The sequence below is a fragment of the Dromaius novaehollandiae genome, unplaced genomic scaffold, assembly GCF_036370855.1.
Source record: "Dromaius novaehollandiae isolate bDroNov1 unplaced genomic scaffold, bDroNov1.hap1 HAP1_SCAFFOLD_57, whole genome shotgun sequence".
NCBI lineage: Eukaryota > Metazoa > Chordata > Aves > Casuariiformes > Dromaiidae > Dromaius > Dromaius novaehollandiae.
Window position 1 is genome coordinate 600,408 of NW_026991319.1, and position 144,179 is coordinate 744,586.

Below are 144,179 nucleotides of genomic sequence, written 5' to 3' on the forward strand. Positions count from 1 at the left end.
AGCAGTAAGGTGGGAGTAGGCCTGCTGTAAGTGTTGACAGGCAAAGAAGGCGAGACGTGGACGCATTGTGGGCTGCCGTAAGCATGAAAACACGCTTGGTTGGTTGGCATATCTCTTGCCTGTGAGCCCTGCTGACAATTACATCAGTTTTACGCCTTAGAAAGCTCGCCGAATTGGAGCCTGTCCGGACAGTGGGCAAAGCACAGGCAAGAACACTGGGCACGACAAGCTTGTCTCTGGAAGCACAACAAAATCAGCCCATCTTGCCATCTTCCCCTGTTTCCACAAGACGTACTCACGCTTCCAGATTGCTCAGCTGGCGCTCCGAACAGCCAGGGTTCACAGGCCAGGAAGCTGCCCCCCACCAAGCTTGCTTTTCATGCTTATGGCAGTTCCACAACACGATCACAGTTTGCCGTCTTCGCCTGCTGACACAGCCTGCCTGTTCCAACCTACTGCTAGGAAGGCCACACTGTTCAAACGCTTTTCTCTCCATCAGTATTCACAGGAGAGCGTTCTGGGCACAGGACAAGCCTGTCTCTGGCATCCCCACAGGACGTCCGCCTTTCGCCATCCTCCCCATGAACAATTACACCAGACTAACTCTTTAGAAATGTCGCCTAATCAGAACCTGCTCCAGAGAGCGAGCACTCACGGGCAAGAGCGCTGGGCACGACAAGCTTGTCTCTGGCAGTGCCACAAGACGAGCCCGTCTCGCCATCCTCCCTCATCGACAATTACACCAGGCGTATTCACAACTTCTTCCTAAGCACGACAGACTGTTCAGTGGCCCATCCGAACAGCCAGAGCTCATAGGTTCGATCAGCATAGATAAGGCAGCCCTACCAGAATTTTGCTGTTTGCCTGCCACTCCTCGCCACAATTAGAGCAAGCAAAGGCCGCTGTAAGTGGCGCCAGGAGAGGAAGGCCCACCTCGTGAACATGCTGTGCGGCGGCCTTAGGGATGAAGATCAAGCTTGCTTGGGAAGAGCACTTGCGTGTGAGCCCTCTCTGTTCGGACAGGTGTCTGAGTCTTCTAGCATTCTTAGGAGGAAGCTTTGAGTTGGCCTGGTCTTCTTATCGATGGAGGAGGATGGCGAGAGGGGACTTTTTGCGAGGCTGTCGGAAGCCAGTTTGGGGTGCCCAGAGCTCTTGCCTGTGAGTGCCGACAAGTGGGAGAGACATGTGCTACCTGTGCCTATCCCAGGAATGAGCTGGGAAGATCCTGCTGTAAGTGTCCACAGGGAAGGAAAGCGAGACCTGGACGTTTTTGGTCAGGCTGCCCGAGGCAAGCCTGTGGTGCCCAGAGCTCTCCCCTCTGAATGCACTTCTGCCACGACGGGTGTCAGAGCCGGCCGGCATTCTCAGGAATAAGGCTTGTGAGCAGCCGTGGTGTAAAGGGCCAAAAGGCGCGCACCTAGGAAGAGGGCAAGGGAATATTTTGTGGGCTGCCAAAGGGAAGCTTGGCATGCCCAGAGCTATTACTTCTCTGCACTTGTCGTTCGCTCAGGCGTCTGAGCACTCTGGCATTCTTAGGAGGAAGCTGTGAGTACGCATGGTGTATTTGTCGACGGCGGAGGAAGGTGAGATGGGTACGTCTTGCGGGGCTGCCCAAGGCTACCCGGGGGTCTTGCCTAGCAGCCCTTGCTCGTTGGACAGGCATTTGAGCAACGTGGCATTGCTAGGAGGAAGGCGGGAGTAGCGGTGCTGTTAATGTCGACAGGAGAAGGCAAGCCGTTATCCTGTTGTGGGACTGCCTTAGGCATGCAGGGGAAGCTTGGCTTGGACTAGCTCCCGCCTGTGAGCCCTGATTGTCGGTGGAGGCGCTTGAGCAGTGTGGCACGCCTAGGCGTCTGGAGGGAATAGCCCTGCTGTAAGTGTCGACCGGCGAGGAAGGCAGCTGTGAACGCATTGCGGGGCTGCCCTAAGCATGCAGAGCAATTCTGGGGGAGTCCAGCTTTCTTGCCTCTGAGACCTGTCGACAATTACACCAGGCTTACGCTTTAGAAAGCTCGCCTGATCAGACACCTGTCTGGCAGCCGGCACTCACGGGCAAGAGCGCTGGGCACGACATGCTTGTCTCTGGGAGCACAACAAAATGAGCCCGTCTCGCCATCCTCCCCCGTCGACAATTACACCAGGCGTACTCACAGCTTCTGCCTAAGAATGCCAGACTGCTCACACGACTGTCCGAACACCCAGAGCTCACAGGCAAAAAAGATGCCCCAGCAAGCTTGCACTGCATGCTTAGGGCAGCTCCACAACACGTTCACGACTTGCCTTCTTCGCAAGGCGTGAGTACGCATCCTTTAAGTGTGGACAGGAGAGGAAGGCAACCGTGAACGTGTTGTGGGCCTGCTGTGGCTTAGCAGGTTTTGTGTGGTGGGGATGAGCTCTTGCTTTTGAGCCCTGCTTGCTCGCAAAGGCGTCTGAGCATTTTGGCATTCTTAGGACTAAGTTGGGAGTAGCCGTGATGTAAAGGTCCAAAAGGCCCTCACCTAGAAGAGAGCAGGGAATATGCTGTGGGCTGCCCGAGGCAAGCTTGGCATGCCCAGAGCTCTTGCCTAGCGGCCCATGCTGTTCGGACAGGCGTCTGAGCAGTTGGGCATTCTTAGGAGGAAGCTGTGAGTACGCCTGCTGTAATTGACGGGGGAGGAAGGCGAGATGGGTACCTCTTGTGGGGCTGCCCAAGGCTAGTTTCGCATACCCGCGCTCTTGCCCAGCAGCCCTTGCTCGTTGGACAGGCATTTGAGCAACGTGGCATTGCTAGGAGGAAGGCGGGAGTAGCGGTGCTGTTAATGTCGACAGGAAAGGAAGGCAAGCCGTTATCCTGTTGTGGGACTGCCTTAGGCATGCAGGGCAAGCTTGGCTGGGACTAGCTCCTGCCTGTAAGCCCTGACTGTCAGTGGAGGCATTGGAGCAGTGTGGCACTCCTAGGCGTTCGGAGGGAATAGCCCTGCTGTAAGTGTCAACCGGCGAGGAAGGCAGCTGTGAAAGTGCTATGGGGCTGCCCTGCGCATGCAGGTCAAGCTTGCTTGGCAACAGCTCTTGCCTGTCAGCGTTGGCTGTTCGGACAGGCAGCTGAGCAGGCGGGCATTCTTAGGAGGCAGCTGTGAGTGGACGTGGTGTAAGTGTCCACAGGGGAGGATGGCGAGATTGGGCATGTCTTGTGGGATTGCCCGAGGCAAGCCTGGTGTGCCCAGACCTCTGATCCATGTGAACTGATAGGTGGGAGAGTTTGAGCAGTTTCACACTCTTAGGAGAAAGGTGGGAACAGGCCTGGTGTTATTGTCGACTAGGGGCGCGGGAGGCAATGTCATGGGGCTGCCCTAGCCTGACTCTGATTAACTCTAGATGGTGGCAGTCCAAGAGTCCTTAACACTGAACTCCTTTGGAAGGAGTCCTGCTTTGCGAATTTCACTGGGTAGGAGCCCTTTCTCACCTGCCCGAGTTGTTGCAACTGGTCCGGATTGTGTCCATTTGGCTTGGATACAATGGACCGCCAAAGAAACATTAGTTTGAGCTCCTCCTGCTGCAACTAAGGAAGCTGATGAGCTTGCCTTCTTTGAGCTCCCACTGAGGTAGAAATCTGAGAGGAGCACCGTTGATTACGTCCAAGAGGTAACAGAGATGATCGTAATGGCTTTGCTTTGTCTAATCTAGACACATCTCTGTTTGTGGCACTTGCTTATTCACTAATGCCTCAGCATCGATGCTATTTAGAACTCCTAATCCTGGCCCTGTAACACCACTGACATCCTTTCTTTCTCGCCATTTGGCGCTTCAGGTCCGCTTGCGTAACCATTCCATCCACGTGGTGTAAGCTATATTTAAAAATGGCAGACAGGATGGCTTAATCATAGACATGTTCTCTTGCCTGAGTAACGCTACAGGTTTTAGAGACCACAAAGGGTTCAACAGTAACTTTTGTGTTCCGGTTGATTTAACTGCGTGGGAGCTCTGCGGAGATGGTCGGGCTGTTCCTGCAGTGACCGCAGGGAAAGTTAAAATGGAGAGCATTGGGGAAGTGGTTAAAGCAGGAGAGAGTGTTGAAAGCCTGCTCCTGAGAGTGTAGGGTAGAACTAATGGCGTAGACTTACAAGTTACACTCCCATTACAAGAGCGTTCGTTAGAACACATCACTGGGGTCTGCCGGGACCCGGGCAATGGAAGGCGGAAGTTTTCAGTGCAATCGTCTCTCCGGCACCAGGCGAGAGTCACTACAATTTGTAGTTAGTGACACACTGGACTTCTCAGTTTGGGTAATGTCTTGGTCCCATTTCTATCCGTATGGGATGCTCCTCCAGGGCTTTTGCCTCACCTTCAACGTGGTAGGCACTGCAACATGCTGTCAACTCTGTGGATGCGCTATTTGATACAAGTAGGAACAATAGCGTTCCTCATTTGCTTCCCAAATTGCTTCTCCTCGATTTTGGCTACAACACATTTTACTCGCAGGTTGGTTTTTTGCTAGGGCGGTTAAACAATACTCCAGTGCAAGCACAAATGTCATGACAACAACTAACAACACAAGCAAGTGTTACACGCCACACTTTGTAACATTTAATGTCCAGTACGGCTTAGCTCATGTGGTGCTTCCAAGAGCTTCCGGTCCACTCAGCCGCTTTACATCTGACTAGAGCCAATTTTCTTTACCTGGAAGTTTAACAGTGAAATAAGAACTCAACAATACAGTGTAGGGGCCTCCCAAGATTTGGTTGCACTTCGGACTTTCAGGTGACTATCTGTACCAACCCCTTATGTCCAGGCTGGATAGCGTGTGCTTGCACGCCACCTGGTACTGAGTGGGCCCACTGAGCTTTTCCCCTGCCTTTTGTAAGTGTAATTCGCTCATCTCCACCCAAGCGGTTGCTTTTAGCCTGAGTTGCCCACTGTGGCTAAAGGTCTCCCCAAAAGAATTTCCACTGGCAATAGTCTTAGAGGCTGTCACGGAGGATTCTGAACATCCCATAGTGCTAAGTTTAGGGCTGCTGGTAAAAATGACCTCACTACCTCAGCAAGCAGCTATTGGCCTGCCACTTGCCAATCAGGCACTGAGGCAGAAGTGAGCTCAGAAGCGCAGGTAGGACTCATGGCGCTCTGAGTGCCTCATCAGGCACTGAGGTCAAAGGGACCTCACAAGCACAGCCAGCAGCTCTGGGCCTGCCATGGCGCATCAAACACGGAGAAAGAAGGGAACACCCAAGCAGACCAGCAGCCATGGGCGTGGCAGTGCATGCCCATGCATGCAATGGCATGCAGGTCAAAGTGACATCATAAGGCACAACCAGCAACCATGGGCCTGCCACTGCCCTTTTTGGCATGGAGACACAAGTATCCTCACAAGCAAAGCCAGGAGGCATGGCCCTGCCACTGGCCTATCAAGCACAGAGGCAGAAGCAACCTCACAAGCAGAGCGAGGACTGATGGGCCTGACTGGCCTACCAGGCCGTGAGGCAGAAGTGACGTGACTATCTCATCCAGCAGTGGTGGGCCTGACAATATCATTTCAGGCAGTACAGGTAAATACAGGTAAAGTGCTTATGGTTGAAGGACCATAACAGAAAAAAGGCACTTGGAGGCCTGAGCACTGGAAAAAAGGGCACTAGGAGGACATGCACTGCAAAAAATATGCACATGGAGGACACTATACTGGAAAAAAAGGCACTTTGGGAGCCTGCATCGCAAAAATAGGCACTTGGAGGCTGCTAGACTGGAAAAAAAGGCACTTAGATGCCCCTTCACTGCAAAAAAAGGCACTCAGACAGCAGTGCACCTCAAAAGGAGGCACTCGGAGGCCCCTGCACCACAAAAAAAGGCACCCGGACAACAGTGAATCACAAGAAAAGGCACTCGGAAGCCCCTACATCACAAAAAAAGGCACTTGGAGGCTAGTACACTGCAAAAAAAAGGCACTCGGAGGACCATGCACGGCAAAAAAAAGCACTCGGTGGCCCCTACAGCACAAAAGAAGGCACTCGGGGGCTGCTACAATGTGAAACAAGGCACTCGGAGGCCCCTGAACCACAAGAAAAGGCACTTGGGGCCACTACACCACAAAAAAAGGTACATGGAGGACCACACACCCCAAAATAACAGCACTCGGAGGCCCCTACACCACAAGAAAAGGCACTCGGTGGCTCCTACAGCACAAAAAAAGGCACTCGGGGGCTGCTACAATGTGAAACAAGGCACTCGGAGGGCCCTGCACCGCCAAAAAAGGCACTCGGAGGCTCCTGCATTGGAAAAAGAGGCACTTGCAGGCCTGTACACTGGAAATAAAGGCACTTGGAGGCCCCTGCACTGGAAAGAGAAAGGCACTCGGAGGCCTGTACACTGGAAATAAAGGCACTCGGAGTCCCCTGCACCACAAAAAAAGGCACTCGGAAGCCCCTACACCACCAAAAAACGCACTTGGAGGCTAGTACACTGCAAAAAAATGCACCCTGTGGCTCCTACAGCACAAAAAAGGCACTCAGTGGCCCCTACAGCACAAAAAAAGGCATTTGGGGGCTGCTACAATGCAAAAAAAGGCACTCGGAGGCCCCTGCAGCAGAAAGAAAGGCACTCGGCGTGCCCTGCACCAGAAGAAAGGGCACTCGGGGCCACTACACCACAAAAAAAAGATACATGGAGGACCACACACCCCAAAATAACAGCACTCGGAGGCCCCTACACCACAAGAAAAGGCACTTCGGGGCTGCTACAATGTGAAACAAGGCACTTGGAGGCCCCTGCACCACAAAAAAGGCACTTGGAGGCCCCTGCACCACAAAAAAAGGCACTCAGAGGCCTCTACAACACCTTCCACTTCCCTATCAGACACAGAGGCTGATGTGACCTGACAAGGACAGGAAGCCACCTGGGGCCTGCCAGTGGCCTATCAGGCACTGGTAATTCTGTGAGCTCACAAGCAGAGTCAGCAGCCATGGGCATCCCACTGCCTGATGAGGCACTGAGACCAAGGTGACCTCAAAATGCAGCCAGCACGCAGAGGCCTGCCACTGGCCTATCAGTCACTCAGACTGCTGTGAGCTCAAAAGGACAGCCAGCAGCCAATGGCCTCGCACTGGCCTATCAGGCAATGGGACTGCTGTGACCTCACGAGCACAGCCAGCAGCTGTGGGTCTGCCACTGGCTATCAGGCACTCAGACTGCTGTGAGCTTAAAAGGACAGCCAGCAGCCAATGGCCTCGCACTGGCCTATCAGGCAATGGGACTGCTGTGAGCTCACAAGCACAGCAAACAGCCATGAGCCTGCCACTGCCCTATAGGGCACAGAGGCTGCTGTGACCTCACGAGCACAGCCAGCAGACAGAGGCCTCCCACGGGCCTATCAGGAATAGGACTGCTGTGACCTGACAAGCACAGCCAGCAGCCATGGGCCTGCCACTGGCCTAGGAGGCACTGAGGCTGCTGTGACCTCACAAGCACAGTCAGCAGCCACTGGCCTGCTGCTGGCCTATCGGGAACGGAGGCTGCTGTGACCTGACAAGCACAGCCAGCAGCTATGGGCCTGCCACTGGCCTATCGGGCCATGGGACTGCTGTGACCTCACAAGCACAGACAGCAGCTTTGGGCCTGCCACTGGCCTATGAGGCACGGAGGCTGATGTCACCTCACAAGCACAGGCAGCAGCCAGGGGCCTCCCACTGCCCGATGAGGCGCTGACACTGCTGTCAACTCAGAAGCACAGTAAACAGTCAGGGGCCTGCCACTGCCCTGTAGGGCACTGAGGCTTCTCTGACCTCACAAGCCCACCCAGCAGTCATTGGCCTCGAACTGGCCTATCAGGCACTGAGGCTGCTGTGACCTCACAAGCACGGCCAGCAGGCATGGGCATCCAACTGCCCTATAAGACACTGAGGCTGCTGTGACGTCACAAGCAAAGCCAGCAGCTGTGGGTCTGCCACTGGCCTGTCAGGCAATAGGACTGCTGTGACCTGACAAGCACAGCCAGCAGCAATGAGCCTGCCACTGGCCTCGGAGGCACTGAGGCTGCTGTGACCTCACAAGCACAGCCAGCAGCCAGGAGCCTGCCACTGGCCTCAGAGGCACTCAGGCTGCTGTGACCTCAGCAGCACAGCCAGCAGCCATGAGCCTGACACTGGCCTCGGAGGCACTGAGGCTGCTGTGACCTCACAAGCACAGCCAGCAGGCACTGGCCTGCCCCTCGTATATCAGGCACTGAGGCTGCTGCTGTTGTCCGAAAAGCGGATTCGTTGCCCGGTGTGCAATAAGCCAATAATTACACACTCAGGAGAGACATTTGCTTATTTATTTCAGAGTTGCGCAAGCCTGGGTGCTCGGTCGTTTCCCACAAATCAAGCACACCCCCCCCCCCAACTTTTCAAGTAGCATTTATACAAACAAATTGCCAGATTTGCAATTTTCCCTTTTACACTGATTGGTTAGTGATTTCTTCATTCCCCGGGTCCCACCCCTGTCTCCCAAGGTCCTGATGAGGGGAGATCAATTAACACTGCCCCAGCAGGGACAGTAGGTGTTATCTCCCAAAGTCCTGACAAGGGGGAGATAGTCCAGACCCCTTAATTAACATTGTTTCAGCAGTGAGAGGAGGTTTTGCTTCCCAAGGTCCTGGTGCCCAAGCAGGCCTTATTTCAAAGCCTTGACATCCTCCCTTTCGGAGTGTGGGGCACAGAAATGCAGCCTGCTTGTAACTCCCTTATCTTTCCAGCCTGCACCAGCTCTGGGGCCCTTTCTTACTGAACTAGGAGTGCGGCCTAAGGCTTCAGCAAATTTAGCTACTCATGAAGCAAGTTTTATCTAAGTGGCTACCTCTAGACCACTTCAGACTTAATGTTAGAAGTTATCCTAATCTACCTAGTTCACGCATTCCTTCTGAGCTTCCCAGGGTTGTCTTGTAACAATTCCCCCCTTTGAGACTTATATGATCATTTTCATATTAGTCTCACTCTTTTAAAATCTTTCCCATATTAATTTTGTACAACATCTACAAATGCATTGAATCACTACATAAACGCATACAAAAACTACTAACACCATTCCCAAAATTGTTAAACACTTTCTAACCCATGAGCTCACGTCAGGGAACCAGGAAGTCAACCATTTCCATGTTTCTTCAAATCCAAAAGAGGTATCCTCTTTCTGAACCCCATGTAAGATTTCAGTCTGCTTCCAGATTTCATTTAGATCGGTAGAAATTCTCCCGCTTTGATCCACATATACACAGCAACTAGTATTTATTACTGTACATACTCCTCCCTGAGATGCCAATAACATCTCTAGAGCCATCCTGTTTTGGGTAGTTATTTTCGCAATTTCTGAAACCTCCTCTTGTAAAGCTGCAGTGGCATCAGAGGTTTTATTCCCTATTTTTTTCAATAACTGCTGAAATATTTACTATTGCTTTTTCAAGTTCACTCACTCCCAGTTGTGGAAACAGCCACCTTACGAATGACTGCAACCTAGTAGGTCGATCTATTAAAGGATTATTGACCCTCTTTTGTCTCCTTATGAATGTTCTTAGCCAGGATTTTTGGTATTTATTACTCAATTCTTTTCTTATAGTAACATTAGGGATTATTGCCCCTAAAGTACATGTCCCTGACCAATTAGGAGGTAGCACTTTTCGTGCCTTGTTTCCACACAACCAATACCATCCACTACCTTTTGGAACACGCCACCCATTTAGTTCCTTACTTGGCCACTTATAACCTATTCAGGTATCCGAGAGCAATCTTTATAACCTCCTACCTTAATGGCTCCAGTACAGTTGATCGGTTGCTTTCCATAAAGTATAGTTTTCTCCCACCATTTATTACTATTATTACATCTTTGGATACATTGATAATAATCTCCTGTCACCCTCTGGACTTCCCATTCCTGTTTGGTTGTTTCATAGGCACTCCAATTAGTGGGAAGCCCTTGTTGGAAAGTTCAGGGAAGTGGGTACACACCCAGCAATCCCTCTGGTTAACTATCTTCATAGATTTCGTAATTACTTCCAAATGGAGATTGTGACTCCAAAATCCTTCCTGATTCCCTTTAATTGTTTGGCTCAGGTAACCTAGAAAAACTAACCACCACATTTCTCCCCTGGTTGTTAAGGAGAACATCATTTTTACACAGATACCGTAACAACAATATTAACCCTATTCCTAACAATCAGATTAAAGCATTTTTTCCCTGAATACAATCTAAATTTAAAACCGATTCGCTTCTAATACATCTCATATATCTTTATATATTTTTAACTTTAGAGGTTGAACTTGTTCAGCTTTCCACGTCTCTCGAGGTACTGCTTTCACTCGGGTGTAATCTAAAAGTATAACTGGATGTACCTACGGAGAGAAGAACCTTTGCCATAGACAAGAGATAATCACTTAAAATTTGATCACCCTTAACGTGCATTTGAATTTCATTTCCAGTTAAATTTACAGTGTAAGGTTTGCCATACAGAATCTCAAATGGACTAACTTTCTCCCTAACCCTTGGGGTTATTCTGGTTCTTAATAATGCCAGAGGTAAAACATCAGTCCATTTCATCTGAGTCTCCTGACACAATTTTCCTACCTGTCTCTTAATTGTTTGATTCATTCTTTCCACTTTTCCACTGGATTGTGGCCTCCAGGGGGTATGTAAGTCCCATTTAATTTGTAGTATTTTTGAGATTTGTTGTACTATTTCTGCTATAAAATGAGGTCCCCTATCTGAAGAAAACCCTTCTGGTACCCTAAATCTTGGTATGATTTCTTTTAATAACATTTTCACTACCTCCCCTGCTTTAGTGGTACGACACGGGAAAGCCTCAGGCCATCCTGAAAAGGTGTCAACAATTACCAACAAATGTTTATATCCATTACATCTTGGTAATTCAGAAAAATCAATTTGCCAGTAATCCCCAGGCATGAAGCCCCTTTTTACTTCCCCTGGGGGGGCTTCTTCTGAATCCTGGGATTATTTCTAAGACAGATTTCACATTTTTGTGTAATACCCTTTGCAATTATTAACATACTAACTCCCACAGCAAATCTTTTAACTGTTTCAACCAATGCCTCAGCTCCCATGTGGGTACTATCATGTATTTGCTTCATCAGCTTCTTCATTATCGGCAAAGTTACCACACACTGTCCAGTAGATGTCACCCACCATCCTTCAGGAGTTTTTATGCATTTCAGTATTTCTGCTAATTTATTTTCTTTTTCAGTGTATACTGGAATTTCCATTTTTAACATTCTCTCTGGAACTAATGCTGCCACTGACATGGATAATTTTGCAGCCTCATCGGCCTGTTACGGAAATTAGGCTTGTCAGCCACCATAACAGAGTTCGACCCTAGGTTCCCCCAAGTAAAGTTCAGAGCCAAATCAAAACAAAATAAATTTTAATCACACGTGTGCCGTAATTACAGCTCGAGCTGGGTGCCTCCGAAGAGGGACCCTAACATAAACAAATCCTGGGTAATTATAGTCTTTTCGACTTCCATTTCCCACCCCTCACGCGATAGTTAGACCAATAGTAATTTTTTGGTCTGGGGTCTCCTGCTCCTCATTGGGTCTCATCGTCTTTCTGAGGCAAGCTGGTTTTCTCCTTATTCTTGTTTTTTTGCAGTCTCTGATGACGGTTGTACTTCTGTTTTTGTTGGGTCTGGCGGTTGCCTCCCAAGGTCTTATTTTCCCCCATTGTTTTGGCGTCTTCCCTCTCGGAGTCGGTGACACAGGTGCGCCGACTGCGTGTGGCTCCCTTATCTTCCCAGCCTGAACGAGCTCTGAGGCACTATTTTTTATTAAACTAAGTAAAGATTCGTTACTTTTCCCACGCACGGCCTAAGGCTTCAGCAAATCTAGCCACTCATGCTAAGCAAGTTTTATGTAAGTTGTGCTAAGCAGCCATTTCTAGACAGTTTCAATTCACTATTCTTTAACAGTTTCCCCCCTTTGTTTTTATGAAGCATCCCTGCTAATATTTTAAACAGAGTTCTCAAAGTCTTTCGAGGCATACTATCACTTTCCATACTCTTATATATAATATGATCGTAAGCAATAGGCATAACACAGTTAAACTGAACACAACTACTACCGGGTGCAATACATGATTATAAATCCCTGTTGTGGTTGGTGACCACCCTAGAAGAGTTTCCCAGCCATGATGTTCTCCGTCCCTTTTTACCCTTTCTAAGATATGATGTATCTCTTTTGCATCATGGTGAACAGTGATTAGAGTTTTCTGTCCACTGTTCCGGATGCGCTCTAGCAGTCGATGCAAATCATCATGTTGCAGTAGTTTCCTTACCAGGGTGAGATTCATCCCAATGGGAGTAGGTAGTAAATTTTGAATTAATGTATAATTAGATTGTAACAATTGATAAGACGTGATAGGAGCTGAATAATTGAAATCACATCCCATGATTTTGGTAAAGCTACAAATACAAATATTTCAATGATTACTCATATCTACTACAATGCCATCTATAACTATAAGACTACAAAAGGTTCTCATACATACACACCCTCTCCCAATATATACAAGTATAGTTGCAGGTGTTTCATCAGGGTGTATTTCAAAGTGACAAACATTTTGCTCAGTGTCAAGACAAATGTCTTGGGCTTTGATGGTATTACTTTCACAAATAAACCCTTGCTGTTCCTGTACAATACATGCGCTAACGTCCACAGTTTGCCATTTATTTCCATTTCGTTGGGCCCATACTCTGTGTTCCAATGGATAGAGTATAGCTCCATTGTGATTTAATCCTAACGCAATGATTGGATATATTGTATATGTTGGAGCATTACGTATTGTTGAAACAAAGGCTGTGGCCTCAGTGTTGATAGGATCATAAGTAAAATTGACCAGATACCACCAGGATTGGAATTCCTTTTCAAATTCGGTCACATTATCCCAAATTACCTTTCGAATTTCAGTGGGTAAAGTGCCTTCTTCCCCTCCCTTATAATCGCTGCTGCCATAGATTGCATCCACAGTTGAGCTTGGATGCAACTGAGGGCCAGGGAAATATTAATTTGGGCTTCCCCAAGTGCATCCACTATCAAGTGGTGATCTTTCTCATTCATTTTTTCCCACTGAGGTAATATCTCGGATGAAAGCCATTGGTTAGTTCCTAATGCTAATAGGATCATAAGTAAAATTGACCAGATACCACCAGGATTGGAATTCCTTTTCAAATTCGGTCACATTATCCCAAATTACCTTTCGAATTTCAGTGGGTAAAGTGCCTTCTTCCCCTCCCTTATAATCGCTGCTGCCATAGATTGCATCCACAGTTGAGCTTGGATGCAACTGAGGGCCAGGGAAATATTAATTTGGGCTTCCCCAAGTGCATCCACTATCAAGTGGTGATCTTTTTCATTCATTTTTTCCCACTGAGGTAATATCTCGGATGAAAGCCATTGGTTAGTTCCTAATGCTAATAGAGAAGACCTCAATGGATGTTTTAATCTGTATAAGTCACTTGTTGTTGTGCTCAGTTTATTTACGAGTACTTCAGCATCTATACTGTTTAGGACTCCCAATCCTGTTCCTATGATACCGGTCACATCTCTCCTTGTTCATTTTGGAGAGGTGAGGGTTCGCCTATGTAACCACGCCGTCCATCCCACATAGGACGTACCTAAGAATGGTGAACAGGTCGGTTTGATTGTAGAGATATAATTTGCATTAATAGCTCTACTCGTTTGAGAGACCATGATGGATTAAATAACACTCGTTGTTGGCCTGTATTTCTAATCACATATGGTCCAATTTCAAAGATTTGTGGGGATAAGGTTTTCTTACTCTTCATGGTAACAGAGTTATTTATATTGGTGGAAATAATTGTAGTCAGGGTAGGTATTGCTGTACTGGGCTCAATAATGTCTATTTTAAATTCAAATGACAGTCCCACATTGTGGTGAGCCCACAGGCAAACTATAAAAACAGGTTGTTCTAAGGTAAAATTGTACCAACAATCCAGTTTTTCAGTGGCACAAATTTTCCTTTCTTTTTCATTTGATTTGATTTTAGTGAGAGAGATTTGAGTTGCCTTCTCATGGGTGGACCCGTTGATCACTCGACACCCTATCTTTATTTCCTTTCCTGTCCTTCCCAGGAGTTGGGGAAGTTGGTTAGTATTATCCCAGCTCCATTCATTTTCTGAGTATACTTCAGTTCCATGCATGACCAGGGCTGAGAGGTTTAAGTTTTTATCAGAACTTAATCCCATACTTCCGGTATACTTAACACGGGCCTGGGACCATGGCCACTCTAAGGTTCTTTGACCACAGCTTAGGGAAAGTAGCATTGCCAGGGTTTGAAACAGCAGGGTGCAGTAAAGGGAAAGAGATTTGTGTTAGTGAGGCGAGTCCGAACAGACTACCCTGGGGAAGTCGTGTATCCCATCGAGCTTTACGTGGTTGTTTTCACTGTTCTGCTGCAACCTCTGCTGTGTTTGCTTCTTGGACTGTCACTCGTTTCATGTGAGAGTGGTGAATCCAATTCTCTTTTCCTAGAATTTTAACAGCGCAGTAAGAACTTAACAATACAGTATAGGGTCCTTCCCATTTTGGTTCTAGTTTTGTTTTTCGCGAGAATACCTTTATCAACACTTTATCTCCAGGCTGTATAGCATGTGCCTGAATGTCTGATGGCACTGGCTGAAACCACTGAGCCTGATTTTGCAAGGCCTTAAACCGTTCTTGTAAGGCTAGTACCTATTGTGTTACTCGTTCATCTCCGTCTAATAGGCTGGTCTTAGCAGGGATATAAGTCCCTGGTATCGCTAAATGTCTCCCAAAAAGAATTTCTGCTGGTGGTAGTCCTATGGGTTGCCGTGGAGAATTTCGAACATCCCACAGAGCTAAGTTTAATGCCTCTGGCCATTTTAGGCTAGCATGTGTGCATATTCTTGCTATTTTCTCTTTTAATGTTCTATTCATTCTTTCTACTTGTCCTGAAGATTGTGGGTGATAAGGAGCATGTAGGTTTCTTTTTATTCCTAACGATTTACATAACTGATTGATTATGCTTGCTGTAAAATGGGCACCCCTGTCTGAATCAATGGCTTCTGGGACCCCATACCTGGGTATGATTTCCTTCAGTAAGGCTTTTACCACTCCCCCTGTGTCAGCCTTTCTTGTTGGAAAAGCTTCTACCCAGCCTGATAACTGATCTACTATCACTAACAAGTGTTTGTATCCATAGACAGATGGCATATCTGCATAAGCTATTTGCAGCTTCTGGAAAGGGAAGTAAGCCCATGGTCGTCCCCCCCCAAATCTGAGCTTGGCTTGTTATTTGAAAACTTCTGGCAGGTCGGGCAGCTATTTGTTATTCTTCTAGCAGCTGCATAAATTCCTGGAGCAGCCCATACTTTCTGTACCTGTTTAGCTATTCCCTCGGCTCCCCCATGAGCTTTATCGTGAAACCACCTAGCTATAGTAATTCAATATTTTTTTGGTAGAATTGGTTTTTCCCCAATTGTCCATATTCCGTCACCATTTTGTTTTGCTTCCCACTGTTCCCATTGTTTTTTCTCTTCCACTGAGCAGTCTTTTTCATACATAATTTTGGGGTCTATTAAGTTTGGCCACTCACTCTGGTCCATCCTTGGAACTGCCCCCATACATTCTCTCAGAGGTTGTTGAGCTGCAGCCCTCGCAGCAGCGTTGGCTAGAGCATTTCCTCTGCTAATTTCTGTAGTGTCTTTAGTATGGGCTGGGCAGTGTATTACCGCAATTTCTTTGGGCAGTTGAACTGCTTCCAGCAAATTACGTATTTCTTCTCCATTAGCTAATTTCTTTCCTGATGACGGCAAGAATCCTCGTTCTTTCCATAACATCCCTGTTGCATGACACACTCCAAATGCATATTTAGAGTCGGTATAGATATTTACCCGCAAGCTCTTACCTATTTTTTGCTGCTTGGGTCAATGCTATTAATTCTGCTCCTTGAGCACTTACTGATGGAGACAAAGGATTGGCCTCGAGCACCTCAAAGACGTTAGTGACAGCATAGCCGGAGTGACGTCTTCCGTCCAAATAATAGGATGACCCATCTGTAAACAGAACTAAGTCCGGGTTCTCCAAAGGTTCATCTTTAAGGTCCTCCCGGGGCTTGCTCGAGCTGACGACCACCTGCTCACAGGAATGATGTGGCTCTCCGTCCTCCGGTTGAGGCAATAGCGTTGCTGGATTCAAAATATTGCATCTTTTGAAAGTCACATTATCTGCATGCAGTATTATCAGTTCATAGCGGTCAGCTCTCTGTGGGGATAGTGCTTGAGTCGCATATTGCTTCATTAACAGTTCTACTTCATGTGGCACATACACAGTTAATGAATGACCCAAAACCACAGGTCGTGTTTTTTTCAGTAAGAGCTGCAGTAGCTGCTGTTGCTCTGATGCATCCTGGAGTGCCTTTAGCTACCTCATCTAGTTGCGTGGAGTAATAGGCCACTGGTCTACGGTGAGGGCCTAGTTTTTGGGTGAGTACCCCACTTGCTACTCCCTGTCGCTCATGGACAAATAATTCAAATAGTTTGCTATAATCTGGTAACCCGAGAGCAGGGGCTGAAACCAACGCTTTTTTCACAGATGTAAAAGCTTTCTCCCTTTCTGGGCCCCAGGCCAAAGGCTCTATCTCCTCCTTTTTTGTTGCCTGTACCAGAGGCTTAGTAAATTCTGCTAACCCCGGAATCCACGGTCGGCAGAATCCTACAGCTCCTAAAAATCCCCTAAGCTGTTTTTTTGTTACAGGACGAGGCATATCAAGAATTGTCTTTACTCGTTCTGGATCAACTAACCTGTGTCCTTCTCTTAAGATAAAACCCAAATATTTTACCTCTCTTTGACACAGCTGGAGTTTAGACAGAGATGCTCGATGCCCTTTTTCTGCAAGAGCGTTACATAGAGAAACAGTATCTTTCAAACATGTCTCATAATCTTTACTTGCTAATAACAAATCATCTACATATTGTATTAATGCAGAATGTCCTGGAAGTTCGATATCTGAGAGGTCATTTTTAAGTATACGCGAAAAAACAGTCGGAGACCCAGTAAATCCCTGTGGCAGCCTTGTCCAAGTTAATTGTTGTCCCTTCCAAGTGAAAGCAAAGAGATCTTGGCTATCTTCAGCTATCGGTATACTAAAAAAGGCTGCTGTTAGGTCAATCACAGTAAAATAAGTTGCCCAGTGGGGTATCTGTAGTAAAATGGTTGATGGGTCGGGGACTACTGGATGTGGAGCAACTACATGTTGGTTTATAGCCCTTAAGTCTTGTACAAAGCGATACTCTGGATCACCATCAGCATCTTGCCTGTTCTTTTTAACTGGCAGAATTGGGGTGTTATATGGGGATTCACAGACTCTAAGGATACCCATTTTCAGATAATGATCAGTTTGTTTTTGGATACTCTTCTCTGCTTCCTTTGGGATAGGATATTGTTTAACTGCAGGAGGCAATCCGCCCTTTGTTTTTATCGAGACTGGACCGGCTGATTTCAGTAGTCCCACATCCATTCCTGAAGAGCTCCATAATTTTTTAGAAACTGATTCTAAACCTGTTGGAATTTGCAGATTAGTTGACTCTGGTTCTGGTGTCTTAGCCAGAACACATGAACCCATAATTATTAGCTTTATCCCTTCTGGCTGTAAGCAGAACTGAGTATCCAAGGCTTGCAGGAGATCTCTCCCCAAAAGGCATATAGGTGCGTCTGTGGAAATTATAAAATGTCCCCACACTGTTTTACCCTCAATAGTGAGTAATAAGGGCTTAGATAACATTCATTCGCCCTTTCCCATCACTCCTTGCATCGCTATTTTATCTGATGATTTGCATCCTTTAGGCTCAAAATTTAAAAGGGAAAGGGTGGCTCCAGTATCCACTAGAAAGGGAACTTCTAAACCTTCAGTATTGCCATTACGTGACCCTCAAAATCCAAAACTACATCCCATAAATTTACTCCAATTTCCACAGTATTTTCTGAGTCTCCTGTTTCCTCTCATTGTGGATTGACTGGGAATCGCCTGGTCTCCTCCTTAGCGTTTGATTGTCTCATGCCGGTTCCTCTGTTCCTAACTACACGGGGCCTCACTGGGCACTCCTGCTGCCAGTGTCCTTGTTCCCCACAATAATAACAATCATTAACTCCTGACTGTACAGCACGTTCACTTTGGTTCCATCTATCTCTCCTGGCTCTTTCACCTCCCCTCCCCCTGGGTCCTCTAAATCCATCTCTTAACACAGCTGCTAACACACTAACTTCCTCTTTTTTTTGCTGTCTCTTTTCTTTTGCCCTCTCCTCCTCTCGACTATTATACACAAATGTGGCTAAACGTATTATTTCATCCATTCGCTTTCCTGGCCAGTCAGAAACATGTTTGGAAAACTACTTTCTAATGTCCGGGGCTGCTTGGTCTACAAATGTGGAAATCATTAGCGGCCTGTTAGCCTCGGCTTCTGGGTCTAGTCCTCCCCCATACATTCTGACTTGCTTAATTAGCCTAGCAAAGAAAGCCGAGGGGTGTTCCTCTGCCTGTTGCTGACACTCCCTTACTTGCAGTCTTTTGTCCTGCCAAACGTATAGCTTCTTCTAAGCCCTCTCTGGCTAATTGCAACTGCCTGTAATCTGCATCTACATTATGATTCCATCCGGGGTCCACAGCTGGCCAGGCTGTTTGAGCAGCCCCAACACACCCCTCTCTGCTGCCCAACGGTGGTTTGCATCCAAAATTGAGCACCTTTCATATGGAGTGAACACAGATTCAAGGAGCATTTGTACATCTCCCCAGGTAGGGTCATACGCCCGCATAATTCCCCTTATGATTTGTAACACTCTTTCTGGATCATCCCTAAGTCTGGGGAGCCGTTGACTCCATATAATTAAATCTTGGGGTCTCCAGGGTCGGTAAACTCGTGTAGTGGCGACCCGAGGTACCCCTTCCAGACCGGGTGGGGGCACTCCTGGCACAGGAAGGCCTTCCAGAGGAGCTTGAAAGGCGGGGGCGGAAGGCAAGCGGGGGTGTAGGGAAGCTGAAGCAGAGGGTAGCGCATAGGGTGGAATAGTTTCCACAAGCGTTTCAGCAGCTGCGGTACTTACAGCATTCTGAGGAAAGAGTCTCTCTTTCCTAGGCGCCTCTTTTCATCTAGCAAATGCCCAGTTGTCCCATACATACCAGTAATCCATTTGTCTGGGGAACCTATTCTGCAAATGATGACGCAGGAAAGTTAGTTCCTGGTAACTGAAGGACCCCTGGGGTGGCCATCGCTCTGCCAGATTACCTTCCTTAGTCAGGAACGGCCAATCCTCCTGACATCGTTGGACTAACCTTTTTCTCCCTAAATTTTTGGTACCATCAATCTTACTCCAGTTTACCAAAATTTCGGCTAAGGGCGTCCCCTTTTCTATGCCGAAATTATTTCCCATATTGAGTTCCTGAAAAGTGCGTCTTAAGCAAATCAGGCAGTGCACTTCCTTCCCGGTAACACCAGTCCCTGTAGCTGGTGTGATCACACACACTATTTCTCTCCCTCTCTTTCTCTCGCTCTCTGGGAACTGCACTCACACCACCCGCGTCTTTAACTGCTAGGACTGCTGTCCCTTCGCAGCAGGCGGCTTCTCAGCCGACGGGTGCCCCAATCGGTTCCCAGGCTACACGCACTCACACACACACACACACACACACACACAAACACACAGTGCTGTTTACACTCACACCAGTCACGGTGACTCTAGATTTCGGTCTTACAGTTTTGCAGTGCGCCTTATGCTGATCAGGCTGCACAACCCTCCTCCGGCCGGACCGAGCTGGGACTTAAAACCCACTCTAACCCTGGGGATGGGACTCCTACCTGTCCCCCTGGTATGCCTTACAGTGGCCAGCCCGCGTACCCCCCCCACACACCTGGTACGCCTTACGGTGATCAGTCCGCGTACCCTTTCAGTGCACTGTTACCAGACCAGAATTTAGAATTTAGGCGGGAGTTTAAGACTCACCTTCTCGGTGCCTCTCGTTGCCAAAGATCCCAGGTGAACTCACCCGATGGCGCCAGATGATTGTTTGGAGATGAGAGGCCCCAACAGTGGTCGCCTAGGGTCCCATCTGGGGTGCCAAACTGTTATGGAAATTAGGCCTGTCGGCCACCATAACAGGGCTCGACCCTAGGTTCCCGCAGAAAAGTTCAGAGCCAAATCAAAACAAATCAGATAATTTTAATCACGCGCGTACCGTAATTACAGCTCGAGCTGGGTGCCTCCGAAGAGGGACCCTAACATAAACAAATCCTGGGTAATTATAGTCTTTTCGACTTCCATTTCCCACCCCTCACGCGGTAGTTAGCCCAATAGTAATTTTTTGGTCTGGGGTCTCCTGCTCCTGATTGGGTCTCATCATCTTTCTGAGGCAAGCTGGTTTTCTCCTTTTTTTTGTTTTTTTGCAGTCTCTGATGATGGTTGTACCTCTGTTTTTGTTGGGTCTGGCGGCTGTTTCCCAAGGTCTTATTTTCCCAATTGTTTTGGCGTCTTCCCTCTCGGAGTCGGTGACACAGGTGCGCAGACTGCGTGTGGCTTCCTTATTTTCCCAGCCTGAATGAGCTCTGAGGCACTATTTTTTATTAAACTAGGTAAAGATTCGTTACTTTTCCCACATGCAGCCTAAGGCTTCAGCAAAACTAGCCACTCATGCTAAGCAAGTTTTATGTAAGTTGTGCTAAGCAGCTATTTCTAGACAGTTTCAATTCACTATTCTTTAACACTCACAAACACAGCCAGCAGCCAGGGGCCTCTCTCTCGCCTATGAGGCACTGAGGCTGCTGTGACCTCACAAGCCCACCCAGCAGTCATTGGCCTCAAACTGGCCTATCAGGCACTGAGGCTGCTGTGACCTCACAAGCACGGCCAGCAGGCATGGGCATCCAACTGCCCTATAAGACACTGAGGCTGCTGTGACGTCACAAGCAAAGCCAGCAGCTGTGGGTCTGCCACTGGCCTGTCAGGCAATAGGACTGCTGTGACCTGACAAGCACAGCCAGCAGCTATGGGCCTGCCACTGGCCTATAGGGCACTGAGGCTGCTGTGACCTCACAAGCACAGCGAGGAGCCAGAGGCCTGCCATTGCCCTATAAGGTACAGAGACAAATGTGACCTCAAAAGGCAGCCAGCAGACGGGGCCTCCCACGGGCCTATCAGGAAATAGGACTGCTGTGACCTCACAAGCACAGACAGCAGCTATGGGCCTGCCACTGGCCTATGAGGCACTGAGGCTTCTCTGACCTCACAAGCACAACCAGCAGCTATGGACCTCGCACTGGCTATCAGGCACTCATACTGCTGTGACCTCACAAGCACAGCCAGCAGCCATGGGCCTGCCCCTGGTGTATGAGGAACTAGGACTCCTGTGCCTTCACAAGCACAGGCAGCAGCTGTGGGCCTGCCACTGAACTGTGAAGCACGGAGACAAACATGGCCTCACAAGCACAACCAGCAGCCAGGGGCCTGCCACTGCCCTATGAGACACTGAGGCTGCTGTGACCTCACAAGCAAAGCCAGCAGCCAGGGGACTCCCTTTGGCCTATGAGGCACTGATGCTGCTATGACCTCACAAGGACAGCCAACAGCCAGGAGCCATCCCACTGGCCTATCAGGCTATAGGACTGCTGTGACCTCACAAGCACAGCCAGCAGCTATGGGCCTGCCAGTGACCTATCAGACACGTGTCGCGGCCCGAAAGGAGTCGTTCAGGACGACCTCCCTCCCCTTAGGACCAACGACCAAGTTCGTGATGCCCTTGCACTCAATTAAGGTGAAAACGACACCAGCCAACCAGTTTAAGATTTATTAAGGCAAAATGGAATCAACTAACGAGACATGTCCCGCGTCACACGTTTAGGGAAAAAGAGAGGAAAAGGGGAAGAGAGAGAGAGAAAGATATCACCACCCGTGGATCCAGCGGCGTCCCGTTGGTCCTCTTCTTTTGGGAGTCCTTGCGGCGGGGCGGGGGGGCAGAGGGGGGAAGCTCCCGTCTGGTTCCGCTGACTCTGCTCGAGTTCTTCAGTCGTCGCAAGCAAGCCCCCCCATTCACACAGTCTGCAGTTTTTATAGGTTCTTGCCCGGCCTCTGGGAGGTGCTTCCTCGCTTCCCATGCAGATTAACCGTCATGCGCAGTCCGCCCTCTCGGAACCTTCCAGAAATGGGCTGGGGTATCTGGGGGTCTCCTGCTCATGCGCAGATGGCAAATGAGTACGTGCGGTTCGTGCCCTAGAGACGCCCTTCTGCCCTTTTCGCACCCTTTTTACCCCGTGCAGGTGCACGAGGTTGTTTACTTCGCAGACGGCTCCCGGGGGCGCCAGCGCGGCATTGCCCGACACACCTTGGCAGCAGCAGCAGCAATGTCAAGACAAAAACCGCATTTAGTACCGGTCCTCTACACCACCCCGTGTCTCAACATTGCAGCTTGGCAGCAGGAGAGAGAGAGAGAGAAAGCAAGCAAGCAAGCAAGCAAGGAAAGGAGAGAGAATTAGGGACGGGGGGGAAGTCGTGGGAACAACATGGGTTTGGGTAAAAAATAAAGTGCTTAACAGTGATTAAACAGAGGTCTTGCTCAATGCAAGCTTATTCTTTAACAACTTCAACAACATTTAACTTTACAAAACAGACATCAAAACTGAGTTAATGAGGTGGGATTGTTACAATAGGCATAAAACAGCTGGCAAATGCGCTGTGGATGTCAATATGCAATTTCCTCCTTCAGGAGAAACTGGGAAATGATGGGTACTGTGGTTGGCCACGGCCAATGGATGGCACGGATTTTCTTTATGCCGTCCGGCAAGGTGGTAGGAACAAATTGCATATTTGACACAACATGTCCGATTAATTGAACAAAGCAAGGAATTATACAAGAACATTAAGGCGGCAACTGCACCTAACAAATACAATATTAACTGTTTCACCCACGGTGCCCCCAGTAACCAGGACTACAAATCGCCACTCCAGCCATTCCAGGTTTGGACGAGGACGTGGGCTATTTTTCTGATATCTTTGGTTAACTGGAGAACTACTTCGCCTACATCATCTATTTCCAAACAACAGTTAGGAATATTTAATTTCCCACACACTTCTCCCTCTTCAGCTAACAGGTAATCTAAAAACCATGTGGTGCTGAAGGATTGCCGTGCGCATCTGTTGGGATTGCCAAGTTAGAAGATCTATGGTGTCAGCGGTTTTGTTGGTAATAATTTCTAGAGCCGCTTGTAGTCTGATTATTTCCCCATTTTTGCGTCCCGCCCAAATTTCCCTTAATGGATCGCGTCTTACAGGCAACACTTCTGTCTCCAAGGTTATCATATACCTTTATGCCTAACCGAGGTCCACTTGTTTCTGGCAAAAGGAAAAACAAAGGTCTGATAATCCCTATATAACAAATTCCCAACCACCCCGTGGGTAAAAATGTATATGCTGTGTGCCTGCATATCCAGTAATGCCCCTTCTTAGCTCCAATGCCCTGAGCAAATGGCCCGTTTATCCCTGGTGGGAATTGAAAGTAAGTTGCACCTCTGTTGCCCAGAGGGCTGAAGAAGGTGGTTGCCCCATCACCTATTCGGCCGGTACAATACCAAGCCCCAGAAGTGTATTCTGGTGGTAGGTTTGCCATAGCACATATAAGCACATTAAGACAAGAAGTATCTTTCCAACACAGGTTAAGAATGCCATTCTTGGCTGTTGTGTTTTCAACAATAAAGCTAATTATGATCGCAGCACACAATTACAAAAAATGATAAAAATAACTGTTATAACTACCACAGGTAGTATCGTTGAGGACACTCAAGCTCAACATAAGACAAGTCTTCTTCCCCAGTGTCCTCTTCCTTTTACATTGTTGACCTAAAAGGAAGGGAGGATCCACCTGGCATGGATTCTATGATCTTTCCCATGGGCATCAGTAGCTACCCATGCATACAGATTTTTTGAAGCTTTTAGTACTAGAGGTATTTGTCCCACAGTGGGTAAGTCCACTAGAACCGGTTGTCCCGGGTAATACAAGGGATTCCTCGGTTTCTTATTCTCCCCAGTCCCAGGTAAGAGGGATGGAGGATTAGGGCAAAAAGCAGCGAGTCTGGGGCAGCCATTTACTCCCCATCGTCCATTGACTTTAGTTACTGCATCAGATATTCGTCGCGCCCATCCAGGATTGTGCGGTCTCAGGGTTCGTTTTAAGAGTCCTGGGGTGCAGACGGGGTCTTGGGATAAGGGAGGAGGAACTTTGGGGTTTGAGGAAGATGGGGTTCCCCTTATCCTGTCCCAACTTCTTACCAAACCTTCCAGGTTGGGAGTTGGTAACCTATCCATGACTTCTCTGGGAATTCCCTTTGAAATGCCTTCTGCCCATAATAATTGTCTCCTGCTATCCAACACCCGTACCGGTTTCCCAGGATGTGGGTGTTGCAGTGATTTATATTGCCTCCCACTTTCCTCAACTCTTCTTATTTCTGCTTTATGCTTTGTTTCCCCCTGGCCAATGAATCCCATACGCCTTCCGTAATTAATTAGCTCCTGTGCCACCTCCCCCCAAGTCATGTCGGGGGGGCCTCCCCTTCGTCTCAGTCGGGGAGTTCGTAATCGGTCTTGCAGCTGAACAGCATCAGGAAGTCCCCTGATCAGAGGATGTAACCTCTCGGGGTCTGCCACACACTGCATGGGGGAGGGCTGCTGCGGAAGCAGCAAACGGTCATGCATCAATTGGAGGCAAGCAGTTTTCTGCACGCTTTCCAGAATGTGGCCCGCTGTGGGTGTTTTAATAGAAAAAGGGTCTCCTCTTTCCATTGGTCTAATCCTCCTGCCCAGTAGGCTACCCTCTGGGTCAAGGACCATGGTTCCCTGTTATCATTTGTGGTTAGAAAGACTCTGGGTCCCCAATATCCTCTAGCTTCATCTTCGCTCAGCAGAATGCGATCCCCCCCGGTGAGGGAGACTCTCCACACATACTCAGTTTCAGTTTCCCGGGAGCCCCGGGAGTATTTTTCCTGTATTTTAGCCAAGTCCTGAGGGGAATAGGGGATAATACGCGTGGTACGTCGTTGAATACCCCCCTGACCATTATCAGTGGTTTCCGTTTTAATCAAGGGTCTCATTACTACATTCCCATCTCCAGGATAAAAGCAGTTCCTGCTGTCTTCTAATTCTTTAATTGGATATATGGATTTTAGATCAGATGCCTGTTTTCCGTCTAGTTCGGCCAAATTCGAGAATCCCGGTTCACTATCATTAACCCCCCGCCTGTTTTCTTCCAATTCAGACCGCAGGATTCTCTCTTGGTCTAGTGAGTCTGATAAGATTATGTGAAGCCGCTGAGTATGGTTGCGCTCCGCAGTGAGTTGACTTTGCAAGTTTCTTACCTGTTCTTGCAAAGACTCAACTGTCTCTTTGGCTCGACTCCGGGAGTTTCTTATGTGTTCTCCCAAGGACTCAATGGTCTTTTTATCACCTTGCCTCCCCCACCGGGCAGCAATTAGTGCCGCCCCTAAAACACCACAAACTGTTGCCCGAGCCATGCCAAGAGAGAGCAGGGCTTTATAGCCCTTCAGATTCGCAAAAAGAGGATTATCCTTCATTGTCGGATCCTCTGTACTACAAATTATTCACAAGCACAGCACACTGTCACGGGCCTGCCACTGCCATAAAGGGCACGGAGGCTGCTGTGACCTCACAAGCACAGCCAGCAGCCAGGGGCCTGCCATTGGCCTGTGAAGCACTCAGGCTGCTGTGACGTCACAAGCACAGCCAGCATGTATGGGCCTGAAACTGCCCTATAGGGCACTGAGGCTGCTGTGACCTCACAAGCACAGCCAGCAGCTATGGGCCTCCCACTGGCCTATAGGGCACTGAGGCTTCTCTGACCTCACAGCAGTCATTGGCCTTGAACTGGCCTATCAGGCAACAGGACTGCTGTGACCTTACAAGCACGGCCAGCAGGCATGGGCATCCAACTGCCCTATGAGGCTCCGAGACAAACGTGACCTCATAACGCAGCCAGCAGGCATGGAGCTGTCACTGCCCTATCAGGCACTGGTACTTCCGTGACATCACAAGTACAGCCAGCAGCCATGGGCATCCCACTGGCCAATGAGGCACTAAGACAAAGGTGACCTCAAAACGCAGCCAGCAGCCATGGGCCTGCCACTGGCCTATCAGGCAACAGGACTGCTGTGACCTCACAAGCACAGCCAGCAGCCAGCAGCCAGGGCATCGCACTGGCATATGAGGCACTGAGGCTGCTGTGACCTCACAAAATCAGCCAGCACCCAGAGGCCTGCCACTGGCCTATCAGTCACTCAGACTGCTGTGACCTCACAAGCACAGCCAGCAGCCATTGGCCTGCCACAGACCTATCAGGCAATAGGACTGCTGTGAGCTCACAAGCACAGCCAGCAGCCAGGGGCCTTCCACTGCCTGATGAGGCACTGACACTGCTGTGAGCTCACAAGCACAGCCAGCAGTGAAGGGCCTGCCACTGGCCTATAGGGAACGGAGGCTGATGTGACCTCACAAACACAGCCAGCAGCCATTGGCCTTCCACTGCCCGATGAGGCGCTGACACTGATCTGACCTCACAAGCACAGCACACTGTCGCGAGCCTGCCACTGCCATAAAAGGCACGGAGGCTGCTGTGACCTCACAAGCACAGCCAGCAGCCATGAGCCTGCCACTGCCTGTAAGACACTGAGGCTGCTGTGACGTCACAAGCAAAGCCAGCAGCTGTGGGTCTGCCACTGGCCTACAGGAAAAGGAGGCTGATGTGACCTCACAAGCACAGCGAGTAGCCAGCGGCCTCCCACTGCCCAATAAGGTACAGAGACAAATGTGACCTCAAAAGACAGCCAGCAGACAGAGGCCTCCCACGGGCCTATCAGGAATAGGACTGCTGTGACCTGACAAGCACAGCCAGCAGCTATGGGCCTGCCACTGGCCTAGGAGGCACTGAGGCTGCTGTGACCTCACAAGCGCAGCCAGCAGCCAGGAGCCTGACACTGGCGTAGGAGGCAGTGAGGCTGCTGTGACCTCACAGTCACAGCCAGCAGCCAGGAGCCTGCCACTGGCCTAGGAGGCACTCAGGCTGCTGTGACCTCACAAGCACAGCCAGCAGCCAGGAGCCTGCCACTGGCCTAGGAGGCACTGAGGCTGCTGTGACCTCACAAGCACAGCCAGCAGCCAGGAGCCTGCCACTGGCCTAGCAGGCACTGAGGCTGCTGTGACCTCACAAGCACAGCCAGCAGCTGTGAGCCTGCTACCGGCCTAGGAGGCACTCAGGCTACTGTGACCTCACAAGCACAGCCAGCAGCCATGAGCCAGCCACTGGCCTAGGAGGCACTGAGGCTGCTGTGACCTCACAAGCACATCCAGCAGCCATGAGCCTGCCGCTGGCCTCGGAGGCAATGAGGCTGCTGTGACCTTACAAGCACATCCAACAGCCATGAGCCTGCCGCTGGCCTAGGAGGCAATGAGGCTGCTGTGACCTCACAAGCACAGCCAGCAGCCAGGAGCCTGTTTCTGACCTAGGAGGCACTGAGGCCACTGAGGCTGCTGTGACCTCACAAGCACAGCCAGCAGCCATGAGCCTGCCACTGGCCTAGGAGGCACTGAGGCTGCTGTGACCTCACAAGCACAGCCAGCAGGAGGCGCTGTAGACTAACTTATGAGGCACTGAGGCTGCTGTGACCTCACCAGCACAGCCAGCAGCCAGGAGCCTGCCACTGCCATAGGAGGCACTGAGACTGCTGTGACCTCACAAGCACAACCAGCAGGAAATGGACTGCCACTGGCCTACGAGGCACGGAGGCTGCTGTGACCTGACAAGCACAAACAGAAGGGGGCGCTTGCCCCTAACCTATGAGGCCCTGAGGCTGCTGTGACCTCACAAGCCCAGCCAGCAGCCATGAGCTTGCCAGTCGCCTGGGAGGCACTGAGGCTGCTGTGACCTCACAAGCACAGCCAGCAGCCATGAGCCTGCCACTGCCCTATGGGGCACTGAGGGTGCTGTGACCTCACAAGCACAGCCAGCAGCCAAGAGCCTGCCACTGGCCTAGGAGGCACTGAGGCTGCTGTGACCTCACAAGCACAGCCAGTAGCCATGAGCCTGCCACTGGCTTAGGAGGCACTGAGGCTGCTGTGACCTCACCAGCACAGCCAGCAGCCAGGGGCCTGCCACTGCCTGATGAGGCGCTGACACTGCTCTGACCTCACAAGCACAGCACACTGTCACGGGCCTGCCACTGCCATAAAGGGCACGGAGGCTGCTGTCACCTCACAAGCACAGGCAGCAGACAGGGGCCTGCCATTGGCCTGTGAAGCACTGAGGCTGCTGTGACCTCATGAGCACAGACAGCAGACAGGGGCCTGCCACTGCCCTGTAAGACACTGAGGCTGCTGTGACCTCACAAGCAAAGCCAGCAGCTGTGGGTCTGCCACTTGCCTATCAGGCAATAGGACTGCTGTGACCTGACAAGCACAGCCAGCAGCTATGGGCCTGCCACTGGCCTATGAAGCAGTGAGGCTGCTGTGACCTCACAAGCACAGACAGCAGATAGGGGCCTGCCACTGCCCTATAAGACACTGAGGCTGCTGTGACCTCACAAGCAAAGCCAGCAGCTGTGGGTCTGCCACTTGCCTATCAGGCAATAGGACTGCTGTGACCTGACAAGCACAGCCAGCAGCTATGGGCCTGCCACTGGCCTGTGAAGCACTGAGGCTGCTGTGACCTCACGAGCCCAGGCAGCAGCCAAGGGCCTGCCACTGCCCTATAGGGCACTGAGGCTGCTGTGACCTCACAAGCACAGCCAGCAGCTATGGGCCTGCCACTGTGCTATGAGGCACTGAGGCTGCTGTGACCTCACAAGCACAGCCAGCAGCCAGGGGCCTGCTGCTGGCCAATCAGGCTGTAGGAGTGTTGTGACCTGACAAGCACAGCCAGCAGCAATTGGTCTGCCACTGGCCTACAAGAAAAGGAGGCTGATGGGACCTCACAAGCACAGCGAGTAGCCAGGGGCCTCCCACTGACCTATAAGGTACAGAGACAAATGTGACCTCAAAAGGCATCCAGCACACAGGGGCCTTCCACGGCCCTATCAGGAACTAGGACTGCTGTGACCTCACAAGCACAGCCAGCAGCTATGGGCCTGCCACTGGCCTATAGGGAACGGAGGCTGCTGTGACCTCACAAGCACAGCCAGCAGCCATTGGCCTGCCACTGTCCAAACAGGCACTGAGTTTGCTCTGACCTCACCAGCACACCAAGCAGCTATTGGCCTCCCTCTGGCCTACAGGAAAAGGAGGCTGATGGGACCTCACAAGCACAGCGAGGAGCCAGAGGCCTCCCACTGCCCTATAAGGTACAGAGACAAATGTGACCTCAAAAGGCAGCCAGCAGACAGAGGCCTGCCACAAGCCTATCAGGAAATAGGACTGCTGTGACGTTACAAGCACAGCCAGCAGCTTCGGGCCTGCCACTGGCCTAGGAGGCACGGAGGCTGCTGTGACCTCAAAAGCACACCAAGCAGACATTGGCCTCCCATGGGCCTGTCAGGCACTGAGGCTGCTGTGACCTCACAAGCACAGCCAGCAGCCATTGGCCTCCAACTGCCTGATGAGGCGCTGACGCTGCTGTCAACTCAGAAGCACAGTAAATAGTCAGGGGCCTGCCACTGCCCTAAAGGGCATGGAGGCTGCTGTGACCTCAGAAGCCCAGTGAGCAGCTATGGGCCTGCCACTGCCCTATAGGGCACTGAGGCTTCTCTGACCTCACAAGCCCACCCAGCAGTCATTGGCCTCGAACTGGCATACCTGGCACTGAAGCTTCTGTAACCTGAAAAGCACAGCCAGCAGCCACGTGCCTGCCACTGGCCTGTGAAGCACTGAGGCTGCTGTGACCTCACAAGCACAGCCAGCAGACAGGGGCCTGCCACTGCCCTATAAGACACTGAGGCTGCTGTGACCTCACAAGCAAAGCCAGCAGCTGTGGGTCTGCCACTAGCCTATCAGGCTGTAGGACTGCTGTGACCTCACAAGCACAGCCAGCAGCTATGGGCCTGCCAGTGACCTATCAGACACGTGTCGCGGCCCGAAAGGAGTCGTTCAGGACGACCTCCCTCCCCTTAGGACCAACGACCAAGTTCGTGATGCCCTTGCACTCAATTAAGGTGAAAACGACACCAGCCAACCAGTTTAAGATTTATTAAGGCAAAATGGAATCAACTAACGAGACATGTCCCACGTCACACGTTTAGGGAAAAAGAGAGGAAAAGGGGAAGAGAGAGAGAGAAAGATATCACCACCCGTGGATCCAGCGGTGTCCCGTTGGTCCTCTTCTTTTGGGAGTCCTTGCGGCGGGGCGGGGGGGCAGAGGGGGGAAGCTCCCGTCTGGTTCCGCTGACTCTGCTCGAGTTCTTCAGTCGTCGCAAGCAAGCCCCCCCATTCACACAGTCTGCAGTTTTTATAGGTTCTTGCCCGGCCTCTGGGAGGTGCTTCCTCGTTTCCCATGCAGATTAACCGTCATGCGCAGTCCGCCCTCTCGGAACCTTCCAGAAATGGGCTGGGGTATCTGGGGGTCTCCTGCTCATGCGCAGATGGCAAATGAGTACGTGCGGTTCGTGCCCTAGAGACGCCCTTCTGCCCTTTTCGCACCCTTTTTACCCCGTGCAGGTGCACGAGGTTGTTTACTTCGCAGACGGCTCCCGGGGGCGCCAGCGCGGCATTGCCCGACACACCTTGGCAGCGGCAGCTTTGCAGCAGCAGCAGCAATGTCAAGACAAAACCGCATTTAGTACCAGTCCTCTACACCACCCCGTGTCTCAACATTGCAGCTTGGCAGCAGGAGAGAGAGAGAGAGAAAGCAAGCAAGCAAGCAAGCAAGGAAAGGAGAGAGAATTAGGGACGGGGGGGAAGTCGTGGGAACAACATGGGTTTGGGTAAAAAATAAAGTGCTTAACAGTGATTAAACAGAGGTCTTGCTCAATGCAAGCTTATTCTTTAACAACTTCAACAACATTTAACTTTACAAAACAGACATCAAAACTGAGTTAATGAGGTGGGATTGTTACAATAGGCATAAAACAGCTGGCAAATGCGCTGTGGATGTCAATATGCAATTTCCTCCTTCAGGAGAAACTGGGAAATGATGGGTACTGTGGTTGGCCACGGCCAATGGATGGCACGGATTTTCTTTATGCCGTCCGGCAAGGTGGTAGGAACAAATTGCATATTTGACACAACATGTCCGATTAATTGAACAAAGCAAGGAATTATACAAGAACATTAAGGCGGCAACTGCACCTAACAAATACAATATTAACTGTTTCACCCACGGTGCCCCCAGTAACCAGGACTACAAATCGCCACTCCAGCCATTCCAGGTTTGGACGAGGACGTGGGCTATTTTTCTGATATCTTTGGTTAACTGGAGAACTACTTCGCCTACATCATCTATTTCCAAACAACAGTTAGGAATATTTAATTTCCCACACACTTCTCCCTCTTCAGCTAACAGGTAATCTAAAAACCATGTGGTGCTGAAGGATTGCCGTGCGCATCTGTTGGGATTGCCAAGTTAGAAGATCTATGGTGTCAGCGGTTTTGTTGGTAATAATTTCTAGAGCCGCTTGTAGTCTGATTATTTCCCCATTTTTGCGTCCCGCCCAAATTTCCCTTAATGGATCGCGTCTTACAGGCAACACTTCTGTCTCCAAGGTTATCATATACCTTTATGCCTAACCGAGGTCCACTTGTTTCTGGCAAAAGGAAAAACAAAGGTCTGATAATCCCTATATAACAAATTCCCAACCACCCCGTGGGTAAAAATGTATATGCTGTGTGCCTGCATATCCAGTAATGCCCCTTCTTAGCTCCAATGCCCTGAGCAAATGGCCCGTTTATCCCTGGTGGGAATTGAAAGTAAGTTGCACCTCTGTTGCCCAGAGGGCTGAAGAAGGTGGTTGCCCCATCACCTATTTGGCCGGTACAATACCAAGCCCCAGAAGTGTATTCTGGTGGTAGGTTTGCCATAGCACATATAAGCACATTAAGACAAGAAGTATCTTTCCAACACAGGTTAAGAATGCCATTCTTGGCTGTTGTGTTTTCAACAATAAAGCTAATTATGATCGCAGCACACAATTACAAAAAATGATAAAAATAACTGTTATAACTACCACAGGTAGTATCGTTGAGGACACTCAAGCTCAACATAAGACAAGTCTTCTTCCCCAGTGCCCTCTTCCTTTTACCCCACAGTGGGTAAGTCCACTAGAACCGGTTGTCCCGGGTAATACAAGGGATTCCTCAGTTTCTTATTCTCCCCAGTCCCAGGTAAGAGGGATGGAGGATTAGGGCAAAAAGCAGCGAGTCTGGGGCAGCCATTTACTCCCCATCGTCCATTGACTTTAGTTACTGCATCAGATATTCGTCGCGCCCATCCGGGATTGTGCGGTCTCAGGGTTCGTTTTAAGAGTCCTGGGGTGCAGACGGGGTCTTGGGATAAGGGAGGAGGAACTTTGGGGTTTGAGGAAGATGGGGTTCCCCTTATCCTGTCCCAACTTCTTACCAAACCTTCCAGGTTGGGAGTTGGTAACCTATCCATGACTTCTCTGGGAATTCCCTTTGAAATGCCTTCTGCCCATAATAATTGTCTCCTGCTATCCAACACCCGTACCGGTTTCCCAGGATGTGGGTGTTGCAGGGATTTATATTGCCTCCCACTTTCCTCAACTCTTCTTATTTCTGCTTTATGCTTTGTTTCCCCCTGGCCAGTGAATCCCATACGCCTTCCGTAATTAATTAGCTCCTGTGCCACCTCCCCCCAAGTCATGTTGGGGGGGCCTCCCCTTCGTCTCGGTCGGGGAGTTCGTAATCGGTCTTGCAGCTGAACAGCATATAGTTTTAAAGCATCAGGAAGTCCCCTGATCAGAGGATGTGACCTCTCGGGGTCTGCCACACACTGCATGGGGGAGGGCTGCTGCAGAAGCAGCAAACGGTCATGCATCAATTGGAGGCAAGCAGTTTTCTGCACGCTTTCCAGAATGTGGCCCGCTGTGGGTGTTTTAATAGAAAAAGGGTCTCCTCTTTCCATTGGTCTAATCCTCCTGCCCAGTAGGCTACCCTCTGGGTCAAGGACCATGGTTCCCTGTTATCATTTGTGGTTAGAAAGACTCTGGGTCCCCAATATCCTCTAGCTTCATCTTCGCTCAGCAGAATGCGATCCCCCCCCCGGTGAGGGAGACTCTCCACACATACTCAGTTTCAGTTTCCCGGGAGCCCCGGGAGTATTTTTCTGAAGTCCTGAGGGGAATAGGGGATAATACGCGTGGTACGTCGTTGAATACCCCCCTGACCATTGTCAGTGGTTTCCGTTTTAATCAAGGGTCTCATTACTACGTTCCCATCTCCAGGATAAAAGGAGTTCCTGCTGTCTTCTAATTCTTTAATTGGATATATGGATTTTAGATCAGATGCCTGTTTTCCGTCTAGTTCGGCCACATTCGAGAATCCCGGTTCACTATCATCAACCCCCTGCCTGTTTTCTTCCAATTCAGACCGCAGGATTCTCTCTCGGTCTAGTGAGTCCGATAAGATTATGTGAAGCCGCTGAGTATGGTTGCGCTCCGCAGTGAGTTGACTTTGCAAGTTTCTTACCTGTTCTTGCAAAGACTCAACTGTCTCTTTGGCTCGACTCCGGGAGTCTTGCAAGAACTCGATTGTCTCTTTGGCTTGACTCTGGGAGTTTCTTATGTGTTCTCCCAAGGACTCAATGGTCTTTTTATCACCTTGCCTCCCCCACCGGGCAGCAATTAGTGCCGCCCCTAAAACACCACAAACTGTTGCCCGAGCCATGCCAAGAGAGAGCAGGGCTTTATAGCCCTTCAGATTCTCAAAAGAGGATTATCCTTCATTGTCAGATCCTCTGTACTACAAATTATTCACAAGCACAGCACACTGTCACGGGCCTGCCACTGCCATAAAGGGCACGGAGGCTGCTGTGACCTCACAAGCACAGCCAGCAGCCAGGGGCCTGCCATTGGCCTATAGGGCACTGAGGCTGCTGTGACCTCACAAGCACAGCGAGGAGCCAGAGGCCTGCCATTGCCCTATAAGGTACAGAGACAAATGTGACCTCAAAAGGCAGCCAGCAGACGGGGCCTCCCACGGGCCTATCAGGAAATAGGACTGCTGTGACCTCACAAGCACAGACAGCAGCTATGGGCCTGCCACTGGCCTATGAGGCACTGAGGCTTCTCTGACCTCACAAGCACAACCAGCAGCTATGGACCTCGCACTGGCTATCAGGCACTCATACTGCTGTGACCTCACAAGCACAGCCAGCAGCCATGGGCCTGCCCCTGGTGTATGAGGAACTAGGACTCCTGTGCCTTCACAAGCACAGGCAGCAGCTGTGGGCCTGCCACTGAACTGTGAAGCACGGAGACAAACATGGCCTCACAAGCACAACCAGCAGCCAGGGGCCTGCCACTGCCCTATGAGACACTGAGGCTGCTGTGACCTCACAAGCAAAGCCAGCAGCCAGGGGACTCCCTTTGGCCTATGAGGCACTGATGCTGCTATGACCTCACAAGGACAGCCAACAGCCAGGAGCCATCCCACTGGCCTATCAGGCTATAGGACTGGTGTGACCTCACAAGCACAGCCAGCAGCTATGGGCCTGCCAGTGACCTATCAGACACGTGTCGCGGCCCGAAAGGAGTCGTTCAGGACGACCTCCCTCCCCTTAGGACCAACGACCAAGTTCGTGATGCCCTTGCACTCAATTAAGGTGAAAACGACACCAGCCAACCAGTTTAAGATTTATTAAGGCAAAATGGAATCAACTAACGAGACATGTCCCGCGTCACACGTTTAGGGAAAAAGAGAGGAAAAGGGGAAGAGAGAGAGAGAAAGATATCACCACCCGTGGATCCAGCGGCGTCCCGTTGGTCCTCTTCTTTTGGGAGTCCTTGCGGCGGGGCGGGGGGGCAGAGGGGGGAAGCTCCCGTCTGGTTCCGCTGACTCTGCTCGAGTTCTTCAGTCGTCGCAAGCAAGCCCCCCCATTCACACAGTCTGCAGTTTTTATAGGTTCTTGCCCGGCCTCTGGGAGGTGCTTCCTCGCTTCCCATGCAGATTAACCGTCATGCGCAGTCCGCCCTCTCGGAACCTTCCAGAAATGGGCTGGGGTATCTGGGGGTCTCCTGCTCATGCGCAGATGGCAAATGAGTACGTGCGGTTCGTGCCCTAGAGACGCCCTTCTGCCCTTTTCGCACCCTTTTTACCCCGTGCAGGTGCACGAGGTTGTTTACTTCGCAGACGGCTCCCGGGGGCGCCAGCGCGGCATTGCCCGACACACCTTGGCAGCGGCAGCTTTGCAGCAGCAGCAGCAATGTCAAGACAAAACCGCATTTAGTACCGGTCCTCTACACCACCCCGTGTCTCAACATTGCAGCTTGGCAGCAGGAGAGAGAGAGAGAGAAAGCAAGCAAGCAAGCAAGGAAGGAAAGGAGAGAGAATTAGGGACGGGGGGGAAGTCGTGGGAACAACATGGGTTTGGGTAAAAAATAAAGTGCTTAACAGTGATTAAACAGAGGTCTTGCTCAATGCAAGCTTATTCTTTAACAACTTCAACAACATTTAACTTTACAAAACAGACATCAAAACTGAGTTAATGAGGTAGGATTGTTACAATAGGCATAAAACAGCTGGCAAATGCGCTGTGGATGTCAATATGCAATTTCCTCCTTCAGGAGAAACTGGGAAATGATGGGTACTGTGGTTGGCCACGGCCAATGGATGGCACGGATTTTCTTTATGCCGTCCGGCAAGGTGGTAGGAACAAATTGCATATTTGACACAACATGTCCGATTAATTGAACAAAGCAAGGAATTATACAAGAACATTAAGGCGGCAACTGCACCTAACAAATACAATATTAACTGTTTCACCCACGGTGCCCCCAGTAACCAGGACTACAAATCGCCACTCCAGCCATTCCAGGTTTGGATGAGGACGTGGGCTATTTTTCTGATATCTTTGGTTAACTGGAGAACTACTTCGCCTACATCATCTATTTCCAAACAACAGTTAGGAATATTTAATTTCCCACACACTTCTCCCTCTTCAGCTAACAGGTAATCTAAAAACCATGTGGTGCTGAAGGATTGCCGTGCGCATCTGTTGGGATTGCCAAGTTAGAAGATCTATGGTGTCAGCGGTTTTGTTGGTAATAATTTCTAGAGCCGCTTGTAGTCTGATTATTTCCCCATTTTTGCGTCCCGCCCAAATTTCCCTTAATGGATCGCGTCTTACAGGCAACACTTCTGTCTCCAAGGTTATCATATACCTTTATGCCTAACCGAGGTCCACTTGTTTCTGGCAAAAGGAAAAACAAAGGTCTGATAATCCCTATATAACAAATTCCCAACCACCCCGTGGGTAAAAATGTATATGCTGTGTGCCTGCATATCCAGTAATGCCCCTTCTTAGCTCCAATGCCCTGAGCAAATGGCCCGTTTATCCCTGGTGGGAATTGAAAGTAAGTTGCACCTCTGTTGCCCAGAGGGCTGAAGAAGGTGGTTGCCCCATCACCTATTTGGCCGGTACAATACCAAGCCCCAGAAGTGTATTCTGGTGGTAGGTTTGCCATAGCACATATAAGCACATTAAGACAAGAAGTATCTTTCCAACACAGGTTAAGAATGCCATTCTTGGCTGTTGTGTTTTCAACAATAAAGCTAATTATGATCGCAGCACACAATTACAAAAAATGATAAAAATAACTGTTATAACTACCACAGGTAGTATCGTTGAGGACACTCAAGCTCAACATAAGACAAGTCTTCTTCCCCAGTGCCCTCTTCCTTTTACCCCACAGTGGGTAAGTCCACTAGAACCGGTTGTCCCGGGTAATACAAGGGATTCCTCAGTTTCTTATTCTCCCCAGTCCCAGGTAAGAGGGATGGAGGATTAGGGCAAAAAGCAGCGAGTCTGGGGCAGCCATTTACTCCCCATCGTCCATTGACTTTAGTTACTGCATCAGATATTCGTCGCGCCCATCCGGGATTGTGCGGTCTCAGGGTTCGTTTTAAGAGTCCTGGGGTGCAGACGGGGTCTTGGGATAAGGGAGGAGGAACTTTGGGGTTTGAGGAAGATGGGGTTCCCCTTATCCTGTCCCAACTTCTTACCAAACCTTCCAGGTTGGGAGTTGGTAACCTATCCATGACTTCTCTGGGAATTCCCTTTGAAATGCCTTCTGCCCATAATAATTGTCTCCTGCTATCCAACACCCGTACCGGTTTCCCAGGATGTGGGTGTTGCAGGGATTTATATTGCCTCCCACTTTCCTCAACTCTTCTTATTTCTGCTTTATGCTTTGTTTCCCCCTGGCCAGTGAATCCCATACGCCTTCCGTAATTAATTAGCTCCTGTGCCACCTCCCCCCAAGTCATGTTGGGGGGGCCTCCCCTTCGTCTCGGTCGGGGAGTTCGTAATCGGTCTTGCAGCTGAACAGCATATAGTTTTAAAGCATCAGGAAGTCCCCTGATCAGAGGATGTGACCTCTCGGGGTCTGCCACACACTGCATGGGGGAGGGCTGCTGCAGAAGCAGCAAACGGTCATGCATCAATTGGAGGCAAGCAGTTTTCTGCACGCTTTCCAGAATGTGGCCCGCTGTGGGTGTTTTAATAGAAAAAGGGTCTCCTCTTTCCATTGGTCTAATCCTCCTGCCCAGTAGGCTACCCTCTGGGTCAAGGACCATGGTTCCCTGTTATCATTTGTGGTTAGAAAGACTCTGGGTCCCCAATATCCTCTAGCTTCATCTTCGCTCAGCAGAATGCGATCCCCCCCCCCGGTGAGGGAGACTCTCCACACATACTCAGTTTCAGTTTCCCGGGAGCCCCGGGAGTATTTTTCTGAAGTCCTGAGGGGAATAGGGGATAATACGCGTGGTACGTCGTTGAATACCCCCCTGACCATTATCAGTGGTTTCCGTTTTAATCAAGGGTCTCATTACTACGTTCCCATCTCCAGGATAAAAGGAGTTCCTGCTGTCTTCTAATTCTTTAATTGGATATATGGATTTTAGATCAGATGCCTGTTTTCCGTCTAGTTCGGCCACATTCGAGAATCCCGGTTCACTATCATCAACCCCCCGCCTGTTTTCTTCCAATTCAGACCGCAGGATTCTCTCTCGGTCTAGTGAGTCCGATAAGATTATGTGAAGCCGCTGAGTATGGTTGCGCTCCGCAGTGAGTTGACTTTGCAAGTTTCTTACCTGTTCTTGCAAAGACTCAACTGTCTCTTTGGCTCGACTCCGGGAGTCTTGCAAGAACTCGATTGTCTCTTTGGCTTGACTCTGGGAGTTTCTTATGTGTTCTCCCAAGGACTCAATGGTCTTTTTATCACCTTGCCTCCCCCACCGGGCAGCAATTAGTGCCGCCCCTAAAACACCACAAACTGTTGCCTGAGCCATGCCAAGAGAGAGCAGGGCTTTATAGCCCTTCAGATTCGCAAAAAGAGGATTATCCTTCATTGTCGGATCCTCTGTACTACAAATTATTCACAAGCACAGCACACTGTCACGGGCCTGCCACTGCCATAAAGGGCACGGAGGCTGCTGTGACCTCACAAGCACAGCCAGCAGCCAGGGGCCTGCCATTGGCCTGTGAAGCACTGAGGCTGCAGTGACCTCACAAATACAGCGAGGAGCAAGAGGCCTGCCATTGCCCTATAAGGTACAGAGACAAATGTGACCTCAAAAGGCAGCCAGCAGACAGAGGCCTGCCACGGGCCTATCAGGAAATAGGACTGCTGTGACCTTACAAGCACAGCCAGCAGCTATGGGCCTGCCACTGGCCTATGAGGCACTGAGGCTGCTATGACCTCAACAAGCACAGTCAGCAGCCAGGGGCCTGCTGCTGGCCTCTCAGGCTGTAGGAGTGTTGTGACCTGACAAGCACAGCCAGCAGCTATGGGCCTGCCACTGTCCAAACAGGCACTGAGGCTGCTTTGACCTAACCAGCACACCAAGCAGCCATTGGCCTCCCTCTGGCCTACAGGAAAAGGAGGCTGCTGTGACCTCACAAGCACAGCCAGCAGCCATTGGCCTTCCACTGCCCGATGAGGCTCTGACCTCACAAGCAGAGTGCACTGTCACGGGGCTGACACTGCCAGAAAGGGCACGGAGGCTGATTTGACCTCACAAGCACAGCCAGCAGCCAGGGGCCTGCCACTGCCCTATAAGACACTGAGGCTGCTGTGACCTCACAAGCAAAGCCAGCAGCTGTGGGTCTGCCACTGGACTGTCAGGCTGTAGGACTGCTGTGACCTCACAAGCACAGCCAGCAGCCAGGGGCCTGCCACTGCCCTATAAGACACTGAGGCTGCTGTGACCTCACAAGCAAAGCCAGCAGCTGTGGGTCTGCCACTGGACTGTCAGGCTGTAGGAGTGTTGTGACCTCACAAGCACAGCGAGTAGCCAGGGGCCTGCTAGTGGCCTGTGAAGCCCTGCGGCTGCTGTGACCTCCCAAGCACAGCCAGCAGCTAGGGGCCTGCCACTGCCCTATAGGGCACTGAGGCTGCTGTGACCTCACAAGCACAGCCAACAGCCAAGGGCCTGCCACTAGCCTATACAGCCCGGAGGCTGATTTGACCTCACAAGCACAGGCAGCAGCCATTGGCCTCCAACTGCCCAGTCAGGTGCTGGCGCTGCTGTCAACTCAGAAGCACAATAAACAGTCAGGGGCCTGCCACTGCCCTCAAGGGCATGGAGGCTGCTGTGACCTCACAAGCCCAGGTAGCAGCTATGGGCCTGCCACTGCCCTATAGGGCACTGAGGCTTCTCTGACCTCACAAGCCCACCCAGCAGTCATTGGCCTCGAAATGGCCTATCAGGCAACAGGACTGCTGTGACCTCACAAGCACAGCCAGCAGGCATGGGCATCCAACTGCCCTATGAGGCCCCGAGACAAACGTGACCTCATAACGCAGCCAGCAGGCGTGGAGCTGTCACTGGCCTATCAGGCACTGGTACTTCCGTGACATCACAAGTACAGCCAGCAGCCAAACAAGAATAAGGAGAAAACCAGCTTGCCTCAGAAAGACGATGAGACCCAATGAGGAGCAGGAGACCCCAGACCAAAACATTACTATTGGTCTAACTATCACGTGAGGGTGGGAAATGGAAGTCGAAAAGACTATAATTACCCAGAATTTGTTTATGTTGGGGTCCCTCTTCGGAGGCACCCAGCTCGAGCTGTAATTACGGCATGCGCATTATTAAAATTATCTAATTTGTTTTGATTTGACTCTGAACTTTTCTGCGGGAACCTAGGGTCGAGCCCTGTTATGGTGGCCGACAAGCCTATTTTCCATAACAGTTTGGCACCCCAGATGGGACCCTAGGCGACGACTGTCGGGCTTCTCATCTCCAAACGATCATCTGGCACCATCGGGTGAGTTCACCTGGGATCTTAGGCAACGAGAGGCACCGAGAAGGTGAGTCTTAAACTCCCGCCTAAATTCTAAATTCTGGTCTGGTAACAGTGCACTGAAGGGGGTACGAGGACTGGCCACCATAAGGCGTACCAGGGGGACGGGCGTGAGTCCCATCCCCAGGGTTAGAGTGGGTCTAAGTCCCAGCTCGGTCTGGCTGGAGGAGGGGTGCGCAGCCTGATCAGCATAAGGCGCACTGCAAAACTGTAAGACCAAAATCTAGAGTCACCGTGACTGGTGTGAGTGTAAACAGCACTGTGTGTTTGTGTGTGTGTGTGTGTGTGTGTGTGAGTGCGTGTAGCCTGGGAACCGATTGGGGCACCCATCGGCTGAAAAGCTGCCCGCTGCCAAGGGACAGTAGTCCTAGCAGTTAAAGACTCGGGTGGTGTGACTGCGGTTCCCAGGGAGCGAGAGAAAAGTGCCCAATTAAGGGGAATTGTGGGGGCGTATGACCCTACCTGGGGAGATGTACAAACGCTCCTTGAATCTGTGTTCACTCCAGATGAAAGGTGCTCAATTTTGGATGCAAACCGCCGTTGGGCAGCAGAGAGGGGTGTTGGGGCTGCTCAAACAGCCTGGCCAGCTGTGGACCCCGGATGGAATCATAATGTAGATGCAGATTACAGGCAGTTGCAATTAGCCAGAGAGGGCTTAGAAGAAGCTATACGTTTGGCAGGACAAAAGACTGCAAGTAAGGGAGTGTCAGCAACAGGCAGAGGAACACCCCTCGGCTTTCTTTGCTAGGCTAATTAAGCAAGTCAGAACGTATGGGGGAGGACTAGACCCAGAAGCCGAGGCTAACAGGCCGCTAATGTTTTCCACATTTGTAGACCAAGCAGCCCCGGACATTAGAAAGTAGTTTTCCAAACATGTTTCTGACTGGCCAGGAAAGCGAATGGATGAAATAATACGTTTAGCCACATTTGTGTATAATAGTCGAGAGGAGGAGAGGGCAAAAGAAAAGAGACAGCAAAAAAAAGAGGAAGTTAGTGTGTTAGCAGCTGTGTTAAGAGATGGATTTAGAGGACCCAGGGGGAGGGGACGTGAAAGAGCCAGGAGAGATAGATGGAACCAAAGTGAACGTGCTGTACAGTCAGGAGTTAATGATGTTTGTTATTATTGTGGGGAACAAGGACACTGGCAGCAGGAGTGCCCAGTGAGGCCCCGTGTAGTTAGGAACAGAGGAACCGGCATGAGACAATCAAACACTAAGGAGGAGACCAGGCGATTCCCAGTCAATCCACAATGAGAGGAAACAGGAGACTCAGAAAATACTGTGGAAATTGGAGTAAATTTATGGGATGTAGTTTTGGATTTTGAGGGTCACGTAATGGCAATACTGAAGGTTTAGAAGTTCCCTTTCTAGTGGATACTGGAGCCACCCTTTCCCTTTTAAATTTTGAGCCTAAAGGATGCAAATCATCAGATAAAATAGTGATGCAAGGAGTGATGGGAAAGGGCGAATGAATGTTATCTAAGCCCTTATTACTCACTATTGGGGGTAAAACAGTGTGGGGACGTTTTATAATTTCCACAGACGCACCTATATGCCTTTTGGGGAGAGATCTCCTGCAAGCCTTGGATACTCAGATCTGCTTACAGCCGGAAGGGATAAAGCTAATAATTATGGGTTCATGTGTTCTGGCTAAGACACCAGAACCAGAGTCAACTAATCTGCAAATTCCAACAGGTTTAGAATCAGTTTCTAAAAAATTATGGAGCTCTTCAGGAATGGATGTGGGACTACTGAAATCAGCCAGTCCAGTCTCGATAAAAACAAAGGGGGGATTGCCTCCTGCAGTTAAACAATATCCTATCCCAAAGGAAGAGAGAAGAGTATCCAAAAACAAACTGATCATTATCTGAAAATGGGTATCCTTAGAGTCTGTGAATCCCCATATAACACCCCAATTCTGCCAGTTAAAAAGAACAGGCAAGATGCTGATGGTGATCCAGAGTATCGCTTTGTACAAGACTTAAGGGCTATAAACCAACATGTAGTTGCTCCACATCCAGTAGTCCCCGACCCATCAACCATTTTACTACAGATACCCCACTGGGCAACTTACTTTACTGTGATTGACCTAACAGCAGCCTTTTTTAGTATACCGATAGCTGAAGATAGCCAAGATCTCTTTGCTTTCACTTGGAAGGGACAACAATTAACTTGGACAAGGCTGCCACAGGGATTTACTGGGTCTCCGACTGTTTTTTCGCGTATACTTAAAAATGACCTCTCAGATATCGAACTTCCAGGACATTCTGTATTAATACAATATGTAGATGATTTGTTATTAGCAAGTAAAGATTATGAGACATATTTGAAAGATGCTGTTTCTCTGTGTAACGCTCTTGCAGAAAAAGGGCATCGAGCATCTCTGTCTAAACTCCAGCTGTGTCAAAGAGAGGTAAAATATTTGGGTTTTATCTTAAGAGAAGGACACAGGTTAGTTGATCCAGAACGAGTAAAGACAATTCTTGATATGCCTCATCCTGTAACAAAAAAACAGCTTAGGGGATTTTTAGGAGCTGTAGGATTCTGCCGACCGTGGATTCCGGGGTTAGCAGAACTTACTAAGCCTCTGGTACAGGCAACAAAAAAGGAGGAGATAGAGCCTTTGGCCTGGGGCCCAGAAAGGGAGAAAGCTTTTACATCTGTGAAAAAAGCGTTGGTTTCAGCCCCTGCTCTCGGGTTACCAGATTATAGCAAACTATTTGAATTATTTGTCCATGAGCGACAGGGAGTAGCAAGTGGGGTACTCACCCAAAAACTAGGCCCTCACCGTAGACCAGTGGCCTATTACTCCACGCAACTAGATGAGGTAGCTAAAGGCACTCCAGGACGCATCAGAGCAATAGCAGCTACTGCAGCTCTTATTGAAAAAAACACGACCTGTGGTTTTGGGTCATTCATTAACTGTGTATGTGCCACATGAAGTAGAACTGTTAATGAAGCAATATGCGACTCAAGCACTATCCCCACAGAGAGCTGACCGCTATGAACTGATAATACTGCATGCAGATAATGTGACTTTCAAAAGATGCAATATTTTGAATCCAGCAACGCTATTGCCTCAACCGGAGGACGGAGAGCCACATCATTCCTGTGAGCAGGTGGTCGTCAGCTCGAGCAAGCCCTGGGAGGACCTTAAAGATGAACCTTTGGAGAACCCGGACTTAGTTCTGTTTACAGATGGGTCATCCTATTATTTGGACGGAAGACGTCACTCCGGCTATGCTGTCACTAACGTCTTTGAGGTGCTCGAGGCCAATCCTTTGTCTCCATCAGTAAGTGCTCAAGGAGCAGAATTAATAGCATTGACCCAAGCAGCAAAAAATAGGTAAGAGCTTGCGGGTAAATATCTATACCGACTCTAAATATGCATTTGGAGTGTGTCATGCAACAGGGATGTTATGGAAAGAACGAGGATTCTTGCCGTCATCAGGAAAGAAATTAGCTAATGGAGAAGAAATACGTAATTTGCTGGAAGCAGTTCAACTGCCCAAAGAAATTGCGGTAATACACTGCCCAGCCCATACTAAAGACACTACAGAAATTAGCAGAGGAAATGCTCTAGCCAACGCTGCTGCGAGGGCTGCAGCTCGACAACCTCTGAGAGAATGTATGGGGGCAGTTCCAAGGATGGACCAGAGTGAGTGGCCAAACTTAATAGACCCCAAAACTATGTATGAAAAAGACTGCTCAGTGGAAGAGAAAAAACAATGGGAACAGTGGGAAGCAAAACAAAATGGTGACGGAATATGGACAATTGGGGAAAAACCAATTCTACCAAAAAAATATTGAATTACTATAGCTAGGTGGTTTCACGATAAAGCTTATGGGGGAGCCGAGGGAATAGCTAAACAGGTACAGAAAGTATGGGCTGCTCCAGGAATCTATGCAGCTGCTAGAAGAATAACAAATAGCTGCCCGACCTGCCAGAAGTTTTCAAATAACAAGCCAAGCTCAGATTTGGGGGGGACGACCATGGGCTTACTTCCCTTTCCAGAAGCTGCAAATAGCTTATGCAGATATGCCATCTGTCTATGGATAGAAACACTTGTTAGTGATAATAGATCAGTTATCAGGCTGGGTAGAAGCTTTTCCAACAAGAAAGGCTGACACAGGGGGAATGGTAAAAGCCTTACTGAAGGAAATCATACCCAGGTATGGGGTCCCAGAAGCCATTGATTCAGACAGGGGTGCCCATTTTACAGCAAGCATAATCAATCAGTTATGTAAATCGTTAGGAATAAAAAGAAACCTACATGCTCCTTATCACCCACAATCTTCAGGACAAGTAGAAAGAATGAATAGAACATTAAAAGAGAAAATAGCAAGAATATGCACACATGCTAGCCTAAAATGGCCAGAGGCATTAAACTTAGCTCTGTGGGATGTTCGAAATTCTCCACGGCAACCCATAGGACTACCACCAGCAGAAATTCTTTTTGGGAGACATTTAGCGATACCAGGGACTTATATCCCTGCTAAGACCAGCCTATTAGACGGAGATGAACGAGTAACACAATAGGTACTAGCCTTACAAGAACGGTTTAAGGCCTTGCAAAATCAGGCTCAGTGGTTTCAGCCGGTGCCATCAGACATTCAGGCACATGCTATACAGCCTGGAGATAAAGTGTTGATAAAGGTATTCTCGCGAAAAACAAAACTAGAACCAAAATGGGAAGGACCCTATACTGTATTGTTAAGTTCTTACTACGCTGTTAAAATTCTAGGAAAAGAGAATTGGATTCACCACTCTCACGTGAAACGAGTGACAGTCCAAGAAGCAAACACAGCAGAGGTTGCAGCAGAACAGTGAAAACAACCACGTAAAGCTTGATGCTACTTTCTGTAACCTGTGGTCAAAGAACCTTAGAGTGGCCATGGTCCCAGGCCCGTGTTAAGTATACCAGAAGTATGAGATTAAGTTCTGATAAAAACTTAAACCTCTCAACCCTGCTCATGCATGGAACTGAAGTATACTCAGAAAATGAATGGAACTGGGATAATACTAACCAACTTCCCCAACTCCTGGGAAGGACAGGAAAGGAAATAAAGATAGGGTGTCGAGTGATCAACGGGTCCACCCATGAGAAGGCAACTCAAATCTCTCTCACTAAAATCAAATCAAATGAAAAAGAAAGGAAAATTTGTGCCACTGAAAAACTGGATTGTTGGTACAATTTTACCTTAGAACAACCTGTTTTTATAGTTTGCCTGTGGGCTCACCACAATGTGGGACTATCATTTGAATTTAAAATAGACATTATTGAGCCCAGTACAGCAATACCTACCCTGACTACAATTATTTCCACCAATATAAATAACTCTGTTACCATGAAGAGTAAGAAAACCTTATCCCCACAAATCTTTGAAATTGGACCGTATGTGATTAGAAATACAGGCCAACAACGAGTGTTATTTAATCCATCATGGTCTCTCAAACGAGTAGAGCTATTAATGCAAATTATATCTCTACAATCAAACCGACCTGTTCACCATTCTTAGGTACGTCCTATGTGGGATGGACGGCGTGGTTACATAGGCGAACCCTCACCTCTCCAAAATGAACAAGGAGAGATGTGACCGGTATCATAGGAACAGGATTGGGAGTCCTAAACAGTATAGATGCTGAAGTACTCGTAAATAAACTGAGCACAACAACAAGTGACTTATACAGATTAAAACATCCATTGAGGTCTTCTCTATTAGCATTAGGAACTAACCAATGGCTTTCATCCGAGATATTACCTCAGTGGGAAAAAATGAATGAAAAAGATCACCACTTGATAGTGGATGCACTTGGGGAAGCCCAAATTAATATTTCCCTGGCCCTCAGTTGCATCCAAGCTCAACTGTGGATGCAATCTATGGCAGCAGCGATTATAAGGGAGGGGAAGAAGGCACTTTACCCACTGAAATTCGAAAGGTAATTTGGGATAATGTGACCGAATTTGAAAAGGAATTCCAATCCTGGTGGTATCTGGTCAATTTTACTTATGATCCTATCAACACTGAGGCCACAGCCTTTGTTTCAACAATACGTAATGCTCCAACATATACAATATATCCAATCATTGCGTTAGGATTAAATCACAATGGAGCTATACTCTATCCATTGGAACACAGAGTATGGGCCCAACGAAATGGAAATAAATGGCAAACTGTGGACGTTAGCGCATGTATTGTACAGGAACAGCAAGGGTTTATTTGTGAAAGTAATACCATCAAAGCCCAAGACATTTGTCTTGACACTGAGCAAAATGTTTGTCACTTTGAAATACACCCTGATGAAACACCTGCAACTATACTTGTATATATTGGGAGAGGGTGTGTATGTATGAGAACCTTTTGTAGTCTTATAGTTATAGATGGCATTGTAGTAGATATGAGTAATCATTGAAATATTTGTATTTGTAGCTTTACCAAAATCATGGGATGTGATTTCAATTATTCAGCTCCTATCACGTCTTATCAATTGTTACAATCTAATTATACATTAATTCAAAATTTACTACCTACTCCCATTGGGATGAATCTCACCCTGGTAAGGAAACTACTGCAACATGATGATTTGCATCGACTGCTAGAGCGCATCCGGAACAGTGGACAGAAAACTCTAATCACTGTTCCCCATGATGCAAAAGAGATACATCATATCTTAGAAAGGGTAAAAAGGGACGGAGAACATCATGGCTGGGAAACTCTTCTAGGGTGGTCACCAACCACAACAGGGATTTATAATCATGTATTGCACCCGGTAGTAGTTGTGTTCAGTTTAACTGTGTTATGCCTATTGCTTACGATCATATTATATATAAGAGTATGGAAAGTGATAGTACGCCTCGAAAGACTTTGAGAACTCTGTTTAAAATATTAGCAGGGATGCTTCATAAAAACAAAGGGGGGAAACTGTTAAAGAATAGTGAATTGAAACTGTCTAGAAATGGCTGCTTAGCACAACTTACATAAAACTTGCTTAGCATGAGTGGCTAGATTTGCTGAAGCCTTAGGCCGTGCGTGGGAAAAGTAACGAATCTTTACTTAGTTTAATAAAAAATAGTGCCTCAGAGCTCGTTCAGGCTGGGAAGATAAGGGAGCCACACGCAGTCGGCGCACCTGTGTCACCGACTCCGAGAGGGAAGACGCCAAAACAATGGGGGAAAATAAGACCTTGGGAGGCAACCGCCAGACCCAACAAAAACAGAAGTACAACCGTCATCAGAGACTGCAAAAAAACAAGAATAAGGAGAAAACCAGCTTGCCTCAGAAAGACGATGAGACCCAATGAGGAGCAGGAGACCCCAGACCAAAAAATTACTATTGGTCTAACTATCGCGTGAGGGGTGGGAAATGGAAGTTGAAAAGACTATAATTACCCAGGATTTGTTTATGTTAGGGTCCCTCTTCGGAGGCACCCAGCTCGAGCTGTAATTACGGCACGCGTGTGATTAAAATTTACTTTGTTTTGATTTGGCTCTGAACTTTACTTGGGGGAACCTAGGGTCGAACTCTGTTATGGTGGCCGACAAGCCTAATTTCCGTAACAGGCCGATGAGGCTGCAAAAAGGGCAGCATTATCCATGTCAGTGGCAGCATTAGTTCCAGAGAGAATGTTAAAAATGGAAATTCCAGTATACACTGAAAAAGAAAATAAATTAGCAGAAATACTGAAATGCATAAAAACTCCTGAAGGATGGTGGGTGACATCTACTGGACAGTGTGTGGTAACTTTGCCGATAATGAAGAAGCTGATGAAGCAAATACATGGTAGTACCCACATGGGAGCTGAGGCATTGGTTGAAACAGTTAAAAGATTTGCTGTGGGAGTTAGTATGTTAATAATTGCAAAGGGTATTACACAAAAATGTGAAATCTGTCTTAGAAATAATCCCAGGATTCAGAAGAAGCCCCCCCAGGGGAAGTAAAAAGGGGCTTCATGCCTGGGGATTACTGGCAAATTGATTTTTCTGAATTACCAAGATGTAATGGATATAAACATTTGTTGGTAATTGTTGACACCTTTTCAGGATGGCCTGAGGCTTTCCCGTGTCGTACCACTAAAGCAGGGGAGGTAGTGAAAATGTTATTAAAAGAAATCATACCAAGATTTAGGGTACCAGAAGGGTTTTCTTCAGATAGGGGACCTCATTTTATAGCAGAAATAGTACAACAAATCTCAAAAATACTACAAATTAAATGGGACTTACATACCCCCTGGAGGCCACAATCCAGTGGAAAAGTGGAAAGAATGAATCAAACAATTAAGAGACAGGTAGGAAAATTGTGTCAGGAGACTCAGATGAAATGGACTGATGTTTTACCTCTGGCATTATTAAGAACCAGAATAACCCCAAGGGTTAGGGAGAAAGTTAGTCCATTTGAGATTCTGTATGGCAAACCTTACACTGTAAATTTAACTGGAAATGAAATTCAAATGCACGTTAAGGGTGATCAAATTTTAAGTGATTATCTCTTGTCTATGGCAAAGGTTCTTCTCTCCGTAGGTACATCCAGTTATACTTTTAGATTACACCCGAGTGAAAGCAGTACCTCGAGAGACGTGGAAAGCTGAACAAGTTCAACCTCTAAAGTTAAAAATATATAAAGATATATGAGATGTATTAGAAGCGAATCGGTTTTAAATTTAGATTGTATTCAGGGAAAAAATGCTTTAATCTGTTTGTTAGGAATAGGGTTAATATTGTTGTTACGGTATCTGTGTAAAAATGATGTTCTCCTTAACAACCAGGGGAGAAATGTGGTGGTTAGTTTTTCTAGGTTACCTGAGCCAAACAATTAAAGGGAATCAGGAAGGATTTTGGAGTCACAATCTCCATTTGGAAGTAATTACGAAATCTATGAAGATAGTTAACCAGAGGGATTGCTGGGTGTGTACCCACTTCCCTGAACTTTCCAACAAGGGCTTCCCACTAATTGGAGTGCCTATGAAACAACCAAACAGGAATGGGAAGTCCAGAGGGTGACAGGAGATTATTATCAATGTATCCAAAGATGTAATAATAGTAATAAATGGTGGGAGAAAACTATACTTTATGGAAAGCAACCGATCAACTGTACTGGAGCCATTAAGGTAGGAGGTTATAAAGATTGCTCTCGGATACCTGAATAGGTTATAAGTGGCCAAGTAAGGAACTAAATGGGTGGCGTGTTCCAAAAGGTAGTGGATGGTATTGGTTGTGTGGAAACAAGGCACGAAAAGTGCTACCTCCTAATTGGTCAGGGACATGTACTTTAGGGGCAATAATCCCTAATGTTACTATAAGAAAAGAATTGAGTAATAAATACCAAAAATCCTGGCTAAGAACATTCATAAGGAGACAAAAGAGGGTCAATAATCCTTTAATAGATCGACCTACTAGGTTGCAGTCATTCGTAAGGTGGCTGTTTCCACAACTGGGAGTGAGTGAACTTGAAAAAGCAATAGTAAATATTTCAGCAGTTATTGAAAAAAATAGGGAATAAAACCTCTGATGCCACTGCAGCTTTACAAGAGGAGGTTTCAGAAATTGCGAAAATAACTACCCAAAACAGGATGGCTCTAGAGATGTTATTGGCATCTCAGGGAGGAGTATGTACAGTAATAAATACTAGTTGCTGTGTATATGTGGATCAAAGCGGGAGAATTTCTACCGATCTAAATGAAATCTGGAAGCAGACTGAAATCTTACATGGGGTTCAGAAAGAGGATACCTCTTTTGGATTTGAAGAAACATGGAAATGGTTGACTTCCTGGTTCCCTGACGTGAGCTCATGGGTTAGAAAGTGTTTAACAATTTTGGGAATGGTGTTAGTAGTTTTTGTATGCGTTTATGTAGTGATTCAATGCATTTGTAGATGTTGTACAAAATTAATATGGGAAAGATTTTAAAAGAGTGAGACTAATATGAAAATGATCATATAAGTCTCAAAGGGGGGAATTGTTACAAGACAACCCTGGGAAGCTCAGAAGGAATGCGTGAACTAGGTAGATTAGGATAACTTCTAACATTAAGTCTGAAGTGGTCTAGAGGTAGCCACTTAGATAAAACTTGCTTCATGAGTAGCTAAATTTGCTGAAGCCTTAGGCCGCACTCCTAGTTCAGTAAGAAAGGGCCCCAGAGCTGGTGCAGGCTGGAAAGATAAGGGAGTTACAAGCAGGCTGCATTCCTGTGCCCCACACTCCGAAAGGGAGGATGTCAAGGCTTTGAAATAAGGCCTGCTTGGGCACCAGGACCTTGGGAAGCAAAACCTCCTCTCACTGCTGAAACAATGTTAATTAAGGGGTCTGGACTATCTCCCCCTTGTCAGGACTTTGGGAGATAACACCTACTGTCCCTGCTGGGGCAGTGTTAATTGATCTCCCCTCATCAGGACCTTGGGAGACAGGGGTGGGACCCGGGGAATGAAGAAATCACTAACCAATCAGTGTAAAAGGGAAAATTGCAAATCTGGCAATTTGTTTGTATAAATGCTACTTGAAAAGTTGGGGGGTGGGGGTGTGTGCTTGATTTGTGGGAAACGACCGAGCACCCAGGCTTGTGCAACTCTGAAATAAATAAGCAAATGTCTCTCCTGAGTGTGTAATTATTGGCTTATTGCACACCGGGCAACGAATCCGCTTTTCAGACAACAGCAGCAGCCTCAGTGCCTGATATACGAGGGGCAGGCCAGTGCCTGCTGGCTGTGCTTGTGAGGTCACAGCAGCCTCCGTGCCCTATAGGCCAGTGGCAGGCCCATAGCTGCTGGCTGTGCTTGTGAGGTCACAGCAGCCGCCGTGCCCTATAGGCCAGTGGCAGGCCCATAGCTGCTGGCTGTGCTCGTGAGGTCACAGCAGTCCCATTGACTGATATGCCAGTGGGATGCCCAAGGCTGTTTGCTGTGCTTGTGAGGTCACATTTGTCTCAGTGCTTCACAGGCCAGTGGCAGGCTCCTGGCTGCTGGCTGTGCTCGTGAGGTCACAGCAGCCTCTGTGCCCTATAGGGCAGTGGCAGGCTCATGGCTGTTTGCTGTGCTTGTGAGCTCACAGCAGTCTGAGTGCCTGATAGCCAGTGGCAGACCCACAGCTGCTGGCTGTGCTTGTAACATCACAGCAGTCCTATTGCCTGATAAGCCTGTGGCAGGCCTCTGTCTGCTGGCTGCCTTTTGAGGTCACATTTGTCTCTGTACCTTATAGGGCAATGGCAGGCCTCTTGCTCCTCGCTGTATTTGTGAGGTCACTGCAGCCTCAGTGCTTCACAGGCCAATGGCAGGCCCCTGGCTGCTGGCTGTGCTTGTGAGGTCACAGCAGCCTCCGTGCCCTTTATGGCAGTGGCAGGCCCGTGACAGTGTGCTGTGCTTGTGAATAATTTGTAGTACAGAGGATCTGACAATGAAGGATAATCCTCTTTTGAGAATCTGAAGGGCTATAAAGCCCTGCTCTCTCTTGGCATGGCTCAGGCAACAGTTTGTGGTGTTTTAGGGGCGGCACTAATTGCTGCCCGGTGGGGGAGGCAAGGTGATAAAAAGACCATTGAGTCCTTGGGAGAACACATAAGAAACTCCCAGAGTCAAGCCAAAGAGACAATCGAGTTCTTGCAAGACTCCCGGAGTCGAGCCAAAGAGACAGTTGAGTCTTAGCAAGAACAGGTAAGAAACTTGCAAAGTCAACTCACTGCGGAGCGCAACCTTACTCAGCGGCTTCACATAATCTTATCAGACTCACTAGACCGAGAGAGAATCCTGCGGTCTGAATTGGAAGAAAACAGGCGGGGGGTTGATGATAGTGAACCGGGATTCTCGAATGTGGCCGAACTAGACGGAAAACAGGCATCTGATCTAAAATCCATATATCCAATTAAAGAATTAGAAGACAGCAGGAACTCCTTTTATCCTGGAGATGGGAACGTAGTAATGAGACCCTTGATTAAAACGGAAACCACTGATAATGGTCAGGGGGGTATTCAACGACGTACCACGCGTATGATCCCCTATTCCCCTCAGGACTTTGGAAAAATACTCCCGGGGCTCCCGGGAAACTGAAACTGAGTATGTGTGGAGAGTCTCCCTCACCGGGGGGGGGATCGCATTCTGCTGAGCGAAGATGAAGCTAGAGGATATTGGGGACCCAGAGTCTTTCTAACCACAAATGATAACAGGGAACCATGGTCCTTGACCCAGAGGGTAGCCTACTGGGCAGGAGGATTAGACCAATGGAAAGAGGAGACCCTTTTTCTATTAAAACACCCACAGCGGGCCACATTCTGGAAAGCGTGCAGAAAACTGCTTGCCTCCAATTGATGCATGACCGTTTGCTGCTTCTGCAGCAGCCCTCCCCCATGCAGTGTGTGGCAGACCCCGAGAGGTCACATCCTCTGATCAGGGGACTTCCTGATGCTTTAAAACTATATGCTGTTCAGCTGCAAGACCGATTACGAACTCCCCGACCGAGACGAAGGGGAGGCCCCCCCGACATGACTTGGGGGGAGGTGGCACAGGAGCTAATTAATTACGGAAGGCGTATGGGATTCACTGGCCGGGGGAAACAAAGCATAAAGCAGAAATAAGAAGAGTTGAGGAAAGTGGGAGGCAATATAAATCACTGCAACACCCACATCCTGGGAAACCGGTACGGGTGTTGGATAGCAGGAGACAATTATTATGGGCAGAAGGCATTTCAAAGGGAATTCCCAGAGAAGTCATGGATAGGTTACCAACTCCCAACCTGGAAGGTTTGGTAAGAAGTTGGGACAGGATAAGGGGAACCCCATCTTCCTCAAACCCCAAAGTTCCTCCTCCCTTATCCCAAGACCCCGTCTGCACCCCAGGACTCTTAAAACGAACCCTGAGACCGCACATTCCTGGATGGGCGCGACGAATATCTGATGCAGTAACTAAAGTCAATGGACGATGGGGAGTAAATGGCTGCCCCAGACTCGCTGCTTTTTGCCCTAATCCTCCATCCCTCTTACCTGGGACTGGGGAGAATAAGAAACCGAGGAATCCCTTGTATTACCCAGGACAACCGGTTCTAGTGGACTTACCCACTGTGGGACAAATACCTCTAGTACTAAAAGCTTCAAAAAATCTGTATGCATGGGTAGCTACTGATGCCCATGGGAAAGATCATAGAATCCATGCCAGGTGGATCCTCCCTTCCTTTTAGGTCAACAATGTAAAAGGAAGAGGGCACTGGGGAAGAAGACTTGTCTTATGTTGAGCTTGAGTGTCCTCAACGATACTACCTGTGGTAGTTATAACAGTTATTTTTATCATTTTTTGTAATTGTGTGCTGCGATCATAATTAGCTTTATTGTTGAAAACACAACAGCCAAGAATGGCATTCTTAACCTGTGTTGGAAAGATACTTCTTGTCTTAATGTGCTTATATGTGCTATGGCAAACCTACCACCAGAATACACTTCTGGGGCTTGGTATTGTACCGGCCGAATAGGTGATGGGGCAACCACCTTCTTCAGCCCTCTGGGCAACAGAGGTGCAACTTACTTTCAATTCCCACCAGGGATAAACGGGCCATTTGCTCAGGGCATTGGAGCTAAGAAGGGGCATTACTGGATATGCAGGCACACAGCATATACATTTTTACCCACGGGGTGGTTGGGAATTTGTTATATAGGGATTATCAGACCTTTGTTTTTCCTTTTGCCAGAAACAAGTGGACCTCGGTTAGGCATAAAGGTATATGATAACCTTGGAGACAGAAGTGTTGCCTGTAAGACGCGATCCATTAAGGGAAATTTGGGCGGGACGCAAAAATGGGGAAATAATCAGACTACAAGCGGCTCTAGAAATTATTACCAACAAAACCGCTGACACCATAGATCTTCTAACTTGGCAATCCCAACAGATGCGCACGGCAATCCTTCAGCACCACATGGTTTTTAGATTACCTGTTAGCTGAAGAGGGAGAAGTGTGTGGGAAATTAAATATTCCTAACTGTTGTTTGGAAATAGATGATGTAGGCGAAGTAGTTCTCCAGTTAACCAAAGATATCAGAAAAATAGCCCACGTCCTCGTCCAAACCTGGAATGGCTGGAGTGGCGATTTGTAGTCCTGGTTACTGGGGGCACCGTGGGTGAAACAGTTAATATTGTATTTGTTAGGTGCAGTTGCCGCCTTAATGTTCTTGTATAATTCCTTGCTTTGTTCAATTAATCGGACATGTTGTGTCAAATATGCAATTTGTTCCTACCACCTTGCCGGACGGCATAAAGAAAATCCGTGCCATCCATTGGCCGTGGCCAACCACAGTACCCATCATTTCCCAGTTTCTCCTGAAGGAGGAAATTGCATATTGACATCCACAGCGCATTTGCCAGCTGTTTTATGCCTATTGTAACAATCCTACCTCATTAACTCAGTTTTGATGTCTGTTTTGTAAAGTTAACTGTTGTTGAAGTTGTTAAAGAATAAGCTTGCATTGAGCAAGACCTCTGTTTAATCACTGTTAAGCACTTTATTTTTTACCCAAACCCATGTTGTTCCCACGACTTCCCCCCCGTCCCTAATTCTCTCTCCTTTCCTTCCTTGCTTGCTTGCTTGCTTTCTCTCTCTCTCTCTCCTGCTGCCAAGCTGCAATGTTGAGACACGGGGTGGTGTAGAGGACCGGTACTAAATGCGGTTTTGTCTTGACATTGCTGCTGCTGCTGCAAAGCTGCCGCTGCCAAGGTGTGTCGGGCAATGCCGCGCTGGCGCCCCCGGGAGCCGTCTGCGAAGTAAACAACCTCGTGCACCTGCACAGGGTAAAAAGGGTGCGAAAAGGGCAGAAGGTCGTCTCTAGGGCACGAACCGCACGTACTCATTTGCCATCTGCGCATGAGCAGGAGACCCCCAGATACCCCAGCCCATTTCTGGAAGGTTCCGAGAGGGCGGACTGCGCATGACGGTTAATCTGCATGGGAAGCGAGGAAGCACCTCCCAGAGGCCGGGCAAGAACCTATAAAAACTGCAGACTGTGTGAATGGGGGGGCTTGCTTGCGACGACTGAAGAACTCGAGCAGAGTCAGCGGAACCAGACGGGAACTTCCCCCCTCTGCCCCCCCGCCCCGCCGCAAGGACTCCCAAAAGAAGAGGACCAACGGGACGCCGCTGGATCCACGGGTGGTGATATCTTTCTCTCTCTCTCTTCCCCTTTTCCTCTCTTTTTCCCTAAACGTGTGACGCGGGACATGTCTCGTTAGTTGATTCCATTTTGCCTTAATAAATCTTAAACTGGTTGGCTGGTGTCGTTTTCACCTTAATTGAGTGCAAGGGCATCACGAACTTGGTCGTTGGTCCTAAGGGGAGGGAGGTCGTCCTGAACGACTCCTTTCGGGCCGCGACACGTGTCTGATAGGTCACTGGCAGGCCCATAGCTGCTGGCTGTGCTTGTGAGGTCACAGCAGTCCTATAGCCTGATAGGCCAGTGGGATGGCTCCTGGCTGTTGGCTGTCCTTGTGAGGTCATAGCAGCATCAGTGCCTCATAGGCCAAAGGGAGTCCCCTGGCTGCTGGCTTTGCTTGTGAGGTCACAGCAGCCTCAGTGTCTCATAGGGCAGTGGCAGGCCCCTGGCTGCTGGTTGTGCTTGTGAGGCCATGTTTGTCTCCGTGCTTCACAGTTCAGTGGCAGGCCCACAGCTGCTGCCTGTGCTTGTGAAGGCACAGGAGTCCTAGTTCCTCATACACCAGGGGCAGGCCCATGGCTGCTGGCTGTGCTTGTGAGGTCACAGCAGTATGAGTGCCTGATAGCCAGTGCGAGGTCCATAGCTGCTGGTTGTGCTTGTGAGGTCAGAGAAGCCTCAGTGCTGTATAGGCCAGTGGCAGGCCCATAGCTGCTGGCTGTGCTTGTGAGGTCACAGCAGTCCTATTTCCTGATAGGCCCGTGGGAGGCCCCGTCTGCTGGCTGCCTTTTGAGGTCACATTTGTCTCTGTACCTTATAGGGCAATGGCAGGCCTCTGGCTCCTCGCTGTGCTTGTGAGGTCACAGCAGCCTCAGTGTCCTATAGGCCAGTGGCAGGCCCATAGCTGCTGGCTGTGCTTGTCAGGTCAGAGAAGCCTCAGTGCCTCATAGGCCAGTTGCAGGCCCATAGCTGCTGTCTGTGCTTGTGAGGTCACGGCAGCCTCAGTGCTTCACAGGCCAGTGGCAGGCCCATAGCTGCTGGCTGTGCTTGTGAGGTCACAGCAGTCCTACAGCCTGATAGGCCAGTGGCAGACCCACAACTGCTGGCTTTGCTTGTGAGGTCACAGCAGCCTCAGTGTCTTATAGGGCAGTGGCAGGCCCCTGTCTGCTGGCTGTGCTTGTGAGGTCACAGCAGCCTCAGTGCTTCACAGGCCAGTGGCAGGCACGTGGCTGCTGGCTGTGCTTTTCAGGTTACAGAAGCTTCAGTGCCAGGTATGCCAGTTCGAGGCCAATGACTGCTGGGTGGGCTTGTGAGGTCAGAGAAGCCTCAGTGCCCTATAGGGCAGTGGCAGGCCCATAGCTGCTCACTGGGCTTCTGAGGTCACAGCAGCCTCCATGCCCTTTAGGGCAGTGGCAGGCCCCTGACTATTTACTGTGCTTCTGAGTTGACAGCAGCGTCAGCGCCTCATCAGGCAGTTGGAGGCCAATGGCTGCTGGCTGTGCTTGTGAGGTCACAGCAGCCTCAGTGCCTGACAGGCCCATGGGAGGCCAATGTCTGCTTGGTGTGCTTTTGAGGTCACAGCAGCCTCCATGCCTCATAGGCCAGTGGCAGGCCCATAGCTGCTGGCTGTGCTTGTAACGTCACAGCAGTCCTATTTCCTGATAGGCTTGTGGCAGGCCTCTGTCTGCTGGCTGCCTTTTGAGGTCACATTTGTCTCTGTACCTTATAGGGCAGTGGGAGGCCTCTGGCTCCTTGCTGTGCTTGTGAGGTCCCATCAGCCTCCTTTTCCTGTAGGCCAGAGGGAGGCCAATGGCTGCTTGGTGTGCTGGTTAGGTCAAAGCAGCCTCAGTGCCTGTTTGGACAGTGGCAGGCCAATGGCTGCTGGCTGTGCTTGTGAGGTCACAGCAGCCTCCGTTCCCTATAGGCCAGTGGCAGGCCCATAGCTGCTGGCCGTGCTTGTGAGGTCACAGCAGTCCTAGTTCCTGACAGGGCCGTGGAAGGCCCCTGTGTGCTGGATGCCTTTTGAGGTCACATTTGTCTCTGTACCTTATAGGTCAGTGGGAGGCCCCTGGCTACTCGCTGTGCTTGTGAGGTCCCATCAGCCTCCTTTTCTTGTAGGCCAGTGGCAGACCAATTGCTGCTGGCTGTGCTTGTCAGGTCACAACACTCCTACAGCCTGATTGGCCAGCAGCAGGCCCCTGGCTGCTGGCTGTGCTTGTGAGGTCACAGCAGCCTCAGTGCCTCATAGCACAGTGGCAGGCCCATAGCTGCTGGCTGTGCTTGTGAGGTCACAGCAGCCTCAGTGCCCTATAGGGCAGTGGCAGGCCCTTGGCTGCTGCCTGGGCTCGTGAGGTCACAGCAGCCTCCGTTCCCTTTAGGCCAGTGGCAGGCCCCTGGCTACTGGCTGTGCTTGTCAGGTCACAGCAGTCCTATTGCCTGATAGGCAAGTGGCAGACCCACAGCTGCTGGCTTTGCTTGTGAGGTCACAGCAGCCTCAGTGTCTTATAGGGCAGTGGCAGGCCCCTGTCTGCTGGCTGTGCTTGTGAGGTCACAGCAGCCTCAGTGCTTCACAGGCCAGTGGCAGGCCCACAGCTGCTGGCTGTGCTTGTCAGGTCACAGCAGTCCTATTGCCTGATAGGCAAGTGGCAGACCCACAGCTGCTGGCTTTGCTTGTGAGGTCACAGCAGCCTCAGTGTCTCATAGGGCAGTGGCAGGCCCCTGTCTGCTGTCTGTGCTCGTGAGGTCACAGCAGCCTCAGTGCTTCACAGGCCAGTGGCAGGCCCCTGTCTGCTGCCTGTGCTTGTGAGGTGACAGCAGCCTCCGTGCCCTTTATGGCAGTGGCAGGCCTGTGACAGTGTGCTGTGCTTGTGAGGTCAGAGCATTGTCAGCGCCTCATCAGGCAGTGGCAGGCCCCTGGCTGCTGGCTGTGTGTTGTGAGGTCACAGCAGCCTCCATGCCTCCTAGGCCAGTGACAGACCCACAGCTCAGTGCTCCTGAGGCCAGTGGCAGGCTCTTGGCTGCTGGCTGTGCTTGTGAGGTCACAGCACCCTCAGTGCCTCATAGGGCAGTGGCAGGCTCATGGCTGCTGGCTGTGCTTGTGAGGTCACAGCAGCCTCAGTGCCTCCCAGGCGACTGGCAAGCTCACAGCTGCTGGCTGGGCTTGTGAGGTCACAGCAGCCTCAGGGCCTCATAAGCCACTGGTAGGCTAATGGTTGCTAGGTGTGCTTGTGAGGTCACAGTAGCCTCAGTACCTCCTAGGGCAGTGTCAAGCCCCTGTCTGCTGGCTGTGCTTGTGAGGTCACAGCAGCCTCAGTGCCTCCTAGGCCAGTGGCAGGCTCATGGCTGCTGGCTGTGCTTGTGAGGTCACAGCAGCCTCAGGGCCTCATAGGTTAGGGGCAAGCGCCCCCTTCTGTTTGTGCTTGTCAGGTCACAGCAGCCTCCGTGCCTCCTAGGCCAGTGACAGACCCACAGCTGCTGGCTGTGCTTGTGACGTCACAGCAGTCCTATTGCCTGATAGGTCAGTGGCAGGCCAATGGCTGCTGGCTGTCCTGTTGACGTCACAGCAGTCTGAGTGACTGATAGGCCAGTGGCAGGCCTCTGGGTGCTGGCTGTTTTTGTGACGTCACAGCAGCCTCAGTGCCTCATAGGCCAGTGGTATGCCCTTGCTGCTGGCTGCTGGCTGTGCTTGTGAGGTCATAGCAGGTCTGTTGCCTGATAGGCCACTGGCACGCCTCTGTCTGCTAGCTGCATTTTGAGGTCACCTTTGTCATAGTGCCTCACTGGGCAGTGAGAGCTCCATGCCTGCTGGCTGCGTTATGAGGTCACGTTTGTCTTGGGGCCTTATAGGGCAGTTGGAGGCCCTTGGCTGTTTGGTGTGCTTGTGAGGTCACAGCAGCCTCAGTGCCTGATAGGCCCGTGGGAGGCCAATGGCTGCTTGGTGTGCTTTTGAGGTCACAGCAGCCTCCGTGCCTCCTAGGCCCGTGGAGGCCCGTAGCTGCTGGCTGTGCTTGTAAGGTCACAGCAGTCCTATTTCCTGATAGGCCTGTGGCAGGCCTCTGTCTGCTGGCTGCCTTTTGAGGTCATATTTGTCTCTGTATCTTATAGGGCAGTGGCAGGATCCTGGCTGCTGGCTGTGCTTGTGAGGTCACAGCAGCCTCAGTGCCTCCGAGGCCAGTGGCAGGCTCATGGTTGCTGGCTGTGCTGGTGAGGTCACAGCAGCCTCAGTGCCTCCTAGGCCAGTGGCAGGCTCCTGGCTGCTGGCTGTGTTTGTGAGGTCACAGCAGCCTCCGTGTCTCATAGGGCAGTGTCAGGCTCATGGTTGCTGGCGGTGCTTGTGAGGTCACAGCAACCTCAGTGCCTTATAAGCCAGTGGCAGGCCCCTGACTGCTGGCTGTGCTTGTGAGGTCACAGCAGCCTCAGTGCCCCTGAGGCCAGTTGTAGGCTCCTAGCTGCTGGCTGTGCTGGTGAGGTCACAGCAGCCTCATTGCCTCCTAGGCCAGTGTCAGGCTCATGACTGCTTTCTGTGCTTGTGAGGTCACAGCAGCCTCCGTGCCTCAAAGGCCAGTGGCAGGCTCATGGCTGCTTTCTGTGCTTGTCAGGTCACAGCAGCCTCAGTGCTTCTCAGGGCAGTGGCAGGCTCCTGGCTGCTGGCTGTGCTTGTCAGGTGACAGCAGCTTGAGTGCCTCCTAGGCCAGTGGCATGCTCCTGGCTGCTCCTGTGCTTGTGAGGTCACAGCAGCCTCCATGCCTCCTTGGCCACTGGCTAGCTCATGGCTGCTGGCGGTGCTTGTGAGGTCACAGCAAACCCAGTGCCTCCTAAGCCAGTGGCAGGCCCCTGACTGCTGGCTGTGCTTGTGAGGTCACAGCAGCCTCAGTGCCTCCTAAGCCAGTGGCAGGCTCATGGCTGCTGGCTGTGTTTGTGAGGTCACAGCAGCCTCAGTGCCTCCTAGGCCAGTGGCAGGCTCATGGCTGCTGGCGGTGCTTGTGAGGTCACAGCAACCCCAGTGCCTCCTAAGCCAGTGGCAGGCCCCTGACTGCCGGCTGTGCTTGTGAGGTCACAGCAGCCTCAGTGCCTCCTAAGCCAGTGGCAGGCTCATGGCTGCTGGCTGGGCTTGTGAGGTCACAGCAGCCTCAGGGCCTCATAGGTTAGGGGCAAGCACCCCCTTCTGTTTGTGCTTGTCAGGTCACAGCAGCCTCCGTGCCTCGTAGGCCAGTGGCAGTCCCCTGGCTGCTGGTTGTGCTTTTGAGGTCACAGCAGCCTCAGTGCCTCCTATGGCAGTGGCAGGCTCCTGGCTGCTGGCTGTGCTGGTGAGGTCACAGCAGCCTCAGTGCCTCATAAGTTAGTCTACAGCGCCTCCTGCTGGCTGTGCTTGTGAGGTCACAGCAGCCTCAGTGCCTCCTAGGCCAGTGTCAGGCTCATGGCTGCTGGCTGAGCTTGGGAGGTCACAGTAGCCTCAGTGCCTCCTATGGCAGTGGCTGGCTCATGGTTGCTGGCTGTGCTTGTGAGGTCACAGCAGCCTCAGTGCCTGCTAGGCCAGTGGCAGGCTCCTGGCTGCTGGCTGTGCTTGTGAGGTCACAGCAGCCTCAGTGCCTACTAGGCCAGTAGCAGGCTCATGGCTGCTGGCTGTGCTTGTGAGGTCACAGTAGCCTCAGTGCCTCCTATGGCAGTGGCTGGCTCATGGTTGCTGGCTGTGCTTGTGAGGTCACAGCAGCCTCAGTGCCTGCTAGGCCAGTGGCAGGCTCCTGGCTGCTGGCTGTGCTTGTGAGGTCACAGTAGCCTCAGTGCCTCCAATGGCAGTGGCAGGCTCCTGGCTGCTGGCTGTGCTGTTGAGGTCACAGCAGCCTCAGTGCCTCATAAGTTAGTCTACAGCGCCTCCTGCTGGCTGTGCTTGTGAGGTCACAGCAGCCTCAGTGCCTTCTAGGCCAGTGGCAGGCTCATGGATGTTGGATGTGCTTGTGAGGTCACAGCAGCCTCAGTGCCTCCTAGGCCAGTGTCAGGCTCCTGGCTACTGGCTGTGCTTGTGAGGTCACAGCAGCCTCAGTGCCTCCTAGGCCAGTAGCAGGCTCATGGCTGCTGGCTGTGCTTGGGAGGTCACAGCAGCCTCATTGCCTCCGAGGCCAGCGGCAGGCTCATGGCTGTTGGATGTGCTTGTGAGGTCACAGCAGCCTCATTGCCTCCGAGGCCAGCGGCAGGCTCCTGGCTGCTGGCTGTGCTTGTGACGTCACAGCAGCCTGAGTGCCTCCTAGGCCAGTGGCATGCTCCTGGCTGCTGGCTGTGACTGTGAGGTCACAGCAGCCTCAGTGCCTCCTAGGCCAGTGTCAGGCTCCTGGCTGCTGGCTGCGCTTGTGAGGTCACAGCAGCCTCAGTGCCTCCTAGGCCAGTGGCAGGCTCATGGCTGCTGGCTGTGCTTGTGAGGTCACAGTAGCCGCAGTGCCTGCTAGGCCAGTGGCAGGCTCATGGATGTTGGATGTGCTTGTGAGGTCACAGCAGCCTCAGTGCCTCCTAGGCCAGTGGCAGGCTCCTGGCTGCTGGCTGTGCTGGTGAGGTCACAGCAGCCTCAGTGCCTCATAAGTTAGTCTACAGCGCCTCCTGCTGGCTGTGCTTGTGAGGTCACAGCAGCCTCCGTGCCTCCTATGGCAGTGGCAGGCTCCTGGCTGCTGGTTCTGCTGGTGATGTCACAGCAGCCTCAGTGCCTCATAAGTTAGTCTACAGCGCCTCCTGCTGGCTGTGCTTGTGAGGTCACAGCAGCCTCAGTGCCTCTGAGGCCAGTGGCAGGCTCATGGCTGCTGGCTGAGCTTGGGAGGTCACAGTAGTCTGAGTGTCTCCTAGGCCAGTAGCAGGCTCCTGGCTGCTGGCTGTGCTTGTGACGTCACAGCAGCCTCAGTGCCTGCTAGGCCAGTGGCAGGCTCATGGCTGCTGGCTGTGACTGTGAGGTGACAGCAGCCTCAGTGCCTCCTAGGCCAGTGTCAGGCTCCTGGCTACTGGCTGTGCTTGTGAGGTCACAGCAGCCTCAGTGCCTCCTAGGCCAGTAGCAGGCTCATGGCTGCTGGCTGTGCTTGGGAGGTCACAGCAGCCTCATTGCCTCCGAGGCCAGCGGCAGGCTCATGGCTGCTGGCTGTGCTTGTGAGGTCACAGCAGCATCAGTGCCTCCTAGGCCAGTGGCAGGCTCATGGCTGCTGGCTGTGCTTGTGAGGTCACAGCAGCCTCAGTGCCTCCTAGGCCGGTAGCAGGCTCATGGCTGCTGGCTGTGCTTGTGAGGTCACAGCAACCTCAGTGCCTCTGAGGCCAGTGGCAGGCTCCTGGCTGCTGGCTGTGCTTGTGAGGTCACAGCAGCCTGAGTGCCTCCTAGGCCAGTGGCAGGCTCCTGGCTGCTGGCTGTGACTGTGAGGTCACAGCAGCCTGAGTGCCTCCTAGGCCAGTGGCAGGCTCCTGGCTACTGGCTGTGCTTGTGAGGTCACAGCAGCCTCAGTGCCTCCTAGGCCAGTAGCAGGCTCATGGCTGCTGGCTGTGCTTGTGAGGTCACAGCAGCCTCATTGCCTCCGAGGCCAGCGGCAGGCTCATGGCTGTTGGATGTGCTTGTGAGGTCACAGCAGCCTCATTGCCTCCTAGGCCAGTGGCAGGCCCTTCACTGCTGGCTGTGCTTGTGAGCTCACAGCAGTGTCAGCGCCTCATCAGGCAGTGGAAGGCCCCTGGCTGCTGGCTGTGCTTGTGAGCTCACAGCAGTCCTATTGCCTGATAGGTCTGTGGCAGGCCAATGGCTGCTGGCTGTGCTTGTGAGGTCACAGCAGTCTGAATGACTGATAGGCCAGTGGCAGGCCTCTGGGTGCTGGCTGATTTTGTGAGGTCACAGCAGCCTCAGTGCCTCCTAGGCCAGTGGCAGGCCCATAGCTGCTGGCTGTGCTTGTCAGGTCACAGCAGTCCTATTCCTGATAGGCCCGTGGGAGGCCTCTGTCTGCTGGCTGCCTTTTGAGGTCACATTTGTCTCTGTACCTTATTGGGCAGTGGGAGGCCGCTGGCTACTCGCTGTGCTTGTGAGGTCACATCAGCCTCCTTTTCCTGTAGGCCAGTGGCAGACCCACAGCTGCTGGCTTTGCTTGTGACGTCACAGCAGCCTCAGTGTCTTACAGGCAGTGGCAGGCTCATGGCTGCTGGCTGTGCTTGTGAGGTCACAGCAGCCTCCGTGCCTTTTATGGCAGTGGCAGGCTCGCGACAGTGTGCTGTGCTTGTGAGGTCAGATCAGTGTCAGCGCCTCATCGGGCAGTGGAAGGCCAATGGCTGCTGGCTGTGTTTGTGAGGTCACATCAGCCTCCGTTCCCTATAGGCCAGTGGCAGGACCAAAGCTGCTGGCTGTGCTTGTGAGCTCACAGCAGTGTCAGCGCCTCATCAGGCAGTGGAAGGCCCCTGGCTGCTGGCTGTGCTTGTGAGCTCACAGCAGTCCTATTGCCTGATAGTTCTGTGGCAGGCCAATGGCTGCTGGCTGTGCTTGTGAGGTCACAGCAGTCTGAGTGACTGTTAGGCCAGTGGCAGGCCTCTGGCTGCTGGCTGATTTTGTGAGGTCACAGCAGCCTCAGTGCCTCATATGCCAGTGCGATGCCCTGGCTGCTGGCTGCTGGCTGTGCTTGTGAGGTCACAGCAGTCCTGTTGCCTGATAGGCCAGTGGCAGGCCCATGGCTGCTGGCTGCGTTTTGAGGTCACCTTTGTCTTAGTGCCTCATTGGCCAGTGGGATGCCCATGGCTGCTGGCTGTACTTGTGATGTCACGGAAGTACCAGTGCCTGATAGGGCAGTGACAGCTCCATGCCTGCTGGCTGCGTTATGAGGTCACGTTTGTCTCGGGGCCTCATAGGGCAGTTGGATGCCCATGCCTGCTGGCCGTGCTTGTAAGGTCACAGCAGTCCTGTTGCCTGATAGGCCAGTTCAAGGCCAATGACTGCTGTGAGGTCAGAGAAGCCTCAGTGCCCTATAGGCCAGTGGGAGGCCCATAGCTGCTGGCTGTGCTTGTGAGGTCACAGCAGCCTCAGTGCCCTATAGGGCAGTTTCAGGCCCATACATGCTGGCTGTGCTTGTGACGTCACAGCAGCCTGAGTGCTTCACAGGCCAATGGCAGGCCCCTGGCTGCTGGCTGTGCTTGTGAGGTCACAGCAGCCTCCGTGCCCTTTATGGCAGTGGCAGGCCCGTGACAGTGTGCTGTGCTTGTGAATAATTTGTAGTACAGAGGATCCGACAATGAAGGATAATCCTCTTTTTGCGAATCTGAAGGGCTATAAAGCCCTGCTCTCTCTTGGCATGGCTCGGGCAACAGTTTGTGGTGTTTTAGGGGCGGCACTAATTGCTGCCCGGTGGGGGAGGCAAGGTGATAAAAAGACCATTGAGTCCTTGGGAGAACACATAAGAAACTCCCAGAGTCGAGCCAAAGAGACAATCGAGTTCTTGCAAGACTCCCGGAGTCGAGCCAAAGAGACAGCTGAGTCTTTGCAAGAACAGGTAAGAAACTTGCAAAGTCAACTCACTGCGGAGCGCAACCTTACTCAGCGGCTTCACATAATCTTATCAGACTCACTAGACCGAGAGAGAATCCTGCGGTCTGAATTGGAAGAAAACAGGCGGGGGGTTAATGATAGTGAACCGGGATTCTCGAATTTGGCCGAACTAGACGGAAAACAGGCATCTGATCTAAAATCCATATATCCAATTAAAGAATTAGAAGACAGCAGGAACTCCTTTTATCCTGGAGATGGGAATGTAGTAATGAGACCCTTGATTAAAACGGAAACCACTGACAATGGTCAGGGGGGTATTCAACGACGTACCACGCGTATGATCCCCTATTCCCCTCAGGACTTCGGAAAAATACTCCCGGGGCTCCCGGGAAACTGAAACTGAGTATGTGTGGAGAGTCTCCCTCACCGGGGGGGATCGCATTCTGCTGAGCGAAGATGAAGCTAGAGGATATTGGGGACCCAGAGTCTTTCTAACCACAAATGATAACAGGGAACCATGGTCCTTGACCCAGAGGGTAGCCTACTGGGCAGGAGGATTAGACCCAATGGAAAGAGGAGACCCTTTTTCTATTAAAACACCCACAGCGGGCCACATTCTGGAAAGCGTGCAGAAAACTGCTTGCCTCCAATTGATGCATGACCGTTTGCTGCTTCCGCAGCAGCCCTCCCCCATGCAGTGTGTGGCAGACCCCGAGAGGTCACATCCTCTGATCAGGGGACTTCCTGATGCTGTTCAGCTGCAAGACCGATTACGAACTCCCCGACCGAGACGAAGGGGAGGCCCCCCCAACATGACTTGGGGGGAGGTGGCACAGGAGCTAATTAATTACGGAAGGCGTATGGGATTCACTGGCCAGGGGGAAACAAAGCATAAAGCAGAAAATAAGAAGAGTTGAGGAAAGTGGGAGGCAATATAAATCCCTGCAACACCCACATCCTGGGAAACCGGTACGGGTGTTGGATAGCAGGAGACAATTATTATGGGCAGAAGGCATTTCAAAGGGAATTCCCAGAGAAGTCATGGATAGGTTACCAACTCCCAACCTGGAAGGTTTGGTAAGAAGTTGGGACAGGATAAGGGGAACCCCATCTTCCTCAAACCCCAAAGTTCCTCCTCCCTTATCCCAAGACCCCGTCTGCACCCCAGGACTCTTAAAACGAACCCTGAGACCGCACATTCCTGGATGGGCGCGACGAATATCTGATGCAGTAACTAAAGTCAATGGACGATGGGGAGTAAATGGCTGCCCCAGACTCGCTGCTTTTTGCCCTAATCCTCCATCCCTCTTACCTGGGACTGGGGAGAATAAGAAACCGAGGAATCCCTTGTATTACCCGGGACAACCGGTTCTAGTGGACTTACCCACTGTGGGACAAATACCTCTAGTACTAAAAGCTTCAAAAAATCTGTATGCATGGGTAGCTACTGATGCCCATGGGAAAGATCATAGAATCCATGCCAGGTGGATCCTCCCTTCCTTTTAGGTCAACAGTGTAAAAGGAAGAGGACACTGGGGAAGAAGACTTGTCTTATGTTGAGCTTGAGTGTCCTCAACGATACTACCTGTGGTAGTTATAACAGTTATTTTTATCATTTTTTGTAATTGTGTGCTGCGATCATAATTAGCTTTATTGTTGAAAACACAACAGCCAAGAATGGCATTCTTAACCTGTGTTGGAAAGATACTTCTTGTCTTAATGTGCTTATATGTGCTATGGCAAACCTACCACCAGAATACACTTCTGGGGCTTGGTATTGTACCGGCCGAATAGGTGATGGGGCAACCACCTTCTTCAGCCCTCTGGGCAACAGAGGTGCAACTTACTTTCAATTCCCACCAGGGATAAACGGGCCATTTGCTCAGGGCATTGGAGCTAAGAAGGGGCATTACTGGATATGCAGGCACACAGCATATACATTTTTACCCACGGGGTGGTTGGGAATTTGTTATATAGGGATTATCAGACCTTTGTTTTTCCTTTTGCCAGAAACAAGTGGACCTCGGTTAGGCATAAAGGTATATGATAACCTTGGAGACAGAAGTGTTGCCTGTAAGACGCGATCCATTAAGGGAAATTTGGGCGGGACGCAAAAATGGGGAAATAATCAGACTACAAGCGGCTCTAGAAATTATTACCAACAAAACTGCTGACACGATAGATCTTCTAACTTGGCAATCCCAACAGATGCGCACGGCAATCCTTCAGCACCACATGGTTTTTAGATTACCTGTTAGCTGAAGAGGGAGAAGTGTGTGGGAAATTAAATATTCCTAACTGTTGTTTGGAAATAGATGATGTAGGCGAAGTAGTTCTCCAGTTAACCAAAGATATCAGAAAAATAGCCCACGTCCTCGTCCAAACCTGGAATGGCTGGAGTGGCGATTTGTAGTCCTGGTTACTGGGGGCACCGTGGGTGAAACAGTTAATATTGTATTTGTTAGGTGCAGTTGCCGCCTTAATGTTCTTGTATAATTCCTTGCTTTGTTCAATTAATCGGACATGTTGTGTCAAATATGCAATTTGTTCCTACCACCTTGCCGGACGGCATAAAGAAAATCCGTGCCATCCATTGGCCGTGGCCAACCACAGTACCCATCATTTCCCAGTTTCTCCTGAAGGAGGAAATTGCATATTGACATCCACAGCGCATTTGCCAGCTGTTTTATGCCTATTGTAACAATCCTACCTCATTAACTCAGTTTTGATGTCTGTTTTGTAAAGTTAACTGTTGTTGAAGTTGTTAAAGAATAAGCTTGCATTGAGCAAGACCTCTGTTTAATCACTGTTAAGCACTTTATTTTTTACCCAAACCCATGTTGTTCCCACGACTTCCTCCCCGTCCCTAATTCTCTCTCCTTTCCTTCCTTGCTTGCTTGCTTTCTTTCTCTCTCTCTCTCTCCTGCTGCCAAGCTGCAATGTTGAGACACGGGGTGGTGTAGAGGACCGGTACTAAATGCGGTTTTGTCTTGACATTGCTGCTGCTGCTGCAAAGCTGCCGCTGCCAAGGTGTGTCGGGCAATGCCGCGCTGGCGCCCCCGGGAGCCGTCTGCGAAGTAAACAACCTCGTGCACCTGCACAGGGTAAAAAGGGTGCGAAAAGGGCAGAAGGTCGTCTCTAGGGCACGAACCGCACGTACTCATTTGCCATCTGCGCATGAGCAGGAGACCCCCAGATACCCCAGCCCATTTCTGGAAGGTTCCGAGAGGGCGGACTGCGCATGACGGTTAATCTGCATGGGAAGCGAGGAAGCACCTCCCAGAGGCCGGGCAAGAACCTATAAAAACTGCAGACTGTGTGAATGGGGGGGCTTGCTTGCGACGACTGAAGAACTCGAGCAGAGTCAGCGGAACCAGACGGGAGCTTCCCCCCTCTGCCCCCCCGCCCCGCCGCAAGGACTCCCAAAAGAAGAGGACCAACGGGACGCCGCTGGATCCACGGGTGGTGATATCTTTCTCTCTCTCTCTTCCCCTTTTCCTCTCTTTTTCCCTAAACGTGTGACGTGGGACATGTCTCGTTAGTTGATTCCATTTTGCCTTAATAAATCTTAAACTGGTTGGCTGGTGTCGTTTTCACCTTAATTGAGTGCAAGGGCATCACGAACTTGGTCGTTGGTCCTAAGGGGAGGGAGGTCGTCCTGAACGACTCCTTTCGGGCCGCGACACGTGTCTGATAGGTCACTGGCAGGCCCATAGCTGCTGGCTGTGCTTGTGAGGTCACAGCAGTCCTATAGCCTGATAGGCCAGTGGGATGGCTCCTGGCTGTTGGCTGTCCTTGTGAGGTCATAGCAGCATCAGTGCCTCATAGGCCAAAGGGAGTCCCCTGGCTGCTGGCTTTGCTTGTGAGGTCACAGCAGCCTCAGTGTCTCATAGGGCAGTGGCAGGCCCCTGGCTGCTGGTTGTGCTTGTGAGGCCATGTTTGTCTCCGTGCTTCACAGTTCAGTGGCAGGCCCACAGCTGCTGCCTGTGCTTGTGAAGGCACAGGAGTCCTAGTTCCTCATACACCAGGGGCAGGCCCATGGCTGCTGGCTGTGCTTGTGAGGTCACAGCAGTATGAGTGCCTGATAGCCAGTGCGAGGTCCATAGCTGCTGGTTGTGCTTGTGAGGTCAGAGAAGCCTCAGTGCTGTATAGGCCAGTGGCAGGCCCATAGCTGCTGGCTGTGCTTGTGAGGTCACAGCAGTCCTATTTCCTGATAGGCCCGTGGGAGGCCCCATCTGCTGGCTGCCTTTTGAGGTCACATTTGTCTCTGTACCTTATAGGGCAATGGCAGGCCTCTGGCTCCTCGCTGTGCTTGTGAGGTCACAGCAGCCTCAGTGCCCTATAGGCCAGTGGCAGGCCCATAGCTGCTGGCTGTGCTTGTCAGGTCACAGCAGTCCTATTGCCTGACAGGCCAGTGGCAGACCCACAGCTGCTGGCTTTGCTTGTGACGTCACAGCAGCCTCAGTGTCTTATAGGGCAGTTGGATGCCCATGCCTGCTGGCCGTGCTTGTGAGGTCACAGCAGCCTCAGTGCCTGATAGGCCAGTTTGAGGCCAATGACTGCTGGGTGGGCTTGTGAGGTCAGAGAAGCCTCAGTGCCCTACAGGGCAGTGGCAGGCCCCTGACTGTTTACTGTGCTTCTGAGTTGACAGCAGTGTCAGCGCCTCATCGGGCAGTGGGAGGCCCCTGGCTGTTGCCTGTGCTTGTGAGGTGACATCAGCCTCCGTGCCTTATAGGCCAGTGGCAGGCCCAAAGCTGCTGTCTGTGCTTGTGAGGTCACAGCAGTCCCATGGCCCGATAGGCCAGTGGCAGGCCCATAGCTGCTGGCTGTGCTTGTCAGGTCACAGCAGCCTCCGTTCCCGATAGGCCAGCAGCAGGCCAGTGGCTGCTGACTGTGCTTGTGAGGTCACAGCAGCCTCAGTGCCTCCTAGGCCAGTGGCAGGCCCATGGCTGCTGGCTGTGCTTGTCAGGTCACAGCAGTCCTATTCCTGATAGGCCCGTGGGAGGCCTCTGTCTGCTGGCTGTGCTCGTGAGGTCACAGCAGCCTCTGTGCCCTATAGGGCAGTGGCAGGCTCATGGCTGTTTGCTGTGCTTGTGAGCTCACAGCAGTCCCATTGCCTGATAGGCCAGTGCGAGGCCATTGGCTGCTGGCTGTCCTTTTAAGCTCACAGCAGTCTGAGTGCCTGATAGCCAGTGGCAGACCCACAGCTGCTGGCTGTGCTCGTGAGGTCACAGCAGTCCCATTGCCTGATAGGCCAGTGCGAGGCCATTGGCTGCTGGCTGTCCTTTTGAGCTCACAGCAGTCTGAGTGACTGATAGGCCAGTGGCAGGCCTCTGCGTGCTGGCTGCATTTTGAGGTCACCTTGGTCTCAGTGCCTCATCAGGCAGTGGGATGCCCATGGCTGCTGACTCTGCTTGTGAGCTCACAGAATTACCAGTGCCTGATAGGCCACTGGCAGGCCCCAGGTGGCTTCCTGTCCTTGTCAGGTCACATCAGCCTCTGTGTCTGATAGGGAAGTGGAAGGTGTTGTAGAGGCCTCTGAGTGCCTTTTTTTGTGGTGCAGGGGCCTCCAAGTGCCTTTTTTGTGGTGCAGGGGCCTCCAAGTGCCTTGTTTCACATTGTAGCAGCCCCGAAGTGCCTTTTCTTGTGGTGTAGGGGCCTCCGAGTGCTGTTATTTTGGGGTGTGTGGTCCTCCATGTATCTTTTTTTTGTGGTGTAGTGGCCCCAAGTGCCTTTTCTTCTGGTGCAGGGCACGCCGAGTGCCTTTCTTTCTGCTGCAGGGGCCTCCGAGTGCCTTTTTTTGCATTGTAGCAGCCCCCAAATGCCTTTTTTTGTGCTGTAGGGGCCACTGAGTGCCTTTTTTGTGCTGTAGGAGCCACAGGGTGCATTTTTTTGCAGTGTACTAGCCTCCAAGTGCGTTTTTTGGTGGTGTAGGGGCTTCCGAGTGCCTTTTTTTGTGGTGCAGGGGACTCCGAGTGCCTTTATTTCCAGTGTACAGGCCTCCGAGTGCCTTTCTCTTTCCAGTGCAGGGGCCTCCAAGTGCCTTTATTTCCAGTGTACAGGCCTGCAAGTGCCTCTTTTTCCAATGCAGGAGCCTCCGAGTGCCTTTTTTGGTGGTGCAGGGCCCTCCGAGTGCCTTGTTTCACATTGTAGCAGCCCCCGAGTGCCTTTTCTTGTGGTGTAGGGGCCTCCGAGTGCTGTTATTTTGGGGTGTGTGGTCCTCCATGTACCTTTTTTTGTGGTGTAGTGGCCCCAAGTGCCTTTTCTTGTGGTTCAGGGGCCTCCGAGTGCCTTGTTTCACATTGTAGCAGCCCCCGAGTGCCTTCTTTTGTGCTGTAGGGGCCACCGAGTGCTTTTTTTTGCCGTGCATGGTCCTCCGAGTGCCTTTTTTTTGCAGTGTACTAGCCTCCAAGTGCCTTTTTTTGTGATGTAGGGGCTTCCGAGTGCCTTTTCTTGTGATTCACTGTTGTCCGGGTGCCTTTTTTTGTGGTGCAGGGGCCTCCGAGTGCCTCCTTTTGAGGTGCACTGCTGTCTGAGTGCCTTTTTTTGCAGTGAAGGGGCATCTAAGTGCCTTTTTTTCCAGTCTAGCAGCCTCCAAGTGCCTATTTTTGCGATGCAGGCTCCCAAAGTGCCTTTTTTTCCAGTATAGTGTCCTCCATGTGCATATTTTTTGCAGTGCATGTCCTCCTAGTGCCCTTTTTTCCAGTGCTCAGGCCTCCAAGTGCCTTTTTTCTGTTATGGTCCTTCAACCATAAGCACTTTACCTGTATTTACCTGTACTGCCTGAAATGATATTGTCAGGCCCACCACTGCTGGATGAGATAGTCACGTCACTTCTGCCTCACGGCCTGGTAGGCCAGTCAGGCCCATCAGTCCTCGCTCTGCTTGTGAGGTTGCTTCTGCCTCTGTGCTTGATAGGCCAGTGGCAGGGCCATGCCTCCTGGCTTTGCTTGTGAGGATACTTGTGTCTCCATGCCAAAAAGGGCAGTGGCAGGCCCATGGTTGCTGGTTGTGCCTTATGATGTCACTTTGACCTGCATGCCATTGCATGCATGGGCATGCACTGCCACGCCCATGGCTGCTGGTCTGCTTGGGTGTTCCCTTCTTTCTCCGTGTTTGATGCGCCATGGCAGGCCCAGAGCTGCTGGCTGTGCTTGTGAGGTCCCTTTGACCTCAGTGCCTGATGAGGCACTCAGAGCGCCATGAGTCCTACCTGCGCTTCTGAGCTCACTTCTGCCTCAGTGCCTGATTGGCAAGTGGCAGGCCAATAGCTGCTTGCTGAGGTAGTGAGGTCATTTTTACCAGCAGCCCTAAACTTAGCACTATGGGATGTTCAGAATCCTCCGTGACAGCCTCTAAGACTATTGCCAGTGGAAATTCTTTTGGGGAGACCTTTAGCCACAGTGGGCAACTCAGGCTAAAAGCAACCGCTTGGGTGGAGATGAGCGAATTACACTTACAAAAGGCAGGGGAAAAGCTCAGTGGGCCCACTCAGTACCAGGTGGCGTGCAAGCACACGCTATCCAGCCTGGACATAAGGGGTTGGTACAGATAGTCACCTGAAAGTCCGAAGTGCAACCAAATCTCGGGAGGCCCCTACACTGTATTGTTGAGTTCTTATTTCACTGTTAAACTTCCAGGTAAAGAAAATTGGCTCTAGTCAGATGTAAAGCGGCTGAGTGGACCGGAAGCTCTTGGAAGCACCACATGAGCTAAGCCGTACTGGACATTAAATGTTACAAAGTGTGGCGTGTAACACTTGCTTGTGTTGTTAGTTGTTGTCATGACATTTGTGCTTGCACTGGAGTATTGTTTAACCGCCCTAGCAAAAAACCAACCTGCGAGTAAAATGTGTTGTAGCCAAAATCGAGGAGAAGCAATTTGGGAAGCAAATGAGGAACGCTATTGTTCCTACTTGTATCAAATAGCGCATCCACAGAGTTGACAGCATGTTGCAGTGCCTACCACGTTGAAGGTGAGGCAAAAGCCCTGGAGGAGCATCCCATACGGATAGAAATGGGACCAAGACATTACCCAAACTGAGAAGTCCAGTGTGTCACTAACTACAAATTGTAGTGACTCTCGCCTGGTGCCGGAGAGACGATTGCACTGAAAACTTCCGCCTTCCATTGCCCGGGTCCCGGCAGACCCCAGTGATGTGTTCTAACGAACGCTCTTGTAATGGGAGTGTAACTTGTAAGTCTACGCCATTAGTTCTACCCTACACTCTCAGGAGCAGGCTTTCAACACTCTCTCCTGCTTTAACCACTTCCCCAATGCTCTCCATTTTAACTTTCCCTGCGGTCACTGCAGGAACAGCCCGACCATCTCCGCAGAGCTCCCACGCAGTTAAATCAACCGGAACACAAAAGTTACTGTTGAACCCTTTGTGGTCTCTAAAACCTGTAGCGTTACTCAGGCAAGAGAACATGTCTATGATTAAGCCATCCTGTCTGCCATTTTTAAATATAGCTTACACCACATGGATGGAATGGTTACGCAAGCGGACCTGAAGCGCCAAATGGCGAGAAAGAAAGGATGTCAGTGGTGTTACAGGGCCAGGATTAGGAGTTCTAAATAGCATCGATGCTGAGGCATTAGTGAATAAGCAAGTGCCACAAACAGAGATGTGTCTAGATTAGACAAAGCAAAGCCATTACGATCATCTCTGTTACCTCTTGGACGTAATCAACGGTGCTCCTCTCAGATTTCTACCTCAGTGGGAGCTCAAAGAAGGCAAGCTCATCAGCTTCCTTAGTTGCAGCAGGAGGAGCTCAAACTAATGTTTCTTTGGCGGTCCATTGTATCCAAGCCAAATGGACACAATCCGGACCAGTTGCAACAACTCGGGCAGGTGAGAAAGGGCTCCTACCCAGTGAAATTCGCAAAGCAGGACTCCTTCCAAAGGAGTTCAGTGTTAAGGACTCTTGGACTGCCACCATCTAGAGTTAATCAGAGTCAGGCTAGGGCAGCCCCATGACATTGCCTCCCGCGCCCCTAGTCGACAATAACACCAGGCCTGTTCCCACCTTTCTCCTAAGAGTGTGAAACTGCTCAAACTCTCCCACCTATCAGTTCACATGGATCAGAGGTCTGGGCACACCAGGCTTGCCTCGGGCAATCCCACAAGACATGCCCAATCTCGCCATCCTCCCCTGTGGACACTTACACCACGTCCACTCACAGCTGCCTCCTAAGAATGCCCGCCTGCTCAGCTGCCTGTCCGAACAGCCAACGCTGACAGGCAAGAGCTGTTGCCAAGCAAGCTTGACCTGCATGCGCAGGGCAGCCCCATAGCACTTTCACAGCTGCCTTCCTCGCCGGTTGACACTTACAGCAGGGCAATTCCCTCCGAACGCCTAGGAGTGCCACACTGCTCCAATGCCTCCACTGACAGTCAGGGCTTACAGGCAGGAGCTAGTCCCAGCCAAGCTTCCCCTGCATGCCTAAGGCAGTCCCACAACAGGATAACGGCTTGCCTTCCTTTCCTGTCGACATTAACAGCACCGCTACTCCCGCCTTCCTCCTAGCAATGCCACGTTGCTCAAATGCCTGTCCAACGAGCAAGGGCTGCTGGGCAAGAGCGCGGGTATGCGAAACTAGCCTTGGGCAGCCCCACAAGAGGTACCCATCTCGCCTTCCTCCCCCGTCAACAATTACAGCAGGCGTACTCACAGCTTCCTCCTAAGAATGCCCAACTGCTCAGACGCCTGTCCGAACAGCATGGGCCGCTAGGCAAGAGCTCTGGGCATGCCAAGCTTGCCTCGGGCAGCCCACAGCATATTCCCTGCTCTCTTCTAGGTGAGGGCCTTTTGGACCTTTACATCACGGCTACTCCCAACTTAGTCCTAAGAATGCCAAAATGCTCAGACGCCTTTGCGAGCAAGCAGGGCTCAAAAGCAAGAGCTCATCCCCACCACACAAAACCTGCTAAGCCACAGCAGGCCCACAACACGTTCACGGTTGCCTTCCTCTCCTGTCCACACTTAAAGGATGCGTACTCACGCCTTGCGAAGAAGGCAAGTCGTGAACGTGTTGTGGAGCTGCCCTAAGCATGCAGTGCAAGCTTGCTGGGGCATCTTTTTTGCCTGTGAGCTCTGGGTGTTCGGACAGTCGTCTGAGCAGTCTGGCATTCTTAGGCAGAAGCTGTGAGTACGCCTGGTGTAATTGTCGACGGGGGGAGGATGGCGAGACGGGCTCATTTTGTTGTGCTCCCAGAGACAAGCATGTCGTGCCCAGCGCTCTTGCCCGTGAGTGCCGGCTGCCAGACAGGTGTCTGACCAGGCGAGCTTTCTAAAGCGTAAGCCTGGTGTAATTGTCGACAGGTCTCAGAGGCAAGAAAGCTGGACTCCCCCAGAATTGCTCTGCATGCTTAGGGCAGCCCCGCAATGCGTTCACAGCTGCCTTCCTCGCCGGTCGACACTTACAGCAGGGCTATTCCCTCCAGACGCCTAGGCGTGCCACACTGCTCAAGCGCCTCCACCGACAATCAGGGCTCACAGGCGGGAGCTAGTCCAAGCCAAGCTTCCCCTGCATGCCTAAGGCAGTCCCACAACAGGATAACGGCTTGCCTTCTCCTGTCGACATTAACAGCACCGCTACTCCCGCCTTCCTCCTAGCAATGCCACGTTGCTCAAATGCCTGTCCAACGAGCAAGGGCTGCTAGGCAAGACCCCCGGGTAGCCTTGGGCAGCCCCGCAAGACGTACCCATCTCACCTTCCTCCGCCGTCGACAAATACACCATGCGTACTCACAGCTTCCTCCTAAGAATGCCAGAGTGCTCAGACGCCTGAGCGAACGACAAGTGCAGAGAAGTAATAGCTCTGGGCATGCCAAGCTTCCCTTTGGCAGCCCACAAAATATTCCCTTGCCCTCTTCCTAGGTGCGCGCCTTTTGGCCCTTTACACCACGGCTGCTCACAAGCCTTATTCCTGAGAATGCCGGCCGGCTCTGACACCCGTCGTGGCAGAAGTGCATTCAGAGGGGAGAGCTCTGGGCACCACAGGCTTGCCTCGGGCAGCCTGACCAAAAACGTCCAGGTCTCGCTTTCCTTCCCTGTGGACACTTACAGCAGGATCTTCCCAGCTCATTCCTGGGATAGGCACAGGTAGCACATGTCTCTCCCACTTGTCGGCACTCACAGGCAAGAGCTCTGGGCACCCCAAACTGGCTTCCGACAGCCTCGCAAAAAGTCCCCTCTCGCCATCCTCCTCCATCGATAAGAAGACCAGGCCAACTCAAAGCTTCCTCCTAAGAATGCTAGAAGACTCAGACACCTGTCCGAACAGAGAGGGCTCACACGCAAGTGCTCTTCCCAAGCAAGCTTGATCTTCATCCCTAAGGCCGCCGCACAGCATGTTCACGAGGTGGGCCTTCCTCTCCTGGCGCCACTTACAGCGGCCTTTGCTTGCTCTAATTGTGGCGAGGAGTGGCAGGCAAACAGCAAAATTCTGGTAGGGCTGCCTTAGCTATGCTGATCGAACCTATGAGCTCTGGCTGTTCGGATGGGCCACTGAACAGTCTGTCGTGCTTAGGAAGAAGTTGTGAATACGCCTGGTGTAATTGTCGATGAGGGAGGATGGCGAGACGGGCTCGTCTTGTGGCACTGCCAGAGACAAGCTTGTCGTGCCCAGCGCTCTTGCCCGTGAGTGCTCGCTCTCTGGAGCAGGTTCTGATTAGGCGACATTTCTAAAGAGTTAGTCTGGTGTAATTGTTCATGGGGAGGATGGCGAAAGGCGGACGTCCTGTGGGGATGCCAGAGACAGGCTTGTCCTGTGCCCAGAACGCTCTCCTGTGAATACTGATGGAGAGAAAAGCGTTTGAACAGTGTGGCCTTCCTAGCAGTAGGTTGGAACAGGCAGGCTGTGTCAGCAGGCGAAGACGGCAAACTGTGATCGTGTTGTGGAACTGCCATAAGCATGAAAAGCAAGCTTGGTGGGGGGCAGCTTCCTGGCCTGTGAACCCTGGCTGTTCGGAGCGCCAGCTGAGCAATCTGGAAGCGTGAGTACGTCTTGTGGAAACAGGGGAAGATGGCAAGATGGGCTGATTTTGTTGTGCTTCCAGAGACAAGCTTGTCGTGCCCAGTGTTCTTGCCTGTGCTTGCCCACTGTCCGGACAGGCTCCAATTCGGCGAGCTTTCTAAGGCGTAAAACTGATGTAATTGTCAGCAGGGCTCACAGGCAAGAGATATGCCAACCAACCAAGCGTGTTTTCATGCTTACGGCAACCCACAATGCGTCCACGTCTCGCCTTCTTTGCCTGTCAACACTTACAGCAGGCCTACTCCCACCTTACTGCTCGGAGTGCCACACTGCTCCAATGCTTCTCTCCGCGTCAGTACGCACAAGCAAGAATTCTGGACACCAGCTGGAAAAGAGCTTCTGGCAGCTCCAGAAGACATACCAGCGCACCATCCTCCCCAGTCGACAATTACACAAGGCTTGCTCCTAAGAATGCCAGCCTGCTCAGACGCCTGTCCAAAGAGCAGAAATGGGTTCAGAGGGGAGAGCTCTGGGCACCACAGGCTTGCCTCAGGCAGCCTGACCAAAAATCCAGGTCTCGCTTTCCGTCCCTGTGGACACTTTTAGCAGGCCTCTTCCCACCTCACTCCTCGGCGTGCCACAGGTATCACCCGCCTCTCCCACTTGTCAGCACTCACAGGCAAGAGCTCTGGGCACACCAAACTGGCTTTCGACAGCCTCGCAAAAAGCCCCCCTCTCGTCATCCTCCCCCTCGATAAGACCAGGCCAACTCAAAGCTTCCGGCTAAGAATGCCAGAAGACTCAGATGCCTGTACGAGCAGGCAGGGCTCACAGGCAAGTGCTCTTCCCAAGCAAGCTGGCCCTTCATCCCTCAGGCCACTGCACAGCATGTTGGCGGGGGGGGCGGGCCTTCCTATCCCGGCGACACATAGATCGGGGCTTGCTGGCTCTGTGGCGAGGAGAGAAGAGGGTAGGCAAAGTGCGAAGCTGTTGTAGAACCGCCTTAGATATGCAGATCAAGTCTGTGAGCTCTGGCTATTCGGAAAGGTGTCAGAGCAGTCTGGCACTCTCAGGAGGAAGTTGTGAGTACGCCTGGTGCAATTGTCAAGGGGGAGGATGGTGAGACGGGCTCATCTGATGGGGCTGCGCAAGACAAGCTTGGCGTGCCCAGATCTCCTGTCTGTGCATTCTGACAGGTGGGAGAGGCGTTTAAGCAGTGTAGAACAAATAGGCGTAAGGTGGAAAAGGCCTTGTGTTATCGTCGACAGGCGAATAAGGCGAGACTGGGAATTTTGGCGAAACTGCCCGAAGAAAGCTGTCCCGGCCCAGAGCGCTTGCCTGTAAGCCTTTGCTTTTCGGACAGGTGTCTGAGTATTTTAGCAGTCTTCAGAATAAGGTGCGAGCAGAAGTGGTGTTTCGACCAGGTCGCTGTGGGGTGGTAGTCAAGGGCACGTTCTGCGGGGCTGCCTGAGGAAAGCGTGGCATGCCCAGAGCTCTTTCCTATGAAAGCTTGCTGGTCTCAGACCCCTGTCCCAGCAGCCAGGGCTCCAAGGCAAGAGCTTTTCCCAAGCACGCTTGACTTCCATCCCTAAGGCAGCCGCACGACACAATCAGGAGTGGCCGTCCTCTCCTGGCGGGATTACAGAGGAACTTGCTTGCTCTGTGTTGGGAAACGAGGTAGGCAGACTGCGAAACTGTTGGAGAGCTGGCTTAGATATGCAGCTCGGGTCTGTGAGCGCTGGCTGTTCGCACAGGCAGATGAGCAGTCTGGCATTCTAAGGAGGAAGCTATGAGGACACCTGGTGTAATTGTCGATGGGGAGGATGGCGAGACGGGTTCGTCTTGTGGAGCGGCCAGAGACAAGCTTGTCAGTTCCAGAGCGCTCGCCTGTGAGTACTGGCGAGGAGAGACGCGTTTGAGCAGTGTGGCACGGCGAGCAGTAAGGTGGGAATAGGCCTGCTGTATGTGCCGACGGGCAAAGAACGCGAGCCGGGAACGTGTTGTTGGGCTGCCCTGAGCATGCGGAGCAAGCTTGGTGGGGCAGCTCTCTTGCCTGTGAGCGCAGTCGACAGTTACACCAGGCTGACTCCTAAGAAAGTAAGCTTGCTCGGATGCCTGTCCGGAGAGCGGGCACTCATGGGCAAGAGCTCTGGATACACCAAGCTTGTCTCGGGACGGCCCATGGGCAAGGCTGAGTCTCCATCCGCCCTCCTCGACAATTGCACCAGGGGTTCTCACAGCTGCCTCCTAACAATGCCAGCCTGCTCAGCTGCCTGTCTGAAGAGCCAGAGCTCACAGGCTTGAGCTGCATATCGAAGGCGGCTCTACAACACGTTTGCACTTTGCCTACCTCCACACAGCGTAAGCAAGCCCCGCTGTAAGTGTCGCCAGGAGAGGGAAGGCCCCCCCCCTCGTGAACGGCATGTGCGGCTGCCTTAGGGATGAAGGTCTAGCGTGCTTGGGGAAGAGCTCTTGCCTGTGAACGCTGGCTGTTCGGGCAGGCGTCTGAGCATTTTGGCATTCATAAGAGGAAGCTTTGAATCTGCCTGGTTTTATAATCGAGGGGGAGGATGGCGAGAAAGGGGCGTTTCGCGAGGCTGCCGGAAGCACAATTGGAGTGCCCAGAGTTCTTGCCTCTGAACCCCTTTCTATTCGGAGAGTTGTCTGAGCAGGCTGGCATTCTCAGCAGTAAGGCTTGTATACCTGTCAAACAAGGGTAATATGGGAATTTGGCTCTTCTTCTGGGCTTCCAGATGGAAGCTTGTCCTGCCCAGAGGTCTTGCCTGTGAGCGCTGGCTGTTCGTACAGGCAGCAGAGCAGGCGGGCATTCTTTGGAGGAAGCTGTGAGTGGATGTGGTGTAAATGGCCACGGGGAGGATGGCGAGATGGGGAGAGCTTCGAGAGACAAGCTTGTCGTGCCCAGAGCGCTTGACTGTGAGTACTGACAGGGGCGAGAGACACGTTTGAGCAGAGTTGCACGCCTAGCAGTGCCATGCAACTGCAGTGTCGACAGCGTCTGCGAGGCCTGGGTGTTCGGCCAGTTGTCTGAGAAGTCTGGCATTCTTAGAAGGAGGCATTGAGTACGCCTGCTGTAAGTGTCGACGGAGAGCCGGGTTGTCTCGCAGGGCTGCCAGAGACAAGCTTGGCGTGCCCAGACCTCTTGCCCATGAGTGCCGGCTCTCTGGACAGGCGTCCGAGAGGATGGTTTTCTTAGGAGTCGGCCTGGTGTAACTGTCGACTGCACTCACAGGCAAGAGAGCTGCCCCACCAAGCTTGCTCCGCATGCTTAGCCCAGTCCCACAACACGTTCCCGGCTCGCGTTCTTTGCCCGTCGACACATACAGCAGGCCGAGTCCACTTTACTGCTCGGAGTGCCACACTGCTCAAACACCTCTCTCCTCGCCAGCACACACAGGCAAGCGCTGTAGGCACGACAAGCTTGTCTCTCGAAGCCCCTCCATCTCGCCCGTCGACAATTGCAACAGTACACGCACAGCTTCTTCCTAAGAATGCCAGGCTGCTCTGATGCCTCTTGGACCAGCAGGCGTTCACAGGCAAGAGCTCTGGGCAGGCCAGCTTGCTTCGAGCAGTCTCGCAAAAAGTTCCCCGTCTCGCCTTTCTCCTGTGTTGACAATTACACAGGGCTATGCCCACCTTATTTCTAGGAGTGCCACACTGTTTAAACGTCTCTCCCTTGTCTTTTCCCACAGCCATGAGCTCTGGTCATGCCAAGCTTGTCTCGGGCAGCCCTACAAGACGAGTCCGTCTCGCCATCCTCCCCATCGAGAATAAGACCAGGCATACTCAAAGCTTCCGCCTAGGAGTGCCAGACTGCTCGGACGGCTGGCCGAACAACCAGAGCTCACAACGTTGATCTGCGGCTCTCCAACAGGTTCGCAGTTTGCCTACCTCTTCTCTCCACACTTAGAACAAGCAAGCCCCGCTTTACGTGCTGCCAGCAGAGAACGGCCACTCGGGAACGTGCTGTGCGGTGGCCAGAGCCCAGGCTGTTCGGACAGGTGTCTGAGCAGTCTGGCATTCTTAGGAGGCAGCTCTGAGTATGCCTGGTGTAATTGCCGACGGGGAGGAAGGCGAGATGTGGACTTCTTGTGGAGCTGCCAGAAAGAAGCTTGTTGTGTCCAGAGCGCTCGCCTGTGACTGCCGCCAGTCCAGAGAGGCTTCTGAGCAGGCTTGCTTTCTTAAGATTCAGCCTGCTGTAACTGTCGACTGCGCTCACAAGGAAGAGCACTGCCCCAGCAAGCTTGCTCCGCATGCTCAGGGCAGCCCAATTAATACGTTCCCGGCTCCCTTTCTTTGCCTGTCGGCACGTATAGCAGGCCTATTCCACCTTACTGCTAGGCGTGCCACACTGCTCAAACGGCTCTCTCCTCGTCAGTACGCACGGGCAAGCGCTCCGGACATGACAAGCTTGTCTCTCGAAGCTCACAAGAAACCTCCACCTCACCCTCCTCCCCTTCGACAATTGCAACAGGCATACTCAAAACTTCCTCCTAAGAATGCCAGACTGCTCTGACACCTTTCCGAATAACCAGAACTCACAGACCTGAGCTGCATATCTAAGGCGGCTCTACAACAGATGTGCACTTTGCCTGCCTCTCCTCGCCACACTTAGAGCAAGCAAGCCCCGCTGTAAGTGGTGCCAGGAGAGGAAGGCCACTTGCGAACGTGCTGTGCGGTGGCCTTAGGGATGAAGGGCCTGCTTGCTTGGGAAGAGCTCTTGCCTGTGAGCCTTGGCTGTATCTGAGTCTTCTGGCATTCATAGGAGGAAGCTTTGAGTTGGCCTGGTCCTCTTATCGAGGGGCAGGATGGCGAGAGGGGGACTTTTTGCGAGGCTGTCGGAAGCCAATTTGGGGTGCCCAGAGCTCTTGCCTGTGAGTGCTGACAAGTGGGAGAGACATGTGCTACCTGTGCCTATCCCAGGAGTGAGCTGGGAAGAGTCCTGCTGTAAGTGTCCACAGGGAAGGAAAGCGAGACCTGGACGTTTTTGGTCAGGCTGCCCGAGGCAAGCCTGTGGTGCCCAGAGCTCTCCCCTCTGAATGCACTTCTGCCACGATGGGTGTCGGAGCCGGCCGGCATTCTCAGGAATAAGGCTTGTGAGCAGCCGTAGTGTAAAGGGCCAAAAGGCGCGCACCTAGGAAGAGGGCAAGGGAATATTTTGTGGGCTGCCAAAGGGAAGCTTGGCATGCCCAGAGCTATTACCTCTCTGCACTTGTCGTTCGCTCAGGCGTCTGAGCACTCTGGCATTCTTAGGAGGAAGCTGTGAGCACGCATGGTGTATTTGTCGACGGCGGAGGAAGGTGAGATGGGTACCTCTTGTGGGCTGCTCGAGGCAAGCCCAGCAGCCCTTGCTCGTTGGACAGGCATTTGAGCAATGTGGCATTGCTAGGAGGAAGGTGGATGCTGACGTGCTTTTAATGTCGACAGGAGAAGAAGGCAAGCTGTTATCCTGTCGTGGGACTGCCTTAGGCATGCAGGGGAAGCTTGGCTGGGACTAGCTCCCGCCTGTGAGCCCTGATTGTCGGTGGAGGCGCTTGAGCAGTGTGGCACGCCTAGGCGTCTGGAGGGAATAGCCCTGCTGTAAGTGTCGACCGGCGAGGAAGGCAGCTGTGAATGTGTTGCGGTGCTGCCCTAAGCATGAAAAGGAAGCTTGGTTGGATAGCTCTCCTGCCTGTGCCCCCTGCCGACAATTATACCATGCTTACTCTTAAGAAAGCTCGTAAGTGTCGACCGTCAAAGAAGGCAAGCCGTGAATGTGCTGTTGGGCTGCCCTAAGCATGCAGAACAATTCTGGGTGGGGGGGTCCAGCTCTCTTGCCTGTGAGACCTGTCGACAATTACACCAGGCTTACGCTTTAGAAAGCTCGCCTGCTCAGACACCTGTCTGGCAGCCGGCACTCACGGGCAAGAGCGCTGGCCACGACAAGCTTGTCTCTGGGAGCACAACAAAATGAGCCCGTCTCGCCATCCTTCCGCCATCGACATTTGCTTGCCTTCTTCGCCTGCTGACAGTTACAGCTCGCCAATTCCCAACCTACTGCTAGGAGTGGCACACTGCTCAGATGCCTTTCTCCCCTGTCATTACTCACAGGCGAGCGTTCTTGGCATAACAAGCTTGTCTCTGGAAGCCCCACAGGTAGTCACATTTTGCCATCCTCCCCCATGAACAACTACACCATGCTTACTCTTAAGAGGGTGCTCAGAGGCTTCTCCGGAGAGCCGGCACTCATAGGCAAGAGATCTGGGCAGGAGAAGATTGTCTCTGGCAGGGCCACAAAACGAGCCGGGCTCACCATCCTCCCCTGTCGACAGTTACAGCAGGCGTACTCACAGCTTCTTCCTAAGCACGACAGACTGCTCCGACGGCTGTCCGAACAGCCAGCGCTCACAGGCTTGAGCTGCATATCTGAGGCAGCTCTACAACAGGTTCGCAGTTTGCCCGCCTCTTCCCTCCACACTTAGAGCGAGCAAGCCCCTCTGTTTTGCCAGGAGAGGATGGCCACTCGGGAACATATTGTGCGGTGGCGTTAGGGATGAAGGCTCTTGCCTGTGAGCCCTGGCTGCTCGGACGCGCCACTGACTATTCTGGCATTCATTGAGGAAGCGCTGAGTACGCCTGGTGTGATCGGCGACACAAGTGAACGGTGAGCTGCGCATATCCTGTGCGGCTGCCAGAAGCTCTTTTCCAGCTCGTGTCCAGAATTCTTGCCTGTGAGGACTGACAGGTGAGAGAGGCGTTTGCGCAATATGGCACTCCTCGGAGTAAGGCGTGAGTACGCAGCCTTTAAGTGTGGACAGGAGAGGAAGGCAACTGTGAACGTGTTGTGGGCCTGCTGTGGCTTAGCAGGTTTTGTGTGGTGGGGATGAGCTCTTGCTTTTGAGCCCTGCTTGCTCGCAAAGGCGTCTGAGCATTTTGGCATTCTTAGGACTAAGTTGGGAGTAGCCGTGATGTAAAGGCCAAAAGGCCCTCACCTAGAAGAGAGCAGGGAATATGCTGTGGGCTGCCAAAGGGAAGCTTGGCATGCCCAGAGCTCTTGCCTAGCGGCCCTTGCTGTTCGGACAGGCGTCTGAGCAGTTGGGCATTCTTAGGAGGAAGCTGTGAGTACGCCTGCTGTAATTGTTGACGGGGGAGGAAGGCGAGATGGGTACCTCTTGTGGGGCTGCCCAAGGCTAGTTTCGCATACCCGCGCTCTTGCCCAGCAGCCCTTGCTCGTTGGACAGGCATTTGAGCAACGTGGCATTGCTAGGAGGAAGGCGGGAGTAGCGGTGCTGTTAATGTCGACAGGAAAGGAAGGCAAGCCGTTATCCTGTTGTGGGACTGCCTTAGGCATGCAGGGGAAGCTTGGCTGGGACTAGCTCCTGCCTGTGAGCCCTGACTGTCAGTGGAGGCATTGGAGCAGTGTGGCACTCCTAGGCGTTCGGAGGGAATTGCCCTGCTGTAAGTGTCAACCGGCGAGGAAGGCAGCTGTGAAAGTGCTATGGGGCTGCCCTGCGCATGCAGGTCAAGCTTGCTTGGCAACAGCTCTTGCCTGTCAGCGTTGGCTGTTCGGACAGGCAGCTGAGCAGGCGGGCATTCTTAGGAGGCAGCTGTGAGTGGACGTGGTGTAAGTGTCCACAGGGGAGGATGGCGAGATTGGGCATGTCTTGTGGGATTGCCCGAGGCAAGCCTGGTGTGCCCAGACCTCTGATCCATGTGAACTGATAGGTGGGAGAGTTTGAGCAGTTTCACACTCTTAGGAGAAAGGTGGGAACAGGCCTGGTGTTATTGTCGACCGGGGGTGCGGGAGGCAATGTCATGGGGCTGCCCTAGCCTGACTCTAATTAACTCTAGATGGTGGCAGTCCAAGAGTCCTTAACACTGAACTCCTTTGGAAGGAGTCCTGCTTTGCGAATTTCACTGGGTAGGAGCCCTTTCTCACCTGCCCGAGTTGTTGCAACTGGTCCGGATTGTGTCCATTTGGCTTGGATACAATGGACCGCCAAAGAAACATTAGTTTGAGCTCCTCCTGCTGCAACTAAGGAAGCTGATGAGCTTGCCTTCTTTGAGCTCCCACTGAGGTAGAAATCTGAGAGGAGCACCGTTGATTACGTCCAAGAGGTAACAGAGATGATCGTAATGGCTTTGCTTTGTCTAATCTAGACACATCTCTGTTTGTGGCACTTACTTATTCACTAATGCCTCAGCATCGATGCTATTTAGAACTCCTAATCCTGGCCCTGTAACACCACTGACATCCTTTCTTTCTCGCCATTTGGCGCTTCAGGTCCGCTTGCGTAACCATTCCATCCATGTGGTGTAAGCTATATTTAAAAATGGCAGACAGGATGGCTTAATCATAGACATGTTCTCTTGCCTGAGTAACGCTACAGGTTTTAGAGACCACAAAGGGTTCAACAGTAACTTTTGTGTTCCGGTTGATTTAACTGCGTGGGAGCTCTGCGGAGATGGTCGGGCTGTTCCTGCAGTGACCGCAGGGAAAGTTAAAATGGAGAGCATTGGGGAAGTGGTTAAAGCAGGAGAGAGTGTTGAAAGCCTGCTCCTGAGAGTGCAGGGTAGAACTAATGGCGTAGACTTACAAGTTACACTCCCATTACAAGAGCGTTCGTTAGGACGCATCACCGGGGTCTGCCGGGACCCGGGCAAAGGAAGGCGGAAGTTTTCAGTGCAATCGTCTCTCCGGCACCAGGCGAGAGCCACTACAATTTGTAGTTAGTGACACACTGGACTTCTCAGTTTGGGTAATGTCTTGGTCCCATTTCTACTGGCAATAGTCTTAGAGGCTGTCACGGAGGATTCTGAACATCCCGTAGCGCTAAGTTTAGGGCTGCTGGTAAAAATGACCTCACTACCTCAGCAAGCAGCCAGTGGCCTGCCACTTGCCAATCAGGCACTGAGGCAGAAGTGAGCTCAGAAGCGCAGGCAGGACTCATGGCGCTCTGAGTGCCTCATCAGGCACTGAGGTCAAAGGGACCTCACAAGCACAGCCAGCAGCTCTGGGCCTGCCATGGCGCATCAAGCACGGAGAAAGAAGGGAACACCCAAGCAGACCAGCAGCCATGGGCGTGGCAGTGCATGCCCATGCATGCCATGCATGCAATGGCATGCAGGTCAAAGTGACATCGTAAGACACAACCAGCAACCATGGGCCTGCCACTGCCCTTTTTGGCATGGAGACACAAGTATCCTCACAAGCAAAGCCAGGTGGCATGACCCTGCCACTGGCCTATCAAGCACAGAGGCAGAAGCAACCTCACAAGCAGAGCGAGGACCTGCACCACAAAAAAAGGCACGCGGAGACCACTGCACAGCAAAAAAGGCACTCAGAAGGACCTGCACCGCAAAAAAAGGGCTCTCGGAGGCCCCACTGCAAAGAAAAAGCACTTGGAAACCACTGCACCATGAAAAAAAGCACTCAGAGGGCCCTGCACCGCCAGAAAAGGGCCCTCGGATGCCCCTACATATGAAAAAAAGTCACTCGGAGGCCCCTGCACCGCAGAAATAGGCACTTGCAGGCCGCTGCATCACAAAAAAAGGCAATTGGAGGGCGCTACACCACAGACAAAGGCACTCGGAGGCCCCTGCAGAGGAAAAAAAAAGCCCTCGGAGGCCACTACACTGTAAAAAAAGGCACTCGGTGGCCACTACAGCACAAAAAAAGGCACTCAGAGGACCACACCACAAAAAAAGGTACTGGGTGGCCCCGACAGCACAAAGGCACTCGGGGGTTGCTACAATGCGAAACAAGGCACTCGGAGTGCCCGGCACCACCAAAAGAGGCACTCGGAGGCTCCTGCACTGGAAAAAGAGGCACTTGCAGGCCTGTACACCGGAAAAAAAGGCACTCGGAGGCCGCTACACCGCAGAGAAAGGCACTTGGAGGCACCTGCAATGGAAAAAAATGCCCCCTGAGGCCCCAGCACCGCAAAAAAAGGCACTTGGCTGCCCCTACACTGGAAAAAAAGGCACTCGGAGGCCCCTACAGCACAAAAAAGGCACTTGGGGCCTGCTACAATGTGAAACAAGGCACTCGGAGGCCCCTGAACCACAAGAAAAGGCACTCGGTGGCTCCTACAGCACAAGAAAAGGCACTCGGGGGCTGCTACAATGTGAAACAAGGCACTCGGAGGGCCCAGCACCACCAAAAGAGGCACTCGGAGGCTCCTGCACTGCAAAAAGAGGCACTTGCAGGCCTGTTCACCAGAAAAAATGGCACTCGGAGGCCCCTACACCACAGAGAAAGGCACTCGGAGGCCCCTACAGCACAAAAAAAGGCACTTGGGGGCTGCTACAATGCAAAAAAAAGGCACTCGGAGGCCCCTACACTGGAAATAAAGGCACTCGGAGGCTCCCGCACCTCAAAAAAAGGCACTCAGAGGCCTCCACACTGCAAAAAAGGGCACTCGGAGGCCAGTGCACTGAAAAACAGGGCACTTGGAGGCCAGTGCACACAAGAAAAGGCACTCGGAGGCCCCCACATTGCAAAAAAAGGCACTTGGAGGCTACTACACTGCAAAAAAATGCACCCTGAGGCCCCTGCACCGCGAAAAAAGGCACTTGCTGGCCCCTACAGCACAAAAAAAGGCACTCGGGGGCTGCTACAATGTGAAAAGAAAGGCACTTGGAGGCTGCTACAATGCAAAAAAAAGCACTTGGAGGGCCCTGCACCACAAAAAAAAGCACTCGGAGGCTCCCGCACTGGAAAAAGAGGCACTTGCAGGCCTGTACACCAGAAAAAAAGGCACTCGGAGGCTCCTGCACCACAAAAGAAGGCACTCCGTGGCCCCTACACCACCAAGAAAGGCACTCGGTGGCCCCCACATTGCAAAGAAAGGCACTTGGAGGCTACTACATTGCAAAGAAATGCACCCTGAGGCCCACGCACAGCAAAAAAAGTACTCAGTAGCCCCTGCACCGCAAAAAAAGGCACTTGGAGGCCAGTGCACTGAAAAACAGGGCACTTGGAGGCCAGTGCACCGCAAGAAAAATGCACTCAGAGGCCCCGACACCACAAAAGAAAGGCACTCGGAGGACCACACCACAAAAAAAGGCACTTGGGGGCTGCTACAATGCAAAAAAAGGCACTCAGAGGCCCCTGAATCACAAGAAAAGGCACTCGGTGGCTCCTACAGCACAATAAAAGGCATTTGGGGGCTGCTACAATGTGAAACAAGGCACTCAGAGGGCCTGCACCACCAAAAAGGCACTCGGAGGCTCCTGCACTGGAAAAAAAGGCACTCGGGGGCTGCTACACTGCAAAAAAAATGCACCCTGAGGCCCCTGCACCACAAAAAAAGGCACTCGCAGGGCCTTGCACCACAAAAAAAGGCACTCGGAGGCTGCTACACTGTAGAGAAAGGCACTCGGAGGCCCCTGTACTGGAAAAAAAGGCACTCGGAGGCCAGTGCACCACAAAAAAGGCACTTGGAGGCTGCTACAATGCAAAAAAAGGCACTCAGAGTCCAGTGCACCAAAAAAAAAGGCACTCAGTGGCCCCTACAGCACAAACAAAGGCTCTTGGGGGCTGCTACAATGTGAAACAAGGCACTCGGGGGGCCCAGCACCACCAAGAAAGGCACTCGGAGGCTCCTGCACTGGAAAAAGAGGCACTCGGAGGCCTGTACACTGGAAATAAAGGCACTTGGAGGTCCCTGCACCACAAAAAAGGCACTCAGAAGCCCCTACATTGCAAAAAAAGGCACTTGGAGGCTACTACACTGCAAAAAAAAGCACCCTGAGGACCCTGCACTGCAAAAAAAGGCACTCAGAGGCCTCTACAACACCTTCCACTTCCCTATCAGACACAGAGGCTGATGTGACCTGACAAGGACAGGAAGCCGCCAGGGGCCTGCCAGTGGCCTATCAGGCACTGGTACTTCTGTGAGCTCACAAGCAGAGTCAGCAGCCATGGGCATCCCACTGCCTGATGAGGCACTGAGACCAAGGTGACCTCAAAATGCAGCCAGCACGCAGAGGCCTGCCACTGGCTATCAGGCACTCAGACTGCTGTGAGCTCAAAAGGACAGCCAGCAGCCAATGGCCTCGCACTGGCCTATCAGGCAATGGGACTGCTGTGACCTCACGAGCACAGCAAACAGCCATGAGCCTGCCACTGCCCTATAGGGCACAGAGGCTGCTGTGACCTCACAAGCACAGCCAGCAGCTATGGGCCTGCCACTGGCCTATCGGGCCATGGGACTGCTGTGACCTCACAAGCACAGACAGCAGCTTTGGGCCTGCCACTGGCCTATGAGGCACGGAGGCTGCTGTGACCTCACAAGCACAGGCAGCAGCCAGGGGCCTCCCACTGCCCAATGAGGCGCTGACGCTGCTGTCAACTCAGAAGCACAGTAAACAGTCAGGGGCCTGCCACTGCCCTATAGGGCACTGAGGCTTCTCTGACCTCACAAGCCCACCCAGCAGTCATTGGCCTCGAACTGGCCTATCAGGCACTGAGGCTGCTGTGACCTCACAAGCACGGCCAGCAGGCATGGGCATCCAACTGCCCTATAAGACACTGAGGCTGCTGTGACGTCACAAGCAAAGCCAGCAGCTGTGGGTCTGCCACTGGCCTGTCAGGCAATAGGACTGCTGTGACCTGACAAGCACAGCCAGCAGCTATGGGCCTGCCACTGGCCTATAAGGCACTGAGGCTGCTGTGACCTCACAAGCACAGCGAGGAGCCAGAGGCCTGCCATTGCCCTATAAGGTACAGAGACAAATGTGACCTCAAAAGGCAGCCAGCAGATGGGGCCTCCCACGGGCCTATCAGGCTGTAGGAGTGTTGTGACCTGACAAGCACAGCCAGCAGCTATGGGCCTGCCTCTGGCTTACAGGAAAAGGAGGCTGATGGCACCTCACAAGCACAGCCAGCAGCCAAGGGCCTGCCACAAGCCTATCAGGCAATAGGACTGCTGTGACCTCACAAGCACAGCCAGCAGCTATGGGCCTGCCACTGGCCTATACAGCACAGAGGCTGCTGTGACCTCCCAAGCACAGGCAGCCGCCATTAGCCTCCCACTGCCCTAGGAGGCGCTGACGCTGCTGTCAACTCAGAAGCACAGCCAGCAGGGGGCCCTGTAGACTAACTTATGAGGCACTGAGGCTACTGTGACATCACAAGCACAGCCAGCAGCCAGGAGCCTGACACTTGCCTAGCAGGCACAGAGGGTGCTGTGACCTCACAAGCATAACCAGCAGGGGGCCCTGTAGACTAACTTATGAGGCACAGAGGCTGCTGTGATATCACAAGCACAGCCAGCAGCCAGGAGCCTGACACTGGCCTCAGAGGCACTCAGGCTGCTGTGACCTCACCAGCACAGCCAGCAGTCATGGGCCTGCCAGTGGCTTATGAGGCACTGAGGGTGCTGTGACCTCAAAAGCACAGCCAGCAGCTATGCGCCTGACACTGGCCTCGGAGGCACTGAGGGTGCTGTGACCTCACAAACACAGCCAGCAGGAGGCGCTGTAGACTAACCTATGAGGCACTCAGGCTGCTGTGACCTCACAAGCACAGCCAGCAACCATGAGCCTGCCACTGGCCTAGGAGGCACTCAGGCTGCTGTGACGTCACAAGCACAGCCAGCAGCCAGGAGCCTGCCACTGGCCTCGGAGGCACTGAGGCTGCTGTGACGTCACAAGCACAGCCAGCAGCCAGGAGCCTGCCACTGGCCTCGGAGGCACTGAGGGTGCTGTGACCTCACAAGCACAGCCAGCAACCATGAGCCTGCCACTGGCCTCAGAGGCACTCAGGCTGCTGTGACCTCACAAGCACAGCCAGCAGCCATGAGCCTGCCACTGGCTTATGAGGCACTGAGGTTGCTGTGACCTCACAAGCACAGCCAGCAGCCAGGAGCCTGCCACTGGCCTAGGAGGCAGTCAGGCTGCTGTGACCTCAGCAGCACAGCCAGCAGCCAGGAGCCTGCCACTGGCCTATAGGGCACTGAGGCTGCTGTGACCTCACAAGCACAGCCAGCAGGCACTGGCCTGCCCCTCGTATATCAGGCACTGAGGCTGCTGCTGTTGTCTGAAAAGCGGATTCGTTGCCCGGTGTGCAATAAGCCAATAATTACACACTCAGGAGAGACATTTGCTTATTTATTTCAGAGTTGCACAAGCCTGGGTGCTCGGTCGTTTCCCACAAATCAAGCACACCCCCCCCAACTTTTCAAGTAGCATTTATACAAACAAATTGCCAGATTTGCAATTTTCCCTTTTACACTGATTGGTTAGTGATTTCTTCATTCCCTGGGTCCCACCCCTGTCTCCCAAGGTCCTGATGAGGGGAGATCAATTAACACTGCCCCAGCAGGGACAGTAGGTGTTATCTCCCAAAGTCCTGACAAGGGGGAGATAGTCCAGACCCCTTAATTAACATTGTTTCAGCAGTGAGAGGAGGTTTTGCTTCCCAAGGTCCTGGTGCCCAAGCAGGCCTTATTTCAAAGCCTTGACATCCTCCCTTTCGGAGTGTGGGGCACAGGAATGCAGCCTGCTTGTAACTCCCTTATCTTTCCAGCCTGCACCAGCTCTGGGGCCCTTTCTTACTGAACTAGGAGTGCGGCCTAAGGCTTCAGCAAATTTAGCTACTCATGAAGCAAGTTTTATCTAAGTGGCTACCTCTAGACCACTTCAGACTTAATGTTAGAAGTTATCCTAATCTACCTAGTTCACGCATTCCTTCTGAGCTTCCCAGGGTTGTCTTGTAACAATTCCCCCCTTTGAGACTTATATGATCATTATCATATTAGTCTCACTCTTTAAAATCTTTCCCATATTAATTTTGTACAACATCTACAAATGCATTGAATCACTACATAAACGCATACAAAAACTACTAACACCATTCCCAAAATTGTTAAACACTTTCTAACCCATGAGCTCACGTCAGGGAACCAGGAAGTCAACCATTTCCATGTTTCTTCAAATCCAAAAGAGGTATCCTCTTTCTGAACCCCATGTAAGATTTCAGTCTGCTTCCAGATTTCATTTAGATCGGTAGAAATTCTCCCGCTTTGATCCACATATACACAGCAACTAGTATTTATTATTGTACATACTCCTCCCTGAGATGCCAATAACATCTCTAGAGCCATCCTGTTTTGGGTAGTTATTTTCGCAATTTCTGAAACCTCCTCTTGTAAAGCTGCAGTGGCATCAGAGGTTTTATTCCCTATTTTTTTCAATAACTGCTGAAATATTTACTATTGCTTTTTCAAGTTCACTCACTCCCAGTTGTGGAAACAGCCACCTTACGAATGACTGCAACCTAGTAGGTCGATCTATTAAAGGATTATTGACCCTCTTTTGTCTCCTTATGAATGTTCTTAGCCAGGATTTTTGGTATTTATTACTCAATTCTGTTCTTATAGTAACATTAGGGATTATTGCCCCTAAAGTACATGACCCTGACCAATTAGGAGGTAGCACTTTTCGTGCCTTGTTTCCACACAACCAATACCATCCACTACCTTTTGGAACACGCCACCCATTTAGTTCCTTACTTGGCCACTTATAACCTATTCAGGTATCCGAGAGCAATCTTTATAACCTCCTACCTTAATGGCTCCAGTACAGTTGATCGGTTGCTTTCCATAAAGTATAGTTTTCTCCCACCATTTATTACTATTATTACATCTTTGGATACATTGATAATAATCTCCTGTCACCCTCTGGACTTCCCATTCCTGTTTGGTTGTTTCATAGGCACTCCAATTAGTGGGAAGCCCTTGTTGGAAAGTTCAGGGAAGTGGGTACACACCCAGCAATCCCTCTGGTTAACTATCTTCATAGATTTCGTAATTACTTCCAAATGGAGATTGTGACTCCAAAATCCTTCCTGATTCCCTTTAATTGTTTGGCTCAGGTAACCTAGAAAAACTAACCACCACATTTCTCCCCTGGTTGTTAAGGAGAACATCATTTTTACACAGATACCGTAACAACAATATTAACCCTATTCCTAACAAACAGATTAAAGCATTTTTTCCCTGAATACAATCTAAATTTAAAACCGATTCGCTTCTAATACATCTCATATATCTTTATATATTTTTAACTTTAGAGGTTGAACTTGTTCAGCTTTCCACGTCTCTCGAGGTACTGCTTTCACTCGGGTGTAATCTAAAAGTATAACTGGATGTACCTACGGAGAGAAGAACCTTTGCCATAGACAAGAGATAATCACTTAAAATTTGATCACCCTTAACGTGCATTTGAATTTCATTTCCAGTTAAATTTACAGTGTAAGGTTTGCCATACAGAATCTCAAATGGACTAACTTTCTCCCTAACCCTTGGGGTTATTCTGGTTCTTAATAATGCCAGAGGTAAAACATCAGTCCATTTCATCTGAGTCTCCTGACACAATTTTCCTACCTGTCTCTTAATTGTTTGATTCATTCTTTCCACTTTTCCACTGGATTGTGGCCTCCAGGGGGTATGTAAGTCCCATTTAATTTGTAGTATTTTTGAGATTTGTTGTACTATTTCTGCTATAAAATGAGGTCCCCTATCTGAAGAAAACCCTTCTGGTACCCTAAATCTTGGTATGATTTCTTTTAATAACATTTTCACTACCTCCCCTGCTTTAGTGGTACGACACGGGAAAGCCTCAGGCCATCCTGAAAAGGTGTCAACAATTACCAACAAATGTTTATATCCATTACATCTTGGTAATTCAGAAAAATCAATTTGCCAGTAATCCCCAGGCATGAAGCCCCTTTTTACTTCCCCTGGGGGGGCTTCTTCTGAATCCTGGGATTATTTCTAAGACAGATTTCACATTTTTGTGTAATACCCTTTGCAATTATTAACATACTAACTCCCACAGCAAATCTTTTAACTGTTTCAACCAATGCCTCAGCTCCCATGTGGGTACTACCATGTATTTGCTTCATCAGCTTCTTCATTATCGGCAAAGTTACCACACACTGTCCAGTAGATGTCACCCACCATCCTTCAGGAGTTTTTATGCATTTCAGTATTTCTGCTAATTTATTTTCTTTTTCAGTGTATACTGGAATTTCCATTTTTAACATTCTCTCTGGAACTAATGCTGCCACTGACATGGATAATGCTGCCCTTTTTGCAGCCTCATCGGCCTGTTACGGAAATTAGGCTTGTCGGCCACCATAACAGAGTTCGACCCTAGGTTCCCCCAAGTAAAGTTCAGAGCCAAATCAAAACAAAGTAAATTTTAATCACACGCGTGCCGTAATTACAGCTCGAGCTGGGTGCCTCCGAAGAGGGACCCTAACATAAACAAATCCTGGGTAATTATAGTCTTTTCAACTTCCATTTCCCACCCCTCACGCGATAGTTAGACCAATAGTAATTTTTTGGTCTGGGGTCTCCTGCTCCTCATTGGGTCTCATCGTCTTTCTGAGGCAAGCTGGTTTTCTCCTTATTCTTGTTTTTTTGCAGTCTCTGATGGCGGTTGTACTTCTGTTTTTGTTGGGTCTGGCGGTTGCCTCCCAAGGTCTTATTTTCCCCCATTGTTTTGGCGTCTTCCCTCTCGGAGTCGGTGACACAGGTGCGCCGACTGCGTGTGGCTCCCTTATCTTCCCAGCCTGAACGAGCTCTGAGGCACTATTTTTTATTAAACTAAGTAAAGATTCGTTACTTTTCCCACGCACGGCCTAAGGCTTCAGCAAATCTAGCCACTCATGCTAAGCAAGTTTTATATAAGTTGTGCTAAGCAGCCATTTCTAGACAGTTTCAATTCACTATTCTTTAACAGTTTCCCCCCTTTGTTTTTATGAAGCATCCCTGCTAATATTTTAAACAGAGTTCTTGAAGTCTTTCGAGGCATACTATCACTTTCCATACTCTTATATATAATATGATCGTAAGCAATAGGCATAACACAGTTAAACTGAACACAACTACTACCGGGTGCAATACATGATTATAAATCCCTGTTGTGGTTGGTGACCACCCTAGAAGAGTTTCCCAGCCATGATGTTCTCCGTCCCTTTTTACCCTTTCTAAGATATGATGCATCTCTTTTGCATCATGGTGAACAGTGATTAGAGTTTTCTGTCCACTGTTCCGGATGCGCTCTAGCAGTCGATGCAAATCATCATGTTGCAGTAGTTTCCTTACCAGGGTGAGATTCATCCCAATGGGAGTAGGTAGTAAATTTTGAATTAATGTATAATTAGATTGTAACAATTGATAAGACGTGATAGGAGCTGAATAATTGAAATCACATCCCATGATTTTGGTAAAGCTACAAATACAAATAGTTCAATGATTACTCATATCTACTACAATGCCATCTATAACTATAAGACTACAAAAGGTTCTCATACATACACACCCTCTCCCAATATATACAAGTATAGTTGCAGGTGTTTCATCAGGGTGTATTTCAAAGTGACAAACATTTTGCTCAGTGTCAAGACAAATGTCTTGGGCTTTGATGGTATTACTTTCACAAATAAACCCTTGCTGTTCCTGTACAATACATGTGCTAACGTCCACAGTTTGCCATTTATTTCCATTTCGTTGGGCCCATACTCTGTGTTCCAATGGATAGAGTATAGCTCCATTGTGATTTAATCCTAACGCAATGATTGGATATATTGTATATGTTGGAGCATTACGTATTGTTGAAACAAAGGCTGTGGCCTCAGTGTTGATAGGATCATAAGTAAAATTGACCAGATACCACCAGGATTGGAATTCCTTTTCAAATTCGGTCACATTATCCCAAATTACCTTTCGAATTTCAGTGGGTAAAGTGCCTTCTTCCCCTCCCTTATAATCGCTGCTGCCATAGATTGCATCCACAGTTGAGCTTGGATGCAACTGAGGGCCAGGGAAATATTAATTTGGGCTTCCCCAAGTGCATCCACTATCAAGTGGTGATCTTTTTCATTCATTTTTTCCCATTGAGGTAATATCTCGGATGAAAGCCATTGGTTAGTTCCTAATGCTAATAGAGAAGACCTCAATGGATGTTTTAATCTGTATAAGTCACTTGTTGTTGTGCTCAGTTTATTTACGAGTACTTCAGCATCTATACTGTTTAGGACTCCCAATCCTGTTCCTATGATACCGGTCACATCTCTCCTTGTTCATTTTGGAGAGGTGAGGGTTCGCCTATGTAACCACGCCGTCCATCCCACATAGGACGTACCTAAGAATGGTGAACAGGTCGGTTTGATTGTAGAGATATAATTTGCATTAATAGCTCTACTCGTTTGAGAGACCATGATGGATTAAATAACACTCGTTGTTGGCCTGTATTTCTAATCACATACGGTCCAATTTCAAAGATTTGTGGGGATAAGGTTTTCTTACTCTTCATGGTAACAGAGTTATTTATATTGGTGGAAATAATTGTAGTCAGGGTAGGTATTGCTGTACTGGGCTCAATAATGTCTATTTTAAATTCAAATGATAGTCCCACATTGTGGTGAGCCCACAGGCAAACTATAAAAACAGGTTGTTCTAAGGTAAAATTGTACCAACAATCCAGTTTTTCAGTGGCACAAATTTTCCTTTCTTTTTCATTTGATTTGATTTTAGTGAGAGAGATTTGAGTTGCCTTCTCATGGGTGGACCCGTTGATCACTCGACACCCTATCTTTATTTCCTTTCCTGTCCTTCCCAGGAGTTGGGGAAGTTGGTTAGTATTATCCCAGCTCCATTCATTTTCTGAGTATACTTCAGTTCCATGCATGAGCAGGGTTGAGAGGTTTAAGTTTTTATCAGAACTTAATCCCATACTTCTGGTATACTTAACACGGGCCTGGGACCATGGCCACTCTAAGGTTCTTTGACCACAGCTTAGGGAAAGTAGCATTGCCAGGGTTTGAAACAGCAGGGTGCAGTAAAGGGAAAGAGATTTGTATTAGTGAGGCGAGTCCGAACAGATTACCCTGGGGAAGTCGTGTATCCCATCGAGCTTTACGTGGTTGTTTTCACTGTTCTGCTGCAACCTCTGCTGTGTTTGCTTCTTGGACTGTCACTCGTTTCATGTGAGAGTGGTGAATCCAATTCTCTTTTCCTAGAATTTTAACAGCGTAGTAAGAACTTAACAATACAGTATAGGGTCCTTCCCATTTTGGTTCTAGTTTTGTTTTTCGCGAGAATACCTTTATCAACACCTTATCTCCAGGCTGTATATTATGTGCCTGAATGTCTGATGGCACCGGCTGAAACCACTGAGCCTGATTTTGCAAGGCCTTAAACCGTTCTGGTAAGGCTAGTACATATTGTGTTACTCGTTCATCTCCGTCTAATAGGCTGGTCTTAGCAGGGATATAAGTCCCTGGTATCGCTAAATGTCTCCCAAAAAGAATTTCTGCTGGTGGTAGTCCTATGGGTTGCCGTGGAGAATTTCGAACATCCCACAGAGCTAAGTTTAATGCCTCTGGCCATTTTAGGCTAGCATGTGTGCATATTCTTGCTATTTTCTCTTTTAATGTTCTATTCATTCTTTCTACTTGTCCTGAAGATTGTGGGTGATAAGGAGCATGTAGGTTTCTTTTTATTCCTAACGATTTACATAACTGATTGATTATGCTTGCTGTAAAATGGGCACCCCTGTCTGAATCAATGGCTTCTGGGACCCCATACCTGGGTATGATTTCCTTCAGTAAGGCTTTTACCATTCCCCCTGTGTCAGCCTTTCTTGTTGGAAAAGCTTCTACCCAGCCTGATAACTGATCTACTATCACTAACAAGTGTTTGTATCCATAGACAGATGGCATATCTGCATAAGCTATTTGCAGCTTCTGGAAAGGGAAGTAAGCCCATGGTCGTCCCCCCCAAATCTGAGCTTGGCTTGTTATTTGAAAACTTCTGGCAGGTCGGGCAGCTATTTGTTATTCTTCTAGCAGCTGCATAGATTCCTGGAGCAGCCCATACTTTCTGTACCTGTTTAGCTATTCCCTCGGCTCCCCCATAAGCTTTATCGTGAAACCACCTAGCTATAGTAATTCAATATTTTTTTGGTAGAATTGGTTTTTCCCCAATTGTCCATATTCCGTCACCATTTTGTTTTGCTTCCCACTGTTCCCATTGTTTTTTCTCTTCCACTGAGCAGTCTTTTTCATACATAGTTTTGGGGTCTATTAAGTTTGGCCACTCACTCTGGTCCATCCTTGGAACTGCCCCCATACATTCTCTCAGAGGTTGTCGAGCTGCAGCCCTCGCAGCAGCGTTGGCTAGAGCATTTCCTCTGCTAATTTCTGTAGTGTCTTTAGTATGGGCTGGGCAGTGTATTACCGCAATTTCTTTGGGCAGTTGAACTGCTTCCAGCAAATTACGTATTTCTTCTCCATTAGCTAATTTCTTTCCTGATGACGGCAAGAATCCTCGTTCTTTCCATAACATCCCTGTTGCATGACACACTCCAAATGCATATTTAGAGTCGGTATAGATATTTACCCGCAAGCTCTTACCTATTTTTTGCTGCTTGGGTCAATGCTATTAATTCTGCTCCTTGAGCACTTACTGATGGAGACAAAGGATTGGCCTCGAGCACCTCAAAGACGTTAGTGACAGCATAGCCGGAGTGACGTCTTCCGTCCAAATAATAGGATGACCCATCTGTAAACAGAACTAAGTCCGGGTTCTCCAAAGGTTCATCTTTAAGGTCCTCCCGGGGCTTGCTCGAGCTGACGACCACCTGCTCACAGGAATGATGTGGCTCTCCGTCCTCCGGTTGAGGCAATAGCGTTGCTGGATTCAAAATATTGCATCTTTTGAAAGTCACATTATCTGCATGCAGTATTATCAGTTCATAGCGGTCAGCTCTCTGTGGGGATAGTGCTTGAGTCGCATATTGCTTCATTAACAGTTCTACTTCATGTGGCACATACACAGTTAATGAATGACCCAAAACCACAGGTCGTGTTTTTTTCAGTAAGAGCTGCAGTAGCTGCTATTGCTCTGATGCGTCCTGGAGTGCCTTTAGCTACCTCATCTAGTTGCGTGGAGTAATAGGCCACTGGTCTACGGTGAGGGCCTAGTTTTTGGGTGAGTACCCCACTTGCTACTCCCTGTCGCTCATGGACAAATAATTCAAATAGTTTGCTATAATCTGGTAACCCGAGAGCAGGGGCTGAAACCAACGCTTTTTTCACAGATGTAAAAGCTTTCTCCCTTTCTGGGCCCCAGGCCAAAGGCTCTATCTCCTCCTTTTTTGTTGCCTGTACCAGAGGCTTAGTAAGTTCTGCTAACCCCGGAATCCACGGTCGGCAGAATCCTACAGCTCCTAAAAATCCCCTAAGCTGTTTTTTTGTTACAGGACGAGGCATATCAAGAATTGTCTTTACTCGTTCTGGATCAACTAACCTGTGTCCTTCTCTTAAGATAAAACCCAAATATTTTACCTCTCTTTGACACAGCTGGAGTTTAGACAGAGATGCTCGATGCCCTTTTTCTGCAAGAGCGTTACACAGAGAAACAGTATCTTTCAAACATGTCTCATAATCTTTACTTGCTAATAACAAATCATCTACATATTGTATTAATGCAGAATGTCCTGGAAGTTCGATATCTGAGAGGTCATTTTTAAGTATACGCGAAAAAACAGTCGGAGACCCAGTAAATCCCTGTGGCAGCCTTGTCCAAGTTAATTGTTGTCCCTTCCAAGTGAAAGCAAAGAGATCTTGGCTATCTTCAGCTATCGGTATACTAAAAAAGGCTGCTGTTAGGTCAGTCACAGTAAAATAAGTTGCCCAGTGGGGTATCTGTAGTAAAATGGTTGATGGGTCGGGGACTACTGGATGTGGAGCAACTACATGTTGGTTTATAGCCCTTAAGTCTTGTACAAAGCGATACTCTGGATCACCATCAGCATCTTGCCTGTTCTTTTTAACTGGCAGAATTGGGGTGTTATATGGGGATTCACAGACTCTAAGGATACCCATTTTCAGATAATGATCAGTTTGTTTTTGGATACTCTTCTCTCTTCCTTTGGGATAGGATATTGTTTAACTGCAGGAGGCAATCCCCCCTTTGTTTTTATCGAGACTGGACTGGCTGATTTCAGTAGTCCCACATCCATTCCTGAAGAGCTCCATAATTTTTTAGAAACTGATTCTAAACCTGTTGGAATTTGCAGATTAGTTGACTCTGGTTCTGGTGTCTTAGCCAGAACACATGAACCCATAATTATTAGCTTTATCCCTTCCGGCTGTAAGCAGATCTGAGTATCCAAGGCTTGCAGGAGATCTCTCCCCAAAAGGCATATAGGTGCGTCTGTGGAAATTATAAAACGTCCCCACACTGTTTTACCCCCAATAGTGAGTAATAAGGGCTTAGATAACATTCATTCGCCCTTTCCCATCACTCCTTGCATCACTATTTTATCTGATGATTTGCATCCTTTAGGCTCAACATTTAAAAGGGAAAGGGTGGCTCCAGTATCCACTAGAAAGGGAACTTCTAAACCTTCAGTATTGCCATTACGTGACCCTCAAAATCCAAAACTACATCCCATAAATTTACTCCAATTTCCACAGTATTTTCTGAGTCTCCTGTTTCCTCTCATTGTGGATTGACTGGGAATCGCCTGGTCTCCTCCTTAGTGTTTGATTGTCTCATGCCGGTTCCTCTGTTCCTAACTACACGGGGCCTCACTGGGCACTCCTGCTGCCAGTGTCCTTGTTCCCCACAATAATAACAAACATCATTAACTCCTGACTGTACAGCACGTTCACTTTGGTTCCATCTATCTCTCCTGGCTCTTTCACCTCCCCTCCCCCTGGGTCCTCTAAATCCATCTCTTAACACAGCTGCTAACACACTAACTTCCTCTTTTTTTTGCTGTCTCTTTTCTTTTGCCCTCTCCTCCTCTCGACTATTATACACAAATGTGGCTAAACGTATTATTTCATCCATTCGCTTTCCTGGCCGGTCAGGAACATGTTTGGAAAACTACTTTCTAATGTCCGGGGCTGCTTGGTCTACAAATGTGGAAATCATTAGCGGCCTGTTAGCCTCGGCTTCTGGGTCTAGTCCTCCCCCATACATTCTGACTTGCTTAATTAGCCTAGCAAAGAAAGCCGAGGGGTGTTCCTCTGCCTGTTGCTGACACTCCCTTACTTTAGACCAATTTGCAGTCTTTTGTCCTGCCAAACGTATAGCTTCTTCTAAGCCCTCTCTGGCTAATTGCAACTGCCTGTAATCTGCATCTACATTATGATTCCATCCGGGGTCCACAGCTGGCCAGGCTGTTTGAGCAGCCCCAACACACCCCTCTGCTGCCCAACGGCGGTTTGCATCCAAACTTGAGCACCTTTCATCTGGAGTGAACACAGATTCAAGGAGCATTTGTACATCTCCCCAGGTAGGGTCATACGCCCGCATAATTCCCCTTATGATTTGTAACACTCTTTCTGGATCATCCCTAAGTCTGGGGAGCCATTGACTCCATATAATTAAATCTTGGGGTCTCCAGGGTCGGTAAACTCGTGTAGTGGCGACCCGAGGTACCCCTTCCAGACCGGGTGGGGGCACTCCTGGCACAGGAAGGCCTTCCAGAGGAGCTTGAAAGGCGGGGGCGGAAGGCAAGCGGGGGTGTAGGGAAGCTGAAGCAGAGGGTAGCGCATAGGGTGGAATAGTTTCCACAAGCGTTTCAGCAGCTGCGGTACTTACAGCATTCTGAGGAAAGAGTCTCTCTTTCCTAGGCGCCTCTTTTCATCTAGCAAATGCCCAGTTGTCCCATACATACCAGTAATCCATTTGTCTGGGGAACCTATTCTGCAAATGATGACGCAGGAAAGTTAGTTCCTGGTAACTGAAGGACCCCTGGGGTGGCCATCGCTCTGCCAGATTACCTTCCTTAGTCAGGAACGGCCAATCCTCCTGACATAGTTGGACTAACCTTTTTCTCCCTAAATTTTTGGTACCATCAATCTTACTCCAGTTTACCAAAATTTCGGCTAAGGGCGTCCCCTTTTCTATGCCGAAATTATTTCCCATATTGAGTTCCTGAAAAGTGCGTCTTAAGCAAATCAGGCAGTGCACTTCCTTCCCGGTAACACCAGTCCCTGTAGCTGGTGTGATCACACACACTATTTCTCTCCCTCTCTTTCTCTCGCTCTCTGGGAACTGCACTCACACCACCCGCGTCTTTAACTGCTAGGACTGCTGTCCCTTCGCAGCAGGCGGCTTCTCAGCCGACGGGTGCCCCAATCGGTTCCCAGGCTACACGCACTCACACACACACACACACACACACACACACAAACACACAGTGCTGTTTACACTCACACCAGTCACGGTGACTCTAGATTTCGGTCTTACAGTTTTGCAGTGCGCCTTATGCTGATCAGGCTGCACAACCCTCCTCCGGCCGGACCGAGCTGGGACTTAAAACCCACTCTAACCCTGGGGATGGGACTCCTACCTGTCCCCCTGGTATGCCTTACAGTGGCCAGCCCGCGTACCCCCCCCACACACCTGGTACGCCTTACGGTGATCAGTCCGCGTACCCTTTCAGTGCACTGTTACCAGACCAGAATTTAGAATTTAGGCGGGAGTTTAAGACTCACCTTCTCGGTGCCTCTCGTTGCCAAAGATCCCAGGTGAACTCACCCGATGGCGCCAGATGATTGTTTGGAGATGAGAGGCCCCAACAGTGGTCGCCTAGGGTCCCATCTGGGGTGCCAAACTGTTATGGAAATTAGGCCTGTCGGCCACCATAACAGGGCTCGACCCTAGGTTCCCGCAGAAAAGTTCAGAGCCAAATCAAAACAAATCAGATAATTTTAATCACGCGCGTACCGTAATTACAGCTCGAGCTGGGTGCCTCCGAAGAGGGACCCTAACATAAACAAATCCTGGGTAATTATAGTCTTTTCGACTTCCATTTCCCACCCCTCACGCGGTAGTTAGCCCAATAGTAATTTTTTGGTCTGGGGTCTCCTGCTCCTGATTGGGTCTCATCATCTTTCTGAGGCAAGCTGGTTTTCTCCTTTTTTTTGTTTTTTTGCAGTCTCTGATGATGGTTGTACCTCTGTTTTTGTTGGGTCTGGCGGCTGTTTCCCAAGGTCTTATTTTCCCAATTGTTTTGGCGTCTTCCCTCTCGGAGTCGGTGACACAGGTGCGCAGACTGCGTGTGGCTTCCTTATTTTCCCAGCCTGAATGAGCTCTGAGGCACTATTTTTTATTAAACTAGGTAAAGATTCGTTACTTTTCCCACATGCAGCCTAAGGCTTCAGCAAAACTAGCCACTCATGCTAAGCAAGTTTTATGTAAGTTGTGCTAAGCAGCTATTTCTAGACAGTTTCAATTCACTATTCTTTAACACTCACAAACACAGCCAGCAGCCAGGGGCCTCTCTCTCGCCTATGAGGCACTGAGGCTGCTGTGACCTCACAAGCCCACCCAGCAGTCATTGGCCTCAAACTGGCCTATCAGGCACTGAGGCTGCTGTGACCTCACAAGCACGGCCAGCAGGCATGGGCATCCAACTGCCCTATAAGACACTGAGGCTGCTGTGACGTCACAAGCAAAGCCAGCAGCTGTGGGTCTGCCACTGGCCTGTCAGGCAATAGGACTGCTGTGACCTGACAAGCACAGCCAGCAGCTATGGGCCTGCCACTGGCCTATAGGGCACTGAGGCTGCTGTGACCTCACAAGCACAGCGAGGAGCCAGAGGCCTGCCATTGCCCTATAAGGTACAGAGATAAATGTGACCTCAAAAGGCAGCCAGCAGACGGGGCCTCCCACGGGCCTATCAGGAAATAGGACTGCTGTGACCTCACAAGCACAGCCAGCAGCTATGGGCCTGCCACTGGCCTATGAGGCACTGAGGCTTCTCTGACCTCACAAGCACAACCAGCAGCTATGGACCTCGCACTGGCTATCAGGCACTCATACTGCTGTGACCTCACAAGCACAGCCAGCAGCCATGGGCCTGCCCCTGGTGTATGAGGAACTAGGACTCCTGTGCCTTCACAAGCACAGGCAGCAGTTGTGGGCCTGCCACTGAACTGTGAAGCACGGAGACAAACATGGCCTCACAAGCACAACCAGCAGCCAGGGGCCTGCCACTGCCCTATGAGACACTGAGGCTGCTGTGACCTCACAAGCAAAGCCAGCAGCCAGGGGACTCCCTTTGGCCTATGAGGCACTGATGCTGCTATGACCTCACAAGGACAGCCAACAGCCAGGAGCCATCCCACTGGCCTATCAGGCTATAGGACTGCTGTGACCTCACAAGCACAGCCAGCAGCTATGGGCCTGCCAGTGACCTATCAGACACGTGTCGCGGCCCGAAAGGAGTCGTTCAGGACGACCTCCCTCCCCTTAGGACCAACGACCAAGTTCGTGATGCCCTTGCACTCAATTAAGGTGAAAACGACACCAGCCAACCAGTTTAAGATTTATTAAGGCAAAATGGAATCAACTAACGAGACATGTCCCACGTCACACGTTTAGGGAAAAAGAGAGGAAAAGGGGAAGAGAGAGAGAGAAAGATATCACCACCCGTGGATCCAGCGGCGTCCCGTTGGTCCTCTTCTTTTGGGAGTCCTTGCGGCGGGGCGGGGGGGCAGAGGGGGGAAGTTCCCGTCTGGTTCCGCTGACTCTGCTCGAGTTCTTCAGTCGTCGCAAGCAAGCCCCCCCATTCACACAGTCTGCAGTTTTTATAGGTTCTTGCCCGGCCTCTGGGAGGTGCTTCCTCGCTTCCCATGCAGATTAACCGTCATGCGCAGTCCGCCCTCTCGGAACCTTCCAGAAATGGGCTGGGGTATCTGGGGGTCTCCTGCTCATGCGCAGATGGCAAATGAGTACGTGCGGTTCGTGCCCTAGAGACGACCTTCTGCCCTTTTCGCACCCTTTTTACCCTGTGCAGGTGCACGAGGTTGTTTACTTCGCAGACGGCTCCCGGGGGCGCCAGCGCGGCATTGCCCGACACACCTTGGCAGCGGCAGCTTTGCAGCAGCAGCAGCAATGTCAAGACAAAACCGCATTTAGTACCGGTCCTCTACACCACCCCGTGTCTCAACATTGCAGCTTGGCAGCAGGAGAGAGAGAGAGAGAAAGAAAGCAAGCAAGCAAGGAAGGAAAGGAGAGAGAATTAGGGACGGGGAGGAAGTCGTGGGAACAACATGGGTTTGGGTAAAAAATAAAGTGCTTAACAGTGATTAAACAGAGGTCTTGCTCAATGCAAGCTTATTCTTTAACAACTTCAACAACATTTAACTTTACAAAACAGACATCAAAACTGAGTTAATGAGGTAGGATTGTTACAATAGGCATAAAACAGCTGGCAAATGCGCTGTGGATGTCAATATGCAATTTCCTCCTTCAGGAGAAACTGGGAAATGATGGGTACTGTGGTTGGCCACGGCCAATGGATGGCACGGATTTTCTTTATGCCGTCCGGCAAGGTGGTAGGAACAAATTGCATATTTGACACAACATGTCCGATTAATTGAACAAAGCAAGGAATTATACAAGAACATTAAGGCGGCAACTGCACCTAACAAATACAATATTAACTGTTTCACCCACGGTGCCCCCAGTAACCAGGACTACAAATCGCCACTCCAGCCATTCCAGGTTTGGACGAGGACGTGGGCTATTTTTCTGATATCTTTGGTTAACTGGAGAACTACTTCGCCTACATCATCTATTTCCAAACAACAGTTAGGAATATTTAATTTCCCACACACTTCTCCCTCTTCAGCTAACAGGTAATCTAAAAACCATGTGGTGCTGAAGGATTGCCGTGCGCATCTGTTGGGATTGCCAAGTTAGAAGATCTATCGTGTCAGCAGTTTTGTTGGTAATAATTTCTAGAGCCGCTTGTAGTCTGATTATTTCCCCATTTTTGCGTCCCGCCCAAATTTCCCTTAATGGATCGCGTCTTACAGGCAACACTTCTGTCTCCAAGGTTATCATATACCTTTATGCCTAACCGAGGTCCACTTGTTTCTGGCAAAAGGAAAAACAAAGGTCTGATAATCCCTATATAACAAATTCCCAACCACCCCGTGGGTAAAAATGTATATGCTGTGTGCCTGCATATCCAGTAATGCCCCTTCTTAGCTCCAATGCCCTGAGCAAATGGCCCGTTTATCCCTGGTGGGAATTGAAAGTAAGTTGCACCTCTGTTGCCCAGAGGGCTGAAGAAGGTGGTTGCCCCATCACCTATTCGGCCGGTACAATACCAAGCCCCAGAAGTGTATTCTGGTGGTAGGTTTGCCATAGCACATGTAAGCACATTAAGACAAGAAGTATCTTTCCAACACAGGTTAAGAATGCCATTCTTGGCTGTTGTGTTTTCAACAATAAAGCTAATTATGATCGCAGCACACAATTACAAAAAATGATAAAAATAACTGTTATAACTACCACAGGTAGTATCGTTGAGGACACTCAAGCTCAACATAAGACAAGTCTTCTTCCCCAGTGCCCTCTTCCTTTTACACTGTTGACCTAAAAGGAAGGGAGGATCCACCTGGCATGGATTCTATGATCTTTCCCATGGGCATCAGTAGCTACCCATGCATACAGATTTTTTGAAGCTTTTAGTACTAGAGGTATTTGTCCCACAGTGGGTAAGTCCACTAGAACCGGTTGTCCCGGGTAATACAAGGGATTCCTCGGTTTCTTATTCTCCCCAGTCCCAGGTAAGAGGGATGGAGGATTAGGGCAAAAAGCAGCGAGTCTGGGGCAGCCATTTACTCCCCATCGTCCATTGACTTTAGTTACTGCATCAGATATTCGTCGCGCCCATCCAGGAATGTGCGGTCTCAGGGTTCGTTTTAAGAGTCCTGGGGTGCAGACGGGGTCTTGGGATAAGGGAGGAGGAACTTTGGGGTTTGAGGAAGATGGGGTTCCCCTTATCCTGTCCCAACTTCTTACCAAACCTTCCAGGTTGGGAGTTGGTAACCTATCCATGACTTCTCTGGGAATTCCCTTTGAAATGCCTTCTGCCCATAATAATTGTCTCCTGCTATCCAACACCCGTACCGGTTTCCCAGGATGTGGGTGTTGCAGGGATTTATATTGCCTCCCACTTTCCTCAACTCTTCTTATTTCTGCTTTATGCTTTGTTTCCCCCTGGCCAGTGAATCCCATACGCCTTCCGTAATTAATTAGCTCCTGTGCCACCTCCCCCCAAGTCATGTTGGGGGGGCCTCCCCTTCGTCTCGGTCGGGGAGTTCGTAATCGGTCTTGCAGCTGAACAGCATCAGGAAGTCCCCTGATCAGAGGATGTAACCTCTCGGGGTCTGCCACACACTGCATGGGGGAGGGCTGCTGCGGAAGCAGCAAACGGTCATGCATCAATTGGAGGCAAGCAGTTTTCTGCACGCTTTCCAGAATGTGGCCCGCTGTGGGTGTTTTAATAGAAAAAGGGTCTCCTCTTTCCATTGGGTCTAATCCTCCTGCCCAGTAGGCTACCCTCTGGGTCAAGGACCATGGTTCCCTGTTATCATTTGTGGTTAGAAAGACTCTGGGTCCCCAATATCCTCTAGCTTCATCTTCGCTCAGCAGAATGCGATCCCCCCCGGTGAGGGAGACTCTCCACACATACTCAGTTTCAGTTTCCCGGGAGCCCCGGGAGTATTTTTCCGAAGTCCTGAGGGGAATAGGGGATCATACACGTGGTACGTCGTTGAATACCCCCCTGACCATTGTCAGTGGTTTCCGTTTTAATCAAGGGTCTCATTACTACGTTCCCATCTCCAGGATAAAAGGAGTTCCTGCTGTCTTCTAATTCTTTAATTGGATATATGGATTTTAGATCAGATGCCTGTTTTCCGTCTAGTTCGGCCAAATTCGAGAATCCCGGTTCACTATCATTAACCCCCCGCCTGTTTTCTTCCAATTCAGACCGCAGGATTCTCTCTCGGTCTAGTGAGTCTGATAAGATTATGTGAAGCCGCTGAGTAAGGTTGCGCTCCGCAGTGAGTTGACTTTGCAAGTTTCTTACCTGTTCTTGCAAAGACTCAGCTGTCTCTTTGGCTCGACTCCGGGAGTCTTGCAAGAACTCGATTGTCTCTTTGGCTCGACTCTGGGAGTTTCTTATGTGTTCTCCCAAGGACTCAATGGTCTTTTTATCACCTTGCCTCCCCCACCGGGCAGCAATTAGTGCCGCCCCTAAAACACCACAAACTGTTGCCCGAGCCATGCCAAGAGAGAGCAGGGCTTTATAGCCCTTCAGATTCGCAAAAAGAGGATTATCCTTCATTGTCGGATCCTCTGTACTACAAATTATTCACAAGCACAGCACACTGTCACGGGCCTGCCACTGCCATAAAGGGCACGGAGGCTGCTGTGACCTCACAAGCACAGCCAGCAGCCAGGGGCCTGCCATTGGCCTGTGAAGCACTGAGGCTGCTGTGACCTCACAAGCACAGCCAGCATGTATGGGCCTGAAACTGCCCTATAGGGCACTGAGGCTGCTGTGACCTCACAAGCACAGCCAGCAGCTATGGGCCTCCCACTGGCCTATAGGGCACTGAGGCTTCTCTGACCTCACAGCAGTCATTGGCCTTGAACTGGCCTATCAGGCAACAGGACTGCTGTGACCTGACAAGCACGGCCAGCAGGCATGGGCATCCAACAGCCCTATGAGGCCCCGAGACAAAAGTGACCTCATAACGCAGCCAGCAGGCATGGAGCTGTCACTGCCCTATCAGGCACTGGTACTTCCGTGACATCACAAGTACAGCCAGCAGCCATGGGCATCCCACTGGCCAATGAGGCACTAAGACAAAGGTGACCTCAAAACGCAGCCAGCAGCCATGGGCCTGCCACTGGCCTATCAGGCAACAGGACTGCTGTGACCTCACAAGCACAGCCAGCAGCCAGCAGCCAGGGCATCGCACTGGCATATGAGGCACTGAGGCTGCTGTGACCTCACAAAATCAGCCAGCAGCCAGAGGCCTGCCACTGGCCTAACAGTCACTCAGACTGCTGTGACCTCACAAGCACAGCCAGCAGCCATTGGCCTGCCACAGACCTATCAGGCAACAGGACTGCTGTGACCTCACAAGCACAGCCAGCAGCCAGGGGCCTTCCACTGCCTGATGAGGCGCTGACACTGCTGTGAGCTCACAAGCACAGCCAGCAGTGAAGGGCCTGCCACTGGCCTATAGGGAACGGAGGCTGATGTGACCTCACAAACACAGCCAGCAGCCATTGGCCTTCCACTGCCCGATGAGGCGCTGACACTGATCTGACCTCACAAGCACAGCACACTGTCGCGAGCCTGCCACTGCCATAAAAGGCACGGAGGCTGCTGTGACCTCACAAGCACAGCCAGCAGCCATGAGCCTGCCACTGCCTGTAAGACACTGAGGCTGCTGTGACGTCACAAGCAAAGCCAGCAGCTGTGGGTCTGCCACTGGCCTACAGGAAAAGGAGGCTGATGTGACCTCACAAGCACAGCGAGTAGCCAGCGGCCTCCCACTGCCCAATAAGGTACAGAGACAAATGTGACCTCAAAAGGCAGCCAGCAGACAGAGGCCTCCCACGGGCCTATCAGGAATAGGACTGCTGTGACCTGACAAGCACAGCCAGCAGCTATGGGCCTGCCACTGGCCTAGGAGGCACTGAGGCTGCTGTGACCTCACAAAATCAGCCAGCACCCAGAGGCCTGCCACTGGCCTATCAGTCATTCAGACTGCTGTGACCTCACAAGCACAGCCAGCAGCCATTGGCCTGCCACAGACCTATCAGGCAATAGGACTGCTGTGAGCTCACAAGCACAGCCAGCAGCCAGGGGCCTTCCACTGCCTGATGAGGCGCTGACACTGCTGTGAGCTCACAAGCACAGCCAGCAGTGAAGGGCCTGCCACTGGCCTAGGAGGCAATGAGGCTGCTGTGACCTCACAAGCACATCCAACAGCCATGAGCCTGCCGCTGGCCTCGGAGGCAATGAGGCTGCTGTGACCTCCCAAGCACAGCCAGCAGCCATGAGCCTGCTACTGGCCTAGGAGGCACTGAGGCTGCTGTGACCTCACAAGCACAGCCAGTAGCCAGGAGCCTGCCACTGGCCTAGGAGGCACTCAGGCTGCTGTGACGTCACAAGCACAGCCAGCAGCCAGGAGCCTGCCACTGGCCTAGCAGGCACTGAGGCTGCTGTGACCTCACAAGCACAGCCAGCAGCCAGGAGCCTGCTACCGGCCTAGGAGGCACTGAGGCTGCTGTGACCTCACAAGCACAGCCAGCAGCCATGAGCCTGCCACTGGCCTAGGAGGCACTGAGGCTGCTGTGACCTCACAAGCACAGCCAGCAGCCATGAGCCTGCCGCTGGCCTCGGAGGCAATGAGGCTGCTGTGACCTCCCAAGCACAGCCAGCAGCCAGGAGCCTGCTACTGGCCTAGGAGGCACTCAGACTGCTGTGACCTCCCAAGCTCAGCCAGCAGCCATGAGCCTGCCACTGGCCTCAGAGGCACTGAGGCTGCTGTGACCTCACAAGCACAGCCAGCAGGAGGCGCTGTAGACTAACTTATGAGGCACTGAGGCTGCTGTGACATCACCAGCACAACCAGCAGCCAGGAGCCTGCCACTGCCATAGGAGGCCCTGAGGCTGCTGTGACCTCACAAGCACAGCCAGCAGGAGGCGCTGTAGACTAACTTATGAGGCACTGAGGCTGCTGTGACCTCACCAGCACAGCCAGCAGCCAGGAGCCTGCCACTGGCCTAGGAGGCACTGAGGCTGCTGTGACCTCACAAGCACATCCAACATCCATGAGCCTGCCACTGGCCTAGCAGGCACTGCGGCTACTGTGACCTCACAAGCACAGCCAGCAGCCATGAGCCTGCCACTGGCCTAGGAGGCACTGAGGCTGCTGTGACCTCACAAGCGCAGCCAGCAGCCAGGAGCCTGACACTGGCCTAGGAGGCACTGAGGCTGCTGTGACCTCACAGTCACAGCCAGCAGCCAGGAGCATGCCACTGGCCTAGGAGGCACTCAGGCTGCTGTGACGTCACAAGCACAGCCAGCAGCCAGGAGCCTGCCGCTGGCCTCGGAGGCAATGAGGCTGCTGTGACCTCACAAGCACATCCAACAGCCATGAGCCTGCTACTGGCCTAGGAGGCACTGAGGCTGCTGTGACCTCACAAGCACAGCCAGTAGCCAGGAGCCTGCAACTGGCCTAGGAGGCACTGAGGCTGCTGTGACCTCACAAGCACATCCAACATCCATGAGCCTGCCACTGGCCTAGAAGGCACTGAGGCTGCTGTGACCTCACAAGCACAGCCAGCAGGAGGCGCTGTAGACTAACTTATGAGGCACTGAGGCTGCTGTGACCTCAACAGCACAGCCAGCAGCCAGGAGCCTGCCACTGCCATTGGAGGCACTGAGGCTACTGTGACCTCACAAGCACAGCCAGCAGCCAGGAGCCTGCCACTGGCCTAGCAGGCACTGAGGCTGCTGTGACCTCACAAGCACAGCCAGCAACCAGGAGCCTGCCACTGCCATAGGAGGCACTGAGGCTACTGTGACCTCACAAGCACAGCCAGCAGCCATGAGCCTGCCACTGGCCTAGGAGGCACTGAGGCTACTGTGACCTCACAAGCACAGCCAGCAGCCATGAGCCTGACACTGGCCTAGGAAGCACTGAGGCTGCTGTGACCTCACAAGCACAGCCAGCAGGAGGCGTTGTAGACTAACTTATGAGGCACTCAGGCTGCTGTGACCTCACCAGCACAGCCAGCAGCCAGGAGCCTGCCACTGCCATAGGAGGCACTGAGGCTGCTGTGACCTCAAAAGCACAACCAGCAGCCAGGGGACTGCCACTGGCCTACGAGGCACGGAGGCTGCTGTGACCTGACAAGCACAAACAGAAGGGGGCGCTTGCCCCTAACCTATGAGGCCCTGAGGCTGCTGTGACCTCACAAGCACAGCCAGCAGCCATGAGCCTGCCACTGGCTTAGGAGGCACTGAGGCTGCTGTGACCTCACAAGCACAGCCAGCAGTCAGGGGCCTGCCACTGGCTTAGGAGGCACTGGGGTTGCTGTGACCTCACAAGCACCGCCAGCAGCCATGAGCTAGCCACTGGCCTAGGAGGCACTGAGGCTGCTGTGACCTCACAAACACAGCCAGCAGCCATGAGCCTGCCACTGGCTTAGGAGGCACTGAGGCTGCTGTGACCTCACAAGCACAGCCAGCAGTCAGGGGCCTGCCACTGGCTTAGGAGGCACTGGGGTTGCTGTGACCTCACAAGCACCGCCAGCAGCCATGAGCTAGCCAGTGGCCAAGGAGGCATGGAGGCTGCTGTGACCTCACAAGCACAGGAGCAGCCAGGAGCATGCCACTGGCCTAGGAGGCACTCAGGCTGCTGTCACCTGACAAGCACAGCCAGCAGCCAGGAGCCTGCCACTGCCCTGAGAAGCACTGAGGCTGCTGTGACCTGACAAGCACAGAAAGCAGCCATGAGCCTGCCACTGGCCTTTGAGGCACGGAGGCTGCTGTGACCTCACAAGCACAGAAAGCAGTCATGAGCCTGACACTGGGCTAGGAGGCAATGAGGCTGCTGTGACCTCAACAGCACAGCCAGCAGCTAGGAGCCTACAACTGGCCTCAGGGGCACTGAGGCTGCTGTGACCTCACAAGCACAGCCAGCAGTCAGGGGCCTGCCACTGGCTTATAAGGCCCTGAGGTTGCTGTGACCTCACAAGCACCGCCAGCAACCATGAGCCTGACACTGCCCTATGAGACACGGAGGCTGCTGTGACCTCACAAACACAGCCAGCAGCCAGGAGCCTGCCACTGGCCTAGGAGGCACTGAGGCTGCTGTGACCTCACCAGCACAGCCAGCAACCATGAGCCTGCCACTGGCCTCGGAGGCACTGAGGCTGCTGTGACCTCACAAGCACAGCCAGCAGCCAGGATCCTGCCACTGCCCTATAAGATACAGAGACAAATATGACCTCAAAAGGCAGCCAGCAGACAGAGGCCTGCCACAGGCCTATCAGGAAATAGGACTGCTGTGACCTTACAAGCACAGCCAGCAGCTACGGGCCTCCACGGGCCTAGGAGGCACGGAGGCTGCTGTGACCTCAAAAGCACACCAAGCAGCCATTGGCCTCCCACGGGCCTATCAGGCACTGAGGCTGCTGTGACCTCACAAGCACACCAAGCAGCCAAGGGCCTCCAACTGCCCTATAAGGCCCCAAGACAAACGTGACCTCATAACGCAGCCAGCAGGCATGGAGCTCTCACTGCCCAGTGAGGCACTATGACAAAGGTGACCTCAAAATGCAGCTAGCAGACAGAGGCGTGCCAGTGGCCTATCAGGCAACAGACCTGCTATGACCTCACAAGCACAGCCAGCAGCCAGCAGCAAGGGCATACCACTGGCCTATGAGGCACTGAGGCTGCTGTGACGTCACAAAAACAGCCAGCACCCAGAGGCCTGCCACTGGCCTATCAGTCACTCAGACTGCTGTGACGTCAACAGGACAGCCAGCAGCCATTGGCCTGCCACTGACCTATCAGGCAATAGGACTGCTGTGACGTCACAAGCACAGCCAGCAGCTGTGGGTCTGTCACTGGCCTAGGAGGCACGGAGGCTGCTGTGACCTGACAAGCACAAACAGAAGGGGGCGCTTGCCCCTAACCTATGAGGCCCTGAGGCTGCTGTGACCTCACAAGCACAGCCAGCAGCCATGAGCCTGCCACTGGCCTAGGAGGCACTCAGGCTGCTGTGACCTCACAAGCACAGCCAGCAGACAGGGGCTTGACACTGCCCTAGGAGGTACTGAGGCTACTGTGACCTCACAAGCACACCTAGCAACCATTAGCCTACCAGTGGCTTATGAGGCCCTGAGGCTGCTGTGACCTCACAAGCCCAGCCAGCAGCTGTGAGCTTGCCAGTCGCCTGGGAGGCACTGAGGCTGCTGTGACCTCACAAGCACAGCCAGCAGCCATGAGCCTGCCACTGCCCTATGAGGCACTGAGGGTGCTGTGACCTCACAAGCACAGCCAGCAGCCAAGAGCCTGCCACTGGCCTCAGGAGCACTGAGCTGTGGGTCTGTCACTGGCCTAGGAGGCATGGAGGCTGCTGTGACCTCACAACACACAGCCAGCAGCCAGGGGCCTGCCACTGCCTGATGAGGCGCTGACAATGCTCTGACCTCACAAGCACAGCACACTGTCACGGGCCTGCCACTGCCATAAAGGGCACGGAGGCTGCTGTCACCTCACAAGCACAGGCAGCAGACAGGGGCCTGCCACTGGCCTGTGAAGCACTGAGGCTGCTGTGACCTCACGAGCACAGACAGCAGACAGGGGCCTGCCACTGCCCTATGAGACACTGAGGCTGCTGTGACCTCACAAGCAAAGCCAGCAGCTGTGGGTCTGCCACTTGCCTATCAGGCAATAGGACTGCTGTGACCTGACAAGCACAGCCAGCAGCTGTGGGCCTGCCACTGGCCTGTGAAGCACTGAGGCTGCTGTGACCTCACAAGCACAGCCAGCAGACAGGGGCCTGCCACTGCCCTATAAGACACTGAGGCTGCTGTGACCTCACAAGCAAAGCCAGCAGCTGTGGGTCTGCCACTGGCCTATCAGGCTGTAGGACTGCTGTGACCTCACAAGCACAGCCAGCAGCTATGGGCCTGCCACTGGCCTGTGAAGCACTGAGGCTGCTGTGACCTCACAAGCACAGACAGCAGCTATGGGCCTGCAACTGGCCTATGAGGCACTGAGGCTTCTCTGACCTGACAAGCACAGCCAGCAGCTATGGGCCTGCCACTGGCCTATAGGGCACTGAGGCTGCTGTGACCTCACAAGCACAGCGAGGAGCCAGAGGCCTGCCATTGCCCTATAAGGTACAGAGACAAATGTGACCTCAAAAGGCAGCCAGCAGACGGGGCCTCCCACGGGCCCATCAGGAAATAGGACTGCTGTGACCTCACAAGCACAGCCAGCAGCTATGGGCCTGCCACTGGCCTATACAGCACTGAGGCTTCTCTGACCTCACAAGCACAACCAGCAGCTATGGACCTCGCACTGGCTATCAGGCACTCATACTGCTGTGACCTCACAAGCACAGCCAGCAGCCATGGGCCTGCCCCTGGTGTATGAGGAACTAGGACTCCTGTGCCTTCACAAGCACAGGCAGCAGCTGTGGGCCTGCCACTGAACTGTGAAGCACGGAGACAAACATGGCCTCACAAGCACAACCAGCAGCCAGGGGCCTGCCACTGCCCTATGAGACACTGAGGCTGCTGTGACCTCACAAGCAAAGCCAGCAGCCAGGGGACTCCCTTTGGCCTATGAGGCACTGATGCTGCTATGACCTCACAAGGACAGCCAACAGCCAGGAGCCATCCCACTGGCCTATCAGGCTATAGGACTGCTGTGACCTCACAAGCACAGCCAGCAGCTATGGGCCTGCCAGTGACCTATCAGACACGTGTCGCGGCCCGAAAGGAGTCGTTCAGGACGACCTCCCTCCCCTTAGGACCAACGACCAAGTTCGTGATGCCCTTGCACTCAATTAAGGTGAAAACGACACCAGCCAACCAGTTTAAGATTTATTAAGGCAAAATGGAATCAACTAACGAGACATGTCCCACGTCACACGTTTAGGGAAAAAGAGAGGAAAAGGGGAAGAGAGAGAGAGAAAGATATCACCACCCGTGGATCCAGCGGCGTCCCGTTGGTCCTCTTCTTTTGGGAGTCCTTGCGGCGGGGCGGGGGGGCAGAGGGGGGAAGTTCCCGTCTGGTTCCGCTGACTCTGCTCGAGTTCTTCAGTCGTCGCAAGCAAGCCCCCCCATTCACACAGTCTGCAGTTTTTATAGGTTCTTGCCCGGCCTCTGGGAGGTGCTTCCTCGCTTCCCATGCAGATTAACCGTCATGCGCAGTCCGCCCTCTCGGAACCTTCCAGAAATGGGCTGGGGTATCTGGGGGTCTCCTGCTCATGCGCAGATGGCAAATGAGTACGTGCGGTTCGTGCCCTAGAGACGACCTTCTGCCCTTTTCGCACCCTTTTTACCCTGTGCAGGTGCACGAGGTTGTTTACTTCGCAGACGGCTCCCGGGGGCGCCAGCGCGGCATTGCCCGACACACCTTGGCAGCGGCAGCTTTGCAGCAGCAGCAGCAATGTCAAGACAAAACCGCATTTAGTACCGGTCCTCTACACCACCCCGTGTCTCAACATTGCAGCTTGGCAGCAGGAGAGAGAGAGAGAGAAAGAAAGCAAGCAAGCAAGGAAGGAAAGGAGAGAGAATTAGGGACGGGGAGGAAGTCGTGGGAACAACATGGGTTTGGGTAAAAAATAAAGTGCTTAACAGTGATTAAACAGAGGTCTTGCTCAATGCAAGCTTATTCTTTAACAACTTCAACAACATTTAACTTTACAAAACAGACATCAAAACTGAGTTAATGAGGTAGGATTGTTACAATAGGCATAAAACAGCTGGCAAATGCGCTGTGGATGTCAATATGCAATTTCCTCCTTCAGGAGAAACTGGGAAATGATGGGTACTGTGGTTGGCCACGGCCAATGGATGGCACGGATTTTCTTTATGCCGTCCGGCAAGGTGGTAGGAACAAATTGCATATTTGACACAACATGTCCGATTAATTGAACAAAGCAAGGAATTATACAAGAACATTAAGGCGGCAACTGCACCTAACAAATACAATATTAACTGTTTCACCCACGGTGCCCCCAGTAACCAGGACTACAAATCGCCACTCCAGCCATTCCAGGTTTGGACGAGGACGTGGGCTATTTTTCTGATATCTTTGGTTAACTGGAGAACTACTTCGCCTACATCATCTATTTCCAAACAACAGTTAGGAATATTTAATTTCCCACACACTTCTCCCTCTTCAGCTAACAGGTAATCTAAAAACCATGTGGTGCTGAAGGATTGCCGTGCGCATCTGTTGGGATTGCCAAGTTAGAAGATCTATCGTGTCAGCAGTTTTGTTGGTAATAATTTCTAGAGCCGCTTGTAGTCTGATTATTTCCCCATTTTTGCGTCCCGCCCAAATTTCCCTTAATGGATCGCGTCTTACAGGCAACACTTCTGTCTCCAAGGTTATCATATACCTTTATGCCTAACCGAGGTCCACTTGTTTCTGGCAAAAGGAAAAACAAAGGTCTGATAATCCCTATATAACAAATTCCCAACCACCCCGTGGGTAAAAATGTATATGCTGTGTGCCTGCATATCCAGTAATGCCCCTTCTTAGCTCCAATGCCCTGAGCAAATGGCCCGTTTATCCCTGGTGGGAATTGAAAGTAAGTTGCACCTCTGTTGCCCAGAGGGCTGAAGAAGGTGGTTGCCCCATCACCTATTCGGCCGGTACAATACCAAGCCCCAGAAGTGTATTCTGGTGGTAGGTTTGCCATAGCACATGTAAGCACATTAAGACAAGAAGTATCTTTCCAACACAGGTTAAGAATGCCATTCTTGGCTGTTGTGTTTTCAACAATAAAGCTAATTATGATCGCAGCACACAATTACAAAAAATGATAAAAATAACTGTTATAACTACCACAGGTAGTATCGTTGAGGACACTCAAGCTCAACATAAGACAAGTCTTCTTCCCCAGTGCCCTCTTCCTTTTACACTGTTGACCTAAAAGGAAGGGAGGATCCACCTGGCATGGATTCTATGATCTTTCCCATGGGCATCAGTAGCTACCCATGCATACAGATTTTTTGAAGCTTTTAGTACTAGAGGTATTTGTCCCACAGTGGGTAAGTCCACTAGAACCGGTTGTCCCGGGTAATACAAGGGATTCCTCGGTTTCTTATTCTCCCCAGTCCCAGGTAAGAGGGATGGAGGATTAGGGCAAAAAGCAGCGAGTCTGGGGCAGCCATTTACTCCCCATCGTCCATTGACTTTAGTTACTGCATCAGATATTCGTCGCGCCCATCCAGGAATGTGCGGTCTCAGGGTTCGTTTTAAGAGTCCTGGGGTGCAGACGGGGTCTTGGGATAAGGGAGGAGGAACTTTGGGGTTTGAGGAAGATGGGGTTCCCCTTATCCTGTCCCAACTTCTTACCAAACCTTCCAGGTTGGGAGTTGGTAACCTATCCATGACTTCTCTGGGAATTCCCTTTGAAATGCCTTCTGCCCATAATAATTGTCTCCTGCTATCCAACACCCGTACCGGTTTCCCAGGATGTGGGTGTTGCAGGGATTTATATTGCCTCCCACTTTCCTCAACTCTTCTTATTTCTGCTTTATGCTTTGTTTCCCCCTGGCCAGTGAATCCCATACGCCTTCCGTAATTAATTAGCTCCTGTGCCACCTCCCCCCAAGTCATGTTGGGGGGGCCTCCCCTTCGTCTCGGTCGGGGAGTTCGTAATCGGTCTTGCAGCTGAACAGCATCAGGAAGTCCCCTGATCAGAGGATGTAACCTCTCGGGGTCTGCCACACACTGCATGGGGGAGGGCTGCTGCGGAAGCAGCAAACGGTCATGCATCAATTGGAGGCAAGCAGTTTTCTGCACGCTTTCCAGAATGTGGCCCGCTGTGGGTGTTTTAATAGAAAAAGGGTCTCCTCTTTCCATTGGGTCTAATCCTCCTGCCCAGTAGGCTACCCTCTGGGTCAAGGACCATGGTTCCCTGTTATCATTTGTGGTTAGAAAGACTCTGGGTCCCCAATATCCTCTAGCTTCATCTTCGCTCAGCAGAATGCGATCCCCCCCGGTGAGGGAGACTCTCCACACATACTCAGTTTCAGTTTCCCGGGAGCCCCGGGAGTATTTTTCCGAAGTCCTGAGGGGAATAGGGGATCATACACGTGGTACGTCGTTGAATACCCCCCTGACCATTGTCAGTGGTTTCCGTTTTAATCAAGGGTCTCATTACTACGTTCCCATCTCCAGGATAAAAGGAGTTCCTGCTGTCTTCTAATTCTTTAATTGGATATATGGATTTTAGATCAGATGCCTGTTTTCCGTCTAGTTCGGCCAAATTCGAGAATCCCGGTTCACTATCATTAACCCCCCGCCTGTTTTCTTCCAATTCAGACCGCAGGATTCTCTCTCGGTCTAGTGAGTCTGATAAGATTATGTGAAGCCGCTGAGTAAGGTTGCGCTCCGCAGTGAGTTGACTTTGCAAGTTTCTTACCTGTTCTTGCAAAGACTCAGCTGTCTCTTTGGCTCGACTCCGGGAGTCTTGCAAGAACTCGATTGTCTCTTTGGCTCGACTCTGGGAGTTTCTTATGTGTTCTCCCAAGGACTCAATGGTCTTTTTATCACCTTGCCTCCCCCACCGGGCAGCAATTAGTGCCGCCCCTAAAACACCACAAACTGTTGCCCGAGCCATGCCAAGAGAGAGCAGGGCTTTATAGCCCTTCAGATTCTCAAAAAGAGGATTATCCTTCATTGTCAGATCCTCTGTACTACAAATTATTCACAAGCACAGCACACTGTCACGGGCCTGCCACTGCCATAAAGGGCACGGAGGCTGCTGTGACCTCACAAGCACAGCCAGCAGCCAGGGGCCTGCCATTGGCCTGTGAAGCACTGAGGCTGCTGTGACCTCACAAGCACAGCCAGCATGTATGGGCCTGAAACTGCCCTATAGGGCACTGAGGCTGCTGTGACCTCACAAGCACAGCCAGCAGCTATGGGCCTCCCACTGGCCTATAGGGCACTGAGGCTTCTCTGACCTCACAGCAGTCATTGGCCTTGAACTGGCCTATCAGGCAACAGGACTGCTGTGACCTGACAAGCACGGCCAGCAGGCATGGGCATCCAACAGCCCTATGAGGCCCCGAGACAAAAGTGACCTCATAACGCAGCCAGCAGGCATGGAGCTGTCACTGCCCTATCAGGCACTGGTACTTCCGTGACATCACAAGTACAGCCAGCAGCCATGGGCATCCCACTGGCCAATGAGGCACTAAGACAAAGGTGACCTCAAAACGCAGCCAGCAGCCATGGGCCTGCCACTGGCCTATCAGGCAACAGGACTGCTGTGACCTCACAAGCACAGCCAGCAGCCAGCAGCCAGGGCATCGCACTGGCATATGAGGCACTGAGGCTGCTGTGACCTCACAAAATCAGCCAGCAGCCAGAGGCCTGCCACTGGCCTAACAGTCACTCAGACTGCTGTGACCTCACAAGCACAGCCAGCAGCCATTGGCCTGCCACAGACCTATCAGGCAACAGGACTGCTGTGACCTCACAAGCACAGCCAGCAGCCAGGGGCCTTCCACTGCCTGATGAGGCGCTGACACTGCTGTGAGCTCACAAGCACAGCCAGCAGTGAAGGGCCTGCCACTGGCCTATAGGGAACGGAGGCTGATGTGACCTCACAAACACAGCCAGCAGCCATTGGCCTTCCACTGCCCGATGAGGCGCTGACACTGATCTGACCTCACAAGCACAGCACACTGTCGCGAGCCTGCCACTGCCATAAAAGGCACGGAGGCTGCTGTGACCTCACAAGCACAGCCAGCAGCCATGAGCCTGCCACTGCCTGTAAGACACTGAGGCTGCTGTGACGTCACAAGCAAAGCCAGCAGCTGTGGGTCTGCCACTGGCCTACAGGAAAAGGAGGCTGATGTGACCTCACAAGCACAGCGAGTAGCCAGCGGCCTCCCACTGCCCAATAAGGTACAGAGACAAATGTGACCTCAAAAGGCAGCCAGCAGACAGAGGCCTCCCACGGGCCTATCAGGAATAGGACTGCTGTGACCTGAAAAGCACAGCCAGCAGCTATGGGCCTGCCACTGGCCTAGGAGGCACTGAGGCTGCTGTGACCTCACAAAATCAGCCAGCACCCAGAGGCCTGCCACTGGCCTATCAGTCATTCAGACTGCTGTGACCTCACAAGCACAGCCAGCAGCCATTGGCCTGCCACAGACCTATCAGGCAATAGGACTGCTGTGAGCTCACAAGCACAGCCAGCAGCCAGGGGCCTTCCACTGCCTGATGAGGCGCTGACACTGCTGTGAGCTCACAAGCACAGCCAGCAGTGAAGGGCCTGCCACTGGCCTAGGAGGCAATGAGGCTGCTGTGACCTCACAAGCACATCCAACAGCCATGAGCCTGCCGCTGGCCTCGGAGGCAATGAGGCTGCTGTGACCTCCCAAGCACAGCCAGCAGCCATGAGCCTGCTACTGGCCTAGGAGGCACTGAGGCTGCTGTGACCTCACAAGCACAGCCAGTAGCCAGGAGCCTGCCACTGGCCTAGGAGGCACTCAGGCTGCTGTGACGTCACAAGCACAGCCAGCAGCCAGGAGCCTGCCACTGGCCTAGCAGGCACTGAGGCTGCTGTGACCTCACAAGCACAGCCAGCAGCCAGGAGCCTGCTACCGGCCTAGGAGGCACTGAGGCTGCTGTGACCTCACAAGCACAGCCAGCAGCCATGAGCCTGCCACTGGCCTAGGAGGCACTGAGGCTGCTGTGACCTCACAAGCACAGCCAGCAGCCATGAGCCTGCCGCTGGCCTCGGAGGCAATGAGGCTGCTGTGACCTCCCAAGCACAGCCAGCAGCCAGGAGCCTGCTACTGGCCTAGGAGGCACTCAGACTGCTGTGACCTCCCAAGCTCAGCCAGCAGCCATGAGCCTGCCACTGGCCTCAGAGGCACTGAGGCTGCTGTGACCTCACAAGCACAGCCAGCAGGAGGCGCTGTAGACTAACTTATGAGGCACTGAGGCTGCTGTGACATCACCAGCACAACCAGCAGCCAGGAGCCTGCCACTGCCATAGGAGGCCCTGAGGCTGTTGTGACCTCACAAGCACAGCCAGCAGGAGGCGCTGTAGACTAACTTATGAGGCACTGAGGCTGCTGTGACCTCACCAGCACAGCCAGCAGCCAGGAGCCTGCCACTGGCCTAGGAGGCACTGAGGCTGCTGTGACCTCACAAGCACATCCAACATCCATGAGCCTGCCACTGGCCTAGCAGGCACTGCGGCTACTGTGACCTCACAAGCACAGCCAGCAGCCATGAGCCTGCCACTGGCCTAGGAGGCACTGAGGCTGCTGTGACCTCACAAGCGCAGCCAGCAGCCAGGAGCCTGACACTGGCCTAGGAGGCACTGAGGCTGCTGTGACCTCACAGTCACAGCCAGCAGCCAGGAGCATGCCACTGGCCTAGGAGGCACTCAGGCTGCTGTGACGTCACAAGCACAGCCAGCAGCCAGGAGCCTGCCGCTGGCCTCGGAGGCAATGAGGCTGCTGTGACCTCACAAGCACATCCAACAGCCATGAGCCTGCTACTGGCCTAGGAGGCACTGAGGCTGCTGTGACCTCACAAGCACAGCCAGTAGCCAGGAGCCTGCAACTGGCCTAGGAGGCACTGAGGCTGCTGTGACCTCACAAGCACATCCAACATCCATGAGCCTGCCACTGGCCTAGAAGGCACTGAGGCTGCTGTGACCTCACAAGCACAGCCAGCAGGAGGCGCTGTAGACTAACTTATGAGGCACTGAGGCTGCTGTGACCTCAACAGCACAGCCAGCAGCCAGGAGCCTGCCACTGCCATTGGAGGCACTGAGGCTACTGTGACCTCACAAGCACAGCCAGCAGCCAGGAGCCTGCCACTGGCCTAGCAGGCACTGAGGCTGCTGTGACCTCACAAGCACAGCCAGCAACCAGGAGCCTGCCACTGCCATAGGAGGCACTGAGGCTACTGTGACCTCACAAGCACAGCCAGCAGCCATGAGCCTGCCACTGGCCTAGGAGGCACTGAGGCTACTGTGACCTCACAAGCACAGCCAGCAGCCATGAGCCTGACACTGGCCTAGGAAGCACTGAGGCTGCTGTGACCTCACAAGCACAGCCAGCAGGAGGCGTTGTAGACTAACTTATGAGGCACTCAGGCTGCTGTGACCTCACCAGCACAGCCAGCAGCCAGGAGCCTGCCACTGCCATAGGAGGCACTGAGGCTGCTGTGACCTCAAAAGCACAACCAGCAGCCAGGGGACTGCCACTGGCCTACGAGGCACGGAGGCTGCTGTGACCTGACAAGCACAAACAGAAGGGGGCGCTTGCCCCTAACCTATGAGGCCCTGAGGCTGCTGTGACCTCACAAGCACAGCCAGCAGCCATGAGCCTGCCACTGGCTTAGGAGGCACTGAGGCTGCTGTGACCTCACAAGCACAGCCAGCAGTCAGGGGCCTGCCACTGGCTTAGGAGGCACTGGGGTTGCTGTGACCTCACAAGCACCGCCAGCAGCCATGAGCTAGCCACTGGCCTAGGAGGCACTGAGGCTGCTGTGACCTCACAAACACAGCCAGCAGCCATGAGCCTGCCACTGGCTTAGGAGGCACTGAGGCTGCTGTGACCTCACAAGCACAGCCAGCAGTCAGGGGCCTGCCACTGGCTTAGGAGGCACTGGGGTTGCTGTGACCTCACAAGCACCGCCAGCAGCCATGAGCTAGCCAGTGGCCAAGGAGGCATGGAGGCTGCTGTGACCTCACAAGCACAGGAGCAGCCAGGAGCATGCCACTGGCCTAGGAGGCACTCAGGCTGCTGTCACCTGACAAGCACAGCCAGCAGCCAGGAGCCTGCCACTGCCCTGAGAAGCACTGAGGCTGCTGTGACCTGACAAGCACAGAAAGCAGCCATGAGCCTGCCACTGGCCTTTGAGGCACGGAGGCTGCTGTGACCTCACAAGCACAGAAAGCAGTCATGAGCCTGACACTGGGCTAGGAGGCAATGAGGCTGCTGTGACCTCAACAGCACAGCCAGCAGCTAGGAGCCTACAACTGGCCTCAGGGGCACTGAGGCTGCTGTGACCTCACAAGCACAGCCAGCAGTCAGGGGCCTGCCACTGGCTTATAAGGCCCTGAGGTTGCTGTGACCTCACAAGCACCGCCAGCAACCATGAGCCTGACACTGCCCTATGAGACACGGAGGCTGCTGTGACCTCACAAACACAGCCAGCAGCCAGGAGCCTGCCACTGGCCTAGGAGGCACTGAGGCTGCTGTGACCTCACCAGCACAGCCAGCAACCATGAGCCTGCCACTGGCCTCGGAGGCACTGAGGCTGCTGTGACCTCACAAGCACAGCCAGCAGCCAGGATCCTGCCACTGCCCTATAAGATACAGAGACAAATATGACCTCAAAAGGCAGCCAGCAGACAGAGGCCTGCCACAGGCCTATCAGGAAATAGGACTGCTGTGACCTTACAAGCACAGCCAGCAGCTACGGGCCTCCACGGGCCTAGGAGGCACGGAGGCTGCTGTGACCTCAAAAGCACACCAAGCAGCCATTGGCCTCCCACGGGCCTATCAGGCACTGAGGCTGCTGTGACCTCACAAGCACACCAAGCAGCCAAGGGCCTCCAACTGCCCTATAAGGCCCCAAGACAAACGTGACCTCATAACGCAGCCAGCAGGCATGGAGCTCTCACTGCCCAGTGAGGCACTATGACAAAGGTGACCTCAAAATGCAGCTAGCAGACAGAGGCGTGCCAGTGGCCTATCAGGCAACAGACCTGCTATGACCTCACAAGCACAGCCAGCAGCCAGCAGCAAGGGCATACCACTGGCCTATGAGGCACTGAGGCTGCTGTGACGTCACAAAAACAGCCAGCACCCAGAGGCCTGCCACTGGCCTATCAGTCACTCAGACTGCTGTGACGTCAACAGGACAGCCAGCAGCCATTGGCCTGCCACTGACCTATCAGGCAATAGGACTGCTGTGACGTCACAAGCACAGCCAGCAGCTGTGGGTCTGTCACTGGCCTAGGAGGCACGGAGGCTGCTGTGACCTGACAAGCACAAACAGAAGGGGGCGCTTGCCCCTAACCTATGAGGCCCTGAGGCTGCTGTGACCTCACAAGCACAGCCAGCAGCCATGAGCCTGCCACTGGCCTAGGAGGCACTCAGGCTGCTGTGACCTCACAAGCACAGCCAGCAGACAGGGGCTTGACACTGCCCTAGGAGGTACTGAGGCTACTGTGACCTCACAAGCACACCTAGCAACCATTAGCCTACCAGTGGCTTATGAGGCCCTGAGGCTGCTGTGACCTCACAAGCCCAGCCAGCAGCTGTGAGCTTGCCAGTCGCCTGGGAGGCACTGAGGCTGCTGTGACCTCACAAGCACAGCCAGCAGCCATGAGCCTGCCACTGCCCTATGAGGCACTGAGGGTGCTGTGACCTCACAAGCACAGCCAGCAGCCAAGAGCCTGCCACTGGCCTCAGGAGCACTGAGCTGTGGGTCTGTCACTGGCCTAGGAGGCATGGAGGCTGCTGTGACCTCACAACACACAGCCAGCAGCCAGGGGCCTGCCACTGCCTGATGAGGCGCTGACAATGCTCTGACCTCACAAGCACAGCACACTGTCACGGGCCTGCCACTGCCATAAAGGGCACGGAGGCTGCTGTCACCTCACAAGCACAGGCAGCAGACAGGGGCCTGCCACTGGCCTGTGAAGCACTGAGGCTGCTGTGACCTCACGAGCACAGACAGCAGACAGGGGCCTGCCACTGCCCTATGAGACACTGAGGCTGCTGTGACCTCACAAGCAAAGCCAGCAGCTGTGGGTCTGCCACTTGCCTATCAGGCAATAGGACTGCTGTGACCTGACAAGCACAGCCAGCAGCTGTGGGCCTGCCACTGGCCTGTGAAGCACTGAGGCTGCTGTGACCTCACAAGCACAGCCAGCAGACAGGGGCCTGCCACTGCCCTATAAGACACTGAGGCTGCTGTGACCTCACAAGCAAAGCCAGCAGCTGTGGGTCTGCCACTTGCCTATCAGGCAATAGGACTGCTGTGACCTGAAAAGCACAGCCAGTAGCCAGGGGCCTGCCACTGGCCTAAAGGGAACGGAGGCTGCTGTGACCTCACGAGCCCAGGCAGCAGCCAAGGGCCTGCCACTGCCCTATAGGGCACTGAGGCTGCTGTGACCTCACAAGCACAGCCAGCAGCTATGGGCCTGCCACTGTGCTATGAGGCACTGAGGCTGCTGTGACCTCACAAGCACAGCCAGCAGCCAGGGGCCTGCTGCTGGCCAATCAGGCTGTAGGAGTGTTGTGACCTGACAAGCACAGCCAGCAGCAATTGGTCTGCCACTGGCCTACAAGAAAAGGAGGCTGATGGGACCTCACAAGCACAGCGAGTAGCCAGGGGCCTCCCACTGACCTATAAGGTACAGAGACAAATGTGACCTCAAAAGGCATCCAGCACACAGGGGCCTTCCACGGCCCTGTCAGGAACTAGGACTGCTGTGACCTCACAAGCACGGCCAGCAGCTATGGGCCTGCCACTGGCCTATAGGGAACGGAGGCTGCTGTGACCTCACAAGCACAGCCAGCAGCCATTGGCCTGCCACTGTCCAAACAGGCACTGAGGCTGCTTTGACCTAACCAGCACACCAAGCAGCCATTGGCCTCCCTCTGGCCTACAGGAAAAGGAGGCTGATGGGACCTCACAAGCACAGCAAGGAGCCAGAGGCCTCCCACTGCCCTATAAGGTACAGAGACAAATGTGACCTCAAAAGGCAGCCAGCAGACAGAGGCCTGCCACAAGCCTATCAGGAAATAGGACTGCTGTGACGTTACAAGCACAGCCAAGCAGCTATGGGCCTATGAGGCACGGAGGCTGCTGTGACCTCAAAAGCACACCAAGCAGACATTGGCCTCCCATGGGCCTGTCAGGCACTGAGGCTGCTGTGACCTCACAAGCACAGCCAGCAGCCATTGGCCTCCAACTGCCTGATGAGGCGCTGACGCTGCTGTCAACTCAGAAGCACAGTAAATAGTCAGGGGCCTGCCACTGCCCTAAAGGGCATGGAGGCTGCTGTGACCTCAGAAGCCCAGTGAGCAGCTATGGGCCTGCCACTGCCCTATAGGGCACTGAGGCTTCTCTGACCTCACAAGCCCACCCAGCAGTCATTGGCCTCGAACTGGCATACCTGGCACTGAAGCTTCTGTAACCTGAAAAGCACAGCCAGCAGCCACGTGCCTGCCACTGGCCTGTGAAGCACTGAGGCTGCTGTGACCTCACAAGCACAGCCAGCAGACAGGGGCCTGCCACTGCCCTATAAGACACTGAGGCTGCTGTGACCTCACAAGCAAAGCCAGCAGCTGTGGGTCTGCCACTGGCCTATCAGGCTGTAGGACTGCTGTGACCTCACAAGCACAGCCAGCAGCTATGGGCCTGCCACTGGCCTGTGAAGCACTGAGGCTGCCGTGACCTCACAAGCACAGACAGCAGCTATGGGCCTGCAACTGGCCTATGAGGCACTGAGGCTTCTCTGACCTGACAAGCACAGCCAGCAGCTATGGGCCTGCCACTGGCCTATAGGACACTGAGGCTGCTGTGACCTCACAAGCACAGCGAGGAGCCAGAGGCCTGCCATTGCCCTATAAGGTACAGAGACAAATGTGACCTCAAAAGGCAGCCAGCAGACGGGGCCTCCCACGGGCCTATCAGGAAATAGGACTGCTGTGACCTCACAAGCACAGCCAGCAGCTATGGGCCTGCCACTGGCCTATACAGCACTGAGGCTTCTCTGACCTCACAAGCACAACCAGCAGCTATGGACCTCGCACTGGCTATCAGGCACTCATACTGCTGTGACCTCACAAGCACAGCCAGCAGCCATGGGCCTGCCCCTGGTGTATGAGGAACTAGGACTCCTGTGCCTTCACAAGCACAGGCAGCAGCTGTGGGCCTGCCACTGAACTGTGAAGCACGGAGACAAACATGGCCTCACAAGCACAACCAGCAGCCAGGGGCCTGCCACTGCCCTATGAGACACTGAGGCTGCTGTGACCTCACAAGCAAAGCCAGCAGCCAGGGGACTCCCTTTGGCCTATGAGGCACTGATGCTGCTATGACCTCACAAGGACAGCCAACAGCCAGGAGCCATCCCACTGGCCTATCAGGCTATAGGACTGCTGTGACCTCACAAGCACAGCCAGCAGCTATGGGCCTGCCAGTGACCTATCAGACACGTGTCGCGGCCCGAAAGGAGTCGTTCAGGACGACCTCCCTCCCCTTAGGACCAACGACCAAGTTCGTGATGCCCTTGCACTCAATTAAGGTGAAAACGACACCAGCCAACCAGTTTAAGATTTATTAAGGCAAAATGGAATCAACTAACGAGACATGTCCCGCGTCACACGTTTAGGGAAAAAGAGAGGAAAAGGGGAAGAGAGAGAGAGAAAGATATCACCACCCGTGGATCCAGCGGCGTCCCGTTGGTCCTCTTCTTTTGGGAGTCCTTGCGGCGGGGCGGGGGGGCAGAGGGGGGAAGTTCCCGTCTGGTTCCGCTGACTCTGCTCGAGTTCTTCAGTCGTCGCAAGCAAGCCCCCCCATTCACACAGTCTGCAGTTTTTATAGGTTCTTGCCCGGCCTCTGGGAGGTGCTTCCTCGCTTCCCATGCAGATTAACCGTCATGCGCAGTCCGCCCTCTCGGAACCTTCCAGAAATGGGCTGGGGTATCTGGGGGTCTCCTGCTCATGCGCAGATGGCAAATGAGTACGTGCGGTTCGTGCCCTAGAGACGCCCTTCTGCCCTTTTCGCACCCTTTTTACCCTGTGCAGGTGCACGAGGTTGTTTACTTCGCAGACGGCTCCCGGGGGCGCCAGCGCGGCATTGCCCGACACACCTTGGCAGCGGCAGCTTTGCAGCAGCAGCAGCAATGTCAAGACAAAACCGCATTTAGTACCGGTCCTCTACACCACCCCGTGTCTCAACATTGCAGCTTGGCAGCAGGAGAGAGAGAGAGAGAAAGAAAGCAAGCAAGCAAGGAAGGAAAGGAGAGAGAATTAGGGACGGGGAGGAAGTCGTGGGAACAACATGGGTTTGGGTAAAAAATAAAGTGCTTAACAGTGATTAAACAGAGGTCTTGCTCAATGCAAGCTTATTCTTTAACAACTTCAACATTTAACTTTACAAAACAGACATCAAAACTGAGTTAATGAGGTAGGATTGTTACAATAGGCATAAAACAGCTGGCAAATGCGCTGTGGATGTCAATATGCAATTTCCTCCTTCAGGAGAAACTGGGAAATGATGGGTACTGTGGTTGGCCACGGCCAATGGATGGCACGGATTTTCTTTATGCCGTCCGGCAAGGTGGTAGGAACAAATTGCATATTTGACACAACATGTCCGATTAATTGAACAAAGCAAGGAATTATACAAGAACATTAAGGCGGCAACTGCACCTAACAAATACAATATTAACTGTTTCACCCACGGTGCCCCCAGTAACCAGGACTACAAATCGCCACTCCAGCCATTCCAGGTTTGGACGAGGACGTGGGCTATTTTTCTGATATCTTTGGTTAACTGGAGAACTACTTCGCCTACATCATCTATTTCCAAACAACAGTTAGGAATATTTAATTTCCCACACACTTCTCCCTCTTCAGCTAACAGGTAATCTAAAAACCATGTGGTGCTGAAGGATTGCCGTGCGCATCTGTTGGGATTGCCAAGTTAGAAGATCTATCGTGTCAGCGGTTTTGTTGGTAATAATTTCTAGAGCCGCTTGTAGTCTGATTATTTCCCCATTTTTGTGTCCCGCCCAAATTTCCCTTAATGGATCGCGTCTTACAGGCAACACTTCTGTCTCCAAGGTTATCATATACCTTTATGCCTAACCGAGGTCCACTTGTTTCTGGCAAAAGGAAAAACAAAGGTCTGATAATCCCTATATAACAAATTCCCAACCACCCCGTGGGTAAAAATGTATATGCTGTGTGCCTGCATATCCAGTAATGCCCCTTCTTAGCTCCAATGCCCTGAGCAAATGGCCCGTTTATCCCTGGTGGGAATTGAAAGTAAGTTGCACCTCTGTTGCCCAGAGGGCTGAAGAAGGTGGTTGCCCCATCACCTATTCGGCCGGTACAATACCAAGCCCCAGAAGTGTATTCTGGTGGTAGGTTTGCCATAGCACATATAAGCACATTAAGACAAGAAGTATCTTTCCAACACAGGTTAAGAATGCCATTCTTGGCTGTTGTGTTTTCAACAATAAAGCTAATTATGATCGCAGCACACAATTACAAAAAATGATAAAAATAACTGTTATAACTACCACAGGTAGTATCGTTGAGGACACTCAAGCTCAACATAAGACAAGTCTTCTTCCCCAGTGCCCTCTTCCTTTTACATTGTTGACCTAAAAGGAAGGGAGGATCCACCTGGCATGGATTCTATGATCTTTCCCATGGGCATCAGTAGCTACCCATGCATACAGATTTTTTGAAGCTTTTAGTACTAGAGGTATTTGTCCCACAGTGGGTAAGTCCACTAGAACCGGTTGTCCCGGGTAATACAAGGGATTCCTCGGTTTCTTATTCTCCCCAGTCCCAGGTAAGAGGGATGGAGGATTAGGGCAAAAAGCAGCGAGTCTGGGGCAGCCATTTACTCCCCATCGTCCACTGACTTTAGTTACTGCATCAGATATTCGTCGCGCCCATCCGGGATTGTGCGGTCTCAGGGTTCGTTTTAAGAGTCCTGGGGTGCAGATGGGGTCTTGGGATAAGGGAGGAGGAACTTTGGGGTTTGAGGAAGATGGGGTTCCCCTTATCCTGTCCCAACTTCTTACCAAACCTTCCAGGTTGGGAGTTGGTAACCTATCCATGACTTCTCTGGGAATTCCCTTTGAAATGCCTTCTGCCCATAATAATTGTCTCCTGCTATCCAACACCCGTACCGGTTTCCCAGGATGTGGGTGTTGCAGGGATTTATATTGCCTCCCACTTTCCTCAACTCTTCTTATTTCTGCTTTATGCTTTGTTTCCCCCTGGCCAGTGAATCCCATACGCCTTCCGTAATTAATTAGCTCCTGTGCCACCTCCCCCCAAGTCATGTCGGGGGGGCCTCCCCTTCGTCTCGGTCGGGGAGTTCGTAATCGGTCTTGCAGCTGAACAGCATATAGTTTTAAAGCATCAGGAAGTCCCCTGATCAGAGGATGTGACCTCTCGGGGTCTGCCACACACTGCATGGGGGAGGGCTGCTGCAGAAGCAGCAAACGGTCATGCATCAATTGGAGGCAAGCAGTTTTCTGCATGCTTTCCAGAATGTGGCCCGCTGTGGGTGTTTTAATAGAAAAAGGGTCTCCTCTTTCCATTGGGTCTAATCCTCCTGCCCAGTAGGCTACCCTCTGGGTCAAGGACCATGGTTCCCTGTTATCATTTGTGGTTAGAAAGACTCTGGGTCCCCAATATCCTCTAGCTTCATCTTCGCTCAGCAGAATGCGATCCCCCCCGGTGAGGGAGACTCTCCACACATACTCAGTTTCAGTTTCCCGGGAGCCCCGGGAGTATTTTTCCGAAGTCCTGAGGGGAATAGGGGATCATACACGTGGTACGTCGTTGAATACCCCCCTGACCATTGTCAGTGGTTTCCGTTTTAATCAAGGGTCTCATTACTACGTTCCCATCTCCAGGATAAAAGGAGTTCCTGCTGTCTTCTAATTCTTTAATTGGATATATGGATTTTAGATCAGATGCCTGTTTTCCGTCTAGTTCGGCCAAATTCGAGAATCCCGGTTCACTATCATTAACCCCCCGCCTGTTTTCTTCCAATTCAGACCGCAGGATTCTCTCTCGGTCTAGTGAGTCTGATAAGATTATGTGAAGCCGCTGAGTAAGGTTGCGCTCCGCAGTGAGTTGACTTTGCAAGTTTCTTACCTGTTCTTGCAAAGACTCAGCTGTCTCTTTGGCTCGACTCCAGGAGTCTTGCAAGAACTCGATTGTCTCTTTGGCTCGACTCTGGGAGTTTCTTATGTGTTCTCCCAAGGACTCAATGGTCTTTTTATCACCTTGCCTCCCCCACCGGGCAGCAATTAGTGCCGCCCCTAAAACACCACAAACTGTTGCCCGAGCCATGCCAAGAGAGAGCAGGGCTTTATAGCCCTTCAGATTCGCAAAAAGAGGATTATCCTTCATTGTCAGATCCTCTGTACTACAAATTATTCACAAGCACAGCACACTGTCACGGGCCTGCCACTGCCATAAAGGGCACGGAGGCTGCTGTGACCTCACAAGCACAGCCAGCAGCCAGGGGCCTGCCATTGGCCTGTGAAGCACTGAGGCTGCTGTGACCTCACAAGCACAGCCAGCATGTATGGGCCTGAAACTGCCCTATAGGGCACTGAGGCTGCTGTGACCTCACAAGCACAGCCAGCAGCTATGGGCCTCCCACTGGCCTATAGGGCACTGAGGCTTCTCTGACCTCACAGCAGTCATTGGCCTTGAACTGGCCTATCAGGCAACAGGACTGCTGTGACCTGACAAGCACGGCCAGCAGGCATGGGCATCCAACAGCCCTATGAGGCCCCGAGACAAAAGTGACCTCATAACGCAGCCAGCAGGCATGGAGCTGTCACTGCCCTATCAGGCACTGGTACTTCTGTGACATCACAAGTACAGCCAGCAGCCATGGGCATCCCACTGGCCAATGAGGCACTAAGACAAAGGTGACCTCAAAACGCAGCCAGCAGCCATGGGCCTGCCACTGGCCTATCAGGCAATAGGACTGCTGTGAGCTCAGAAGCACAGCCAGCAGCCAGGGGCCTTCCACTGCCTGATGAGGCGCTGACACTGCTGTGAGCTCACAAGCACAGCCAGCAGTGAAGGGCCTGCCACTGGCCTATAGGGAACGGAGGCTGATGTGACCTCACAAACACAGCCAGCAGCCATTGGCCTTCCACTGCCCGATGAGGCGCTGACACTGATCTGACCTCACAAGCACAGCACACTGTCGCGAGCCTGCCACTGCCATAAAAGGCACGGAGGCTGCTGTGACCTCACAAGCACAGCCAGCAGCCATGAGCCTGCCACTGCCTGTAAGACACTGAGGCTGCTGTGACGTCACAAGCAAAGCCAGCAGCTGTGGGTCTGCCACTGGCCTACAGGAAAAGGAGGCTGATGTGACCTCACAAGCACAGCGAGTAGCCAGCGGCCTCCCACTGCCCAATAAGGTACAGAGACAAATGTGACCTCAAAAGGCAGCCAGCAGACAGAGGCCTCCCACGGGCCTATCAGGAATAGGACTGCTGTGACCTGACAAGCACAGCCAGCAGCTATGGGCCTGCCACTGGCCTAGGAGGCACTGAGGCTGCTGTGACCTCACAAAATCAGCCAGCACCCAGAGGCCTGCCACTGGCCTATCAGTCATTCAGACTGCTGTGACCTCACAAGCACAGCCAGCAGCCATTGGCCTGCCACAGACCTATCAGGCAATAGGACTGCTGTGAGCTCACAAGCACAGCCAGCAGCCAGGGGCCTTCCACTGCCTGATGAGGCGCTGACACTGCTGTGAGCTCACAAGCACAGCCAGCAGTGAAGGGCCTGCCACTGGCCTAGGAGGCAATGAGGCTGCTGTGACCTCACAAGCACATCCAACAGCCATGAGCCTGCCGCTGGCCTCGGAGGCAATGAGGCTGCTGTGACCTCCCAAGCACAGCCAGCAGCCATGAGCCTGCTACTGGCCTAGGAGGCACTGAGGCTGCTGTGACCTCACAAGCACAGCCAGTAGCCAGGAGCCAGCCACTGGCCTAGGAGGCACTCAGGCTGCTGTGACCTCACAGTCACAGCCAGCAGCCAGGAGCCTGCCACTGGCCTAGGAGGCACTCAGGCTGCTGTGACGTCACAAGCACAGCCAGCAGCCAGGAGCCTGCCACTGGCCTCGGAGGCAATGAGGCTGCTGTGACCTCCCAAGCACAGCCAGCAGCCATGAGCCTGCTACTGGCCTAGGAGGCACTGAGGCTGCTGTGACCTCACAAGCACAGCCAGTAGCCAGGAGCCTGCAACTGGCCTAGGAGGCACTGAGGCTGCTGTGACCTCACAAGCACATCCAACATCCATGAGCCTGCCACTGGCCTAGAAGGCACTGAGGCTGCTGTGACCTCACAAGCACAGCCAGCAGGAGGCGCTGTAGACTAACTTATGAGGCACTGAGGCTGCTGTGACCTCAACAGCACAGCCAGCAGCCAGGAGCCTGCCACTGCCATTGGAGGCACTGAGGCTACTGTGACCTCACAAGCACAGCCAGCAGCCAGGAGCCTGCCACTGGCCTAGCAGGCACTGAGGCTGCTGTGACCTCACAAGCACAGCCAGCAACCAGGAGCCTGCCACTGCCATAGGAGGCACTGAGGCTACTGTGACCTCACAAGCACAGCCAGCAGCCATGAGCCTGCCACTGGCCTAGGAGGCACTGAGGCTGCTGTGACCTCACAAGCACAGCCAGCAGCCAGGAGCCTGCTACTGGCCTACGAGGCACTCAGACTGCTGTGACCTCCCAAGCTCAGCCAGCAGCCATGAGCCTGACACTGGCCTAGGAGGCACTGAGGCTGCTGTGACCTCACAAGCACAGCCAGCAGGAGGCGCTGTAGACTAACTTATGAGGCACTCAGGCTGCTCTGACCTCACCAGCACAGCCAGCAGCCAGGAGCCTGCCACTGCCATAGGAGGCACTGAGGCTGCTGTGACCTCAAAAGCACAACCAGCAGCCAGGGGACTGCCACTGGCCTACGAGGCACGGAGGCTGCTGTGACCTGACAAGCACAAACAGAAGGGGGCGCTTGCCCCTAACCTATGAGGCCCTGAGGCTGCTGTGACCTCACAAGCACAGCCAGCAGCCATGAGCCTGCCACTGGCTTAGGAGGCACTGAGGCTGCTGTGACCTCACAAGCACAGCCAGCAGCCATGAGCCTGCCACTGGCTTAGGAGGCACTGGGGTTGCTGTGACCTCACAAGCACCGCCAGCAGCCATGAGCTAGCCACTGGCCTAGGAGGCACTGAGGCTGCTGTGACCTCACAAACACAGCCAGCAGCCATGAGCCTGCCACTGGCTTAGGAGGCACTGAGGCTGCTGTGACCTCACAAGCACAGCCAGCAGTCAGGGGCCTGCCACTGGCTTAGGAGGCACTGGGGTTGCTGTGACCTCACAAGCACCGCCAGCAGCCATGAGCTAGCCAGTGGCCAAGGAGGCATGGAGGCTGCTGTGACCTCACAAGCACAGGAGCAGCCAGGAGCCTGCCACTGCCCTGGGAAGCACTGAGGCTGCTGTGACCTGACAAGCACAGAAAGCAGCCATGAGCCTGCCACTGGCCTTTGAGGCACGGAGGCTGCTGTGACCTCACAAGCACAGAAAGCAGTCATGAGCCTGACACTGGCCTAGGAGGCACTGAGGCTGCTGTGACCTCACCAGCACAGCCAGCAGCTAGGAGCCTACAACTGGCCTCAGGGGCACTGAGGCTGCTGTGACCTCACAAGCACAGCCAGCAGTCAGGGGCCTGCCACTGGCTTATAAGGCACTGAGGTTGCTGTGACCTCACAAGCACCGAAAGCAACCATGAGCCTGACACTGCCCTATGAGACACGGAGGCTGCTGTGACCTCACAAACACAGCCAGCAGCCAGGAGCCTGCCACTGGCCTAGGAGGCACTGAGGCTGCTGTGACCTCACCAGCACAGCCAGCAACCATGAGCCTGCCACTGGCCTCGGAGGCACTGAGGCTGCTGTGACCTCACAAGCACAGCCAGCAGCCAGGATCCTGCCACTGCCCTATAAGATACAGAGACAAATATGACCTCAAAAGGCAGCCAGCAGACAGAGGCCTGCCACAGGCCTATCAGGAAATAGGACTGCTGTGACCTTACAAGCACAGCCAGCAGCTACGGGCCTCCACGGGCCTAGGAGGCACGGAGGCTGCTGTGACCTCAAAAGCACACCAAGCAGCCATTGGCCTCCCACGGGCCTATCAGGCACTGAGGCTGCTGTGACCTCACAAGCACACCAAGCAGCCAAGGGCCTCCAACTGCCCTATAAGGCCCCAAGACAAACGTGACCTCATAACGCAGCCAGCAGGCATGGAGCTCTCACTGCCCAGTGAGGCACTATGACAAAGGTGACCTCAAAATGCAGCTAGCAGACAGAGGCGTGCCAGTGGCCTATCAGGCAACAGACCTGCTATGACCTCACAAGCACAGCCAGCAGCCAGCAGCCAGGGCATACCACTGGCCTATGAGGCACTGAGGCTGCTGTGACGTCACAAAAACAGCCAGCACCCAGAGGCCTGCCACTGGCCTATCAGTCACTCAGACTGCTGTGACGTCAACAGGACAGCCAGCAGCCATTGGCCTGCCACTGACCTATCAGGCAATAGGACTGCTGTGACGTCACAAGCACAGCCAGCAGCTGTGGGTCTGTCACTGGCCTAGGAGGCACGGAGGCTGCTGTGACCTGACAAGCACAAACAGAAGGGGGCGCTTGCCCCTAACCTATGAGGCCCTGAGGCTGCTGTGACCTCACAAGCACAGCCAGCAGCCATGAGCCTGCCACTGGCCTAGGAGGCACTGAGGCTGCTGTGACCTCACAAGCACAGCCAGCAGACAGGGGCTTGACACTGCCCTAGGAGGTACTGAGGCTACTGTGACCTCACAAGCACACCTAGCAACCATTAGCCTACCAGTGGCTTATGAGGCCCTGAGGCTGCTGTGACCTCACAAGCCCAGCCAGCAGCTGTGAGCTTGCCAGTCGCCTGGGAGGCACTGAGGCTGCTGTGACCTCACAAGCACAGCCAGCAGCCATGAGCCTGCCACTGCCCTATGAGGCACTGAGGGTGCTGTGACCTCACAAGCACAGCCAGCAGCCAAGAGCCTGCCACTGGCCTCAGGAGCACTGAGCTGTGGGTCTGTCACTGGCCTAGGAGGCATGGAGGCTGCTGTGACCTCACAACACACAGCCAGCAGCCAGGGGCCTGCCACTGCCTGATGAGGCGCTGACAATGCTCTGACCTCACAAGCACAGCACACTGTCACGGGCCTGCCACTGCCATAAAGGGCACGGAGGCTGCTGTCACCTCACAAGCACAGGCAGCAGACAGGGGCCTGCCACTGGCCTGTGAAGCACTGAGGCTGCTGTGACCTCACGAGCACAGACAGCAGACAGGGGCCTGCCACTGCCCTATGAGACACTGAGGCTGCTGTGACCTCACAAGCAAAGCCAGCAGCTGTGGGTCTGCCACAAGCCTATCAGGCAATAGGACTGCTGTGACCTGACAAGCACAGCCAGCAGCTGTGGGCCTGCCACTGGCCTGTGAAGCACTGAGGCTGCTGTGACCTCACAAGCACAGCCAGCAGACAGGGGCCTGCCACTGCCCTATAAGACACTGAGGCTGCTGTGACCTCACAAGCAAAGCCAGCAGCTGTGGGTCTGCCACTTGCCTATCAGGCAATAGGACTGCTGTGACCTGACAAGCACAGCCAGTAGCCAGGGGCCTGCCACTGGCCTAAAGGGAACGGAGGCTGCTGTGACCTCACGAGCCCAGGCAGCAGCCAAGGGCCTGCCACTGCCCTATAGGGCACTGAGGCTGCTGTGACCTCACAAGCACAGCCAGCAGCTATGGGCCTGCCACTGTGCTATGAGGCACTGAGGCTGCTGTGACCTCACAAGCACAGCCAGCAGCCAGGGGCCTGCTGCTGGCCAATCAGGCTGTAGGAGTGTTGTGACCTGACAAGCACAGCCAGCAGCAATTGGTCTGCCACTGGCCTACAAGAAAAGGAGGCTGATGGGACCTCACAAGCACAGCGAGTAGCCAGGGGCCTCCCACTGACCTATAAGGTACAGAGACAAATGTGACCTCAAAAGGCATCCAGCACACAGGGGCCTTCCACGGCCCTGTCAGGAACTAGGACTGCTGTGACCTCACAAGCACAGCCAGCAGCTATGGGCCTGCCACTGGCCTATAGGGAACGGAGGCTGCTGTGACCTCACAAGCACAGCCAGCAGCCATTGGCCTGCCACTGTCCAAACAGGCACTGAGGCTGCTTTGACCTAACCAGCACACCAAGCAGCCATTGGCCTCCCTCTGGCCTACAGGAAAAGGAGGCTGATGGGACCTCACAAGCACAGCAAGGAGCCAGAGGCCTCCCACTGCCCTATAAGGTACAGAGACAAATGTGACCTCAAAAGGCAGCCAGCAGACAGAGGCCTGCCACAAGCCTATCAGGAAATAGGACTGCTGTGACGTTACAAGCACAGCCAGCAGCTATGGGCCTGCCACTGGCCTATGAGGCACGGAGGCTGCTGTGACCTCAAAAGCACACCAAGCAGACATTGGCCTCCCATGGGCCTGTCAGGCACTGAGGCTGCTGTGACCTCACAAGCACAGCCAGCAGCCATTGGCCTCCAACTGCCTGATGAGGCGCTGACGCTGCTGTCAACTCAGAAGCACAGTAAATAGTCAGGGGCCTGCCACTGCCCTAAAGGGCATGGAGGCTGCTGTGACCTCAGAAGCCCAGTGAGCAGCTATGGGCCTGCCACTGCCCTATAGGGCACTGAGGCTTCTCTGACCTCACAAGCCCACCCAGCAGTCATTGGCCTCGAACTGGCATACCTGGCACTGAAGCTTCTGTAACCTGAAAAGCACAGCCAGCAGCCACGTGCCTGCCACTGGCCTGTGAAGCACTGAGGCTGCTGTGACCTCACAAGCACAGCCAGCAGACAGGGGCCTGCCACTGCCCTATAAGACACTGAGGCTGCTGTGACCTCACAAGCAAAGCCAGCAGCTGTGGGTCTGCCACTGGCCTATCAGGCTGTAGGACTGCTGTGACCTCACAAGCACAGCCAGCAGCTATGGGCCTGCCACTGGCCTGTGAAGCACTGAGGCTGCTGTGACCTCACAAGCACAGACAGCAGCTATGGGCCTGCAACTGGCCTATGAGGCACTGAGGCTTCTCTGACCTGACAAGCACAGCCAGCAGCTATGGGCCTGCCACTGGCCTATAGGGCACTGAGGCTGCTGTGACCTCACAAGCACAGCGAGGAGCCAGAGGCCTGCCATTGCCCTATAAGGTACAGAGACAAATGTGACCTCAAAAGGCAGCCAGCAGACGGGGCCTCCCACGGGCCTATCAGGAAATAGGACTGCTGTGACCTCACAAGCACAGCCAGCAGCTACGGGCCTCCACGGGCCTAGGAGGCACGGAGGCTGCTGTGACCTCAAAAGCACACCAAGCAGCCATTGGCCTCCCACGGGCCTATCAGGCACTGAGGCTGCTGTGACCTCACAAGCACACCAAGCAGCCAAGGGCCTCCAACTGCCCTATAAGGCCCCAAGACAAACGTGACCTCATAACGCAGCCAGAAGGCATGGAGCTCTCACTGCCCAGTGAGGCACTATGACAAAGGTGACCTCAAAATGCAGCTAGCAGACAGAGGCGTGCCAGTGGCCTATCAGGCAACAGACCTGCTATGACCTCACAAGCACAGCCAGCAGCCAGCAGCAAGGGCATACCACTGGCCTATGAGGCACTGAGGCTGCTGTGACGTCACAAAAACAGCCAGCACCCAGAGGCCTGCCACTGGCCTATCAGTCACTCAGACTGCTGTGACGTCAACAGGACAGCCAGCAGCCATTGGCCTGCCACTGACCTATCAGGCAATAGGACTGCTGTGACGTCACAAGCACAGCCAGCAGCTGTGGGTCTGTCACTGGCCTAGGAGGCACGGAGGCTGCTGTGACCTGACAAGCACAAACAGAAGGGGGCGCTTGCCCCTAACCTATGAGGCCCTGAGGCTGCTGTGACCTCACAAGCACAGCCAGCAGCCATGAGCCTGCCACTGGCCTAGGAGGCACTGAGGCTGCTGTGACCTCACAAGCACAGCCAGCAGACAGGGGCTTGACACTGCCCTAGGAGGTACTGAGGCTACTGTGACCTCACAAGCACACCTAGCAACCATTAGCCTACCAGTGGCTTATGAGGCCCTGAGGCTGCTGTGACCTCACAAGCCCAGCCAGCAGCTGTGAGCTTGCCAGTCGCCTGGGAGGCACTGAGGCTGCTGTGACCTCACAAGCACAGCCAGCAGCCATGAGCCTGCCACTGCCCTATGAGGCACTGAGGGTGCTGTGACCTCACAAGCACAGCCAGCAGCCAAGAGCCTGCCACTGGCCTCAGGAGCACTGAGCTGTGGGTCTGTCACTGGCCTAGGAGGCATGGAGGCTGCTGTGACCTCACAACACACAGCCAGCAGCCAGGGGCCTGCCACTGCCTGATGAGGCGCTGACAATGCTCTGACCTCACAAGCACAGCACACTGTCACGGGCCTGCCACTGCCATAAAGGGCACGGAGGCTGCTGTCACCTCACAAGCACAGGCAGCAGACAGGGGCCTGCCACTGGCCTGTGAAGCACTGAGGCTGCTGTGACCTCACGAGCACAGACAGCAGACAGGGGCCTGCCACTGCCCTATGAGACACTGAGGCTGCTGTGACCTCACAAGCAAAGCCAGCAGCTGTGGGTCTGCCACTTGCCTATCAGGCAATAGGACTGCTGTGACCTGACAAGCACAGCCAGCAGCTGTGGGCCTGCCACTGGCCTGTGAAGCACTGAGGCTGCTGTGACCTCACAAGCACAGCCAGCAGACAGGGGCCTGCCACTGCCCTATAAGACACTGAGGCTGCTGTGACCTCACAAGCAAAGCCAGCAGCTGTGGGTCTGCCACTTGCCTATCAGGCAATAGGACTGCTGTGACCTGACAAGCACAGCCAGTAGCCAGGGGCCTGCCACTGGCCTAAAGGGAACGGAGGCTGCTGTGACCTCACGAGCCCAGGCAGCAGCCAAGGGCCTGCCACTGCCCTATAGGGCACTGAGGCTGCTGTGACCTCACAAGCACAGCCAGCAGCTATGGGCCTGCCACTGTGCTATGAGGCACTGAGGCTGCTGTGACCTCACAAGCACAGCCAGCAGCCAGGGGCCTGCTGCTGGCCAATCAGGCTGTAGGAGTGTTGTGACCTGACAAGCACAGCCAGCAGCAATTGGTCTGCCACTGGCCTACAAGAAAAGGAGGCTGATGGGACCTCACAAGCACAGCGAGTAGCCAGGGGCCTCCCACTGACCTATAAGGTACAGAGACAAATGTGACCTCAAAAGGCATCCAGCACACAGGGGCCTTCCACGGCCCTGTCAGGAACTAGGACTGCTGTGACCTCACAAGCACAGCCAGCAGCTATGGGCCTGCCACTGGCCTATAGGGAACGGAGGCTGCTGTGACCTCACAAGCACAGCCAGCAGCCATTGGCCTGCCACTGTCCAAACAGGCACTGAGGCTGCTTTGACCTAACCAGCACACCAAGCAGCCATTGGCCTCCCTCTGGCCTACAGGAAAAGGAGGCTGATGGGACCTCACAAGCACAGCAAGGAGCCAGAGGCCTCCCACTGCCCTATAAGGTACAGAGACAAATGTGACCTCAAAAGGCAGCCAGCAGACAGAGGCCTGCCACAAGCCTATCAGGAAATAGGACTGCTGTGACGTTACAAGCACAGCCAGCAGCTATGGGCCTGCCACTGGCCTATGAGGCACGGAGGCTGCTGTGACCTCAAAAGCACACCAAGCAGACATTGGCCTCCCATGGGCCTGTCAGGCACTGAGGCTGCTGTGACCTCACAAGCACAGCCAGCAGCCATTGGCCTCCAACTGCCTGATGAGGCGCTGACGCTGCTGTGAACTCAGAAGCACAGTAAATAGTCAGGGGCCTGCCACTGCCCTAAAGGGCATGGAGGCTGCTGTGACCTCAGAAGCCCAGTGAGCAGCTATGGGCCTGCCACTGCCCTATAGGGCACTGAGGCTTCTCTGACCTCACAAGCCCACCCAGCAGTCATTGGCCTCGAACTGGCATACCTGGCACTGAAGCTTCTGTAACCTGAAAAGCACAGCCAGCAGCCACGTGCCTGCCACTGGCCTGTGAAGCACTGAGGCTGCTGTGACCTCACAAGCACAGCCAGCAGACAGGGGCTTGACACTGCCCTAGGAGGTACTGAGGCTACTGTGACCTCACAAGCACACCTAGCAACCATTAGCCTACCAGTGGCTTATGAGGCCCTGAGGCTGCTGTGACCTCACAAGCCCAGCCAGCAGCTGTGAGCTTGCCAGTCGCCTGGGAGGCACTGAGGCTGCTGTGACCTCACAAGCACAGCCAGCAGCCATGAGCCTGCCACTGCCCTATGAGGCACTGAGGGTGCTGTGACCTCACAAGCACAGCCAGCAGCCAAGAGCCTGCCACTGGCCTCAGGAGCACTGAGCTGTGGGTCTGTCACTGGCCTAGGAGGCATGGAGGCTGCTGTGACCTCACAACACACAGCCAGCAGCCAGGGGCCTGCCACTGCCTGATGAGGCGCTGACAATGCTCTGACCTCACAAGCACAGCACACTGTCACGGGCCTGCCACTGCCATAAAGGGCACGGAGGCTGCTGTCACCTCACAAGCACAGGCAGCAGACAGGGGCCTGCCACTGGCCTGTGAAGCACTGAGGCTGCTGTGACCTCACGAGCACAGACAGCAGACAGGGGCCTGCCACTGCCCTATGAGACACTGAGGCTGCTGTGACCTCACAAGCAAAGCCAGCAGCTGTGGGTCTGCCACTTGCCTATCAGGCAATAGGACTGCTGTGACCTGACAAGCACAGCCAGCAGCTGTGGGCCTGCCACTGGCCTGTGAAGCACTGAGGCTGCTGTGACCTCACAAGCACAGCCAGCAGACAGGGGCCTGCCACTGCCCTATAAGACACTGAGGCTGCTGTGACCTCACAAGCAAAGCCAGCAGCTGTGGGTCTGCCACTTGCCTATCAGGCAATAGGACTGCTGTGACCTGACAAGCACAGCCAGTAGCCAGGGGCCTGCCACTGGCCTAAAGGGAACGGAGGCTGCTGTGACCTCACGAGCCCAGGCAGCAGCCAAGGGCCTGCCACTGCCCTATAGGGCACTGAGGCTGCTGTGACCTCACAAGCACAGCCAGCAGCTATGGGCCTGCCACTGTGCTATGAGGCACTGAGGCTGCTGTGACCTCACAAGCATAGCCAGCAGCCAGGGGCCTGCTGCTGGCCAATCAGGCTGTAGGAGTGTTGTGACCTGACAAGCACAGCCAGCAGCAATTGGTCTGCCACTGGCCTACAAGAAAAGGAGGCTGATGGGACCTCACAAGCACAGCGAGTAGCCAGGGGCCTCCCACTGACCTATAAGGTACAGAGACAAATGTGACCTCAAAAGGCATCCAGCACACAGGGGCCTTCCACGGCCCTGTCAGGAACTAGGACTGCTGTGACCTCACAAGCACAGCCAGCAGCTATGGGCCTGCCACTGGCCTATAGGGAACGGAGGCTGCTGTGACCTCACAAGCACAGCCAGCAGCCATTGGCCTGCCACTGTCCAAACAGGCACTGAGGCTGCTTTGACCTAACCAGCACACCAAGCAGCCATTGGCCTCCCTCTGGCCTACAGGAAAAGGAGGCTGATGGGACCTCACAAGCACAGCAAGGAGCCAGAGGCCTCCCACTGCCCTATAAGGTACAGAGACAAATGTGACCTCAAAAGGCAGCCAGCAGACAGAGGCCTGCCACAAGCCTATCAGGAAATAGGACTGCTGTGACGTTACAAGCACAGCCAGCAGCTATGGGCCTGCCACTGGCCTATGAGGCACGGAGGCTGCTGTGACCTCAAAAGCACACCAAGCAGACATTGGCCTCCCATGGGCCTGTCAGGCACTGAGGCTGCTGTGACCTCACAAGCACAGCCAGCAGCCATTGGCCTCCAACTGCCTGATGAGGCGCTGACGCTGCTGTGAACTCAGAAGCACAGTAAATAGTCAGGGGCCTGCCACTGCCCTAAAGGGCATGGAGGCTGCTGTGACCTCAGAAGCCCAGTGAGCAGCTATGGGCCTGCCACTGCCCTATAGGGCACTGAGGCTTCTCTGACCTCACAAGCCCACCCAGCAGTCATTGGCCTCGAACTGGCATACCTGGCACTGAAGCTTCTGTAACCTGAAAAGCACAGCCAGCAGCCACGTGCCTGCCACTGGCCTGTGAAGCACTGAGGCTGCTGTGACCTCACAAGCACAGCCAGCAGACAGGGGCCTGCCACTGCCCTATAAGACACTGAGGCTGCTGTGACCTCACAAGCAAAGCCAGCAGCTGTGGGTCTGCCACTGGCCTATCAGGCTGTAGGACTGCTGTGACCTCACAAGCACAGCCAGCAGCTATGGGCCTGCCACTGGCCTGTGAAGCACTGAGGCTGCTGTGACCTCACAAGCACAGACAGCAGCTATGGGCCTGCAACTGGCCTATGAGGCACTGAGGCTTCTCTGACCTGACAAGCACAGCCAGCAGCTATGGGCCTGCCACTGGCCTATAGGGCACTGAGGCTGCTGTGACCTCACAAGCACAGCGAGGAGCCAGAGGCCTGCCATTGCCCTATAAGGTACAGAGACAAATGTGACCTCAAAA